A 140,569-nucleotide genomic window follows, 5' to 3' on the forward strand; every position below is an offset into this window, starting at 1 on the left:
AATGCCCTTCATTAATTTGGAAAATCCCCAGGCTTTGCCTTGCAGAATATCACTTCTATATCTTCTCTACCCTGTCTTTTGCCGACTCCTGTTGAATGTTGTACTTTTTCAACATTTTCTCCATGTTTCTTAATCCCTATTTCTTTTCTTCTTCTTCTTTTTTTTGGGGGGGGGTATCTCCTGAAATATTTGCATTACATTCTGGGTAATTTCGTTATATCCACCTTCCAGTTACTGAGCTGTTTCGAATGGACGACTGATTCCATTCACTAGGAGTTCAATTACAGTGGCTGCAGTTTTCCTTTCCCAAAGTTCCATTTATTTTTAAAGACAGAGTGTTCACTTCTGAAAGTCTTTGGTTGTGTGTTGGGAGGACTTAATAGAGTTTATAGTCTGCAAAACCGATAGACACAGAAATTTAGCTTTTTTACAAGTCCATTTCTACTATAATAAATAAACTGTTGACAGCAGAAAATGTAATAGTCTGAAAGCTCAAATTAACAAAAACAAGGGCTTGAACATCCTGTATAGTTTGCAGGGTTCTTTAGCTACTCGTATTTAGTTTGATCTTCACAGTAATCTTATGAGGTGCTTATTCTTGCTTCCATTTTATGAGTAATGAAACTGAGGCTCTGAGACTTACCCAAGGCCTTCAAACTAGTAATACATAGAGCTGAAGGCATACCTATGCTCAGTGCCTCTCAATCTAGTCCATAATTTCCCAGTATATATCCTTGAATAATTTTTGTCTATTTACCATGGAATAGTGGAGGGTTGAGTAATTAGGGAAAGGTGTGCTTCATTCCATTATCTAAAAACTAAACAATCTTTGGAAAAACCTAATGAGGCTCAGCCCAAGATAACTCCAAATGTTTTCTCAAAACGACAACAGATTTTCAGAATTACCTATCTTTCCGGTTTTTTTTTTTTTTTTTTACTATTTCTTACTTAATTTTTTTTCTACTTTTCAGCCCCTTCTTTTTTTTTCTCCTTTTAAAAAAAATTTTTTTTACTTTTTTTTAAAATTTTTTATTTTTTATAAACATATATTTTTATCCCCAGGGGTACAGGACTGTGAATCGCCAGGTTTACACACTTCACAGCACTCACCAAAACACATACCCTCCCCAATGTCCATAACCCCACCCCCCTTCTCCCAACCCCCGCCCCAGCAACCCTCAGTTTGTTTTGTGAGATTAAGAGTCACTTATGGTTTGTCTCCCTCCCAATCTCATCTTGTTTCATTGATTCTTCTCCTACCCACTTAAGCCCCCATGTTGCATCACCACTTCCTCATATCAGGGAGATCATATGATAGTTGTCTTTCTCCGCTTGACTTATTTCGCTAAGCATGATACGCTCTAGTTCCATCCATGTTGTCGCAAATGGCAAGATTTTATTTCTTTTTTTCTTTTTTTTTTTTAAATTTATTTGACAGAGAGAGATCACAAGTACGCAGAGAGGCAAGCAGAGAGAGAGAGAGAGAGAGAGGAGGACGCAGGCTCCCTGCTGAGCAGAGAGCCCGATGCGGGACTCGATCCCAGGACCCTGAGACCATGACCTGAGCGGAAGGCACTGGCTTAACCCACTGAGCCACCCAGGCGCCCAATTTCTTTTGATGGCTGCATAGTATTCCATTGTGTATATATACCACATCTTCTTGATCCATTCATCTGTTGATGGACATCTAGGTTCTTTCCATAGTTTGGCTATTGTGGACATTGCTGCTTTCAGCCCCTTCTTTTAGGACCTTATGTTCTGTATAGCAATTTACAAAATTTTAAGTCTATTTGGATCATTATAAGGATGAAGTTCAAGGATATACATCCAAGTTCCTCATAAGATATCTGGCTCACGACAGGCATTCAAAAAAGGAGAAATTTTTAGACTATTTTATTTGCAAAGAAAGTGTACTGCTAATCCATTGAAGTCATAATTCATCTTATATCCCTTATAGCATGTATCTGTCAGGGTTCTCCAGAGAAACAGAACCACTAGTGTTCGTGTGTATGTGTGTGTATGTGTGTGTGCCTGTGTGCACATGCGTGCACCCTTATAGAGGGAGATGGAGAGAGAGACAAAGACTGATTTTTAAAGAATTGGCTCACGTGATTGTGGGAGACTGGTAAGTCTGAAATTTGCAGGGTGGTCTTGCAGACTGGAAACAGGCAAGATTTCTTTGTTGCCATCTTGAGGTAGAATTTCTTTTCCAGGAAACCTCAGTTTTTGAAAATTAGTCATCACACAGTGTGTAGTATTAATCTATGGCTTCGTGTAAACAGAGCCTACATCACATGTTTTATTTAATCTATTTAAATTGTGTTGTTAGGAGAATGTTTCTTACATATCACATCAACTTTAATTTTTCCACATTTAGCAAGCAAGCTTATTCCTTCCCTTTGCTCACCTTCTAAAAAAGATATTTGAAAAATATTGGCATCATTGACTTAACTGTTTAGCTTGCCATGGTGATTGCTTTTTGGCAAACTTCATTCAAATATTTATATTCAAATGGACTTTCTTGATATCAAAATGAGACACTTCAATAACAGACATATCCAGTCCTAAATACTGTATATATATTTTCTTTTTAAGATTCCATTTTATTTTTTTACTCTTTTTAAAAGATTTTATTTCATTTATTTGAGGTCGGGGAGGAACAGAGGGAGAGGGACAAGCAGACTCCTCGTTGAGCATGGAGCCCCACAGGCTTAATTCCAGACCTCAGAGCATGACCTGAGGTGAACTAAGAGTCAGGCACTTTAACCCACCACAACACCCAGGTATCCCTTAAGATTTTAAGTAATCTCTGCACCCAACTTGGGGCTTGAGCTCACATTCCTGAGATGAAGAGTTTGTATGCTCTACCAACTGAGCCAGCCAGACACCCCTGTATATGTATTACTGATAAGCTTTATAATAACCCCATGAAGTAAGTACTATTTATATAATCCCTATTTTATAGAGGAGGAAATGGAAACTCAAAGGATTTAAATGATTTGTCCAAAGTCATAAACTTGACTACAGGTGAAAATCAGATTTGTTTGAATCTAGGCTACAGCTTCAAACATTATGCTTGAGCACCTAATTCATGTTCTTATGGTACTAATTTATTTATTTTAGTAACAATATCTAAGGCACTGGGACATCCTTAAGTATATTCTGAGTCAAAGCATTTTTATATAGTAAGACTGAACTCTTGATATATGTAGGAGAATTTAGGCCTTTTTCATGAGAACTTTTCTACAATAAAAATCTAAGTATTGGAAAACTGTCTTAAATACTTCTAAAATTTCTCTCTTGGAATTATTTAGTTTAAAAGAAGAGTTTCTGACATAATGTTTTATGCAACTTTAGTTCTATACAATATCAGTAAGGAGTACTTGGAAAAGGGTTCTTTGGTCAAACAAGTTTGGGCAATTTGGAGTTTAAAAAGTCTAAAGAGATTGTTTTCTTTAGTATTTCTCAGAGTATGCTGTGCTCAAGGGCACGGTTGTTGTGCAAATGTAGGGTAGATATAGCCACTTTAAACTTCCTTTGAGTAGCAATTCATGGGACTAGTATCCCCAAGAACACACTTTTGGGAAATGCTATCCCAAGGTTAAGATAACACTTTATAATATCATCTTGCTTGTTGGAATGTTTTAAACCTACATTTAACAAAGTAGATAAGCTGGAAACCCAGACAGCTAAGGTACACCACCGGTAAAGCAGTTATGTTCTAGAGGAGAGCTGTGGAAAGCAAGGTTTCAGAAGGGATCAAAGTAAAGGATATTATGCCAGTACTCTCTATGGAATCTGGAAATGCAGAGTTTCCTTAAAATCACTGGCTTCTCTATGCTGGTCCTTGATGGTCAGGGAAATTCACATTCCCAAAGCTCCAGCAACCACGTTTCAAATAATATTTTGCATTTGTACCATAACTTCTCTATTTCAAAAACATGTCTACACGTATTACCTTATTTAACCATGTCAGACCCACTGGTAAGTTGTGATAGGTCTGGTTTTCACAGCTGCAGAGGTGATTTGAGAATTCTCCTGCTTTACAAATTTTTGGTTTTGTCTGGAGCTATGCTTGAGGAATCAGTGAAGCACATCCCTAAGCAATGAGGCAGAACTGTGGACAGCTGGAAATTGCAGCTCACACACCAGCCTGGGGTCCCCTTGCCAGCAAGAGGGTGTTGTTGTTGTTTTTTTCCTTTTCAAACAAAGGTTCTTAGATGATTATGAAATTGGCAGGTTTTCTATATTCGTGGAATCTACTGATCACATCACAAAGCCCTCATCTGCCCACAGTGAAAAGGACTGTAGCTAACTAGTCTTCTGTTGTTGTTGATATATTTTTTCAGGTTTTTGTTTCTGATTATAACATATATTCATGCTCACTATAAAAAATCATATACTGCAGAAATGTATAATATGGAAAGTGATAGTTCTTGATAATCTCATTATTATCAATGACTGTCAAGAACATGGTTTTTATTCTTCTAGATGTAATTTTACTATTTATTTACTATCAGATGTTAGAGGAGAGCCTTTGACCAGGCTCGATCCTAGGACCCTAAGATCATGACCCGAGTTGATATCCAGTTGGATGCCTAACTGACTGAGCTATCCAGGTGCCCCCATATATATATTATGTATACATATATGAAATTTAAATTTAATTTATTCTTAAATTTAATTTATTCTTAAATTTAAATTTCATATATGTATACATAAGAATATATTATATATAGGAATATATTTATTCTTAAATATAAAATATTTTATTTTAGAATAAAATAAAATATTCTTTTATTAAGTAAAATTTTTTATTTAAAGAATTTTTTCTTAAATATAAAATAAATTTATTCTTAAATTTAAGTTTATACCTAAATTTATACATATATGCAAAATACATACATATATACATATATGCATAGTTATACATATATGCAAAAATTACACTATCTTAAGTGTATACCCTAGTGAATTATAGGAAATTGGATATATCCATGCAACCATCACCCAAATTAAAAAAAAATAGAACATTGCCTGTACTCCAAAAGCTTGTGCCCTGATCACTATTTTCTTCCTTCTCTCCTGAGGTAACCATTATTTGACTTTGAATACTAGAGGTTGATTTTTTCGAACTTTACATAAATAGAATCATGGAGGATGTACTCATTGGTCTTGGCTTCCTTTCTTTACTCATGTTGATGAGCTCCTTCCGCATTGTAACATGCGGCAACTCATTCATTTTAATGGCTGCATAATTTCTCATTGTGTGAATATACGGCAATTCAACTATTGATGGACATTTGGAATGGTTCCAATTTGGGGAGATCATGAATAATGGTGCTATGATCATTGTTGTGCATGTGTTTAGATGCATTTTGGTCAGATAAGCACTAAAAAAAATGACATCGTTTGACTACCAGATATATATTCAGCCTTAGTAGATGATGCCCCAAAAGCAGCTAAAATGGTTACAGAAATTCATACTCCCACTAACAGTGCATGGAAAGTCGAAATGCTCCACATCTCCAACACTTGACAATGCCATTCTTTCTAGTTTTAGCCATTCTGGTGTGGGTATAGTGGTAGTTCATTGTGGTTTTTCCTTCAGATTTACCTGATTATTAATGAAGTTAAGAGCTTTTTTTATGTTATCATTTTGTGAAGTGTTTATTCAAGCTTCATGTCCAAGATTCTGTTGAGTCATTTGTGTCTTTTTCTTATTGAAATAGGTATACTTTCCAATTTAGATGCAGGTCTACTGTGAGTTTTATGTACTGAAAATATTTTCTTCTACTCTGGGGTTTTCTTATTTTACATTTTAAAAGATGTCTTTTGATGAGTGCATTTTTAAAGTTTTAATGTAACTCATTTAATTAACTTTTCCCTTAAAGCTTGGTTTATCTTGTGCCTTCTTTAACAAACCTTCACCTAGCTCAAGATTATGAAAATACTTCATGGTGCTACCTTTTTAAAGCTTTCTAACTTATTTTATTTATTTATTTTTTTAAGTGAGCTCTAGGCTGAATGTGGGACTTGAACCCATGATCCAGGGATCAAGAATTGGGCTTGAACCCACTGTGAGATCAAGGATCGCATGCTCTACTGACTGAGCCAGCCAGACACCCAAATAACTTTCTTACTTTAGGCTTAGCTTTACAAAATGCTTGGAACTGGTTTTTGAATTTTGCGTAAAGTAGGAGTCAAGATTCATTTTTGTTCTGTATGAGTATCTAATTGGCCCAGGACTATTTATTGCAAAGAGATTCCTTTTCCCCATGTTCTGGAGTGCCACTTTTATGATGAATCAAGAAAAAGTATATGTTTTGGAACTGCAATTATGTATTTTGAACATATTCCATAGTCATCTCTCTATTTTCTATCCCACTGTTTTTGTGTCCTTCAGTGTAGGTACTGTCTTCTGACACCTTTCTGCTCTCTTTACCTATGTCTAACCTGCTATTAAATTAACTCGTTAATTTAAGTTATTATATTTTTTTATTGCTACTTTCCATCCGGTCCTTGTTTATAGTTTCCACATCGCTAATGAAGTTTTCAGTCTTGTCATGTAAAACCCTTACACATACTAGCTATCTATCTGTGTATTTATTTATTTATTATTTATTTTATTAAGGTTTATTTATTTGAAGCTTTATTTATTATTAAATTTATTATTAAGATTTATTTATGTATTATTAAGATTTTATTTATTTGACAGAGAGTGAGAGAACATGAGCAGGGGTTGGGGGGAAGAAGCAGACTGTCTCCTAAGCAGGAAGCCCAATGCAGGGATCCAGCCCAGGAATGTGGGAGCATGACCTGAACCAAAGGCGGTGCCTAACCTACTGAGCCATCCAGGTACCCTACATACTAGCTATTTAAAGTCCATGTTCCACAGCTCCATTATCTGGATCTTGGTGGTATACTTCTATGGTTCATCATTTCTTTTGAATTTTAGTCACAGAATCTTGCTCCTCATATACCAAGTTTTTGACTGAGTGACAGAAATTGTGAAAGATTTTAATAATAATCTGGTAGTCCTCTAGGGCAGATATGGCTTTGTTTCTGGTAGTTCAGTTAGGGCACCAGCAACGCCTGGTTCCTTGAGTCCTATGAGGGACTGAGATAGTATAAAAATTAACTTTATTTTCTGTGGAGATGATTTCTTTATGGTTCACTCAACCCTTGCTTCTACAATGTAGCTTTTCAGGGTCTTAAAAAACATGGGAACTCTCTTACAATCCTTGAGGTGAGGTTAACTGTGGTGTATGTTCAGCGCTCTGCTCCTGGCTCTAGGAGGCTGTTGAGAGCCCTATATACCTATCTTTCAAGTGGACTCTTTAATTTGCAAATACCTTCTGGGAAGAGTGGCCCCAAGCTGGATTCTGCTTTTTGGGTTTCCTTTCTCCTTTAGACCTTTGGTAATTTTCTGATAAGTTCAAACAAATGAAAAAAATATTATCGCTAGCTTTTTGAGTTTTCCTTAGTGGGAAGATTAGTCCTAATCATCTAACCTATCTTTGCTGGAAGCTTATATGACCCTAAATGGTGCTTTTTGCCACATGGATACTTAAAATTTTATGTACACAAATTATCAGTATTTAGTTTTTTGACTTGAATTTTATGAGATGTTTACAGGACCTATTTCTACCCAAGGTTATAAACATTTACCTTTTTTTTTTCTTTTCTTCTGCTCGCTTGCTTCTTTTTAGTCTCTGCCAATGGCGGGGGATTGGCGGGGTAGAGAGAGTTTGGAGGGTAGGAGGAGGCAGATGGGTCTTTCCCCACTGCCCCGCTTTTAGGGTAGTCCCATTAACGTTCTTTCAACATTTCACCTTAGCAGAGGAAGCTGATTCTTTCCTGCTTCCTACTTCTTTCCACGTTCCTAGAATCAGCCTCATTGTGCTCATGTGGAGACACCACAACACAGGAACAATTTTCTCTTCTCAGCAAGGAGTTCCAGCTCTGGGGAGCCCCTGTGCAGATCTTCTAATGCATGGCCAGTAGCAGCCAGTGGAACTCCGCCCTCAGAATTCTCTAGCTACTTGACTTCTTCCTCTGTGTCCCTGGAGCAGAACCACAGTGAGGCAGTAGTCTCAATCCCAGATCCCCAGGCCTTCTCCTGCAAGCTTCAATGTTATGATGACTCCTGACCTCCTCCCTTTGTCCTCTGGGTCTTGTGGTAGTAACTGTTTCCTGTGGTATCTACCTTGTTGTTACCTCAGTGTTCCCCCCCACCCTTTTCTTTTTAAGTCCTTCAACATCATGTAACCAATTCTTATGTTAAATTCTCTCTCAACTACTAGCTTCTATTTTCTTGACTGATTAAGATACTGTTGGACTTCTTAATTTTTGCCAATGTAGTGGGTATGAGATGGTATCTCATTGAGCTCTTTGTGTGTGTGTTTCTGTGGTTATACTAAGGAGGTTGGACATTTAAAAAATATTTTATTTTATTTTATTTTAGAGAGAGAGAGAGAGAGAGAGCACATGTGTGAGGGGGGAGGGCCAGAAGAGGGAGAGACAGAGACTCCCAAGCAGACTTCATGCTCAGCACAGAGCCCAACACCATGATCCTGAGATCATGATCTGAGCCAAAATCAAGAGTTGGATGCTTAACTGACAACCACCCAGACACCTCCAGGTTGGACATTTTTGGATAAGGTTATCATCCATATTTCATTTTCTGTGAAACACCCTCTCATGAATTTGCTGATTTTTCTACTGGATTTTTGTTTTCTTATTGATATGTAGTTCTTTGTAGATTCTAGATATCAGTTGGTTGTAAATTTTATGTGGAAGAAATATCTTCTCCCAGTTTGTGACTTCTACTTTCCCTTTCTTTATGGTATCTTTTCATGGAATCATTTTTAATTTTAATGTGACTTTCTTTTTTATATATATAATACATAATCTTTTATGATTAACTCTTTGTGCCTTGTTCAAGAAATCTATTTCAAGAAAAATAGTCACCTTAAATTATTTAAATTTTGTTTTTCACATTTAGAATCTTAATTCCATTACATTGTGAGAGAGTGCAAGAGAGAGATGAGAGGTAGGATTCTAGTTCCATTTCTTTTTCTATCTGGTTTCTAACTACTACCCTTTTATGTACTATCATATAATTTGTGTCAAATATCAAAGTTTCATGAAATAGGAGTCAATTTTGTGGCTCTTCATTTTGTTATAATGGTCAATATTTTTATTTATGAAAAACAAATACTTTGTACTGAAAATATAAAATGATGCAAAGTTTTGGTATCTGTAAAGCAATTTCTTTGCCTTTATTTTCCTGTAATATTGGAATTTCTTCAGTATTCTTGGATCTTTGCCTTCCATACACATCATTTCAATAGTCCGTTAATAATTTTATTAGAATCGCATTGACACTGTAGGTCATTTGGTAGAACTGATATGTTTGCAATATTGTATTTCTATGCATGGACATGGGATATTTCACAATTATTTAGTGTTTATTTATTGTCTTTCAATGTTATGTAATTTTTTCCATATACAATTTAAAAGGTAAATTCCTAGGTATTGCATGATATACTTGCAATTGTAAATAGTGTCTTTTAGAAAAATTATGTTGTCTGTTGATCTTCTCATTTCTTGCCCTTTCCCTTAATGTTCCTCATTGTTTATTCTTTTGGATGAAGTTTAACATCATCTGCCATTTAAAAAAAGTTAGGGAGGTTTTAATTGAAAGTGAGCTTAATCTATTTGTGTGGAACTAGCATGTTTATAATGTTGAACAAAACACTGTATGGAAACTGAACTTTCAGTGGAGACTACTAGACACAATGTATGAGCCACTCCAAGAGCAAATCAACAAATCTAGATGTTACAAAGGTGTATCCAAAAATCAGTTCCATGATTATGAAATGATTCAGCCATCTCAAGGCTGTAAAATGTAGAGGGATGATTTGTGTGTGTGTGTGTGTGTGTGTGTGTATGCATGCACACATGTGTGTAAGCATTTGCTTGTATGTGAGAACAATGTTATTTGTGGACTGGGGTTTTCTTCGGGGGAGGGGTGAAGCATGTTGAAGAGAATTATTTATAATATCCCCAAACTGGAAACAATCTATTTGTCCATCAATTGTAGAGTGAATAACTAAGTTGACATTAATTCATACAATTGAGTAGTATGCAGCAACGAAAAAGCACAAACTGCCATTGGACATAACAATGTGGATGACTTTCCCAGACAATATTTAGTGAAAGGAGCCAGATGTCAAAGAGTACATAGTATATGGAGTCTCTTCACATAAAATTCAAAACCTGGTAGAACTGATTTATGGTGCTAGAATTCAGAATGGTAGTTACCCTTGGGGAGTTAGTGACTGAGAGATGACACAAGGGAACCTGCTGGCATTCTGGATTATATGTTGATCTAGATGGTGGTTACATGTATCTGCAACACATTCAACACACACATGTATATGTGTGTGCATATGTGTGTATTTGTATAACCAAGGGAGAAGAGAATTTCTGGAAGAGAGCCTTCTTCCTAGGACCTCCCTCCCTCTTTCTTTCTTCTCCTTCCTTCCTTCTTTCTCACTCCCCCTTTCTTCCTTCCTTCCTCCCCCTCCTTCTTCTCCTTCCTTCCTTCCTTCCTTCTTTCCTTGTAGGAGTTCAATCAACCAATACATTCTATGAATCATTACTATAGTTTTCTTATGTTTTGAACAGAAATACAGCAATACCAAGTGCATGAGCTAAAAGCATGGCCATTATTCTGTCTTACTCAACAATATTTTATCCTTTTTTCTGAATCCATATTCACTGGGGCTTTAATCCTAAGGTCTACATCTTCAAAATAATGAAATATTTAAAAAGCTAACAGAAAACTCATGAATGACTATTTGATTTAAAATGAGAGCAGAGGTTGGTGGTTTTGAAATCAGTTTACTTGTTGATTCACTTACTGTTTTTTTCACATTAATTGGTGATAAAAATGTTCAGATACTCTCTATCCCATCCATTGACTGTTTTACTATCTTTTTTTTTTTTGACCCGAATCTAAAACTTTCCTGTTGATTTATGAAACTTCAGTGTTTCTCCTTAGATTAGTTTCCTGTGGCCATTGTGACAAATTACTGTAAATTTGGTGGCTTAAAACAACATTTATTCTCTCATAGCTTTGCAGTCTGCAAATGTTAAACCAGTGTTTGCTGGGCTGAATTCAGTGTGTTGACAGAGCTGCACTCTCTCCATTGGCTTGAGAGGCAGAATTCCTTCCTTGCCTCTTCCAGTTTCTGGTGCTGCCGACATTCCTTGGCTGGTGGCTGTGTCACTTGTTTTTGTCTCTGTGGCCTCAATGCCTTCTCTTTTTCTTTCTTTCTTTCTTCTTCTTTTTTTTTTTTTTTAAAGATTTTATTTATTTATTTGACAGAGAGAGATCACAAGTAGGCAGAGAGAGAGAAAGGGAAACAGGCCCCCTGCGGAGCAGAGAGCCCGGATGTGGGACTCGATCCCAGGACCCTGAGATCATGACCTGAGCCAAAGGCAGCGGCTTAACCCACTGAGCCACCCAGGCGCCCCGCCTTCTCTTTTTCTGTCTGAGTCAAATTTCACTCTGTCTTTCTTTTATAAGGGTAGTTGCGATTGCATTTAAGGCCCACCCTGATAATCCAGGATAATCTCTCTATACCAACATCCTTAATTTAATCACCTTGGAAATAAGGTAATATTTTTAGGTTCCAGAGATTGGGACCTGTTATCAATGGAGAAGTCACTATTCTGTCTGCAATACCTCACCACCAAATTCCAAGTTCCGTAGACACAGAGCCCTTGTATGTCTTGTGTGTTCTCACTGCTTAAAACAACTGTGGATGAGAATGCCTGGCACATGGTAGGCATTTATGTAATATTTGTGAAATAAATCATTAATTGTAATGAATACATTTGAAGACCTTCTTTTAGAATGGGGGAGTTCTGTTTCACTCCAAAAGACATACCTGATACCATTAGTCGAATTTATAGTGAAGGGTTTCTGTTCATCTCAGAACAAATATTCTAATAACCAGGCTTACGTCCATAGTTCAGATTCCTTCAGGGGAATGAACTCCTTGTATTTGGATGTACTTCAACAGAGTTTGGATTATCATGTTAAAGATGCTAGAGAAGATATCTGAAAATTAGGTGGGAAGGTGGTAGCAGATAGCAGTCAGGTTTATCTTACTTAAGTACTTTTACTTTTTCATAGCTAAAGAACCCTAATCTCCTGAATTTTCTAGAATTCATCTTTAAACATTTTGTTAATTTATTGTTCTTATGACCACTGAAAAAGATTTCCCTAGTTTTTGACCCTGTTGTGGGTTCTTACATAAGCTCCACATTTTCCTTTTCTGTGGATCAGCTCTATTACTCTTTAGAATGTTAAGGCACCCTACTGGAAGCTTTCAGTGCTAGGTAGCATGTTCTCTTACACAAGAGAAATATATATTTTTAAATATTTTTATTTATTTATTTGAGAGAGAGAGCATGAGCTGGGGGAGGGGGAGGGGCCGAGGAATAGGGAGGTAGATAAGCAGACTCCCCATCAAGCAGGGAACCTGATGTGCAGCTTGATCCCAGGGCTCTGAGATCATGACCTGAGCTGAAGTTAGACTTGGGATTAATTGACTGAAACACCTAGGCACACCTCCTTTTTTTTTTTTCTTTTTAATTTACAAATATGGTTCCAAGTCTTCAAATCTTAATATTCAACCTGGAATCTTGTCATAGATGGGTAAAATATGGTCACTAAAATAATGCAATTGGCTTGTTTCATGTAGCAGCACTGCCCAGGGATGAATCCATGTCCAAATAAATGATGTCTCTCCATCAAAGCAGTTGTCTAGGAAATTAATGATAGGAAAATCCAAGGTTTTCTTCTAAATTTCCCTTCATATGAAACTACAGTGAAAATAGGTCTTACCAACCTCAGCTGAATCTAGTTTGGGGCCAAAGCATTTGTGCCAGTTGGGATGTTTCTATCTGCGAGTAATGGAATACACAGCCAAAGTGCCCCATAACAAGAAGCTTGGAAGGCTGTGGTAATTCCAAATATTATGTCCTCACCCAAATAATGACACCAAGGGAAGGGAGGGGGAGATATTTCTTTCTGAATCTCTCCTTTTTCTCCTTCCTTCCTTCTCTCTCTCTCTCTTTCTTTTTAAAAAAGATTTTATTTATTTATTTGGCAGAGAGAGAGAGGGAACACAAGCAGGGGAGCGAAAGAGGAAGAAGCAGGCTTCCCACTGAGCAGGGAGAGCCTGATGTGGAGCTTGATCCTGGATCCTGGGATCATGATCTGAGCAAAAGGCAGATGCTTAATGACTGCGCCACCCAGGTGCCCCTCCATTTTCTTTTTTAAAGAGAAAGGGAGAGAGAACACATTTGTGTGTGTGTGTGTTGGGGGGGGTGGGTAGAGAGGGAAAGAGAGAATCCTAAACAGGATTTGTGCCCCACTTGGAGCCTGATGACCTGGGGCTTGATCTCATGACCCCAAGATCATGATCTGAGCTGGAACTGAGAGTCTGAAGCTTAACAGACTGAGCTACCCAGTTGCCCTTCCTTCCTTTTTAATCAGGGAGGAAAATCTTTTCCAGATGTCTCCCAAAGGACATCCTCTTCTGTCTCATTGGTCAGAACTGGATTACATAACCATTTCCATTAAGGACAAATGGAAAAGCAAATTTCTGCAACATTAACTCCCTTTATGGACAAGAAGGGGTTAAATCTGTCTTCATTAGAAACAGATTCCTCAAATCAACATTTATAAAGAACTTGGCAAAACCCTTTCAGGTACTTTTCCTACTGATACTCATTAAAAACTTGGTAATGTAGGAAGTTGTTAGTGGTGGTCTTTGGGAGTAGGGAAAGTGCTGGGAACTAATACTAACTGGGTAGCTACTTTTGGGGACTAATCCCACCTACAGATGAAGAAACCAGGCTCTACATGTTGAGACCTTTATGGCTGAGTGATACTGCTTCTTCCTCTAAAAATGAAAAGATATTAAATGCATGACACCACAATTTTGTGTGATTATGGGCTGATTAGTCATCAGTCCATCTAGATGTTCCATTTGAAAGGATTGTAGGTAGGAGTAAAGAGTTACAAGGCCCTAAAGTAAGAATCTGATGCCAAGTATAGTTTTAATATAGGACACTCCCCCACAATGTGTTATGGGCCCAGAGTGAGAAGAAGTACACATTTATGTAAGGATTGCTGGTTTCTTGAGGTTTGCTGATCAAGGTCTTTTTTGGAGAAGTGAAGTGCATTCCAATTTAAGTATTACTGGATACTAGATTAACTTAATGTCTTATGCAAGATTAATAATTGTATGTACATGCTTATATGCACAATAATTCATAGGGGCCCTGCTGGCAAACATAATAAATACATGCTTATATGCAAGGGGCATATCATTAATGTATAATAATATGTGAGGAGAAGACTGAACAACAAATGTACAATTAAATGTAATCTACATAAGAAAACTGTCTAAGATAACATCCCAAGGAAGAAGTGATGCTCCAATATGGACCATATCTACTGATGATGATGAAGGGGATAATTACACAGGTTAATACTGAGTGTTACTAGTATATGTCAGGCATTGTGCTGTTATTTTATATTCAGTACTTCATTTAATTTTCAACTTTATGAAGGAGGTGGTGCCTCTATTTTATGGATGAAACTGCGGTTCAAGGTCACACATCTAGTAAGCATAGGTCTGTGATTAGAACGCCAGTGCTCCCTCTAGGACTGGGCATTTCTTAAAACTGTACTGCTTTCCCATTCTACTTCCTGCATTCTTTCCAGGACCACTGACTCTGAGCTAAGCTTTCTGTGCCTTAAGCTTATGCATCTGTAAAATGAGATAATTCTACTTACTTTATAGGGTTCTCGTGAGGAATGAACCATGATCATTCCTGTAAAGTAATTAACAATGAGACAAGCATAGTAGGTTGGCATTATTATTATAGAATTAATGTTTATTGAAATTTTCTGTGACATCTTTTACCTACTCTACTGGACTGAGACAGTACAGCAATTCTTAATACTTTTTGGGCTCAGGGCCTCTCTACATTCTTAAGAAATTACTGTAGACCTCAAAGAGTTTTTGTTCATAAACATTGTTCATTATTATCATTACTGCTTTGAAATTAATACTAAAATGTTTGGCACTCTGTAACAAGCACATGATTCCGTAACTGCCAGAGTAATGCCATCATATACATCATGCATCCCCTGGAACACATAAACTCGTGAGAGAATGAAAACGAAAAAGGCAAAAAAAAAAAAAAAAAAAAAAGCTGTTTGTATTATTATGAAAAGAATTTTGGCTTTATTGGCGTCCCCCAGGGTTCCCCGGACCACACTTTGAGAACTGCTGCTCTAGGTTCCTTGCTTGATGAATGAACCATCAGATTCTGTTGTTCTGTCCACGGAACCCCATGGTTTCAGAGATCAAAACAAGAGGCAGCGCCAGAACTCTGTTCAAGTGAAGGCCCCTACGGGCGCTTCCCCGCAGGCAGAACGGTCCTCGGCAGCCTCTGCGGCGCCCACGCTCCTCCCCGGACGCGACCCCCGGCTCTCCTACCACCTCCGGGTGGAGGGCCAGCCTCAGTGGGCTGCGCCGTCCTCCGGCTTCCCCACCGCCCAGAGACAGGCGCCGCCCCACTGCCTCTCCACCAACTCCCGGCTTCCATAGCAACCGGGGCGCGCGGCCCAGGCGACTACGCCCCCGCCTCGGGTTAAACCATTCGTTTCAGGGACCTTCACAGGGGGTGATGGACACACGGGAATGTGATAGAATGCCAGAATGCTACTGGGCTGCCATTTTTCTACCGGGTTTGAGTGATACATTTTGTTTTTCTTCTTCACAGCTGCCTGTGCGAGAGTAGCGCCCGTCTCGCCAGGTCAGTTCAAACGCCTCCCCCGTCCCAGGCCCGGAAATGGGCCGGTTTGCTAGGGAGGCTCGCGTCCGCGCGGGTTGGCGCAGAGGAGGGGGCGCGCGGCAGACGTAGCGCGTGGGGGGCGGGGCGGCGGCCGCGGGAGGGGAGGTGGGCAAGATGGCGCCCGGCGAGTGATTCAGCCTAGTTACGTCCAGCGGCCGCTGAGACTTCGGGGCGGGGGGTTCTGCCCCCACTGCCGCCCTTCCTCCTCTCCCCCGCCCCCGGAGACCCCCTGTTACCCTTCCTCCCTCTACCTCGGGGTGGGGGTGGGGGAGCGGGCCTGTTTCCCGGGACACCATGTCGGACTCTGAGGAGGAGAGCCAGGACCGCCAACTGAAAATCGTCGTGCTGGGGGACGGCACCTCCGGGAAGGTCAGTCCTCCAGCGGGCCCGCCGTCTCCGGCCTGCAGGAACCCCGGCGCGGCCCCTGCAAACCCCAGCCTCCTCCCGCCGCTCGGCGTCGCCTCGTTATCCCGAGGGCCGGGGTCCGTCTGATCGTGGCCTGGGGCCAGACACGAAGTAGGCGCTGGGTGAAGGCTGAAGAGAGCCGTCTAGCTCTCCTTAAATTAAATTAAAAAAAAAAAAAAAAGAAAAAGAAAAAGAAAAAGAAAAAAAAAAGTCACTTCCCAGCTCCTTTCCTGCGCGAACTCCTACTTCTTCAAGAGTCTAGCCGGCATCGCCCTCGTGGGAAGCTTTCCAGCTTCTTGCCTCTGAGGACTGGCAAAAATCTGCTCTTATCACTTTAGTCCAGGTCACACTTTGCCTCCCCACCCCCGCCCTCTCCGCCCCCACATCCCCCCATCCCCGCACCGCCGGCCGCCTTGCGGTTTCACGTACCTACACTGCACTCCCAAGAACGTGGCTCTGGAATTAGATTCCCTGGGTGAGCACTGCCCCATCACTTATGGTCGGGGCATCGGAGGGCAAAATTGCTTCCCTATTTGTGCTTCATCGGTAAGGTGGCTATTGATAGGGGTCGCCTCAGAGGGTGAAGTGTGCAAATACACATTCAGTGTGAAAATCCACAGAAAGCTTTCAGAACATGGTGTGCACTCAATAAACGCTGGCCGCTGGTTCGTAGCATCATACCTGTTCATCCCTGCTCCCTCCGAGCACAGCACCTGTCAACACAAGCACTCATTCAGCAAGTATCCACTGAGCGCTTACTTTAGGCTGATGCTGAGAGTACCGTTGCTATCGTGGCCGGGGGGGATCCTTGCTTAGAGTCTAGTCTCGGTGACGGTTGATCGAATAAATGCGACTGAGTGCTTGAGAATATCCGACAGCCAGTCCCCTTACCTCTTCAGGCTGACGTTTTTAACTCTGGGTTGGGGAGCTCCCGAAGAATCATCTCTTGGTGCTTGCTCTTTGGGGAGGGTCCATGGGATCTCAAAACAGTGTGTACCCCCCCCCCCCATAAAGTGAGGAGCCTCTACCCGGGGTGTCTTCACACCTGTCGCTTCTGTCCAAGACGCCAACACTGTTTCTGGGAATATTGCTAAAGTCCGCCTCCTTTCTTCTTCCCTCCCTTTTCCCAGCCAGGGTCTTCAGAAACGCAGGTTGTTATTGTTACCAGTTTCCGGCTCATGATTCCCCTTTACTGGTGTAGCTTGGACCCTGGCTTCTCTGGTGACGACTGCTCTTTGCATCTTCCTTGGCAGTTGGCCCTGCAGAACTGCTCCAGTCTTTGGTTCTGAGATTTGAGTTCCTAGGGCTCCTGGGAGAGTTGTCATTTATGTGCAAAATTTGGAGCATTCTGTTAATTTCTTTTCTTGCCTTTCCGGATGATATTTTGTTACTGATTTTTATTGCTGAGGAAAAACAACCTAATATGCTCTGATTACCTTTAAAAGATTTTTGGGAAGAAACTTTTTGAATGTTTCAATTGTTTTAAATAGATCAGTATTGTTTCTAACAGTCTTATTCAATAAAAATTTTGAGGTATATTTGTATAGTTTTCTGATTATTCAGTGTTCTTTTGAATACCTTGCTAATTTTTCATTTCCTAAATCCTTTTATGGTCAACTCATAACTGAATTCATTTCCTGTTTAAAATTATAATGACAATCTATAGCACTAAAACACTTGTTAAAAGAGACCAAAATTGCCAGTTACCCTGTGGTCTATCATAATTCTTTAAATTTTTTACTTTTTCTTCCACTATTTATCAGTTAGATTCATACATGTGTTAGTTGAATTTTGTTCATAGTTTTTTATCTGGGTTTTTTGTTTAGCCTGCCATGTTTTCTTCTGTTGCTAATTTAGTGTGAATAATTACAATTTTTCATCTCTGTCTAAAATTCTTTCTAGTGTAGGACAAGACATGATTTTTTCCCTTCCATATTGTTGAGTTAGGACTATCATTCTGCTTAAAAGAGTAAGAGTGGTAACTGTTTATGGTGTTTGACTTAGTCTTTATCATCTTGACTAAACTCTTTTAAAACTGTAAAGGCATTTTCTGCCAGAGATTTTCTGACACAAACATCAGAAACCTAACCTTTATTTCAATATTTGTATATCAAGCTTTTTTCTTCTTCATGCTCTATTCTGCTCTCAAGTTTTTGGCAGCTACCAAATTTCCCATTCTGTTTCCTTTACTATCCTTTTATGAAGTCAACCTCACTTTCATTCTTATTTGTATCCTTATTGAACTCCTGGCTGTTTTTTCTAGCATTAGTTTCTCTTGTCAGTTTTAACTCATGGCATTTAAATACACATTGATGGAAGCAATAGAGTATTGATATAATCACTAATAATTTCTCCAAGAGAAATTTAGCTTCTCCTTCTAGTAACATGTGTTTTTAGTTCTTTCTGTTTTGATTCACAATTTGATTTTATTACATATTTCTTAAGATTTTTTTGAGGCAAATATTTTTCTTGTTTTTTTTCTTTGGTGTTACTAAATGTAGTATGGTAAAAATTGTTAGCAGAAACTCACCAGACAAAACGATATAAAGAATCAGATAAAGACGTTTCACAAAAAGATGTTTCACATATGGTAGATGATTGTTCACGTCATAATTGTTTAAGAAAGGTATTTATATAATGACTTGAGAGAAATTATTACGTGTGAAAGAAGGCAGAAAGTCTAGAGAATTGAAGAGAAAGTGCCTACCACTGATTCAGTTGATTTTCTGTTTAATTTTTATAGTATGTCCAGAGATGGTATAAGAATACACTTTAATATTCTCATGTTCTCACAGGCCTGTATTTTTGACAGATTATACTTTCTTCCAATCAAAAAATCCTAGCTTTATGTTTGCCTCAAAAATGTGAGGGTAAGGTTTTCAGAATGTCGAAGTCCTGTTTCCAAGAAAAGAACCTTCGAATTTTTAAAACTATTCATTAATATAAAAATACTGAACTTTGAGACGCTTACATGAAAGTGCAAAATTACCTTAAATGGCACTATGCTAATGTTACATGTGCCTTGAGTTTCTCTTTCTGTTATAAAAGTATAGCAACCATCCCTATATTAAACATTTTGAAATATCTGTAATAGTTAAATAGTGGCAGTTATTTAACTCTGGAACTCTGAACCTCTTAACAGAAGATTTTGTACTGTGAGTTAAACACGCTCAAAGGCATAAATAAAGATAAGTGAAAAACAAAGAGTTTTAAAAAGGAATGCTTAGCTTTTTTATTCCAGGCTCTCAGTTATTATATTACTGTTACATGCTTTAGGAAGCCAAACAAATTTTCATTTGAGTGTAGTGAGTTTATTTCTCAGTGCCTAGCAGAACATCTTTCTTAGGGTGTTCAATAAATATTTGACCACATATCTTAGAAATTTATTACAAGTGCTGAGTATTTAAATAATAAATGAATTAGAGTGTGCACATTGTCATTTGTGTGAAAAATATGGTTCTTGTGTCAAAAAGAATTTTATGTCTTTTTGTTTGAAGAAATTGAAAATTGGCCAAGTTTTCTTTTGCATTGCTGCACTTATAATTATACTAAGGTGTCTTGGGAATTTTATTTTAGTTTTCATTATTTTAGGAGTTGATATCTAATTTTAACATTTAAAGTAAAAAAGGGCAATTTTCACTTTGGTAGTCTTTCTTAAAGAGCGTAGAGCTCTTTAAAAGCTTTGTGAAGCTGCCTTTCTTTTTTGGTGAAGTTTACAAATAAGTAGGGCATTTAAAATGTTTGAGAAACTTTTAAGTTATTGAGTTATTTCATTTGTTTCCAGAATGGTTTTTATTCTGCTTTGATAGGAAATGGTACTCCAGAGTTTTGAATACAACTTCGAGTTGTTATTTAAAAATATGTAGAAATATGTGTATCTATTCTGGTTGTAATATTCTTGTGACTTAATCCTTATGGTTGTTGGATGGAAAATATTTTTGCCCACTTAATATTAGTCTTAAAAATATCAGCTTCTTAATTTTAAAGATAAATATTATCTCAGTCATTCTGTAGTATAATTTTCATTAACTTCTTTAATATAGAGAAAAGTTAGACATTTAAAGATACTTTACAAGTAAAGGAAAATTATATGAACAGACTTTCCTCCTTTTAATTAGTACTTATTGTTTCTGAGAGCACAAATATTCAGAGTATTTAGCCTCAGAAATGAAACTTAGAATTGTATTGGACTGATATATATAGATATTTAGGATTCAGATCTTTAGTCATGTTTTAATTTTCTTGTTGATACATGTCAAATTCTAATTTCCAGCAAGGAGAAGGAGCTTGACTATCAGGGGATTTAAAGAGATCTAACCTATTAGTCTGTTGTCCTCACTAATAGCTGTTGGCAAGTGAAATTTACCTGGTGGAGTGTTAAGTCCCTCCTTGCTTTGTAACTGATTAGAACTGCTTAAAGTTGTTGGTTGGATTAATGGTAGTATAAATACTAAGATTACTTAATAAGGTTTAGTAATGACTTTATGTTTACATTTCTAAAACAAAGACATTAATTTTGATATTCTATGCATCAATTTTTTTAGACCTCCTTAGCTACGTGTTTTGCTCAAGAAACTTTTGGGAAACAGTACAAACAAACTATAGGACTGGATTTCTTTTTGAGAAGGATAACATTGCCAGGTAAGAGACTAAAAAATCTTAACATAGAAAATTGTACATATTTTACAATAATAGCAGAGATATGTAAAATAAATTTGGGGGCTCTTTCTGCATGAAAATATATATAATTAGCAAATCTATCATAGGGAGGTTAACTTTGATCAGGATCTCCCATGAAGACATATTGTCCATGAGTGTGAGAAAAAAGTTTATATATTCCGCCATTCTCCCGCTGTTTTTGACCACTCCACACATTTTTTGAGAATAAACAATAGTTACTTATAAAATTCTAAAAAGTTGAAAAAAATCAAATGTTACACAATTATAAACAGATATTGTATAAACTAAATGTGAAAAGACTGGAAAGGATTATTTTTTTAAAATATTATTTTGATTAGCCTCTGCTTCAGTTTTTTGTTCAAGAGAAAGTTGGAACAGAAGTATAATGTAGCTATGGAACTTCTGTGCTCTAATATGTGAATGCTGTTTTATGCAAGGCAGCATGAAATTGCTGGCATTTAATAGACCACTAAAATTTAGGGTCCCTAGGCACTCATAAAAATACAGTTTGAGCATTCAAGATGTTTCAGTTCACCATGCAAAGAAACTATTTAGATGCCAGTTGCAGCACATTTTGTGGGAAATACAGGGAAATAATAACAAAAAGAGAGTGGTTTCTGTTTTAAGTTAGTTTCTGAACAATTGGGGCTTTAAAATGCTCTGTCCATTCATTTGTGATGGTTAAATTATATGTTTAAAGTATTTTATTAAAAGCAGTTTATCTTGATTGACTTTCTAAACCAGTCCGTCTCTCTCCTCTCTGAGGCAACACATTTGAATAAAAAGGGTTGCAAATGTAGTATCAGATTCATATACTGGAGCGTGAGTGATATAGTGGGAAGGGGTTTAATAAATTCCAATATTATCGAAATATGTTAACCTCTCAAACACCCCATCTGTCAGACAACTCTCCATCAAAGTTTTGGAGCAGCTAATGAAAACTCTTGGTAATTGAAGGTATTCTGCTTATCTCTCTAGTGGTATGCTCTATTATATTTTGTGATTGTCTGTATTCAGCTACCAATGAAAAATAAATTGAAAGATAGAGTATGAAAAAAGAATTCCAACTTTCTGTTACTAAGTTATTGTTTAGCAAGAGGCTTATGAGAAACATATGCATATTTTGTTTCATTTGTATTTCCTTTTAATGTATTCAGAACTGAAAAATCTCATTTTATTTTTGTTATTCTCATTTGTGTGGATAGATTAATGCTGCATTCAGAGTATTTATAGCAATTACTAGAAGAAAATATACACAGGTCGTATAATATACATGCTGAAAGCTTATTTTTTGCATCAGTTTTTTCAGAGATGCCAGTTGTACATAGAGAACCGTCATATATCTAGTTATTGATTATTATTTTTGATGCTAACTAGCAAGAGCATCAGCTTTCTGTACCATTAATATTACTTAGTTTTTCTGACTTTTTTTTAGTTCAAAGCCTTAAATACAGGAACAAGCAACATTCAATCATTAAAAATATCTTAGGACTGGTTTTGGACATTTTATAATAGGTGATATATACATATGATGATTTCTGATTTGTTGCACAGTACTACCCATTTTAAAGTTTTATTACTTTGTAAAAAATATTTGGTATTTTTGAAATCAAAATTTATAGTATAATATTTTTAGAATTAGAAAGTACTTATATTAAAAACGACATTAGGAAATTTATACTCTTAATAAATGTATATTTTAATGTATTCCTGATTAAATTTTTATTTTGATGGGTAGAATTCCAGAAAAAAATTCTTTTTTTTTTTTAAAAGCAGTTGGTTTTATGTTACTTCATGAACTCAAAATTGTGTTAGAAATTTCAGTAGGAAAAAATTGTTTTGCTATAACTTGATATTATATAATTAATACATACATTAAGAAATGAAGTAAATACATTACAAGGTTCACAGTATATCCTTTACATATTTTAACCTTAATTTTAATTCATTGTAGTGGCAAATGTAGGATGACTAATAATTTGTATCATTTGCTAAAACATTACAGGCAGCATTATTGAATTTATAGTAAAGAACATACTAGGTGAATCTAATATTTGTGAAATATTCTAGTAAGTCTTCTGTCCATTCAGATTGTTAAACGTGAATACCTCCTGTCCATCTATTGACATTCTCTTCATGCAAGTTTTCAAGGTCATTACTTTGTAAATATTCATCCATTTTAGTATATTTCATGTTCCGGTATGCTGTATAGTCTGGATGCAACCACTGTGCAGAGTTTACTGCTTAAAATAGTGTATCTGTTAGTCAGAGATTCTGCTGATAGAGCTTCTTAAGAGCCTTAGTCAAAATACTTTCAGGAAGCTTGTGGGTACAGTCCAGTAAACAGCGTTCTACTGTGAAAAGGATTTCTAAGTCTTTAGTGCAAGAAGTGGGCAGACTTGTGTTTTTAGTTCCATCTTGACTATGCAGCACTTTAAGTAAGGTTAACCAAGGCACCAAGTGTACTTTTACAAGGTCACTGTTGAATCCTCTTGGTGGCTTTGATTCATACCAAAAGCAGCTTACCTGTATTTTGTCACCTCATTTACTTTATTTTTTTCCATTGGTTACATGTCATTTCTTACTGGGTAAGCAGGAATTTTGTAGCATTTTGCACTTGAGATTAGATTGCTGACAATCTCCTTAATGTTCTTTATTAGTGGGAAATTTATATCAGATGTATTCTTGATTTTTAAAAAAAATTTTACAGCATTGATTATTTGAGTACTATTTTAATAGGTAATTAGGTATGTCATTTTGAAAATACACATGGCAGTTTTATGTATTTATATTTAGGGAAGTTAAAATGAATATTGATTAGAATTCCATCTTTATGTGATTTTGCTTCCCAAATAGGGAAAGTTATTTTTATTTTTATGTGTTAATAATCCTAAAATCCACATGTAGAAGTTAAAAATATATTTCTAGACATATGTAACAAATATGCAGCGAGTATCATTTGCGGAAGCTATAATGATGGCAGAAGTGGGTTTTTTTTGGGGGGGCTAGCATTGTCGATTATCAGTAACGCATAACTATTTTTATTTCTGAGGCACTAGAATATGTATATTAAAAAAAACAAGCCAACAACAACAGTGTTTATATAGGAAGGTATGAATTTAAAAAATACCGGCAAAACATGAATATAAATATAAACTCACATGGGGGGCAGCTGAATATATGATTTAGTCTTGAAATGATGTAGTGAGGATTTGGAAACATGAATATCATGTTCATAAAGTTTGTAGCTAAGGTGTTCACAATAACCAATTCAAATTGGATCTGAATTTAAGGCAGAAAAGCTTTATATTTCTTGATGCAAAGCCAAGTGATAGGATTTATTGGCCTTGAAGAAAATGGTATTAAATACCTTATATGAAGTGTTGCCTACAATCTTACCAGAAAAAAGTTAATATTGTTAAGCACTGTTTTTTTTTTTTTTTTAACGTAAACAAATGATTGTAAAAAGAGTCTGCAAGTAAAATGAATAGAGTACTGCCTCTTTATCTAGGTGCTTCTTTTGTTTTTTTAAAGATTTTATTTATTTATTTGAAAGAGAGAGATTACAAGTAGGCAGAGAGGCAGACAGAGAGAGAGGAGGAAGCAGGCTCCTTGCTGAGCAGAGAGCCCGATTCGGGACTCGATCCCAGGACCCTGAGATCATGACCTGAGCTGAAGGCAGTGGTTTAACCCACTGAGCCATCCAGGCGCCCCTATCTAGGTGCTTCTTGAAGCGATTTAACATACTACTAGTGACCGCTAGTCCTTTCTCACCTGCTTAGTGTGAGACAGTGTCATAGAATGAGTTCAGTTTTGAAACTTGACAAATTTAGATTTTTAAGTAAATGGGTTTATTCCAGTTGTTGGATAAGTCTTATTTAGGTTGTGCATTTTGGTTTTCATCTTCACAGAACTCTAGGAACATTTTCGTCATTACTCTGTGAGGGTTGAAAGTGTGTGTATGTGAGAATGATGACGGGTGATAAACTTCAGGAGTTCTTATTAATGCTAATGGAAGTTCCTCATGTAAATCCTTTGCACGTTGGCAGATGCAACAGACCTACCTCAAAATAATGGAAAGATTGTAATAGAAACCCAACAAAACTTAGAGTTAAGGGTAAAGCTTGGCTGGTTAATCCATTGTTATACTTGCTTTTCAGTTGAATGATGTGACTAACATTCTCTGATTTTAATGTTTGGCATTGGCATAAAAATTCATGTCTTTATAATCTTTTTCATTATTGTTTTTGAAGTGAGAAGATTTTTTTCAGTGTCTTATGTTTTTATTTTGACTTTTTCTGATTGGCAAATCATTCAGGAAGGTACATTTTTTAGTGTGAGAGCTCATTTTGAAGATACTAATTGAGACTTTGTCTTCTTTGGAGAAAACTGCATCATTAGGAGAAATACTTTGAAATGTTAAACTATATTGGACATGGTCTTTAACTTTTGGGGTTATGGATTCATAAGGGAGAATAGTTTATCTCATAAATTTTTGTATCAGGCAAATACTTTGCAAAATAGATGAATTTTAAAGATTGCTTTTCAGTGCCTTTTTTTTTTTTTTTTAAGATTTTATTTATTTATTTGTCAGAGAGAGAGAGAGAGAAAGCACAGGCAGGCAGAGTGGCAGGCAGAGGCAGAGGGAGAAGCAGGCTCTCTGCCTAGCAAGGAGCCCGATGTGGGACTTGATCCCAGGAGACTGGGATCATGATCTAAGCTGAAGGTAGCCGCTTAATGGACTGAGTCACCCAGGCATCCTGCTTGCTTTTTAATATTTTTAAATGCTTTTATAATGCTTGTATGGGGAGTATTTGTTCTACCATTTTATGAAGGCTTTGAAGCACATATTATGATTTGTTTCAATGGAAATGCTTTGAGCAGTAAATGCATCATAATGTTTAGTGAAATACTGGGTACATCTGTTCTGAAGAGGGCTGTCATATGTGTTTATATTTTATAGATCAAATTTGAAAATATGTGGTTTTAAAAATTATGTTTTCTATTGCATATAAATGGGTGACATTTAAGTTTTAAAAAGTGCATTAATTTGAGATGAAACTCTGGGTCCATTTTTGTAGTCTGTTGTTAATCTGTGAGTATTAGAACCTGTAGAATTTAGAGTTTACAGTAAAATTCATTATGTGCTATAGGGTAGGTTAATATTATAAAGTTCTATTTTTATTTTTAAATTATATATATTTTTTACCTCCCGTACAAGTGTTCTATCATCCTATTTTCTGTTTAAGAAAAATTTTTTTTAAAGTTTTGAGCAGTTTATGAATTAAAGCTTTTTTTATTTTGGTCGTAATCATAAATATGGTTCTGTAGAAATGGGGTAAAAGTATAAACCTACATTCTCCATTATAATTTCTTTTGACAATATTATTTTACAGTTCCAAATATCTGACCGTATGAACATGCAGAATAAAGGGCAGATTAGGGTCAAATAAATAAATAAAAATCTTAAAAAAAAAGGCAGATTAGTTCCACAGTTTATCATTGTGACTTAGAATTCTTTGGAACTGTATTCAGTTGTTATTTTGTTACTTACCTTTTCTGCATTCTTGTTTTTATATTCAAGGGAACTTGAATGTTACTCTCCAAGTTTGGGATATAGGAGGACAGACAATAGGAGGCAAGATGTTGGATAAATATATCTATGGAGCACAGGTATGACATAAATTCTATGATTATTCCAGTTCTAAAAATACTCTTCTCATAAGCACATACAACTGGGTACATGCATACATAAACACACACACACACACACACACACACACTCTGTCTCTCTCTCTACCTTGATTTTTATCTGATATGTGGAGAGACTGATCTTACATTTTATGCATATTCATTTTTCTCTTAAAAGATACATCTCAGATTTTTGTGTCTGGCTTTTTTGTTTAATTTTTTCTGCTTTAAACTAAGTACATTCAAAGTGATATTAGATAAAAAAGAATTGCTGGACAGAGATTTGTGGGAAGCCACAGTTCTTTGTTTTGTTCACCTATTTGGTAAAATGAATTTTGAAAATAATAATCTCTTTCCTCTTTATCCTTTAAAGTCTACCTTCAGGGGTACATATTGGATTTTTTAAAAAGATAAACATTACATTAGTCAAGCTTCTCATAATATTTGACTCTGAATGTCAAATAAGGTAACTTTTTATTGTTTATAGATTTATCTAGTTAGTGGAGAGTAGGAAGATTTTGTGAATCTCAGGGCAAATAATACAAAATTAACAAATTTTTCTTCACTAAAAATTGAGGGTATGTAATTCTCTTATTTTTACCTTTCCATCATTTAAAAACTTATTATTTGATTTATGTAAATTTGTTATAAATAGAAAATTATAAACTTAATGTAAAGTCAACATAAACCACTGTTAAAGTATATAATCAGTGGCATTTAGTGCATTCACAATGTTATGTGACTGTTCTTCTAAATCATTTTTTTTGTAGTATTTTATGCTATTATGTAATTGCTTAAAAATCAGACATTATTGGTCGAATTTGTAGAAATTAAAAAAAATTTTCATCTTTTTTAGGGATCCTGAGTTTAGTAAAATATCTGTATTCTCTTCTGATGTCCCTCATATCTTATGAGAAAGAGCATGTTATATTCCCTCTTATAAGTTGTCAAATAAGATTTCTGTTTTGAAGGTACATATGACATTTTTTTCTTGCCTTTTATTGTTTATACTTTACAATTTGTGTGAATGTTATAAGACTGTATCTTGTTTAATTGAACAGCAATGTAAGTACAGTATTTCTGAGAAGTTCATGAACATTTTCATCAAAGTGTACCAGGAAACTATGAATTCTGAGATGATCAAAATGAATTATCGTAAATTAATGAAAATATACTTAATTTTCTCTGCTTTCCAGAGTTTCTAAATTAGCTTATGCAAACAAAATACATGAAGTACATTTTTCTAAATATATGTAAATTTTTTATCTAGGCCAGAGAAGCTCTGAGGACAATTCACTACCAAAAACAGGGGAATGTTACTTTTCAGAAACATTGCTTTCAAAATGTTCCAATAGCATTTTAAGATATTTAACAACTTTATATAGTCATATAATTATTCTTCAAAGTGTATCTATACTGTTTCTAGAGTTCTATAGATGCTTATATTGCTCATCTCATGAATGAATACTTTGCATTTTGGTATAAATGTTACAGGATAGAAATTGCTCAGAAATGATGTTTTGTCAGGCTGTTTTGAGGACATCAGTTTAATGGATTATTTAGGTTCTCTAACTTATGTATTGTATATAGAAAGAATTATCTTATATATATCTGGGCTATTAAGCTAGTGAATCTATTTTTCTTAAAGCATTTTTGAACATCAAGAAGCTTATTGGAATGAGCTTAGATTCAAGTAGAACTGTTTTACCTTGTTTACATTTTACCTCCAGTAGCATTAAACTTGAGCAATCATCTATTGAATAGTGTTAGTTGAAACAAAATAGGATTGACACCCAAGAAAGAATTAGTGAGATATTTTGACAAGAACTAGTTCTAAGAATCGAAGCATTTCCCAGTTAAATTCCCAGATTTTAAATTAACTTAAAATTTTCTAGGAGTCTTCAGAAAGATGTCATAGGCTATTTTTCATAGTGGTTACAAGCAAACACACAGTACATAGTGTTTAGTGCCCTGTAACCTGTGGCTAACAGAGGCTAATAACAAACCTCAGAGAAGAACTGGGTGTTTCATTTTTGTAGCTCTTTCTGTCCTGGAATCTAAGTGGTTTGCAAACACTGCCTTACTGAGCATAAACTCAATGAAGTGTAGTCATTTGTGAGGCAGAACATAACTACTATTGTTGCCAGTGCCCCACACAGATGAGCCAGCCTGTTAACCGCCAACAAAAGGATTTGGTTGCCCACATGATGCCCACATGATGGGGAGAGAATGCATCGTGAAGCTGGACTCTCTGAGGCCATGTGCTGTCTTTTACTGTGCATTTCTTACTTGGATATTTGCCATCTTATAACTGATTATACAGACCTCTCTTGCATTAGTGTTTCTTCTTATAGGTTGTACTTATGGAGCAAAGTGTATGTTGTAAGTACTATGGTACAATCTATATGTTTTAACACATTTCCACATATAATTAAAAGCTAAAGTAGATTATTTGTTGTACAAATCAGGGAGAAAAAAATACCTGTATTACGGGAACTGGGAACCTTTCATTTTGTGGAAGATTAAATTGTGTTTGTATTGTGCCTGTTAAATTTCTGAACTAAATCTGTGGAATAACTTACAGTATTTAGATAAGTTATTGTCCTTTGAAACTTAAGTATTCCTTTGAAAATGCTATCTATCTGGTTAGTGGTTCATCATGTTCATTAGATAAGGTGATAAGTGAAAATAGGTGAAAACAAAATACTGTATGAAGAAACTTTATGTAATATTTACTCAAGGTCTTGTGGTCTATAAAGAGAAGGGGTGATAGTGTCTTCTAGTAATTGCAGGCAGAAAAAGTGAAGTTAAGGCATAGAAAATGCAGGGATCTTTTGTTGAAGAATTTGAAGATACAGAAGGATTTCCAAAAGTCATAACAAAAAGATTTGGGATGAAGAGGAGCAGTTTGAGGGTATATCAGGGAAAGCAAGCACAGAGCAGTGTAGGGAAGAGATATAGGAGAGAAAGATGAATGGAACGTAGGTAGGTGATAAAAGTGCATCAGGAGATATGGGTTTCAATGGCCTTAGGGTTGCCAAGAAAATACTTCTAGCAGTTCCTTGTAGATTGCTTCAGTTATTGCCATGTTGTGTTGCATTTCTGAGAGATTTATACTTTCTTGTGGCTGAGAAGATTCTGATAGTTTTCTGGAAGCAGTCAGAAGAGGTCCGGATTGATGGATGTGGTGAGAGATTCAGAGCTTTGAGGGTGCTTGTGTTATAGGCTCCTGAAGAGGTGAATACTTAGACATATGACTTTGGTGTGTGCTGAAGCTGGTGGGTAGAGGCCTTGGTATTGGTCAGTGGCTGCTTGTATGAGTTTTGGTCAGTTGTGTCTTTCAAAGAATTGCCTTTCATCTCTGTGATCAACCTTTTGGCCATAGAGTTGTTTATATTACTCCCTTACTATTCTTATAATGTTTGTGGGAGTAATAGTGATGTCCCCTCATTAATTTGAATTTTCTCTTCCCCTCTCTCTCTTTTTTGATTAATCTGGCTGGAGGTATACCAGCTTTTGGTTTTGTTGAATTTCTCTATTATTTTCTTCTTTTAAATTTCACTGATATCTGCTCTAGTTTTTTTTTTTTTTCTTTGTTTGTTTATTTGACAGAGATCACAAGTAGGCAGAAAGGCAGACAGAGAGGGAGAGGGGGAAGCAGGCTCCTCACTGAGCTGAGAACCCGATGTGGGGCTCGATCCCAGGACCCTGAGATCATGACCTTAGCCGAAGGTAGAGGCTTTAATCTACTGAGCCACCCAGGTGCCCCTCTGCTCTAGTTTTTATGATTTTTTTTTTGTTGTTGTTCTGCTTTCATTAAGCCTAAATTGCTCTTCTTCCTCAGTTTCCTCAAGTAGAACCTTAGATCATTGATGTTTCTTCTTTTCTAATATATGGATTCAGTGCTATACATTTTCCTCTAAGCACTGTTTTTGCTATATCCCACAAGTTTTGATAGGCTGTGTTTTTATTAATTTATTTTAAAACTTCTCTTGAGACTTATTTTTGACCCATGTGTTATTTAAAAGCATCTTGTTTAATAACCAAATATTTTGAGTTTTTCCAGCTATCTTTCTATTGTTGATTTCTGGTTTAGTCTAAGAACACAGTTGGTATGATTTCTATTCTTATAAATTGGTTAAAGTATATTTTAAGGCCCAGAATGTAGTCTGTCTTGGTGAATGTTTCATGTAAGTTACTGACTGTCAGCTGCTTAATGTATCAGTCAGTGAAAAAGGGGGTGTTTAGGTCTCCAACGGTACTAGTGGATTTGTGGATTTACAGTTCTATCAGTTTTGGCATTACATATTTTGATACTCTGTTGTTAGGTGTATACACATTAAGGATTGTTATGTCTTCTTTGAGAATTGATCCCTTTATCATTTTATACCCAATATCTTTCCTTATTCCAAAATCTGCTTTGTCTGAAATGAATATGAATACTCCAGTTTTGTTTTCATTAGTGTTAGCATGGTATTTCTCTATCCCTTTACTTTAATTTGTGTTTTTATATTTAAAGTGAATTTTCTGTTGGCAATGTATAGTTGAATCTTGGTTTTTCCATCCCCTCTGATAATCTGTCCTTTAATTGGTATATTTAGACTATTCACATTTAAAGTGATTATTGATACAGTTTGGTTAATTTCTGTCATATTTGTTTTCTAATTCTTGTGCTAGTCTTTTGTTTTCTTTTAAACCTTTCTTGCTTTTATTGTTTTATTTGAGCATTTTAACTCTTCTCTTAACCTTTCAGTTATATGTAAATACATTTTTTTAAGCAGTTGCCCTGGAGTTTTCAATATATATTTTTAACTAGTTTAAGTCCACCTTCACATAGCACTGTATTGCTTTGCATGTATAGTTCAGATAATTCATAAAAGCATTATTCTTAATCCATCCCCTCATCCCCTATGACATGACTGTCATTCATTTCACTTTACCCATATGCTATAATCACTCAATACATTGTTACTATTATTAAACATTTGCATTTTAGATCATGTAAGAATAAGAAAAATAAATGCTTTTATTTTACTTTTACTTACTCCTTTTCTAATACTCTTTCTTTCTCATATCAGAGAGATCAAATGATAATTGTCTTTCTCTGATTGACTTATTTCGCTTAGTTCTTGTATGTTGTCGACCTTTTCCATTGGAACCTTTTTAAAAATATTTATCATTATTTGTTTTAAAGTCCTGATCATTCCAAAATCCATATCATATTTGAGTCTGGTTCTAAGGTTTACTTTTTCCTTCAAACTGCCTTCTAATTTATTTTTATTTTTTAATTTTTAAAATATTTTATTTATTTATTTGACAGAGAGAACACAAGCAGGCAGAGTGGCAGGCAGAGGTAGAGGGAGAAGTAGCCTCCCCACTGAGCAAGGAGCCTGATGTGCAGGACTTGATCCCAGGACCCTGGGATCATGACCTGAGCCGAAGGCAGACCCTTAACCGACTGAGCCACCTAGTCGTCCCATTTATTTATTTATTTATTTTAAGGCAAGATATGATGTATAGAGTAATAAGAACTCAGGTAAATAGGGCTTTAGTGTGAGGTTTTATGTTAATTGGTTGGTCTGTGTTTAATGTTTGCTGAGGCTCTAGGTACTGGAGACATCCAATTCCTCTAGTGTTCTTGTTTTTTTCTCCCTTTTTGGGCACCTCAAAAAACTCTTCTTCAGTTGAGGTTTGTGTTTTGCAGCTCTTGAATGTAATATACTGCTATTAGGCTGGAACCCATTTGGTGGTGTGGTAAAGTATGGAGGCAGGGAAGCAATCTATATACTTTGATTAAGTGACAGTCTTATATTGGCCTTGTGTCCCGGGCTGTGACCTTCACACGAGTTTATTAGCTCTTCCCACTCAGGTGAGAGAGGATGGCTAGAGGGGGCTGGAGATGGGAACTGTCTTTCCCCTATGTGATATAAGACACTTTTTTTTGTGGATAATACTCTGGGGGTATGTTACAATGGTTAATTTGTCTCTCACCATGTCAGAGCCATGTGGGGGATATTTCTTGTTGCTTTACCAAAAGGATCTGATAGGGTTTCTGGAGGTAAAATCTGTGAAAGTGTAAGAGTACTCCCATACTGTGTCACCTGGAGTTTTTCATTCTCAAAGTGGATCATATGCAGCCTCCAGCAATTTATCGAAATTATCATTTAAGTGTTCCCACCCTTTACTGGCTATAGTGGCTTTTGTTCAGGTAAACATGTTTTGGCTGTGACTCTTTCAATTCACCTATCTCACAGATTTCAGGGTGGCAACTTACCCTGCAAACTCAGTTCTTTGTTTTGTCCAAGAGAAGTCATTGATTTTTAGTTTGTTTAGATTTTTTTTCTTACTATAAGGAAAGACATGATGACTTTCAGGCTTTTTTACAGGTCAGAGTTGAAACTGAAAATTCTAGAACACTTCTGTGTTTTATTGTCTTTTCTGTTTTCTCATTTTCCCTTTTCAGAATTTGACCACATTGGTGTAGGTCAGAATTGGTGAAGGATTGTCATGTTAGGAGCAAAGATGGAATCATAGTTTTTTACAGTAAGTGTTATTGAGAATGGGGTTTATGAACAGATGTTTTGGTTGATGGATAGCTAGATTAATGAAAGGCATTTAGTCCTTCTGCCTTTCTTATGAGTTCTGGAAGATTCATAGGTATTGCTCTCTTAAAAATATTGGACATACTGCTCTAGATCAGGAATTACCAAACTTCTCCTTAGAGAACCAGATAGAAAATATTTTAGGTTTCACAGGCCATATTGTCTCTGTTGTAGCTACTCAGTTCTGCAGTTGTAGTACAAAGGCTGCCATTGATAATACTTAAATAAGTATGATTGTATTTCAGTGAAAATTTATTTACAAATATGGGCTTTGAGCTGAGTTGACCTGGGGGCCATAGTTTACCAATTCCTATAGTATCTAATTTAAATTTTTAGAAAAGACTGTATTTATTTATTAGAGAGTGCATAACCATGAGTTGGGGGGAGGGGCTGAAGGAGAGGGAGAAGGAGAAGCAGACTCTCAGGGGGCCTGATGTGGGGCTCAATCCGAAGACCCTGGGACAGTGACCTAAGCTGAAGGCCAACAGTTAACTGAGTGAGCCACCCAGGTGCCCCCATTTTTTTTTTTTAAAGATTTTATTTATTCATTTGACAGGTAGAGATCACAAGTAGGCAGAGAGGCAGGCAGAGAGAGAGGAAGGGAAGCAGGCTCCCTGCTGAGCAGAGAACCTGATGCGGGGCTCAATCCCTGGACCCTGGGATCATGACCTGAGCTGAAGGCAGAGGCCTTAACCCACTGAGCCACCCAGGTGTCCCCCATTTTTTTTTTTAATTGTGTTATGTTAGTCACCATAAAATACATTATTAGTTTTTGATGCAGTGGGCTCTATGCCCAGTGTGGAGCTCAGTGTGGGACTCAAACTCATGACCCTGATATGGAGACCTGAGCTGAAATCAAGAGTTGGAGGCTTAGGATGCCTGGGTGGCTCAGTCGGTTAAATGTTTGCCTTCAGCTCAGGTTATGATCTTGGTGTCCTGGAATGGAGTCCCACATCAGGCTCCCTGCTCAGTGGAGAGCCTGCTTCTCCCTCTGCCTGCTGCTCCCTGTGCTTGTGCACTCTCTCTCTGCCTCACTCTCGCTCTATCTCAAATACATAAATAAATAAAAGAGTTGGAGACATAATTGATTGAGCCACCCAGACACCTTAGTAGTACTTAATTTTTATTCTATAGCTCTGGTCTTTGGTATTGATCACAGAGAAGTTGGCCATGTTTTATTTGCATATTCTGTCACATTCACATATTGATCCATGTTAAGATGAAGATTTTCGTATATTAATTTGAAGAGTTCCAAAAATCTAAAGGTTTAAGAGACATCACAGGTTGGTGGCTCAATCTATGAATATAAAAACTACCTCAAAGTTGCCTTGAAAATGTGATTCTTATTTGCTTAGAATAATAAAGAAAAAATTCCCAGCCATTATGTAATTTAAAAAAAAATTTTTAAGTTAGTTTTTAACTTTCTTTATCTATTTATTTATTTATTTTTATTAAAGATTCTATTTATTTATTTGACAGACAGAGATCACAAGCAGGCAGAGAGGCAGGCAGAGAAAGAAGGAGGGGAAGCAGGCCCTCTGCGAGCCTGATGTGGGGCTTGATTCCAGGACCCTGGGATCATGACCTGAGCTGAAGGCAGAGGCTTTAACCCACTGAGCCACCCAGGTACCCCGTTAGTTTTTAACTTTAAAGTTAGTTTTTAAATAAGTCTATTTTTATTACTTTAAATAATCATGTAGACATATTAAGTATTTTAGAGGTGGATGACAAAAGCATTGCCCAAGATCAGTAGATGGTAGGGCCAAGACTGTAGTCCAACAGCAATATGACTTTCAGGACAGAGCTCTTTTAACACAATATATTGTATCATTCAAGTCAACTGGAGGTGGAGACAGTAGATTGAAGATTAGTTTTCTTCAAAGGCCAGTTCTGGGGCATTTTTCTTTTCTTTTTTAAAGATTTTACTTATTTATTTATTTACTTATTAATTTATTTGAGAGGAGAGGCAGAGAGGGAGGGAATCCCAAGCAGATTCCACTGAACGTATAGCCCAACCCTGGGGCTTGATCTCATGATCTGGAGAGTATGACCTGAACCAAAACCAAAAGCCAGATGCCCAATTGATGGAGCTACCCAGGAGCCCCTGGGATGTTATTAATAAGAAAATTGCAGGGCAGTGGGTCCTGGGTGAAGGGAGGGAAAAAATGAAACAAGATGGGCCTGGGGAGGGAGACAAACCATAAGAGACTCTGAATCTTAGGAAACAAACAGGGTTTGTGGGGGAAGGGAGAGGGTGGCTGGTGGCTGGTTATAGACATTGGGGAGGGTATGTGCTATGGTGAGTGCTGTGAAATGTGAAAGCCTGATGATTCACAGACCTGTAACCCTGGGGCAAATATTATATTATATGTTAAAAAAGAAAAGAAAAGAAAAGAAAAGTGGTCTTATGCTGATTATTTCAAATAATTCTGTGTTGGACGTTATTTGAAAGCATTGAGAAGACAGAAATAGGTGTCTAAGTTATCTAAATGAATCAGACAAATGATTTTGCATAAAAATTATAGAATATTTACACTGGAAGGGATCTTAGAGACCATTTAGCTTTCAATGATCTAATTTTATTTATTTATTTATTTATAAAAGATTTTATTTATTTACTTGACAAAGAGAGGCAGGCAGAGAGAGAGGAAGGGAAGCAGGCTCCCTGCTGAGCGGAGAGCCAGCCCTGGGGCTCGATCCTAGGACTCTGGGATCATGACCTGTGCCAAAGGCAGAGGCTTTAACCCACTGAGCCACCCCAGCGCCCCTCAGTGATCTAATTTTAGAGGCAAACAAAGCCGAGACCCAGAGAAGCTAAGTGACTTTGGAGCCAGTGTAATTTAATAAAAGAACATGGTGCTAGAAAGTTGTGAGATAGTGTGCTGAAACTGGCTTGGGAAAGTCAGTTGTTAAATTTTTGGGAATTTTTGTGAGCCAGTTGTTGAATACATTCATGACTAAAAATTATACAGAAAGATATGAATTATACTGAGAATAAAGATATATGCTCAGATGCATGTTATCTTAACATATATTTTTGTTATTATCTTTGTTCTTGAAATTATTTATGTCTAGTGTAACTATGGTGCAGATGCAGTAGGGTAGTGTCCTACCTAGCTCAGTGAAGTGACATCAGTAGCTTGAAAATGGCCCTAGGGGAGTATTTACACCACAGAAATAGGCAAATGCTACAAATCATACTCTATAGCTCCCTACCCTCTTCCATGACCATAGCCAGTTGATTAACCTTTACCAGCATATCACTGGCCATCACTTTCGTGTTCTGTACTTGTCCGTTTATGTGCCTGCCTTGCTGCAAGACTGAGTCTTTTGAGGTTTGGAATTTATACTCCTAGGGCCCAGCACAATGCTTGGCATATAGTTGGTAGACAAGTGCTTATAGAATGAATGAGTGAACTTTATATTCTTTCAGCTCTTGATTCATATCTGGCTTCATTACTTACCTAGCTGTATAACCTTGGTTATTGTAACCTCTGTTTATTAGTAAAATGAGAATAAGAATACCAGCATTGCACGATTGTTGAAAGGACTAATGAAAAAATCTAAATATATGTCTAGATACATAGTAGGTACAAAAATGTAGTTAAAATTTATGATTACAACCTAAGAAGAAGGAGACATAAATGCTGTTAGGGTCCAGACTTACACTGTATGCAGAGCTTTGTATTAAGTGTTTGACCACAAACTGGATGAGAATCAAGAATGTGGCACTGTTATTTTTGTGTGTGTACATATTTCTTCTCCTTCCCACACAAAATAATGGGATATATTAAAAGGAATATGATATATAAGAGGCAGGAAGCAATCCCTCTGTTATATTTGGCTTTGTTCAGGCTCTTATTACAGTATCATGTCTAGTTTTACATTGCTCATTTTAAAGAGGATGTCAAAAAACTGTATGTAGTGTGTCCTGGGAAGAACCCAACAACTATGATTAAAGGGATAGAAAATAGGTCCTTTGAGGCAAGTTTAAGGAATTGAATTTGTTTATTCTGGAAAGGAGATGGTAAAGGAGTTACTTAACTATCTTCAAGTACATGAAGGGTTATTATGAGGAGGATACTCTCATGTTGTTCTCCAAATGCACAGAGGACCAAAAGAGGAAATCGACTTATTTCATTTAAAGAAAATTGTGTTAAACACTAAAATTGACTATCAAGGGATGTCATGGAATCTCCATTTTTGAAAATATTTAAAAAGAGCAGCAGCAGATGGCTGTTATTGAAAGGCTTACATGTTCGACCTCATGAAAGTTACAGGCAGGATTATGGACCTTGCAGCTTTTTCACCTCTATGATATGGTTTTCTTATATTCATTGTAACTTGCCATGCATGTACCAGGTATCTTACAAAGATTCTGTAACTCTTTTGTGACAGGGAATCCTCTTGGTATATGATATTACAAATTATCAAAGCTTTGAGAATTTAGAAGACTGGTATTCTGTGGTGAAGAAAGTGAGCGAGGAGTCAGAAACTCAGCCACTGGTTGCCTTGGTGGGCAATAAAAGTAAGTTATTAATGCTTATTTATGTATAGTAGTTTATTTGCCTATCCCATAGTCTTTTTTCCTACCAAAATGTTAATGTTTAGAAACATCAAAGATGTAGCTTTCCTGGAGTAAGCACATTAGTTGGGAATATTTTTAAAGATGTATACAATCTTTTCAGTAAGAGTTTTAATGCTTGCTTGATTTGTCATAACTGCTCTGCTGCTTTGGCCAGTGCCTGTTCAGGTAAGTTCTGTTCTGACCATGTGTGTTTTGGCTTCCTGTGGACTGAGGAAGCAGCATGGACTATTAAGAACAGCAACACAGCTGCAGGTTTTATGATACTGCACTGCAGCTTCAGCTCTGCCCCAGAGATTTTGAGAGATAGATTTCATTAAATGGTCCCCTTTTCTAGGAAAGAAAGCAGCCTTTGGGTAGAATTTTGTATGCATTGTTTCTTGCTCCCATCTCTCATAAACTTCCCTTTTTAAATTTTTGGGGTTTGTTCTAAAATACAGTTTTTTTTTTTTTTTTTTTTTTTTTTTTTTTTTTTTTTTTAAGGAAAGACTGTATTGAGAGATGAGTAGTGCTTGTTAAAAATGGTGGATAAGTAATTTTTGAGATCTGTCTCTTGGGCTATGATATATAGCATATAAAATTATAAGACTGAATTTAGTACAGGACTGTTAGTTGGTTCATAGTCCTACAGTGTAGTTACCTGGAGAAATAGACATTAATAAGGGTTTTTAAATATAAAATATTATGATACAACCTAATCTTCTATAACTATTTGAGGTCAGAAAAAGAGAAATGAATTTAAATTATACCATGGAGGATTTAGGTCAGGAATAGTTTCCTGACTACAAGCATTGTTAAACCAATACCCAAGTATACTACCAGGAGAATTGTCTTCTCCAAAGGTCTTTAAAAGTGTAGTGCATTTTTTTGTGTGTAATTATTTAGGAAATAGTACTTCCTGAAGGACTAAACCAAGATTTCTTCATTATGTGCTTTTGCACACTTAGATGAACATTTAATAAATCCAGGCCTTACTTTAAAATCATTATAGAACAGGTGTGGATACCATTTCTCTGAAGAGTTAAAAATACAAATTTTATAATACTTCTTTAGAAAATAGTATTATATATCATGAAATGGGTGTCTTGAGTGAAAGATACAGTTTTTTAAAGCTTTAGTTCAATTTTGCTCTTCTGTTCCGTAAATAGTTCTAATTGAATGAATCAGATGCTTTTAAAGTCATTGAAATTCTTCCTTAGAAAGTTTTGATGACCTTAGATTCTATTTCTGAGTGCAGCTATTCGTTTTAGGAGACCATTTCTTTGTTGTTATGTTACTGAAGCACTAGCATGTATTATGGTTAAATTTGTTCTTTAGTAGCAGTTTCTCATCACCTTTTAGGAAATTATAGAGTAGAAAAGGGTTGGGGGTTGAGGCTTGTTTTTATTTCTTTCAAGATAAAATGGTGTAGTGGTGCATAATTTTATATGTTATGTGTTTATGCAGTCCTGTGAGGCATCTGCCATTAGTCACTGTCAAAGAGAGGCTATCAGACTAGGTTGACTGTGGGACTGTTCTAGTGATGCCATTCCTAAGTTTTAAAAACAAACATTTATATAAGTTAGATGAATTTATGAAAAAAATATTAGTGTTATGTTTGAGATTTAATAGCATAAAAAGTTGAGTTTTTTTAGCTTTTGGCTTAGCTTTAACCCCTTCCTTGTATTTATAATACTCTTTTTCAGAATGAGATCATAGAATAAAGTATGTAGTCACACAGAATGTTACATTTGTAAAATGAAGAGATTATAAGATGAACATTTTCCTGGATATTATTTACTGCATACTGTCACTGGGCTGATTTCATATGGTCATGTAATAAAAGATCTTGAAATCTGTGTTTCCAAGTTGATGTTACAGTAGTATAGTAGTATGTTCTCTCCTTCTGTTTGGGGGGGCAAAATTATATTAAAAAGCAAAGATTACAGTTTTTTAAAGCTTTAGTTCAATTGAAACAAAAGAAACATGATGGGAAGATATCTGAAACTGGATTATTATGTTCCTTATCTATAAAGAGTCATCTTCTACCTAAACGTGCTTTTTAAAACTCATCATTGTGTCCTTTTCTTTGCAACTTAGAAAGTTGCAAAATAGAAAGCATATGTTGAAAAGAAGTATGTATGAAAATATTGGCAGCAGTAGCCAACTTTTATTTCATTTTTAAAAAGATTTTATTTATTTATTTATTTTAGAGAGAGAGCATGTGTGCATGTGAGTGAGTGAGTGAGCCGGGGGGCGGTGCGGGGTAGGGGTAGAGGGAGAGGGAGAGAGAGAGAATCCCAAGCAGACTCCATGCTGAGTAAGAAGCCTCATGTGGGGCTGGATGCTACAATCCATGAGATCATGACTTGAGCAGAAATGAGTCCAGTGCATAACCGACTGAGCCACCTGGGTGTAACCAGCTTTTAGCCAGAGTTTGGCAGAAAGATAGGATAGACAGAAAATTTCTATACAAGGAGAGAGAGGGAGAGAGAGAAGGAAGGAGGGAGGGAGAGGAGAGGGAGTGTGAACATATGTGTGTGTATGTGTGAATTTGTATTATAGGAAGAGTTTATAATGTTATAAAATCATTTGTTTTTTATTAAAATATAGTAAACTCACAGAAATTTGGGCTAAGGATTGAGGATAGTCTTAGGTAGGAATGAATTATGGGTTTATTTTTATTAAAAGTTGTGTTTTATTATGTTTAAATATAAAAAGCAACTGGAATAATTAAGTAGCCAGTATAGGAATGGATTTGCTTTTATGAAATAGAATTGGTAACAACTAAATTATTTCAGTGTATAATGCTTAAAACAAATTTATTTTATTTTATATTCTATTCTTAAAGGCTGTAGGACATTAGTGTTTTTTCTTTGTACTATTTAAGATTTTATTTATTTTTTATTTTTTTAAGATTTTATTTAGTTATCAGAGAAAGAGAGAGAGCGCACAAGCACACAAAGGGAGAGGGAGAAGGAGACCCCCCCAAGAATGGGGAGCCTGTTGTGGGGCTCGATCCCAGCACAATGGGATCATGACCTGAGTTGAAGACAGACGCTTAACTGACTGGACCCCTGTACTATTTAAATTTGTGTTGAGTTATGGTTAAGATCATAGGGCTTTAAATTTTGGGGTGCTTTGCTTTTACAAGCCCAGTTTCTTCATTTAATAGCAGTGTGACAACAGAGTTTACTTTGTATCTGCATACCTCAACTTCTTCATCTGCAGGTAAGGATAATAGCTTTTTTCTGATAAAGTTGGTTTAAATGTTAAATGAGATATTACATGGAAAGCACTTAGTCTGTAATCTGTATACTGTAAATCCTCAATAACTGTTATCATCACCATTATCATTCATAATAGCGTTTAAAAAAACTGATTATAGCTTCAATTTAAATGATCACAATTACAAATTAGTAGAGCTGAAACAGATATCTTACAAAAGTGGCTTGTAGGTGAATTTCCTAGAGAATCCACTTGTCATCATCTTATGCCTTGGGTTTTTATTTTGTTTTGTTTTGTGTTTTAGATCAGTACTTCTCTGTACCATGTGATGGGTGGAGCAGTTTAATTCAGCAAACATTTTGGAGTGCCAGCTATATATATTCAGTTAGACATTCATTTGCACAAAGGTTGAGACAAAGAGAGTGCTTAAGGGGTGATAGGGACCTGTTAACCTTAATTTTAACCAAATTAATTAAGTCTTAGTTTTATTCTTTTGCTTAGCTGCCTTTTTAGTTTTCTAAAAAATTGACTGCCTTTCTTTTGCTCTGTTTGGTTGTTGGGATTAATAAATATAATTATGTCTAAATCTTCATGGAAGGCCCTGCTTTTTTTTAGCGAGGTAAGCATAAATTCTTGATAGGTAACTTCCAAAATAGGAAAGAGGGTAAGTCACCTACTTACTCTGTGTACTTTACTGAAGAGCTGTTGAAGTTTGATGGTGTCTGCAGCCCAGTGTGGAATGAAACAATTGATAGATAGAAACCATTCTGTTGCTATTTAAGATGATTTCTGCAATTCAGGGAGTCAGATTTACCAGGTCTGGTACCTGGTTTCCTGGCCTTGAGTGCGTTGCTCTCTCAGTTGATCAGAGCCTGCACCTTGGAGCCTCAAGGTTTTCTATTTATGTCTGCTTCCAGGTTTCTTACAGGTGGACTTGGCAATAGCTTAACACACCATCATCACCTCATGTGAACTACTGCAGTAGCTTCCTAACTGTCCCTCCTGCTTCTGGCTTTGCCTTCCTGTAGTCCACTTCCTAAATGGCAAATCATGTTATTCGACTCTTATAATGCTTTCTCATCACACTTAGAAAACATATTCCAAACTCCTCATCCAGATTTACCAAGCACTAGGTGATCTGGCTCCTTCCTGCCTCTTTCCACTATATGCTAAGGCACATGTCTTTTTTTCCTGTACTTAAAACATTCTAAGTTAATTTGTACTATAGGATTTCTTCTGCTTGAAATACTTCTGGTCTTTGCTTGACTGGCTCCATTTTATCATTTGGATCTCATCTTAAATGTGATCTCCTCAGAGTTGCCTTTCTTGGCCACTCAGTGTAAACAGGCCTTGCAGTTCCTTTCTCAAGACAATTCGGTTTCAATTATCTGTGGAGCATCAGTGCCATCTGATGTTCTTGTTTGTTCCTTATCTTCTTTCCCCACTAAAATGTAAGCTCAAGGAAACCTAGGGACCTCATCACTGACAACAGTGCCTGAATGAATGAATATTCAATGAATGAATAAAAGCCTTTTCATGAAGCCTTCATTGAAGTGTTAATGGCCTGGGATGTGTTATTAAGGGAAAATGATTTTCTTTTCTTTTCTTTTTTTTTTTTAAAGATTTTATTTATTTATTTGTCAGAGAGAGAGCGAGAGTGAGCACAGGCAGACAGAGTGAGTGGCAGGCAGAGTCAGAAGGAGAAGCAGGCTCCCCGCGGAGCAAGGAGCCCGATATGGGACTCGATCCCAGGACGCTGGGATCACAACCTGAGCCGAAGGCAGCTGCTTAACCAACTGAGCCACCCAGGCGTCCCGGGAAAATGATTTTCTTAATGAGGAAAAATACATGTATAGATACAGGGAATCTGTTAGATGACCTTCAGCCCAACTGGCCTACTGAATTTCACCTTGGTGAACAACTTCAGAGTTTCTTAGGAAATATATTGAAGTTATATTATGCTGGATCATGTTTGAGATAAAGTGTCATAGGTTTTATATTATGATTTTAGGTTAAATAAATATAAAAGAATAAGAATTTTGCTTTTTGCTGATGTAACTTTTATGTAGTGGTAGAAACCTACACTTTTGACTTTTAATTTTTTTCTTAGTTTTGGTGTTTAATTCCAAAAACCATATGCATTGAAGTTGCACCTTTAATTTTTCTTTCAGTCCCATTGAAATGAAATGAACATTCAGGAATATTAATTTTTTAAAGATTAATTTTAAATTCAATCCGTGTTTTATAAGCACACGGCATTTTAATTTGTCATTTTGTTACTTTCTGTGTTTAAGCTGTTATGTTTTCCTACTATCTGATCCATCAACTAGTTTCTCCCCTGACTAGCTAACATTCTCAGTTGGATAGATTGTAAACAGAAATTAACAGGGGTTGCATAGAAGCTGCCCTCTCCCTGATTTATAGCTTCTTAGTTAGTGGAGGGGTTGTGGTTATCAGTAACTTGTATTGGGGATAGGAATTATCACGCTCTGGGATAGAGTGGGTGGATGACTGATTTCTGCTCTTAAAGATATTAACCAGATCCTTTCCCAAATAAAGACTAATAACTCAGATTTTTAAACAATCTTCATGACAGATGAGGGCATAGAGGAGAGTGCATCAACACTAATTAACAATGTTGAGTGTATATTCTTCTTAACAGTGATTGATTGTTCTTGGAGTGCTATCTCTGCCCAGGAAGTGATGTTTTACACTGCCAGGTTCAAAGGTTACATTTTAATGTACGCTATAGTTGTGTTCCCTGAACTCAATGGAAATGTATTAGAAAAACAAGTAAATTTCAGGTTGGAAAATTTAACTGATGCCCTCAATAAAATTATCACAAAGTTTTTAAAAGATTGTTCTTTATTCCTAGTGACAGAGGAGTGTAAGAAATGGTTATACATTCAGCTTGAAAAACTTCAGTGGAATTTACAGAAATATGCTTGCTTATCCTGTGACTCTCTTGAGTGTTCAAAAATTCTTACTTTATCTGCAGAGTAGAAAATGTGAAGTAGGTAACATTTACTTTGATTCCTATTTTGAAGGACTCACATTAACTTCTATAAAAGTTATTATCTACAATATTATAGCAAAGTGAATGAGTGAGTCATTATTATCAGTTTGCTTAAGAGAGTTTATAATTTATATAAAGCGTGAACAGAAACTCTTTTGAGAATTTGAAAAGTTCATTCTGTTCATACATTGTGAATTAAAACATTCTGCCTCCTTGCCCATTTATTTTAATACTTTGGTTCTATTTTGTTCTGGGAATAGTAATCCTAAAGTATCAGATACAAGTGTCTTTTTCAGATGGACTTTATATTTTTGCTTCTGTTGCTTCCTTTTTTTTTTTCTTTTTCCTCTCTTTGCATGTAAATTTGTTAACTAAAGCTATGATTATTTATGTCCTGGAAAATGCTGAGAGCATCTGATTCTGATACTGACAGCATCAGTAGTCTGTGTACTGAGAGAGTATTTTAACACACACCCTTAAAGCTGTTCCTTTACATGATGCTTCACAGTCCTGCTATACTTTCAGAATATTTTGATAGTATTTCCAGTTCAGTTGGTTGAGTAATTTCCTCAAATTAAATGCATAAGATTGCATTCAGACTGGTGTTAGGACTGATACTAACTGGGGAAGAAAATGTCAAATGAGTGTTTTTTCATAATACTCATCAAAATCAGTTGTTGCAGTGATGTTTTGTCATTTCATACTTAATTTTCTTTTTTTAGATAGCCTACTTCAAACCATTTGACAGTATTATAATGTCCTTAGCCTGGTGCACCTGGATGGCTCAGTAGGTTAAAGCCTCTGCCTTTGGCTCAGGTCATGATCTCAGGGTTCTGGGATTGAGCCCTGCATCGGGCTCTCTGCTCAGCAGGGATCCTGCTTCCCTCTCTCTCTGCCTGCCTCTCTGCCTACTTGGGATATCTCTCTGTCAAATAAATAAATAAAATTAAAAAAAAAATGTTCTTAGCCTGAGAAGCATTAAGGTTTCTGTGATTTTGTTTTGTTTGCTTGGGGGAATTGTGTAAGCATTTCTGTCATAACAATCTGTTTATGAAATTTTTTAATAGAATTTTTTTTTAAGATTGTATTTATTTATTTGACAGAGGGAGACAGTGAGAGAGGGAATCTAAAGGGGGTAGTGGGAGAGAGAGACGCAGGCTTCCTTCCGAGCAGGGAGCCCAGTGTGGGGCTTGATCCCAGGACCCTGAAATCATGACCTCAGCCGAAGGCAGTCATTTAACCAACTGAGCCACCCTACCCCTGTTTATGAAATTTATGTTTGTCTCCTTCTCATGATAGAGTAACTTTATTAAATGCTAAAGAAATGTCATCCACTTTACTTTTTTTTTCTTTTATGGGAAATCTCTGATTTTAAAAATGAGAAGAAATTATTAAATATTTTAATTTATTAAATTACAATTACAAAAATATATAGCTTTATAAAATTTATAAATTAATCTATAGCTATAAAACATTTCTTTGTAGAAAGGAGATTAAAATTTTACATAAATGTAATTTAAACCTCTTTATTAATTAATTTATTTTAATTTTATCTGCAGTAATTGTGGATTTGCTCCATAATTTAAAGGAAGAGTTAGAGTGGGGATCAGAAAACTTTAGCTTTTGTCCTGGTGCTGTCATTTTATCTGATTACATCACCTTGGCCAATTTACTTAATTACTTAGGATCATCCTCCTGCATAAAATGAGGGATTATATTTGGTAATCATAAGCACCTTCTATTCCTAAAATATGATGACCCAAACATGTTTAGTAATAAGTCTGTTTACTCGAACATAGTTATTGCCATATAATTTTAATAGAGTTTATTTTTATTTATTTATTTTTTAAAAGGCTTTATTTATTTATTTGTCAGAGAGAGAGCACAAGCAGGCAGAGTGGCAGGCAGAGGCAGAGCGAGAAGCAAGCTCCCCACTGAGCAAGGAGCCCAATGTGGGACTTGATCCCAGGACCCTTGGATTCTGACCCAAGTGGAAGGCAGTTGCTTAACCGACTGAGCTGCCCAGGCATCCCATAATTTTAAGAGAGTTTAATTTTAACTTTACATGTCCTGTAAACCCTGTCTTCTTATCTTTGCAGATGGTTTCTTTGGCTCATTTTATTCAGTTGTTAGATTAAGAATTTTCTTTATACATGGATAGGTCCATATTTCTAATAACAGTAATAATAACTAGCTAAGATTTATTAATTTTTTATTACTTGCTAGGCACACCTTGGAAATACTGTTAACTTTGGAGTATTTGCGGGGCTTTAAAAATAGCATTTCATTTTAATTTAAAAATTTTCTTAAGCTGAGAATTTACTTTTTATTTTCTGTGATATTATTCCCTAAAATTTTATATAAATGTCTAGTTTTTACTGTATAAAGAAAGCAATTCAGCAGCTATTTCATTTTGTTTTGTTTTCTGTGTCTTCTTTCATTCATTCATTTCATTTAACAAATAGTTACTTTGCACATACATGTCTAGGTTTTGGGATACAGCAATGAACAGGCAAAAATTCTTGCCCTCATCTATCCTGGTTTTAATAGAGTAAGACAGTAAATAAATGAATAATAAAATATATAATATGTTAAATGATATTTTGTGTAGGGAAAGCAGGGAGGGGAGAAAAAAGACTTGGAAGAAGGTATTAATATTTTTTTTTAAATTTTTTTTTAAGGGATAGATTTTATTTAATTTTTTTTTTTTTTAAGATTTTATTTATTTGACAGACAGAGATCACAAGTAGGCAGAGAGGCAGGCAGATAGAGAGTGAGAGAAGGAAGCAGGCTCCCTGCTGAGCAGAGAGCCCTATGTGGGACTCGATCCCAGGACCCTGAGAGCATGACCTGAGCCGAAGGCAGCGGCTTAACCCACTGAGCCACCCAGGCGCCCAGGTATTAATATTTTAAAGATGGTAGCAGGAAAAGTTTGAGAAGATGACATCTGAGCAAAGAGATAAAAGAAGAAGGAGTGCCTCAGAGATAATCTGGATGGAGAGTTACCCAAGTAGAAGGGAAGAGTAGTAGTAAGCCTTTGAGATAGTATTTTGTTCCCCTGTACCCCCGGAACTCCAAGAAGGCATGTGAGTGTGTGTGTGTGTGTGTGTGTGTGTGTGTGTGTATAGCTGTGTGCGTAGCTATATATAGGGAATAGTCAGTGCAAGAATAGTGTAGGATGTGAAGTTAGATACAAAGGGGAAAGGATCTAGGAAGAGAACAGATCAGGAAAACTTTTGTAAGGGCTTCAACTTTTACTTTGGGTGAGAAGGAAGGCCACTGAGGGTTTTTAGCAGACAGCAACTTCTTTCAAGATATGTCTCCAAAGGCAAGGGAAACAAAAGTGAAAATGAACTTTTGGGACTTCATCAATATCAAAAGCTTCTGCTCAGCAAAGGAAAACAGTCAACAAAACAAAGAGGCAACCCACGGAATGGGAAAAGATATTTGCAAATGACACTACAGACAAAGGTTGATATTCAGGATCTATAAAGAACTCCTCAAACTCAACACACACAAAACAGATAATCATATCAAAAAATGGTCAGAAGATATGAACAGACACTTCTCCAATGAAGACATACAAATGGCTATCAGACACATGAAAAAATGTTCATCATCACTAGCCATCAAGGAGATTCAAATTAAAACCACATTGAGATACCACCTTACACCAGTTAGAATGACCAAAATTAGCAAGACAGGAAACAATATGTGTTGGAGAGGATGTGGAGAAAGGGCAACCCTCTTACACTGTTGGTGGGAATGCATGTTGGTGCAGCCACTTTGGAGAACCGTGTAGAGATTCCTCAAGAAATTAAAAATAGAACTTCCCTATGACCCTGCAATTCACTACTGGGTATTTACCCCAAAGATACAAATGTAGTGAAAAGAAGGGCCATCTGTACTCCAATGTTTATAGCAGCAATGGTCATGGTCACCGAACTGTGGAAAGAACCAAGATGCCCTTCAGCGGACAAATGGATAAGGAAGATATGGTCCATATACACTATGGAGTATTATGCCTCTATGAGAAAGGATGAATATCCAACTTTTGTAGCAACATGGACGGGACTGGAAGAGATTAGGCTGAGTGAAATAAGTCAAGCAGAGAGAGTCAATTATCATATGGTTTCATTTATTTGTAGAGCATAACAAATAACATGGAGGACATGGAGAGATGGAGAGGAGAAGGGAGTTGAGGGAAATTGGAAGGGGAGGTGAACCACGATAGACTATGGACTCTGAAAAACAACCTGAGGGTCTTGAAGGGATGGGGGGGTGGGAGGTTGGTGGAACCAGGTGGTGGGTATTAGGGAGGGCATGTATTGCATGGAGCACTGGGTGTGGTACAAAAACAAGGAATACTGTTATGCTCAAAAGAAATTAAAAAAAAAGATAAAAAAAAAAGAATGAAGTGATTTAACTTGAAAGAATCACTACAGTTCTTGTTGAGAGAATTTACTCTAGTGGGTATGTATGGAAGCAAAGTAAAAAAAATGAGAGGTTTTTGACATAATCCAGGTGAGAAATAATGGTGGTACAAGTAGTGAGAAGGAGTTGGCCTCTGGATACATTTCGAAGGGGGTGTTGGATTTTCTCATAGATTGGTTGTGGAGTTAGAGGAGAGAAGAGGCAAGATAATGCCAAGATTTTTGGCCTAGGCATCTGGAAGGCTAAAGTTCGATCTACTGACTTGAGAAAGAGTGCAAGAAGAAAAGTTTTGGGTGAGAACCACAAGTTTGCTTTTGGACATGTTAAATTTGAGATGCTTAAATTAATCGTCTTTGTGGAGATATTTAATAGGTAGTTGGAAATGAGTCTGGAGTTCAGGGGCAAGAGGAGGTCTAGAGATAAAAGTCGGGGAGTCAACAACATATTGATTGTATTTAAATCCTGAGAGATGAATTTTACATAGGAATGCGTATAAAAAGAGAAGAAGTCCAAAGGTTGATCCTTGGGCTATAGCCATGTTTTAAAGTTTGGGGAAATAAAGAAAGAGGAGCAAAGGAATTGAAATGTGGCCAGTGGAGATTGTAGGAAAGTCCCAAGAGTGAAGTGTCCTGGCAGCTACATGTAAAGGTGTTCTAAGAAGGGGTTGATCAATAGATGAGGACCAAGAATGATTATTAAAGTATGTAGAGGCGATGGGTATTGACCTTGGCAAACAGGTTCATGGGAGTGGTGTGGCTGAAAGCTGGGTAGAGTGAGTTTGAAGAAAGAAGGGAAGTCGACGAATTGTAGACAATGAGTAGAAGCGATATGTATACGTAATGCCACTCTATAAAGGAGTTGGTAAATGGGGCAGCTGCTGGAGGGAATGTGGGTCAGAATTCTGTGGTAGTGTGTTTGTAAAGGATGGAGGATATTACAGCATGTTTTATGTTCATAGGAAGAGAAAGACAGACTTGGGGTATGTGTGCAAATACCCGGGGACATAAAATGCATGTCTTTTTATTGTTTTTGAACTTGTTCTATTTTTAGATATAATTTTGAATGAGTCATTTCCATTCCTTAATCTTCAATCTATTGCATTGATTCAGATTTAGTGAAAAAGTAGAACATGAGGAGTCTGTGAAGACTTTCCCAAATCTTAAGCTCTTTAGTGTGTTGAGAGAAGTGAATAAATAGAAGAGAACTAGGACAGAATACTAGTTTCTCACTTAATTTTCTTTCTCTCAGTTGTCTAAATGCTACATTTTACCTTCTCTTTTATTTATTTTTAAATAATTAATAGCTATTTATCTATTTTTAAACTGTGTGATTCTTCTGAAAAGTCACCATTTTTAGAGTAAAACTACCCCCCCCCCCATCCTGTAGTTATTCAGGTGTTTTGTAGTTGAAGCTCCATGAAGGCAGAGACTGCTCATGGTTGTCATTCTAGTATTTAGCTTAGTCTTTGCACACAGTAAGGGTTCAATAGGTACTTGTTATGAATGACTAGAAAAGTATTAATTCTCTGTCTCAGTGAAAAATGGAACTATAGACCTTTTGAGATAATAAAGTGAATATAATACTCTTTTGGCTTCTGTACAGCTCTGACCCCAGATTTTTCAATCGGAAGAGGAGTTTAATAATGACAGACTCACTTTGTGCTTATGAGTCATTACTACATCAGACCATGCAAGACACCTGCTACATTACAAATATAGTTCTTTTGAAAACAGACTCCTAACTCTAATTAATCTTTTAATTTTCATATAAAATTTTAGTTTAAAAAAGATGAAAAATTGTTTTTTCTTTTATGGATATTTTTGATAGAGTGTGTTCTGGCACATTAATATTCAATACAGAGAGACAGTGTAGAGAAGTGGTTAAGGACACAGACTTCTAAGTAAGGCCACTTAAGTTCAGATATGGGCTCATTTATTAATTTTTGGCTGTGGTAAGATACCCTTTTTGTAGCTCAATTTTTCCATCTGTAAAGTGGGCATAATAATAGCAGCTACTTTATAGGGAGGTTGAGTTTTATCTATCTATCTATCTATCTATCTATCTATCCCCTAGAACCAAAGCCTGTATGTAACAGGTGCTAAATGTGTTAGTTCTTCTTATTGTGTCTCTCACTGTTTCCTCAAATTCTGTCTTCTAGTTATGTATAATGGGAGGAGGTACTGCTTAGTGTATATGTATATATATTTAATTTAAGGATTTAAAAGCCAAAATCTTTAAAAAACTGTGTAAAATGTTCTTGAAATATGTAAGTAATGATTAAAGTTTCAGTTATTATTAATGTTTGGAAACTAGCCTTCATTTAACTTCTATTTTAGGAATATATTTTTCTGAAAAATCATTTAAACTTGGAGGTGATATCGTTTTGATATCTAATCTCAATGGTGAAAGCCGGTGTATAGTTGCCATGAATTTTTATCTCAAGTTTATTTTGCTGTGTAGACATGTGTCTAATAAAAAAAAAGATGCTGCATAAACTATGGTTTGAGTTTCAATGTGCTTCTGTTTTTGGTTGAGGTATAAATGTTATTTCTGGCTGTGTCCTTCATACTTAGCTCTTCTTACAACAAATGGAAAGGCCTTAATTGTACCTAAGGGAATAGTTAATCCACAGTGGACATATGGTGGACAAAAGCTGAGTCTAGTGAATGAAATAAAATTATAAATGGTAAACATGTGAATGCTTGCAAAGTCTTGCAACTATGAAAGATAAGAGGATTGTTTGAGATCAGCAAATTTTGTATAGCATAATTGTTTGGTCAGCATGTTTCTATTGAATAGGTATATAGAAATTCAGTTAGACGGGTTCTTAGCATACGTAAAGCATATTTGTCTTTTTTATTGTTCATTAAGCTTTTTGATAAGACTTTGATGTCAGCAATAGAGGTTGATGATCTCACATTTTTGGGAAGTTACTGCTCTTCTGATTAGGGGCAGTTAATTAGCATTAACCCAGAACAGCTCTTGGGCTTTATGGATTTGAGCATTATATGTGGTTGCACTGCTCCAGCAAAAGGTTAAGTATTAATGGAAAATGGTCACAGCCCTTTTACTTAAAGAAAACATGTTACTTGTAAGTTTTCTTTTGATTTTACTTTTACAGTTACATTGAATGTCTTCATTCATGTAGCCATCCATAAAGCAAATATTGTTGCACATGCAGTGGATAATAAGTCTTTTTAGGACTACTTGTGTGGTATGTCACAGATCATTAACTGCAAGTAACCACCTGACTTGAGGGAAGCCTGGAAGCATCATTATAGTGAAATAAGCTTTTATTTAGGTATCACTGCAGCACATTGATTTATTGAAATGTCACCAGTTGCTACTGTGAAAATACATTCTCATTATCATTCAGGGACTGGTAGAGATTAACTGCTGTAGAGTATAAAAGAGATATATTGCTAACAATGGAAAAATAAGAAAAAATGAAAAAATGTTATTGTGGTCTGTATTTTATCTAATAATTACCTTTAAAGAATTAATTTAGGTAATTAGGTAAAATTAGATGATCTTTTAAGATTTTTCAAATCTGTGTAGTTCTCTATATGTTCTGATTTCTCCCTAATTTGAAATACTTTTAAATTAAGTAATGTAGAAAAGCAGTAGCCCACTTTGTTATAACTACTTAACATAGTCCATGAAGTAGTAAATTCTTTCTGTGAACACATGGCTGCTTCTTTGGCACATATATTAGGAATCCTACTGTCAGGAAACTTCAAGTCTTGTTGTGGAAGCAAGATTTACGTAAAAAGTACAAAGGAAAGACAACATATAATTTTGTACTGTTGTATGAATGGGAGGGAAAAATTGTCACCTAAGGATTAAGAGGAATCTGGAACTTAAACTGAGTCTTTGCAAAACTAGTCGGGTTTGGATACATAAATGGAAGGCTGGAGTTTCAGGCAGAATGTAACATTTTAAGATAGTGTATTTAGGGAGAATTTGACAAATCTAAATCCTTAAGTATTTGAGTCATTATTAAATAGAGTCTAGAGCAAGTATGTATTATTTTTCAAAGCAATATAAGCTCTTGTGTCAATTTGATTTTATTTGCGCTTTATTACTTAAGTTAGAGTAAAAATTAGATAATAGCACTTGGCACATTGGTGCCACACATAAGCACACACATAAGTAGTGCTTAGGTAGATAGCTTACTGTTCCTTGTGGCTAATTCTGAGTTATTTAAATACAATGATGAAATGATGTCTCCTTTTATAGAGCATTGGTTATATGCTAGGTATCATGCTAAGTGATCTCCCTTTGTGACTGAGGAAACTGAATCTCAGAGAGAGTAGATTGTTATTAAATAGCTAGGAGGAGGTGGAGCCAAGATTTGAACCCAGCTGTTTTCCTCCAAAATACTTCACTTCTGTCCATCTTGTTACAGCTAAGTTTTGAGCCAATTCAAGGCTATCTATCCATATGGAATTTAATGTTGGCTCTTTTGGAATTTAAGAAAAAAATACTCCAACTACACAAACATATTTATACATATACTGGAACATAAAAAGCTAGTAGGAAGTCAATTTTGCTTTAGGATGAGGAATTTACTATTTCTAAAGTCCTGCTGTAACCGAAATAGTTCAGCTTTTATGTCTCCAAAGAACTCACTTTAGAATTTTCTGAAATATTAGTTCCACTTCTTTACTTTGGTGTTTGTTTCCATGCTAAGGAGATTTTTTTTTTTTCATGCTAAGGAGATTTACCAGGACTGCCATAATGAAGTACCTCAGGCTGGATGGCTTAACAGAAATTTATTTCCTGAGTTCTGGAGGCTAGAAGTCCAGGATCAAGGTTTTCTTTTGAGACCTCTTTCCTTGGCTTGTAGTTGGCAGTCATCTCCCTTTGTCTTCACATTTTCTTTCCGCTCTGCCTGTCTGGGTCTTAATCTCCTATAAAGACACCAGTCATTTCAGATTAGAGTCCATCCATGTGACCTTGACTTTACCTTATTACTTCTTTTAAAGACCCTATCTCCAGAGTCACATTCTGAGGAATAAGGGGTTAGAGCCTTAACATATGAATTTGGGGGGATGAGGGTAATGCAGTTAATCCAAAATAGAACCGTTATGTTTAGTATGTTAGACATAAATCTCAAATAATCATAGAAGTGTAATAAAGGCAGTCATGACACACTTGATGTAATTAGTTGTGCTCTGTATTTCAGATGATCTAGTAATAAAGTAGATACATATCTAATGTGTGATAATATATGTAGCATAACACATGTATATATAAAATATTACCTTATATTCTGATATGCATGCTAAAGAGAGAGAAATTGGTAGAGATACAGTCTGCTTTGGTAACTGTACATACATAATTGTGTTTGATGGCATTATTCATTGTGTTTGGTATTGAAGAAAAATTTGAGGATTAAGAGAGGATCTGAGAGTTTTGCATGCATGATTTAAAGTTTCATTGTCCATGTTTTCATTCAAATTTGTAAACTAGGAGTCAAATACTTTTTATCACCCCAAGAGACTGTTGACCATTTTATACTTTTATAATTTTAAGATGCTATAATTATGAGGTTTTTTTTTTTTTGTTTGTTTGTTTGTTTTTAAAGATTTTATTTAGGTAGAGAGTACAGGTGGGGGAGTGGCAGGCAGAGTGAGAGGGAGAAGCAGGGAGCACTATGTGGGGCTCGATCCCAGGACCCTGAGATCATGCCCTGAGCCGAAGGCAGAGACTTAACTAACTGAGGCACCAGGAGCCCCTAGGCGATCTTTTTTTGGTATGAGGTATAATTCATATACCTTAAGAGTCACCATTTTAAAGTATATAGTTTTTGGTATATTCTCTAGGTTATGTAACCAGTGCCACTGTCTAATTACAGAGTATTTTTATCCCTCCAAAAAGAAACTCTTCTCCCATTAGCGGTCATGGCTCTTTTACCGTCTCCCCACTCTTCCCCATTCCTAACCCCTGGCAAGTACTAATTTACTTTCTGTCTCTATGGGTTTGCTTATTCTGGGCATTATAAATGGAATCATGAAATATGTGGCCTTTTGTGTCTGGGTTTTTCCACTTATAATGATGTCTTCAAGGTATTTTGCTTATAAATGTATCATTACTTCATTTCTTTTTATGGTTGTACAATATTGCATTTTTGGATAGATTTTGCCACATTTTGTTTATCTTTTCATCAGGTGATGGACACTGGGTTGTTTCTAATTTTTGGGTATTATGAATAATGCTGTTATGAATATTTTGCCCAAGTTTTTGTATAGACATAAGTTTTCATTTCTTTTGGGAAGATATCCAGGAGTGAAATTTCTGGGTCATATTTGAGAAACTGTTTGAGGAACTGCCAAGCTGCTTTCCTGCTTTCTACAGTAGCTGCCCCATTTTACATTTCTTTTTTTTAGATTTTTAATTTATTTTATTTTATTTATTTGACAGACAGAGATCTCAAGTAGGCAGAGAGGCAGGCAGAAAGAGAGAGAGGAGGAAGCAGGCTCCCCGCAGAGCAGAGAGCCCAATGTGGGGCTTGATCCCAGGACCCTGGGATCATGACCTGAGCTGAAGGCAGAGGCTTTAACCCACTGAGCCACCCAGGTGTCCCCCCATTTTACATTTCTGTTGGCATTGTATGAGGGCTGTAATTTCGCTGTATCTTTACTAGTACGTGTTATTATACTTAAAAGATAGACATTCTAATGTGTGTGAAGCAGTATTTCATTGTGGTTTTGATTTGCATTTTTTTAATGATTATTGATATTAGGTATCTTTCATGTACTTAATGCATATTTACATATCTTCTTTTTAAAAATTTCAATTTTTTTTCTCACCATAGCACATACCCTCCCCAATGTCCATCACCCAGCCACCCCATCCCTCTCACCCTCCTTCCCTCCAGCAACCCTCAGCTTGTTCCTGAGATTAAAAGTCTCTTATGGTTTGTCTCTCTCTCTGATTTCATCTTGTTTCATTTTTCCCTCCCTTCCTCTATGATCCTCTGTCTTGTTTCTCAAATTTCTCGTATCAGTGAGCTCATATGATAATTGTTTTTCTTTGATTGACTTATTTTGCTTAGCATAATACCCTCTAGTTCCATCCACATCATTGCAAATGGCAAGATTTTGGTTTTTTTGATGGCTGCATAGTATTCCATTGTGTGTGTGTGTGTGTGTGTGTGTGTGTATGTATTTATATGTTCTTTATCCATTCATGTGTTGATGGATATCTAGGCTCTTTCTATAATTTGGCTATTGTGGACATTGCTGCATATCTCCTTTGGAGAAATGTATATTCACATCATTGGCCCATTTTTTAAACTGGGCTGACTTTTTATTATTGAGTTGTTAGTGTTCTTTATAGTATATAAATCCCTTATCAGATATATGATTTGTAACTCTTTGATTCTGCAGTTTACCTTTTCATCTTCTTGGTAATGCCATTTGATACACAGAAATTTTAAACTTTGAAATCTATTTTATCTATATTTTTCTTTGGTAGCTTAGACTTTAGTTGTTATATCTAAGAAACTCTTGCCCTATCCAGGGCCATGAATATTTATACCTTTATTTTGTTTTAAGAGTTTTATGGTTTTAGATCTTTAGGCCTTTAGTCCATTTTGAGTAAATTTTCTTTATTATGTAAGAGTTCAGATTCATCTTTTTTGCATGTGTGTATGTCCCAGCACAGTTTGTTAAAAATATTCTTTTCCCACTGAATAGTCTTGACGCTTGTCACAGTCAGTTGACCATAGATGGGTTTATTTCTGGATTCTTGCTTGTATTTCTCTGATCTTTACTAAAGTCTGTCCTTATGCCAGTACTATAGCTTTGTAGTATGAAATTAGGAAGTGTGATTCCCCCTGCTTTCTTCTTTTTCAAGAGTAGACTATTTTGAGTTCCTTGCCTATCCCTATGAATCTTAGTATCTACTTGTCATTTGCTGTAAAGGAGTCAGATGGAAATTGGGTATATACTGTATTGAATCTGTAGATCAGTTTGGGGAGTAATGCCATTTTAACCATGTTAAGTCTTCCAGTCCAAGAGCATGGCAAGTTTTTCCATTTAGTTTTTCTTTAATTTCTTTCAACAATATTTTATAGTTTTCAGAGAGTAAAATATATACTTCTTTTGTTAAATTTATTCCTAAATATTTTAATTTTTTTAGTGCTATTGTCCTATTATAAATGGAAATGTTTTCTTCTTTCAATTTTGGGTTGTTCATTGCTAGTATATAGACATGCAGATGATTTTTATATATTTATCTTATATTCTACAACTTTACTGAACTAGTTTATTCATTCTTTTTTTTTTTTTTTAATTTCTTTTCAGTGTAACAGTATTCATTGTTTTTGCACCACACCCAGTGCTCCATGCAATATGTGCCCTCCTTAATACCCACCACCTGGTTCCCCCAACCTCACCACCTGGTTCCCCCAACCTCCCTGCCCCTTCAAAACCCTCAGTTTGTTTTTCAGAGTTCATAGTCTCTCATGGTTCACCTCCCCTTCCAATTGTCTTATGTGTGTGGATTCTTTAAGATTTTCAACATATAAAGTCATGTCATCTCTAAGTAGAGATAAACTTACTTCTTTTCTTTCCAATGTGGATACCTTTTAATTAATTAATTTTCTTGCTTAATTGCCCTAGCTAGAACTTCCATTGAACCGAAATGATGAGAACAGATATCCCTGTCATGTTGTTATCATAGAAGACTGTTAGATTTTGTGAAATGCTTTTTCTGTATCTGTGGAGACAATCATTTTTTTTCTCTATTTCAGTTTGATTATGACCTGGCCTATCTTCAACTGGCCTGTCTTCAAGTTTACTGATTATTTTTTCTGCCTGTTTGAATCTGCTGTTGAACTACTCTAGTGATTTTTTCATTAGTGCTCGTTAATTAACGCATGATTTTTATTCTTTCTGGATCTGTTTTTCTGTTTTTTCCCCTGACATTGCTCAGATTTTATTGTTTCTTTATGTAATATTTCTCTTACTGGCCTTTGGACCTTTTTTTTTTTTTTTTTTAAGATTTTATTTGAGAGAGAGCATAGGAGCATGAGCAGGAAGGGGAGGTAGGCAGAGGGAGAAGCAGACTCTCCCTTGAGCGGGGAGCCTGACATGGAGTCTGATCCTAGGACCCCAGGATCATGACTGCAGCTTAAGGCAGGCATTTAACTAACTGAACCACCCAGCTGACCCTGGGCACTTTGGACATTCTTGAGTGCTATATTTTGTTGCTGTATTTTGTTATCTTTTGTACTTTGGTAGGCACTTAAATTATTTGTAGCTTGATAGTCTTTGAGCTTTGTTAGCATGCCTATACTCTAGGGCTAGTTTAATTCCATTCCAAAGAGTTTAGCCTTTTGTGTTCTCCACTGAATGCCCTGGTAATTTCATGAGTTCCTTCCTCTGTAGTTGGTTAGAAATTGAATATCTCTTAGGAATTTTTCTGGGAATTTTTGTAGTTCTTCTTTGCCCAGCCTCATGGAATTTTACCCTATATATGTGTAGCTTAGTATTCCAGAATAGGCTCAAAAAGACTCTTTTTATAAATATTTCTGGACCTTTTTCTTTTCATAGAGTTGTCCTTTCCAGTATTCTGCTTCACAGAGTCTCAAGTGCTCCTACTTGTTTGAATCGTGTTTTCAGTTTTCCCTAGTCACTGAGCCACTGCTGCTTGCCTTTAGTTCTTCATTCCCTTTGTGTTGTCCAGAGAGTACTTCCAGATAGAAAGTCAGAGTGACTATAAAGCTCACCTTATTTGTATCTTGTCTCTCAAGGATCATCCAGCCTAATGTTCAGTGTCTGCTTTATATATTTTATCCAGTTTTCTGGTGATTTGTGGCAGGAGGAAAATCTTGTCCCAGTTATTCTGTCATAGCTGGAAGTACTTTAAGAAGGGTTTTAGTCTTTAATATTTTATATCTTCAAAATGTTTTATATTTTCAAATTCAACAAATCAGATAAAACGTTGATTATATTTACCAACGTTTTGTGTTAGGTGTTTTTATGAGGAGAGTTTCAAAACTAGAAATAGTTAGAGAAACTCAAAAATAGATCAGTTTATTTCAGAATATCAGACCTATAGGGAATTCCATTCATTTGGACCATGAGGCTGAGCCATTTTCTTACACCATGCTTACCTGAATTTCATGGAAAGCAAGGAGAAGGACAATGTTAATGGTGATTTAAAAGCATACAAACTGGGTGCGCCTGGGTGGCTCAGTGGGTTAAAACCTCTGCTTTCGGCTCAGGTCGTGATCTTAGGGTCCTGGGACTGAGCCCCACGTGGGGCTCTTGCTCAGCAGGGAGCCTGCTTCCTTCTTTCTTTCTGCCTGCCTCTCTGCCTACTTGTGATCTCTGTCTGCCAAATAAAATAAATAAATAAATAAATAAATAAATAAATAAATAAATAAAATCTTTAAAAACCTACAAACTGAATTTTTTTTTTTTTTTAAAAGGAAGTGGCTTCGAAAATCTGAACTTCTAAAGTACATGTTGTTACCATCGGTAACAAAATATTGTCATTATTCATAATCTTGAGAGTAGAGGTTACTAAAACTAATAATTAACCATTTTAAAGGTTAGCCAAATATTTTGACCAACACTGTTGAATAACATGGGTATCATCTCATCAGTGCAATATGTTATTATGCTTTTATTTAGCAAACATTTGTTAAGGACCTGTTTGCCTAAGAATCATACTAAATACTGGTAATACAAGAAGAGTAAGATAATGGTCCCTACCCTTAACTACCCTTAAAGATCTGATAGTTTTCAATATTTGGCCATAAAATTATGAGGAAGATTGGATTTATGAGGTTGGATATATGGACAGACAGGGGAAGGTGGATATTGAATGGAGATTGAGGTAAAGGATCAGAATCGTGTGAAGACTGTGGAATAACAAAGTAATAGATATTGATGAGGTATTTTTTGGGGTTTCATGGTCCTCTATTGAAATCTCATGCCAGGTTCCTTTCCTCAGACATTCTTCTCCAGGATTGCTTCCTGAATTATACAGGATTTCTGTCAGATTGGTTGAGACCATATGATAACCTGAGGCTAAGAAGAGGATGAATTCTGCTTTGCCCTCTCTTCCTGAATAAAGGTTTTTACACCAAATCTTTATGGAGTCTCAACAGGAATTTTTTCAAAAGATGGGGATGTCAAAGAGAGGGTCTCCAGGTTGAAGCAGCAATCAGGCAAATTTTTGTCCTCTTCAGTTTGAACATTATGTTATGTTTAAATCTCTTGAGAAAATAGATTGATACTAATGTGATAGTCATTAAACTTAAAATTATTAGTGTAAAATTTGAAATCAAATCTCACTTTTAACCTAAGCTTTAATTTCTTTTTCTTTTATATTTCACTACTAGAATACAAGTAGGTGTTAAGTGGGAATAGAAGGGGAAAATAGTGCCTCAAAGTGATACCTTATGAGGATAGTCATTTATGTATTGTTTAGAATTGATTCAGCTTCAAAGTAGATCAGACTATCACATTTTTCTTGCCACAGAATTCTGTATACATGTGGTAAATTAAAAAATCAAAACCCAAAAAACTGCTAGGATCTATTAAAGCCAAGAATTTTGCTGGAGGTGAGAAGCTTCTATTGATCCTCCTATAATACCAGATTCATTGAGATCTTGAAAAGATGTATGTGGATCCAAATTTGGCTTTCTCTAAGAATTCTTCCTCAACTGAATATGTGTACACACACATACACACACACAGCTTTAGTATAGGATCTTGAGTGCTTTTCATGATGCTAGAGATTGAATTTGCTTATGTTTGTTTCTGAAGTGGGAAGATCTGTGTTACAGTACTAAGAAGTATTTAAGGAAAACAGCATTTGTTGACATAGTTTTACATGGGATTTTGTCTTTAATTTTATTAATATCCAAGCAAGTTTATTTAATTCCAGAACCAGTTGACTGCTTGCTGATATTATTGTTTTTAAAAAATATAGTACTATTAAGACAGATTTTTTGGAGCACCTGAATGGTCGGTTAAGTGTCCTCTGCTCAGGCCATGATCTCAGGGTCCTGGGATTGAGCTCTGTTTCAGGCTCCCTGCTCAGTGGGGAGCCTGCTTCTCCCTCTCCCTCTGCTAGCCACTTCCCCTGCTTGTGTTCTCTCTGTCAAATAAAAAAAATAAAGTCATTAAAAAAGTCTTTTTTTTTTTTTAAGAGCAGTTTAAGGTTCACAACAAATTGAAAGGAAGGACAAAACAAAATTGAAAGGAAGGAAGGTACAGAGATTTCCCATATACCCCCTGCTCCCACACATGGTGTTGCTTCTTCCATTATTTTTATTTTACTTTTTGCCTTTCCGTTTTTTTTTTATTATGTTACATTAGTTACCATATAGTACATGATTAGTTTTTGTTGTAGTGTTCCATGATTCATTGTTTGCATATAATACCCAGTGCTCCATGCAATATGTACCCTTCTTAATAACAATCACCTGGCTAAACCCAACCCCCCCCCCCAAAACCCTCAGTTTGTTTCCTGGAGTCCATAGTCTCTCATGGTTCATCTCCCCCTCCGATTTCCCCCCCTTCATTTTTCCCTTCCTTCTCCTAATGTCTTTCATGCTATTCCTTATGTTCCACAAATAAGTGAAACCGTATGATTGGCTTTCTCTGCTTGACTTATTTCACTTAGCATAATCTTCTCCAGTCCCATCCATGTTGATGCAAAAGTTGGGTATTTATCCATTTTGGTGGCTGAGTATTCCATTGTATATATGGACCACATCTTTATCCATTCATTGGTTGAAGGGCGTCTTGGTTCTTTACACAGTTTGTCTATTATAGACATTACTGCTATGAACATTGGGGTGCATGCAGCCCTTTTTTTCACTAAATCTGTATCTTTGGAGTAAATACCCAGTAGTGCAATTGCTAGGTAATGGGATAGCTCTATTTTTAATTTTTTGAGGAAACTCCACACTGTTTTCCAAAGTGGCTGTACCAACTTGCATTTCCACCAACAGTGTAAAAGAGTTCCCCTTTCTCCACAGCCTTTCCAACATAATGTAGTTTCTTGCCTTGTCAATTTTTGCCATTCTAACTGGTTGTAAGGTGGTGTCTCAATGTGGTTTTGATTTGAAACTCCCTGATGGCTAGTGATGATGAACATTTTTTCATGTGTCTGTTAGCCATTTGTATGTTTTCTTTGGAGAAGTGTCTGTTCATGTCTTCTGCCCATTTTTTGATGTGCTTATTTGTTTTTTGGGTGTTGAGTTTGAGAAGTTCTTTATAGATCTTGGATATCAGCCCTTTGTCTGTAGTGTCATTTGCGAATATCTTCTCCCATTCCGTGGGTTGCCGCTTTGTTATATTCACTGTTTCCTTTGCTGTGTGTCCTTTCCTTTTTTATCTTGATGAAATCCCAAAAGTTGATTTTCATTTTTGTTTCCCTTGCCTTTGGAGATGTGTCTTGAAAGAAGCTTTTGTGGCTGATTTTGAAGAGGTTACTGCCTATGTTCTCCTCTAGGATTTTGATGGATTCCTGTCCCACATAGAGGTCTTTTGTCCACAATGACTCTATCTTTGTGTATGGTTTAAGAGAGTGGTTGAGTTTCATTCTTCTGTATAGAGCTGTCCAATTTTTCCCAGCATCATTTATTGAAGAGACTGTCTTTTTTCCGCTGGATATTTTTTCTTCCTTTGTCAAAAATTATTTGACTATAGAGTTTTGAGGTCCATATCTGGGCTCTCTGTCCTGTTCCATTGGTCTCTGTGTGTGTTTTTTGTCAGTACCATGCTGTCTTGGTGATCACAGCTTTGTGGTATAGCTTGAAGTCAGGCAATGTGATGCCCTCCCTTTTACTTTTTCAACATTTCCTTGGCAATTTGGGGTCTTTTCTGGTTCTGTGCAAATTTTAGGATTGTTTGTTCCACTACTTTGAAAAATGTCGTTGGTATTTTGATTGAGATGGCATTGAAAGTATAAATTGCTCTGGGCAACATAGACATTTTAACAATATTTATTCTTTCAATCCATGAGCATGAAATGTTTTTCCATCCTTTTGTGTCTTCTTTGATTTCTTTCATGAGTGTTCTGCAGTTCCTAGAGTATAGATCCTTTAGCTCTTTGGTTAGGTTTATTCCAAGGTATTTTATGTTTTTGGTGCTACTGTAAATGGAATTGATTTTCTGATTTCTCTTTCTGCAGTTAAAATTTTAGTTTATAAGAAGGAAACTGATTTCTGTGCATTGATTTTGTATCCTGCCACATTACTGAATATCCTTTCAGTATGTATGATGTATGAGTTCTAGTAATTTGGAGGTGGAGTCTTTAAGGTTTTCCACATAAAGTATCATGTCATCTGTGAAGAGAGAGGGTTTGACTCCTTCTTTGCCAATTTGAATACCTTTTATTTCTTTTTTTTGTCTGATTGCAGAGGCTAGGACTTTTAGCACTATATTGAACAATAATGGTGGGAGTGGGCATCCTTGTTGCATACCTGATCTTAAGGGGAAAGTTTCCAACTTTTCCCCGTTGAGAATGATATTTGCTCTGGATTTTCATAGATGGATTTTTTGAATTTGAATAATGTTCCTTCTATCCCTATACTCTGTAGAGTTTTAATCAGGAAAGGATGCTGTATTTTGTCAGATGTTTTTTCTGCATCAATTGAGAGGACCACGTGGTTCTTCTCTCTCTTCTTCTCCTCTCTCGTCTCTTAAGGAGAACACATAAGATATATAAGATAAGAACACATAACACATAAGGTAAGATAAGAGCATTTAATACATAAGGTAAGATAAGAACACAGAACACATAACAACATATAAGATAATGTATACTGTCACATTGATTGACCTGCAAATGTTGAACTACCTTGGATTCCAGGGATAAATCCCTCCTGGTCGTGGTGGATAATCCTTTTAATCTACTGTCGGATCCTATTAGCTAAGATCTTGTTGAGAATTTTAGCATCTATGTTTATCCTGGTGAGTATTCATTTATTGAATTTATTGGTCTGAAATTCTCCTTTTTGATGGGGTCTTTGCTTGGTTTTGGGATCAAGGTTATGTTGGCCTCATAGAAAGAATCTGGGAGCTTTCCTTCTGTTTCCTTTTTTAAAAACAACCTCAGGAGAGTAGGTGTTATTTATTCTTTGAATATTTAGTAGAATTCCCCAGGAGATCCATTAGGTCCTGACTCTTGTTTTTGGGGAGGTTTTTGATCACTGCTTCAGTCTCGTTACTGGTTATTAGTCTAGTCATGTTGTCAATTTCTTCCTGTTTTGGTCTTGGTAGTTCATAAGTTTCCAGGAATGCATCCATTTCTTCTAGGTTGCTTAACTTATTGGCATATAGCTATTGATAATTTCTGATTATTGTTTCTATTTCCTTGGTATTAGTCATGATCTCTCGCCTTTCATTCATAGTTTTGTTAATTTGGGTCCTTTCTCTTTTTTTGGGTAAGTCTGGCCAGTGGTTTATTGATCTTACTAATTCTTTAAAAGAACCAGCTTCTAAGGGGTACCTGGGTGGCTCAGTGGGTTGAGGCCTCTGCCTTTGGCTCAGGTCGTGATCCCAGAGCCCTGGGATCAAGCCCTGCATAGGGCTCTCTGCTTAGCAGAGAGCCTGCCTCCCCCCCCCCCCCCCCCCCGAGGCCTGTCTCTGCCTACTTGTGATTTCTGTCAAATGAATAAATAAAATCTTAAAAAAAAAAGAGAGAACCAGCTTCTAGTTTCTTTGATGTGTTCTACTGTATTTCTGGTTTCTAATTCATTGATTTCTGTTCTAATCTTAATTATTTCCTTTCCTCTGCATGAGTTAGGGTTAAGTTTTGTTGATTCTCCAGTTCTTTAAGGTACAAAGACAGTTTGTGTATTTGGGATTTTTCTATTTTTTCTGATTGAGGCTTGGATGGCCATGTATTTCCCCCTTAGGACTGCCTTTGCCATATCCCATAGGTTTTGGATGAATGTGTTTTTATTATTGTTTGTTTCCATGAATTAAGTTCTTTGATTTCCTGGTTGACCCAGACACTCTTGAGCAGGATGGGCTGTAGCTTCCAAGTATCTGCATTTCTTTTTTTTTTTTTTTTAAAGATTTTATTTATTTATTTGTAAGAGAGAGAGAGAGTGAGAGCGAGCACAGGCAGACAGAGTGGAAGGCAGAGTCAGAGGGAGAAGCAGGCTCCCTGCGGAGCAAGTAGCCCGATGTGGGACTCAATCCCAGGACGCTGGGATCATGACCTGAGCTGAAGGCAGCTGCTTAACCAACTGAGCCACCCAGGCGTCCCAGTATCTGCATTTCTTACAAACTCTTTCTTGTGATTGAGTTCCAGTTTCCAAGCACTGTTGTCTGACAATATGCAGGGAATAATCTCAGTCTTATGGTATTGGTTGAGACCTAATTTGTGACCCAGCACATGGTGTGTTCTGGAAAAAGTTCTATGTGTACTAGGGAAGAATGAGTATTCTGTTGTTTTAGGGTGGAATGTTTTGGATGTATCTATGAGGTCCATCTGGCCCAGAGTATCATTCAAAGCATCTTGTTTCTTTGTTGATTTTCTGTTTAGATAATCTGTCTACTGTTGAGAGTTGAGTGTTGAAATGTCCTATTATTAATTTATTATTATCAATATGTCTCTTTATTTTGGTTAACAGTTCGCTTAGATAGTTGGCTGCTCCCATATTGGGGGCATAGATATTTACAATTGTTAGATCTTCTTGTTGGATAGACTCTTTAAGAATAGTATAGTGTCCTTCTGTATCTCTAACTTAACTACAGTCTTTAACTTAAAATCTGATTTGTCTGATAAGAGAATTGCTACCCCAGGTTTCCTTTGAGGTTGGTTGGCATGAAAGATGGTTCTCTATCCCTTCACTTTCAGTCTGGATGTAGCTTTAGGTTCAAAATCAGTCTCTTATAGACAGCATATGGAGGGGTCCTATCTTTTAATCCAATCTGCATTTAGTCCATTTTACGGGAACATTTATGCCATTCATGTTGAGAGTGATTATTGAAAAATATGATTTTGTTGTCATCATGTTGAGCCTGTAAAGTCCCTCCTCTGTAGATTGTCTCTGTAAATTTCTGTTCTATATCACTCTTGGGGGCTTTCTTCTTTTATAGAGCCCCCTTAATATTTCTTGCAGGGCCAGCTTAGTGGTCACATATTCTTTGTTTTTGCCGGTCTTGGAAGCTCTTTATCTCTCCATCCATTCTAAATGACAGCCTTGTTGGGTAAAGTATTCTTGGCTGTATTTTCTTCTCATATAGTACCCTGAATATGTCTTGGCAGCCCTTTCTGGCTTGCCAGGTCTCTGTGGACAGGTCTGATGTTATTCTGATGCTCCTGCCTCTGTATGTAAGGAATCTCCTGCCCCTAACTTCCCTTAAGATGGTTTCCTTTGTTCTAAGATTTTTGAGTTTTTTTATTACATGACTGGCTTGGTCTATTCTTCTTGATCTTGGGAGGGGTCCTCTCTGCTTCTAGGATATGAATGCTTGTTTCATTCCCCTGATTAGGGAAGTTTTCAGCTACGATTTGCTCAAGTATATCTTCCAGTCCTCTCTCTATCTCCAGCCCCTCCGGGATCCTAATAATTCTGACATTGGAACTTCTCATAGTGTCAATTGTTTCTCTAATTCTGTTTTCATGGATTTTAAGCTGTTTGTTCCAGGCCTCCTCATGTTCCTTCTTTTCTCTCAGTTTGTCTTCTAGATCACTAATTTGTTGTTCTGCCTCATTTACCCTAGCTGTTAGAGTATCTAGATTAGATTGGATCTCGTTGATAGCATCTGTAAGTTCTGCCAGATGAGCTCTCATTTCTGCCCTTAGAGAATCTATTGCCATTAATGGTTTTCTCCATCCTAGCTGTTATCTGCATAACTGTTATCCTGAAGTCTGTTTTTGCCATCTTGCTTATATCCATATTCGTTGATTCTGTGGCAGAGGTCACAGTCGCTGAATTTTTCTTGTGTGGGTATTCTCTTAGTCATTTTGTTGAGGGGTGGTGGAGGATGTACAGAGTACAAATTATTGATCACAACCAAGTGAGATGCACCTGTTTTATAGGGACCTTAGAGTTGTTGGCCTCTTTTTCTTCCAGCCTGTCTTCTGGGGGAGGGGGCTGTAGTGCTGTTATTCAGTCAACCATGTTGGGGCAGAGTTGCCCTGTACCCTATGAAGGGGGATGGGCTCTGTGAAAACTGGTGTTGTGAGGCTTTTGTTCTCTGGTGGCTTTCTCTGATGGGTTTCTGGATCCTCCCTAAGAGTCAGAGCAGAAGTGACTATATCCAAACCTCTTTCTCAGAACAGAGAGATTACAGTCTGCTCCTCAGTGTACTCTCCAAGCCTCACTGTCTCCGTTTCTGTGTGTGCTGCTAAAAACCACAGAGTCCTGGGTTGTGTCCCCCCACAGTAACACTCCCAGCCTGTGCTTCCAGGTCCAGGCCCATCTCTGCCCTTTGTGCTTCTAAAACCACCAGCCACCTCTAGTTTGCACGTGTATCCCCTCAGCTCCAGGTTTCAGTCTGGGGGAGCTGTCCTGAAGTCCTTTCCCTGCTTCTACCAGTCTGTGAGTCTGTGCCCAGTCCCTAGCGTGGGAGGGTTTTGTGCTCTGTGGGCATGGGATCCCAGAGGCTCCCTCCCCCTTTCATTATCTTCCAGTATCTGCCTGCAGAATCATGGCTCCCTGCTTCATACCTCTAAACCAACCCCCAGAGATACTCTGTTTGTAGAGATAACAGATATATCTTCCTACATCTCAGGCTGATTTCGTGGGTGTTCAGAGTGATCTGGTAGATACCCAGCTCAATTCAGGGGACCAGTTGAAATAGGGTCCCCTACTCCTCCGCCATCTTTCCCCAAACCTCACTGCTTTTCCTGTTATTAACACCACATCAGAATTACAATTGACAAACCTATACTGACATACCATTTATCACTCAAAGTCCATAGTCCCTGCTTCATTTTTGGTATTATGTACTCTCTGGGTTTGGACAAATATGTAATGGCATTTGTCTGTCATTGTGGTATTATACAGAGTATTTTCACTGCCCCAAAAATCTTCTGTGCTTCACCTTTTCTCCAGCCCCCCTACCTTCCCTGCCCAGCTCCTTGCAACCACTGATGTTTTTACTGTCTCCATAGTTTTTTCTTTTCAAGAATGTCATGTAGTTTGAGTCATACAGTGTGTGGCCTTTTCAGACTTGCTTCTTTAACTTAATGATATGCAGTAATTCTCTTCCATGTCTTTTCATGCCTTGATAATTCATTTCTTTTTGATGTAGTCTATCTCCATTCATCTACTGAAGGACATCTTGGTTGTTTTTAAGTTTTAGCAATTATAATGAAGGTGCTATAAGCTTTGGTGTGCAGTTTTTTTGTTTTGTTTTGTTTTGTTTCGTTTTGTTTTTATGGACATGTGTTTTCAGTTCATTTAGGTAAATACCAAGGAACATGATTGCTGGATCATATAGTAAGCATATTTTTAGTTTTGTAAGAAAATGTCAAACTCTCTTCTAAAGGGGCTATTCTATTTTGTATTCGAAATAACGGTGATTGAGCAATTATTGAGAGCTCCTCGTGCTCCACATCCTTGCGAGAATTTAGTGTTGTCAAAATCCAGTTCTGGATTTTGTCCATTCTAGTAGGTTACAGTGCTATGTCATTGTTTTAATATGTGCTTTCCTACTGATATATGATGTGGAACATCTTTTCTTAGGCCATTTCCCATCTGTATATCTTCTTTGGTGATGTGTCTGTTAAGATCTTTGTTCCATTTTTCAATTTGTTTTCTTATTACTGAATTTTAAGAGTTTTTTTTGAAATTTGGGATAACATTGCTTTATCAGATGTATCTTTTGCAAGTATTTTCTGCTAGTGTAGGACTTATCTACTCATTCTATTGACATTGTGTTTCCCAGAGTAGAAGTTTTAATTTTAATGAAGAAACAGCTAATCATTTTTTTTTTTTTTAATGGATTGTGCCTTTGGTGTTGTATCTGGAAAGGTATCACCATATCCAAGATCATCTAGGTTTTCTCCTAGGTTACCTAATAAGAGTTTTATAGTTTTGTGCTTTACATTTAGGTCTGTGATCTTTTTTGAGTTAATTTTTGTAAAGGATGTAAAGTCTGTATCTAGATCCACTTATTTTTGGATATGGCTATCCAGTTGTTCTAGCACCATTTATTGAAAGGACTGTCTTTGCTCTATTGTACTATCTTTGTTTTTTGTTAAAGATCAGTTGACTATATTTATATGGGCCTATTTCTAGACTTTCTCTCCTGTCCTATTTATCTTTTCTTCTTCTTCTTCTTCTTCTTCTTCTTCTTTCTTCTTTCTTCTTTCTTCTTTCTTCTTTCTTCTTTCTTCTTTCTTCTTTCTTCTTCTTTCTTCTTTCTTCTTTCTTCTTTCTTCTTTCTTCTTTCTTCTTCTTCTTCTTTTTTTTTTTTTTTGCCATACCAGAGTAACTTGATTCCTTGAGCTTTATAATAAGTCTTGAATTTGAGTAGTGTCAGTCCTCTAACTTTGCTCTTCTCCATTATTGTTTTGGCTATTCTGGATCCTTTGCCTCTTTATATAAACTTTAGAATCAGTTTTGTCAATATACACAAAATAACTTTCTGGGATTTTGAAAGGGATTGCCTTGAATTTATAAATCAAGTTGGATAGAACTGGCATCTTTATAATATTGAGCCTTCCTGTCCATAAACATGGGGTATCTCTTAATTTATTTAGCTCTTATTTGGTTTTGTTCATGAGACTTTTTTTTTTAATCCTGTTTTGAGGGGGATTTTTTTTTAAGATTTTATTTATTTATTTGACAGACAGAGATCACAAGTAGGCAGGGAGGCAGGCAGAAAGAGAGGAGGAAGCAGGCTCCCCACTGAGCAGAGAGCCTGATGCGGGATCCCAGGACCCTGGGATCACAACTTGAGCTGAAGGCAGAGGCTTAACCCACTGAGCCACCCAGGTGCCCCTGTTCATGAGACTTTTGTAGTTTTCCTCTACATATACATTTTCTCTACAGGATATAGATCTTGCACATATTTTATTAGATTTATACCTAAAGACTTAATTGGGGGGGTAGTTACTAATGTAAATGGTATTATGGTTCAAAAAAATTTTTAAAAAGATTTTTAAAATGTATTTATCTGAGGAGAGAGAGAGAACAAGCAAAGGGAAGGATAGAGGGAGTGGGAGAAGGAGACTCCTTGCTGAGCAGAGAGCCCAGCGTGGGGCTTAGTCCAAGGACCCTGAGATCGTGACCTGAGCTGAGCTTAATTGACTGAACCACCTGGTATTATGGTGGTATACCATGCCCCAATGGTATTATGTTTTTAATTTCACATTTCAATTATTCATCACTGGAATATATAAAAGCAGTTGACATTTTTATATTAACCTTGCATCCTGCAACCTTGCTGCTATTCTTAATTAATGTTATTTCAAAGAATGCCTTAAAGTACTTACTACATCTCAGTGTACCTCTTAAACATTTCAAAAAAAATGTTACTTACCTAGTTTTGGTATTGAGTATGATATTCTGGATGCTAGTTGAAGAAGATATTCTAAGGCAGGAAGAATCAACTATGTCAAGTGTTGATGATAGGTAAGTAAGAAGATCAATAACTGACTATTAGAATTAGCAGCAATTCATTATTTATCTATAAGATCAATTTTGGTGAAGTGAGGACAGAAGACAAATTGGAATCAATAAATATAGATTATTCTTATGAGGAGTTTTCTTTTTTCTTTTTCTTTCTCTCTTTCTTTCTTTTTTTAAGAGAGGAGAGAGAGAGTGTGCATATATGAATGTGAGTGGGGGTGGGGGCAAAGGGAGAGGGAGAGAATCTGAAGAAACCTTCATGCCCAGTTGCAGAGCCCAATGTGGAGCTCGATCTCATCACCCTGAGATCATGACCTGAGCTGATATCAAGACACAGATGCTTAACCAACTGAGCCACTAGGCACACCTCTTATACCATATTTGATGTATAGGTTTGGTGGCACATGTGGTGAATGGTCTCTTGACTGTTTCCAGTTTCTCAGTGAGATAGGAGGAATAGTCTTTGTTGTGGGTTAAATTGTTTTTCCTCAAAAATATACATTGAAATCCTGACCTCTAGTACCTGTAAGTGTGACCTTACATAAATGTGGGGTCTTTGCAGATATAATCAAGTTAAGATGAGTCATACTTGAGTAGGGTTAACTTTAAATATAATGACATATCTTTTAAGGAAGAGAAAATTGTACAGAAACACAAACAATTAAGGAAGAAATCCATGTGAAGATGGAGGCAGAGTTTGTGGTGATACAGCTACAAGCCAAGGAATGTCCAGGTTTGCCGGAAACCTCAAGAAGCCAGGAAGACGCAAGGCACAATTCTTCCCTATAGCTTTCAGAGGGAGCACAGCCCTGCCAGTACTTTGATTTTTGACCTGTAGCCTCTGAAGTTGTGAGAGAATAAATTTCTGTTTTTTTTTTTAATTAATTTTTTATTTTTTATAAACATATATTTTTATCCCCAGGGGTACAGGTCTGTGAATTACCAGGTTTACACACTTCACAGCACTCACCAAAGCACATACCCTCCCCAATGTCCATAATCCCACCCCCTTCTCCCAAACCCCCTCCCCCCAGCAATCCTCAGTTTGTTTTGTGAGATTAAGAGTCACTTATGGTTTGTCTCCCTCCCGATGGGAGAATAAATTTCTGTTGTTTTAAGCCACCTAGTTTGTGATACTTTCTTAATGTAGCCCTGGGAAACTACCAGTCTTCAACTGAGAGTGGGAATGGAGGAAGGCTTGATGTCTTGATTTCTTATGGATGTCTCTTTTCTTTCTTTGACCTGTGATTTCATACAATGTTATAATGCCTTGACACTTTGATTGGCTGTTGGGTAGAATGTTTCTATCCAGTTTTAGTGGACAAAGCATCTCTTTAGGATTCTTAGCTTTATGAGAGTCTTGATAGTAGTTTTCTCTCTGTTTGCAACTGTAAGCACATGATTTTTTTCTGGGTAGGTTTTAGAAAAGCTGACTGCAGTGCTTAAATCAGATAGAATCTCTCTTAACCTCCCAGTGAGCCAATGTAGAATCAGTTAAAATAACGGATTTTTTTTTTAGCATTCTGTTATAAATATTTTCAAGCATACAGAAAAGCTGAAAGAATTTTACAGTAAACTTGTATACTCATTATCTAGAGCAGGAGTCAGAAAACTTATTTTTTTGAAATGATCTGGATGGTAGATATTTTAGGCTTTGCAAGTCATAAGCTAACTGTTAGCTACCTGTTTCACTGTAGTGTGAAGCCAGCCATAGAAAGTATATAAGTGAATGATTGTGGCTGTATTCCAAACCTTATTGTCACTGAAATTTGTATTTTATATTTCACATTCATGTCATGGGTTATTCATTTGTTTTAAATCTTTAAGAATTGTAAAACCCAGTATTAGCTCTTGGGCCATAACAAAAACAAGTGGCAGACCGGATGTGGCCCACATGCTATGGTTTGCTGTCTCCTGATCTAGAGTTTACAATGGATATTTTGCTATGTTTGCTTTATCACAAATTTGCCCATCTAGCCATACCCTCTTACCAGTCAAGCAGTTCATCTACTTTTTCATGCATTTCAAAATAACTTACAGATGGTGCTTTTCACACTTAACATTTCATTGTGCATATCATTACTTAGACTTCAATTTTTTTTTTTTTTGTGGTGATACAGTGAAATGAAAAGATCTCAAGAGTACTATTTGTTGATTTTGACAGTTTGTACCGCTGTATAACCTAAGTCTTTATAAAATACAGAATATTACCATCCTAGATGAGCCCAGCCTTCCTCGTTGCCCTCCATATCCCGCTGCATCAATTGTCTCTACCATGATGCTGAAATGAAAGAATTAACTGCAGCAGCCCCTGCTGCCCAACAGGAAGAGACTGGAGATGAGGAGGACAGGATGCTTGCCTGCCTTTCTTTCTTTCTCGCTCTCTCTCTCTCTTTCTTTTGTATTGTTCTTCATTTTCTTTATTGACTGTTTTCTTGAGAGTCAATAGTTCTGTGGCCTCACATTGATTCCTTATGATCTGTGGATACTTGCTTATTCCTATTAAAATATGAAGATAGAATTGAATAGTATTAGTAGCTGCTCTGGGTTTTTAAATTTATGATGATAGTCAATATTAGATTTTCTAAGTAGTTGTTACCTTGAATGTGAGGATGGACCTCAGGGCTTGCAGTCTTTTTTCACCCTGATTGTAGAATATTGGTGGCAAATGGAAAAGTTGGGCTTCTAATATGGGTACATAGGCAGGTGATAACTGAGTCCACTGCCCATTGTAGAAGTTAAGAAGGACTTTCCCTAGACTGGTGTACCACCAGTGTACCAGTCTGTACAGTTGTCCTTCTTCACTCATACCTTTATAATAGTTTGCAGTTACATGGAGGTATTGACCTGTTTTCTCTCTCTGGTGGCATTGTACTAGGTCAACTTGGCTAACCTGAAAATGCTTCCCCAGATTTTGGTTAGTAGTGGCCACAAGAGACATTTTGCACAGGAAGTGGCAGGCATGTTTTTTGTCTCTCTGAGGGTCAGTGCTGAGTACCAGGCACTATGTCAGCTCTCTTACAGTGTCATTGATTTGTTAGGTCACTTGTAGGTGTGGGATTGCATGTGGATCAGCAGTTCTTTCAGCTCCTGCCAGATTTCCCTTTTTAGCATCTCTGAGTACTTGCCCTTCATGTACAAACCTCTAGGGAAGGGTGTAGGCTTCTCTCCTAGCTCATACTTGGCATCAAAGTTGGAGTTGGTGAGAGACAGATGCGAGTTCCAGTTTGTCATTGCCACTTTCTTTTGTCTTCGTGGGTTCCAGTTCTTGTAGATTTCAGTTGTCTTTATCCATCCTAGCTCATCCTTGGGGGTTCCAATTTCTCTTTGCTCCTTTGTTTGTTTGTTTGTTTGTTTGTTTGCTCCTCTTTTTATTCTGTTCCCTTTCTGATTGCTGGTTTGGCTGACCTATAGTGACTTCAGGCTTAAGATTAGATGCAGAGGCAAAAGCTTACATCTGCTGCTCCAACAGCTTCCACAGTTATACAAGGTCTAACCCCTATAATAAATTCTTCTTTAACACCCATGCTGGTTCTGCATCTTTGGTACAACCCTAGTTGATACACTTTACTCTTCTGGGATTCATACTAGAAAACTTTTGTATTATATATTGAGAGTTATTTCTACCAGCTCATTTTATCTTTAAGAATTTTTTTTCTCTTTTCTACCTGCACCTTCATTTTTTAAAATACTGCTTGTACTCTCACTTTTAATATTTCGTCTGGCATATCAGTGGTACTTTGAACCCTAAGTAATGGTAATAAATAACAAATCCTTATTTTGCTTAAGTACTGATTTTAAAAACAATTAACAGAGATAACAGTCTTGTAAAGACAGTTGAAGCTTTTTTTTGTTTTTGTTTTTACCATAAAGACTCATTTAACAAAATACTGAGCTGGAGAGAGTATGAAAAACCCAAAGAAGTTTTTACATTTAAATGGTCTAGAGTAGGGGCACCTGGGTGGCTCAGTGGGTTAAGCCTCTGCCTCTGGCTTGGGTCATGATCTCAGGGTCCTGGGATGGAGCCCCACGAGCCCCACGTCGGGAATCTCAGTGGGGAGCCTGCTTCCCCCTCTCTCTCTCTGCCTGCCTCTCTACCTATTTGTGATCTCTGTTTATCAAATAAATAAATAAAATCTTTAAAAAAATGGCCTAGAGTAAAATAAAAGTGTTATTTTAAATTAGTGCCATGAGAGAGATGTAGTGAGAGATGTTAGACAACCAATATTCAGACATATTTTTGTATTATGCTATAGAAGGGTAATGTAATGTGATGTGATCAATAAAAAGAGGTCTAAAACTTTTCTTTTTGGAAACTTTAAAGTTTGAATGATTGTTTCAGTGACATGTAGTTCTTCATTGGAATTGGCTTGCATATCTTTTGTTTTCATCATGATTGAGTAGTATCAGAGGTGTATATTTTGATTTTTGAAGTTGACTTTTTTATTGGCAATTGATAGAATTATTTATATCCATTCAGTTTAATTGATGCCACTTTTTGCCCCAAATGAGATTTTATTATAGTGCATTATTTTCTTCTGAGACATTTATATTTAAAAGATAATATAATAAATAATTGTTGAATGGATTAATACCAAATGGGGAGATCTGAAAATATTTTTAAATTTTAATAAAATATATTATTAAATATTAGTGGTGTTAACTTCATAACTTTTTAGAGTGCTGTTGATGCCAAATATGTCATTAATATACTTGTTTTGCTGAGTGAAATAAGTCAAGCAGAGAGAGTCAATTATCATATGGTTTCACTTATTTGTGGAGCATAACAAATAGCATGGAGGACATGTTGGAGTTAGAGAGGAGAAGGGAGTTGTGGGAAATTGGAAGGGGAGGTCAACCATGAGAGACTATGGACTCTGAAAAACAATCAGAGGGTTTTGAAGGGGCGGGGGGGTGGGAGGTTGGGGTACCAGGTGGTGGGTATTATAGAGGGCACGGATTGCATGGAGCACTGGGTGTGGTGCAAAAATAATGAATACTGTTATGCTGAAAATAAATAAAAAATAAATTAAAAATATTGCATAAAAATATACTTTTTTTGTTTTTATTTTTATTTTTTTAAAGATTTTATTTATTTATTTGACAGAGAAAAAGAGAGAAAACAGGCAGGGAGAGTGGGAGAGGGAGAAGTAGGCCTCCTTCTGAGGAGGGAGCCCAATGCAGGGCTCCATCCCAGGACCCTGGGATCATGACCCTGAGCTGAAGGCAGACGCTTAACTATTGAGCCTCCCAGGTGCCCTGATACACTTGTTTAAAAAATCACTTTACTGTACATTTATGTCTCATATTGAAGTTTTAGCATAATGAATTATTTAAAACATATCACTTTTGTAATGTATTCTAAGATGTTGTTACAGTGTTATTTTAAAGTTATTATACAATTATTCTGTAATAGATACTTTGCAGGACTTTAGAGTAAAGAGTAATCATTACATATTTGATTTAGAAAATTGGAAAATGCAGACACCTATGAAAAAAAAATCACTATGAAGTCTACTGTATAGAACCAACCAGTTAATATGTGCATGTATTCTTTTAAGCTCTTTCTGTATATATTTTCTTTTCACTTAAAGTTTTAAGCCTATATATCTTTTCTTGTATGCAGACTTTTTTTAAAGCTCTATTTTGAAGAGCTACCTAAAATTTCTACTGATTGGATACCCTGTAGTTTACTCATTTTTCCATTTATGATTATTTCTTTGTGATTATTTCTAAGAAGCATGACTTTTATAATGTTGACTATTGTAAGGGGGCGGTGAACCAAAAGTCAAACTTAGATGAACAATAGATCCCAGTGAACTGTGCAAGTTATAGTTTGGGCTGCTAAATGGAGGAATTAAAAATTTTTGTTAGTGTTTTCACCTGAAAGCTATAATGCTTGTTCATTTTAAATTTTCATGGTGTAGTTTTCATTTATTTTTCAAATAGTGAATCGGAGTTCAGTATTTTCCCATTCATTTCTCCCCCATGATTACAATATTCATAAAGAAATCTCAGAACTTTATACATAAATACTGATTGTATTACTGACATAGAATTGTAAGGAGTGCTGCCAGCTTTTCTTATTAAAAGTTTTTCTTGGGGCACCTGGGTGGCTCAACCAGTTAAGCGTCTACCTTCAGCTCAGGTCATAATTCCAGGGTCCTGGGATCGAGCCCTGCAACGGGCTCCCTGCTAACAGGGAGTCTGCTTCTCCCTGTTCCTCTGCCTGCCACTCCCTCTGCTTGTGGTCTTTCTCTCTTCAGCTGTCTCTGTCAAATAAGTAAAATCTTAAGAAAAAAAGCTTTTTGGAGTAGTCAATAAAAGAAATCTATTTTTTAAGTCTCAGAATCAGGTAATTCATTAACATGAGAACAGTAGTTTTCAGAAGGATTTTCTGTAGTCTTTGTCTCTTTTTATAAAATTTAAATTCAATTTAGTAAAGATATAGTGTATTAATAGTTCTGTAGTCTCTTGAATAGTTCTGTAGTCTCTTTGTATTTCATAAAGGCTGACAGCTTTCTTTTGCCTCTTTTGAGTGTAGACTGGTGTTTATTGTTTCAGCTTCATAGAACACATTGCACCCATGAGATATATTTCTGAGGTTTGAATTTTTTAAAAGATTTATTTATTAATTTAATTTTTAAGTAATCCTACACCCTACATTATGATATGTAGGGGGACTTTACAGCAGAAGTAAATACTTAAACAGAATCCCTACACCCATGGTGAAGCTCAGATTTACAATGCTGAGATGAAGGGTTACATGCTCTGTGGACTGAGCCAGCCCCACGCCCCTGTGGGATATAATTTTAAATAAGAAGTATTTTGAAGTTAGAATGTATCATATAGTAGCATATCCCAATAAAAGAAAGACTGCTGGTTTTGAGTTAGATATTCGTAGATTTGATATTTTGACTATGCATTTGTTTCCTCCTAAGCTAGAAAATTTTTACTCAGTCTTCCAGCACAAGCCATTTACTTCTCAAATACGGGTTTACATTTTCTCTCTTTTTTTTTTTTTTCCCTGCAAAAACTTTATTGTTTCCATTTGATACACAGCTTGAGAGAGGCTCCCATATGGTTAAAAAGCTGCCCAGTGGCCATAGGAAGAAGCTCAGACAGATACCCTGGCACCAGGCAGATGCAGAGAGGCCCCTCAAAGGCAAATGGGCTCTGGAAGCTCCTGGTTGCCGCTGAGCATGAGCTTTTGGAATAGCTACTGGCCAATCCAGCCATGGAGTAGGCAGCCTGCGGAGGTTAGTCAGGTGGTCGCCATATTCGTGACCTTTCACCTCCTCAAGTAGGAAATGGCTTTTCAGGCAGTCACAGAGAACCGTGCAAATGCAGATGCAGAAGGGCCTGGTTAGGGTTCTTTTCTAGGTCTATGTGGTTTCCATGGTGTCAAGGTTTTACCCCACTCATAGTGGAAAAGCTGCTGTATATCCTCAGGTTTACATTTTCATTAGGAGACAGAGATATTCTACACAAAAATGGTAAATGTTTTGAAAATGAATATTTGAATGTAAAGTTTTAAAAATATTCAGGAGTGATTATTAAATCCCACTTTTTCTGTAATTTGTGGCTAGTCAAAAAGTACAGAGCAGTCAGTTAAGTCTTAACAAAACAAAAACAAAAACAAAAACAAAATGGCAGGTATTTGAAAATAAAAAAAAACAAGTGACTGTTGTTAAAACTTATCAACTGAATTTGTCCATTTCAGTTTCAGTAAAAAGTATTTTTTGGTTTAAAACTGAGCACCAAACATGATTGTGTAATTTTCATTCTTTATTCCCTTTTTCCCCATGATTGCTACTTACATCCACAGAGTTATAACCTGATATACTGATACATTGAGTCTGTGAACTGGATTCTTTGTTAGTGGAGATGAATGTTTTCTAGGTTTGCAATTAAGCTCTTTCTTCCTTCAGGATGTCGTTTTAAGCATTCTAGATTACTTACCACTTTTCTATACTTACGTAAGAATTGACAAAAATTGATTACATTTTACATTTAATCTTAGATTCGGTAGTCAAGTTTTCCTCTTTCAAAGGAAGTTTTCTGTTAGGAATTATCTATATTTGTGCCTTTTCCTTAAATAGAGATTTTTTTAGAGGAAGTGTTTTCTTTGCTATTTGTCTTATTTTTTATTTCTTGCTTATTAACATGACACTAGCTAGCACCATCTTCTGAGTCTGTTATATAATAGTTTAATATCAAACTCTAAGGGACGTTTTGTAATTAAGAAAATGCTTTCAATTGTTATGAGAATTGGATTTTTTTCCTCTAAAATCAGTTTGGTTAAAATGCATGCTGATAACCATTAAAAACTACTGTGTGTTAGAATTTGTTATTATTGTAGATATTTGCACATATTCAGTTTCCTCTTATATTTAAAAGTACCCACTCATACCCTCCCCAATGTCCATCTATGTGAAATGTGAAAACCTGGTGATTCACAGACCTGTACCCCTGGGGATAAAAATATATGTTTATAAAAAATTAAAAATTAAAAAAAATAAATCTCACTATGATTTTATTTGCAACCAAGAAAAAAAAAAGTACCCACTCATTCATTAATTCATTCATAAGTGCCAAGCACAAGTGTGGGGGAGACAATATGATAGTGTTGTCCTATAGTGATGTGCTGAGTACACAGGGGGGCTTCACAGCAGAAGTAAATACTTAAACAGAGTCTTATGGGTTATGTAGGAACATACTATATAGAAAAGTGCAAGAAAGAGCGGTCCAGGCTGAAATAAAACTTTAGAAGCTAGGAAACAGTCTGAAATATAATGGAAATTTGTATTTGTCCCAGCTGGAGGTTAGGGTGTAAGGAAGGAGAGTTGAGAAAAAGAGATAATGTTTTAAGGAGTTTAGATTTTCTTCTAAGAACTCTAGAAAGTCTCCAAAGGCTTTTAAACAGATAGTGATTTGACCATTAGTGTAGAGTAAGGGTCCTCTTTTTGTATGGTCCACTAAGAATGGTTTTTACATTTTTAAATGGTTGGAAAAACATCAAAAGAAGGATATTCTGAAAATTATATGAAAATCGTCCATAAGTATTTTTATTGGAAGAGAGTCACACTCACCTTTTACATTATGTCTGGGGTTGTTTTTTCAGTACAATGGCAGAATTGAGTAGTTGCTATGAAGAACATATAACCCACAGACTCATAATTGACTTACTTTCTAACCCTTTACAGAGAAAAGTTTCCCAAAACCTTGTCTAAATGTACCAATTAAAAATATGATGATAGAATGGATAAAAAAGCAAGACACACTTATAAGCTGTCTATAAGAAACCCACTTTAAATATGAAGATTCAGATAGGTTAAAAGTAAAAAGAAGGAAAAAGATATATTCTGCAAACACTAATCAAAAGAAAGTTGGAGTAGCAATATTAATAAGATAAGGAATTTAGTCTTGGGATTAAAAAAAGAAAATGAATAAGTAAGACAGAAAACATAATATTCAGGGGGTTAATTCACAGAAAAGTCTTTTTGCATATCTGCAGGACATATGGTAAATTCCCTCTTACATTCCTGATATTGTAATTATCTTTTTTTTTCATGTTCAGTTTGGTTAGAGGTTTATCAATTTCATCGCTTTCTCAAGGACCAGTTTTTGGTTTCATTGATTTCTCTACTGTTTTTCTTTGTTTGTTTTTGTTTTTGCTCTCTTTTTGGGGAAGAAGTGGGTAGGGACAGAGGGAGAGCATATACAATATGCTCAACAAAATACAGTATAAAAAAGATACTACATTAGGGGGTTTGTCCTAGAAATGTAGGCTAATTCAGTATTCAAAATCAATTAGTATAATTTACTATATCAATAAACTAAACTAAAGAACAAAACCCATTTGATGATCTCAATAGATGTATAAAAAGCATTTGACTAAATTCAACATCAATTCATGATTTAAAAAAACTCTCAGCAAACTAGGAACAAGAGGGGACTTCTTCAACCTGATAAATGACATCTATGAAAAACTCATAGTTAATATCATACTGCGTAGTCACAGAGCGAATGTTTTCCTCCTGAGATCAGGTACGTACAAGTATGTCTACTTTCATGATTCTTATATTCAACACATCATTCTTGAGATCCCAGCTATTGTAAGATGGTAAGAAAAATATAATAAGATATATAGATTAAAAATGAAGAAACAAAATTACCAAATTCTTAGATATGATTAATTATGTTGAAAATCCCTCTTGAGAAAATTGTACAAGCATAAGATCCAAATAAAATAAGACAAATACCATATTAAAGGATACAAAGACTGAATATTGTAAACATGTAAGTTCTTCTCAATTGATTTATGGATTCAGCATAATTTCAATTAAAGCCTGATGGTATTTTTGTGTGTAGTGCTTAAACAGACCATATCTAAAATATATATGGAAGGGTAAAGGTCCTGAAAAGTCACTATGCTCCTGAATTACAAGGTGAGGAGCATATACCTTGCCAGTGATTAAGACTTTTTATAAGTAGCTTATAATAAAGACAGTGTGGAATGCACTCAAGGAAACAGAAGAGAGATGCTGGAAACAAAGCTCATGTAAATGGCATTGGGATGTTATTTTGAAAGTGTTATTGAAAATCTTTGAGAGAGAGTAGAATATTTATTGAGTAGTCCTTGGACAGTTGTTTATTTGAAAAAGAAAGTGGATCCCTATATTATTCCCATTCACAAAAAATCAGTTCACTTGGAATGAAATGTTATTGGTACATCTTTTTAGAAGAAACAAATAAAGGAATTTGTTTCCTATCTTGGTATGTGGAAGGAGTTCTTAAACAAGATCTAAATGCTAAATTTAAATAATGAATATATTAACCACATAAGGTAAATACCAAAGAAGATAAACATCTTTGTTTTTATCAAGTGACACATTAAAGAATTAAAAAAGATAAGCCACAAATTGGGAGAAGGTATTTATAACAAAAGTAAATGACAAAAGATTACTATACTTTTACAGATATACAAGGAAAAGGCAACTCATTAGAAAAATGGGCATAAAGCAGAAATAGGAATTTCATAGAATAAGAAAGAAAAATGGCCCAAAGACATGAAAGTAAGTGCAGTCTCATCTCTGAGAAGAAAATGCAAGATATGACCACCAGTTAAGTAGTAAGGTACAAATCAGGAGGCCCAAGAATAACAGTGATGGAGACATAATATGAATCTACAGGAGTTCATTTTCACTGGTAGGTGGATTGCAAATTGGTATAACCACTTTGAGAATAATTTGGCATTATTCTATAAAGAATATTCATAGGGGCGCCTGGGTGGCTCAGTGGGTTAACGCCTCTGCCTTCAGCTCAGGTCATGATCCCAGGATCCTGGGATCAAGCCCCGCATCGGGCTTTCTGCTCCACAGGGAGCCTGCTTCCTCCTCTCTCCCTCTCTGCCTGCCTCTCTGCCTACCTGTGATCTCTCTCTGTCAAATAAATAAATAAAATCTTAAAAAAAAAAAAAGAATATTCATAGACTATGTTTGCTCTCAGCCAATAGGCCGAGAAGCGATGAACATTCATAGACTATGATTCAACATTTTTTTTTTTAACTCTGCTGTATAGCTCAGACTGCTTCTCGTACATATTAGGTGACATGTACTGTGAATAGTCACAGTGCGTCATTGTTGGTAATAGCTCATACTTGGGGAAAAAAAAAAAAACCTCGAGTGTCCACCATTGGAGAAGAGAGATACAAATTGTGATATGTTCATCAGAGATACCCTCTATGGCAGTGAAAGTGAGTGAACTTTTCTACTTGGGATAACATGCATGAAACAACATAGCATAAAAGTAGTCAGTTCCAGGGGCACCTGGTGGCTCAGTGGGTTAAAGCCTCTGCCTGCGGCTCGGGTTATGGTCTCAGAGTTCTGGGATCGAGCCTCGTGTTGGGCTCTTCGCTCAGCGGGGAGCCTGCTTCCCTTCCTCTCTGCCTGCTTCTCTGCCTACTTGTGATCTCTGTCTGTCAAATAAATAAAAATCTTAAAAATAAAAAAAAAGTCAGTTCCAGAAGACTACATGTATGAAGAGAAAGTTATGTGAGACTCTGGAACTGGATTGATGTGAGGTTGAGTTCTGGCTCCCCTGCTTACTAGGTGTGTGTTCGTACTTAAGTCATTTACCCTCTTTGTGCCTCAGGTTTTTCATCTGTCAAATGATGGCTGTTTTGAGGATGAAATGATTTGATAGTGTAAACGGCTCTCTAGAAACGTTAGCTCTTCCTATTACTCTGAGATCTTTTGGTATCAGGCACTTTTTTCTTTACTATTTTCTTATGATTGTTATTTTTAAATGATCTTTTTTCATTCTCTCTCTCCCAGTAGATCTGATATATGGTGGGGAATTAGAACATATAAAGAAGAATTAAATAACTGTAATATAATTGCTAATAAAGGCAATTCTTACTGTTGATTCTGTTCTTTGCAAGATCCCAGGGTATGCTGGTATCTAGGCAGGACAACCCCATGCAAGTCTGTGTATGAAAGGCGTAAGTGAATTTAGACCCTATTATATCTATAAATCACACAGAATTTTGCAAACTTGTACAATTCTGTTCAGGTATGAAATTCTCTAGTAAGAATTCATATGGAAAATGTTCAAAACCTGGATTAATTTTTCAGTTCCTTCAGGCTTTTGGCATATGGGCAAATGTTAATCTTGATGATTTATGCACACGTGTTACAAAAAGCAATAGAAAGTTGTAGATAGCCACAAGTGCAGAAAGATTTACTTACTCTCTGTTCTCAGTTAGACCTATTATTTCATTTTAGTGTGAAGTGAGAGGAGAAGTAGTAATCCATTATCTGTTCCCAGAAAGAAGTTGGGTAATCTAATTAATGATACTAACTAAGTTGAGGAAATAATATGGATTCTCACATACTCCCTCCTTTCCTCTTGATTCTGGCTGCTGTTGGTGTTGCTCTGCTTATTCTACAGAGTTCATATTCATTATCACTTCGGAGTTCGCATACATTGGTTTGTGATAATATATGTGACTACAGTAGAAATGCAATGCGAAGTGATTAGGCAAATTTTATAATAATATGGAGAATCTATAAAAGGGTTGGAGAATTATTAGAAGAAAAGTAATTAACAAATGAGGATCTGACAGAGTCAGGTGGTAAATAGATCCCCAAGGCTCATGGCACGGCATGAGGTCAAAAGAATATGATCTGATAAATGATTGATAGAAGTCCTTGGGAAGATCTGTAAACACTATGAATATTTTTGCAACAGTGACGCTTCTTTATGATCATATGAAAAATTAGGTTTGAAATGAAGATTGTCATCATTACAATTTTAATAGGAAGTTTTAATATAGTGAGACATACATACAAGAATATGTAAGATATAGAATAGCTCTTCCCTGGGTTAGGACTTAGAGCATTGCCAGGCACCCCAAAGTCCTATGAAGTGCCTTTCTTAATCCTCTTGCTAACTTGTTAGGGTTAACTATTACCCTTTGTCCTGATCTTTTTCTTGCTGTGTTTTGGTTTTTTTTTGTTTTTGTTTTTGTTTTTGTTTTGTTTTTATTTGTTTGTTTTAGTTTTATTATCTGTATATACCTCACTAAATAATATTTATTTTGATCACTTTAAAAATTTCATATGAATGCTCTCATTTATGTGTATTCCTTTGTGTCTTGTTTCTCTTGCTCACACGTTTGTGATATTCATTCTTACTGTGAAGGGAGACTCTTAATTTTTCAGTCCTGTATAGTATTCCTGCAAAAATAAGGAAGTATATACAGTTGATTCTTGAACAACATGGGGCTATGGGTATGACTCCCATGCAGTTGAAAATATACATATAACTTTTGACCAAAAACTTAGCTACTAGTAGTCTACTGTTGACTGGAAGACTTACAGATAACATATGCTATTGGTTAACACATATTCTATAGGTTATATGTATTATATGCTGTATTCTTACAATAAAGTAAGCTAGAGAAAAGACAATGTTAAGAAAATCATAAGGAAAATAAAATACATGTACAGTACTGTACTGTATTTATTCGGCACACAGGAGGGAGCTCCAAGAGCTACTGTGGCTGCCACTGCTCTGGCAAGGGTGTGAACAGTAGGGGGCAGCCTGGGCTGCAGAAGCAAACAGGGGTTAACACGAGCTTCATATTCCAGCTCTGTGTCCCAGCGCTGACCCAGCCTGCAGTGTGCCACGCTTGTCGTCTACAACTCTTTGAGACTCTGGGAGCTGCCACTAGCCGAAGAGCCTTCTGCTCCTTCATTGTTGCCTCCACCCTTGGCTTCCTTCTTATGGTCCTCCAGAAAGTTCACATGGTCAGATCTATGATCCTATAGCACCTAGGCTTCCCCTGCAGCAGTCATGGCCTCACTGCTAAACAGGCAAAAGCAGGTTAGCTGGAAGACAGAGGAGTTGGACCAGAGAGAGTGAGGGCTGCAGCATGCTACTTTAGGGAATACAGTTACTCAACAGAAGAGTTGGGCCCTTTTTTTGCCCAGCTCAGCCTTACTTTGTCCAGGACATATCAATGGAGATCCTCCAGGAATTTCTGAAGACTGTATCCACCATGTACTGCCTCTGCATGTGCAGCACTCTGGCTCTTCTCCTGAATGTCCTTGCCTGCCCAGCTTTGCATAGAGACCAGCAGTGGCTCAGGCTTGGGCTATCTGTCCTCTGGGTCCTGCTTTTCACCCCCTACTCCTTTGTGTGCTGGTATTGCCATATGTGTAAGGCTTCCTGGAGAAACAGTTCATTCAGTTTCTTTGTTTTCTTCATTTTCTTCATTCGGGATGTTTTTTGTCCTCCGGGTGATAAGCATTCCAGGTTGAGGGTTCAGTGGCTGGATCTCCATTCTAATGGTGCTGAAGGCCAGCACGGCTACAGCTGTGTTCATGCTACTGCTTACCTTGTTCTTCACTAGCATCACTCTTCTGGGAATTGGGTTTCTCAGGCAGAGCCACTCTTTGCACTGCCACATAGATGCCAGCTTTCAGAAGGCCTGGCAAGAATTTGCTTCCCGTGTCTTCCTAATTTGATGGTGTAAACTGTAGCTGCCAGTGCGGCTCCGGGGGCTCAAAAATGCCTTCCAGGTCTTGTGACCCCTGACTGGGATGCCCTGGCTCTGTTACTGGAGGGAGCTGACTTAGCCCCCATCCCTGAGGTCTCTGGGACTTGGCGAGACATCACCACTTGATGTCTCCTCTCTAGTGCCCCCAGTCCCGCAGCCATGACTGCTGAACTGGACTTAAGGTCTGGAGAGCCCACTGTGACCAGTCACTACTTCCCCACTAGCCCCCCAGTTAGGCCACACTACTGGCCACCTTTTATGCACTCCAGTGCAGCTTCCCTCAGCTGTGCCAAATCAGTTGCTTTGGTTATTTAAATAAAAAGGAAGTAGAACTGGAACTCAAAATAAATAAATAAATAAAGGCCAACATGTAGGTGGACCTGTAGTTTCAAACCCAGTGTTGTTTAAGGATCAACTGTATATTATTTTAGACACCATTGATGCTTTGTATTTCTTTTTTATTTTCTTTTCTCTTCTCCTTCCTTCCTTCCTTTTCTTTTCTTTCTTCTCTTTCTTTCAGATTTTTATTTAATTATTTGACAGAGAGACAGCGAGAGAGGGAACACGAGCAGGGGGAGTGGGAGAGGAAGGAGGCTTCTTGCCAAGCAGGGAGCCCGATGCAAGGCTTGATCCCAGGACCCTGGAACATTGACCTGAGCTGAAGGCAGACACTTAACAACTGACCCACACAGGTGCCCCTATGCTTTGGATTTCTTTCAGGAGCTTAAAAAATATTTTTGTTTTTTTGTGAGTGGATATTATGTGCTTTTTTGTGCTTACCTGCTTTTGTTTTTAGCTGCATGTTAACAACAAAATAAGCGTGGCTTAAATATTGAGCTTCTTACATCATTACTTCAGTGTACTTGATTTCATAAAATCCTAATTTCTGTGTGTCTAAAGCATCATGAAACATTTAAAAAGAAAATCCTAACGTGGGAGGAATATTTAGAACAAATTTGGCAAATGTCCTTATTAGAGAAAGTGCTTATACACATTGATAAGGTGAAATACATAAAACACAGTAGAAAATAGGAAAGGAAGGAAGGGACATTTGATAAATAAATATAAAAACTAATATACAGGAAAAATGTTAAACTTCACTGAGGTTTGAAACTTTAAACTAGAAAGTAGTTTCTTTGATGATACCTTTTTCTTTATCTGTGGGACATCTCTTTTTTAGGAAGATTCATTTAAGAATTCTACAGAGTCAAAGTCAAGTTCTGGTCGTTTTTTATTTTGTGGCATTAGCAATTCTTCTAATACAGTATGATTTATTATGTCATCAGAGAAAGACAGCATTAGAGAGTGTGCATGGCAAGGTAAAATTAAACACATGCTCACAATCAAATTAATGTATTTCATCTGTCTTCAACTAATAACAATCTGTCATGTTATCTATCTGAGTAGGGGCATAAACAGTTTATTTTGTGTTTGGAGTAACTTCCTGGAGGTAGTTAATGTGACAAGTAGTTTGTTTGAATTGAGTATAACCAGATCAACACTCTAGATGTTTCCTTGATACCCTAAAAATTACTGCGAAAATCTGTACAAGTGCTGTATTTGTATTTTGCTTTTACTTCTTCAAGTTAGCGACATATTTTACAGTCATTTCACAGAGAATATTATGTTTCTGCCATGAACTGAGGAGCAAAATATCCTTTTAATGCTTTCTTTCTGTTGATAGGGAATAAACATTTATAATGATTAGCATCATACAGCACTTTCCCTTTTTGTAAAAATGTACAATAATACATTCTGATTTTGATGAAAAAGTCATATTAATTACAGAATGTGTTTTTATAGCATGTAAAAAATGAATATTTCGGAAAGTAGGAATATCATAAAGTCTCAGGCCCCCCAAAAAATGATAGTATTGCAATGTTTTTCAGATTTTAAAAATCTTAAGATTTCTCATCACTTAGTCTGATCAGTAGGTCAGATTATTACACATTTGGCATACCTAGTTTTTAAGCTATTTATTACATTTGTACTATAACTTTGAAGAGTCTTCTGTTGATTACATCAGTAATCCTATAGGTAGCTGCAGTGGGACTCCTGAATAAGGATACCTGAATGCCAGTAAACAAATAAAACTTAAAGAAGGAAGTTGTCATATACTTGGCTAATTAGTATTAGTGTATGTTTTAGATGTCAAAATATATACATATTATAAGCACATGTAGATCAAATTTAGTGCATTATTAAGGGTATTTTACTTGTCATATTTGGGCTAATCCTGATGGATCATTTTTAAACATTATGTAATTTCACAATTTGCACAGCTGCAAGTACTTTGTAAAGAACTTGTAGTGTTAAGGCAAAGAGTATCTTAGTAATGCTGATGGGCTCAGTTTTATGATTTATTATTATTAATGAATACTTTTAAGTCACTAATAAGTTATAACCAGGTATAAATAGTTCACTTTTTTATAATGATGAGCATTTAAAGTTTTTATGTCTTTATTCTTTTAGCTAAGACTCAATGAAAGTTAGAGTGTTAAGTGATCATCCCCAAAGAGGGTGTTCATTCTTCTTGGTAAGACACTAGGTGGATTTGGAATTAGGTGGCTCTGTTCTTTTTTGTTGTTGTTGTTCCTTTTTTTTTTTTTTTTTGGTGGCTCTGTTCTAATTCTGGTGCTATTGATGACTAACATTGGGACTTCGGTTAATTCACTCCAAGCCTTGTTTTTTTCAGATGTGAATTAGATGAATGCTTTACCTATTTTCCAGGAGTGTTACGAGGTTCCAAAGTATTTGCAAGTTTTGAAACAGAGTTTAGATTGCTTTCCAAGTGTCCTGGAATGGTTTGTTTTTGCCCTTTCCCATCTTTCTTCTTCATAGTAGCCAAAGTAGTTTTATTGAAATGCAAGATCACATTGTGCCATTGTTTACAACTCTGTAAGGGCTTTGCATTGGTGAATTTGGGTTATATGAATCCTCATGTTATACCTGCTGCATGCCCCTACTCTTACTCATTGTGCTTCTTGGTTTTTCTCAGTTGTACTCGGTCATTTTCCTCTGTTAGGTTTGTCCCCAGCTGTTCCGGAAACTGCAACATTTTTCTCCTCCAGTCTCCTCTTAGCCTGGTTGGCTTGTCCTTATCTTTTAGATCTCAGATCAAAGAGGTCTTCCATAGCTACCGTATAAAATTGGCATAATTACTATCTTGGTTCCTATCACTCTCCACCTGCCCTCCCCCCCAAATTCAGATTATGAAAATTGTTTCATTGCCTTGTGTATTTATGTGTTTACTTGTTTATCAGTCTTTCTCCCTTATTACTGTGAGATTAAGGCTAATGTATTTTGTTCTTTATTGCTTTTACTTAGCACAGTACTTGACACATAATAGGTATTTATATTTATTAAATAAATGAATCTTAAGGTATTGTTTTACTTCTTTCAAAGAAGCACTTTTTTTTTTTTTTTGGTAACCTGTGATTTTTGTGACTACACAGTTAATCTGAGTCATCTTTAGGTTGATTAACGTGTAGGACTGTAACAACTTTTGGAGGAAAAACAATCAGCTGCATGTGTGTAAAACTTGCCGGCTTTTATTTTTAAAGTTATATAGATAATGGGGATATGAATAAAACTAGTTATACAAGATGGCTGAACAGAAAAAATGCCATATCCATGAAATCTGTAGGAGTATACCCCCCCTTTTTTTTTTTATCATTTGTAATATTCTTTTGAATGGTCTGAGTTTAGAAACAAGGAGTTGCTATTGTATAGTGAATGGAAGGGCTTTGAATTCAATAAGGGAAGGTTGAAGGATTTTCAATATATGTTACTCACAAGGATTTCTTTTTCGTGCCGATGTTTTTGCTCAGGTGAGCTGGAATAGCTAAGGTAAGATGGGTGAAAAGTGCAGCTGTGGTGCAGTTGGTTGAGTGTCCAACTCTTGGTTTTGGCTCATGTCATGATCTTACAGTTGTGAGTTTGGGGTCTGTATGGCTTTGTGCTCAACATGGAGTTGGCTTCATTTTCTCCTTTCCCTCCTATTCACTCTCTCTCTCTCAAATAAATAAAATGTTAAAAAAAAAAGTGGAGCTGTGCAGATGTTACCTGTATGCATATGAATTCCTTAGCACCCAGTATAAGATCCTGATGCCTCAGCCCTGCTGATTTCACCATCTCTTAGAAGCCAGGTTCTTCCAGATGCTTTTGCACATTTTCCTTTGTTAAAGAGTATACATCCTCTCTACCCCAAGGTTGTCTAACTGGGTTTTTCCTCATCTTTCAGTAGTTAGCTAAAGCATCATCTTCTCTGTGAGATCTTTCCTTTAAGCAGTTCTAGAAATTTCCTTTCTCTGTTCTCCTGTTGCACCTTATCTTATATAGAATACTGTTGCTCTCTTGGTCTTAGAATTCCACTGTATACCTTTCTATATGTGTTTCTCTTAGCCTTCCTAGCACTTAGCACTTAGGTGGTGCTGGTAAATAACTCAGGAATAAACAAATGGATAGACAAACCACACTAACACTAGCTAATACTTACTGAGTATGTGGTTTTTACATATTTATTTTATCTATCATAGTAACATTATGAGGTAGGAACTGTTGTTGCTCCCCTTTTATAAATGAGAAAACCAAGATACAGAGAGAATGATTTGTTCAAAATTTCACAAGCGGTAATAAAACAGGAAACCAAACCCAGGCAGTCTGGTTCTGAAGATTGCATTTTTACTTACCATGTCTTACTTCCTCTTCACGTAAATAGGTATTCACATAAATTGGTGAATTATTGAAGAACCATAGTTTTTTTTTCTTCATTTGCCTTATTATAAATGATTGAGAAGTACCAAAAAGTTATTTCTTATATGAGATTAATTCTCATATGTAATCTGTCATCACTTTATATCAATAAAATAGTAACAAAGATAATCTATTGGGCTATGAATAAATTTTTTGCAATAACTCTTTATGATATTTGATATGATGTGAATTTTATTAGAATCCTTTTTATTAAACATCATTTATTATTACTTATAAAATCTGTCTCTGGGCCTTTATATAGGCCACTTTATCCTGGAAGTTATCTAGTGAATAAATTTTGAACCATCACATCAATTTATAGAGTTAGTGTTCCATTAGAATTAGCACGGCCAAATGAAGGATGAAAGTGACAACTTTGGATACAAAATTTTGATTTGTTGCTTCTAAATCAAAGCTATGAACCTCAATAAAATCAAAACAAAATAAGGTACATGATACTAAAATATTTATGGATGAAGTTATGTATAATATGTTTGAGTTTCTTAAAATAATCTGAGAGTGGGGATATGAATAAAACAAGATTGGTCATGACCTGATAATTGTTGAAGAATCTTTCCTTGTATCTTCCAACAAAATGTAGTGACAAAGAATGCATTTTTGTTTTCATACAATTTTTCATGTATTACTTGAGCCATTGAATGGCAGAAGAAAGGACATTTCTCCAATATTTCATGTTTTATTTTTTTTTCCCTAATAAGTAAAAAATGCAAAAGAGGCTTCTCAATCTGTGATTATTCAATGTAATTTTGTGACTGAATATTGACATAACCCAATCAAAGAGAAAATTATAGTGCTTAGATTTTTGTTATTTGGCTAATTATAACTTTCAGTTATCATTAGTTAATAACTCAAGACTCAGTGTATACTCAGGAAGAGGTTCATTGTTAACAAGAATGATGTAGACCGGGGTCCTTGGTTGGCCCAGTCAGTAGAAGCTCTGACTCTTGATCTGAGGGTCGTGGGTTCAGTCCCCAAGCTGGGGGTAGAGGTTGCATTAAAAAAGATAAAATCCTCAAAAAAAAAAAAAATTAAAAGAAAATCTTTGGGTGCCTGGGTGGCTCAGTGGATTAGGCCTCTGCCTTCAGCCCAGGTTGTATCTCAGGGTCCTGGGATCAAGTCCCGCATTAGGCTCTCTGCTCAGAAGGGAGCCTGCTTCTCTCCCATCTCTCTCTGCCTACTTGTGATCTCTCTATGTCAAATGAATAAATAAATAATCTAAATAAATAAAAAATCTAAAAAAAAATGATGTAGACCTATATTTTATGTTAGTTAGGTAATCTGTATTAGTTAAGGTAATGCTAGATGCTATAAAGAGACAATTCCTAAAGTTTCACCATCTTAGTACAATAGAAATTTATTTCTTGTTTATGTAAAGACCAAAACCAGGTAATGCTTATCACTAGTGGTTCATCCCCCTTTCAGATACAAACTCCTTAGATCTTTATGGAACTGCCATTTTCAACAGATGGCTTCATTGGTTACCATGAAGCAGGAGAATAAGGACTACCACACCTAGAAGGTTTATTTATTCATTTTTAATTTTTTAAATTTTTATTTCTTATTTTTAAAAAGATTTTATTTATTTATTTGACAGACAGAGATCACAACTAGGCAGAGAGGCAGGCGGAGAGAGAGAGGGGGAAGCAGGCTCCCTGCTGAGCAGAGCGCCCAATGTGGGGCTCGATCCCAGACCCTGAGATCATGACCTGAGCCGAAGGCAGAGGCTTAACCCACGGAGCCACCCGGGTGCCCCTATTTATTCATTTTTTAAATGAACTTTAATTAATTAACTAATTTAGATTTTATTTATTTTATTTATCTATTTGAATAAATTTGTTTGTTTGTTTGTTTGTTTGTTTGAAAGCACAGAGGGAGAATGAGGGAGAAGTAGACTCCTGTTGAGCAGGGAGTTCATGCGGGGCTCAGTCCGAGGAACGAGCTTCTCAGGTCCCTGAGATCATGACCTGAGCCAAAGGCAGATGCTTACTCGACGAAACTACCCAGGCACCTACACCTGGAAGTTTTATATGGGTCAGGCCTAGTAGTGATGCATGTCACTTCTTCATTACATTGATCAGAAGTTAGTGTTATGGCCATACCAAACCACAAGCCAAGCTGAGAAATACACTGTAGGTTGATAAACCGCTGTCAGCTCTCACTGTCTTATCAATTGTTTATCTATTTTACTCTTCTTTTTGTTAAGAACAGGGAAGGATCTTAGATTTTACCTTACTTGCAAACTAACAAATTATCCTACTGCCACTGTGGCCATTGGCAAAAGGCCTGAGATCCTGGGTCAGAGATAAAGGACTTTGTTACTCATATCACAGCAAGCAGGCAAGGTTAGCCCTGTTTGCACTGGTTCTCCTTGTTCCTAAGTTCCACTAGGGCAGTGTGAGAGGGCCTACGTAGATGATATATGCCTGCAGTGATTTTTATCACAGCCAAGGAGCTTAGGAAACCTGAATCCTTTATGATGGGTTACAAGTAAACCTCAGAACTTTGCTCTAGAGGTGGGTACCATCTTTATTATACCAGACAGTGTACAGACTTAAGCTTTATCCATGAGGAAGGCACTATCTCTAGACTGCTTGATGTAAAAACATCTTTGAAAGGATAGTCTAAAATAAAAGCTGTCATTTAAAAATTTTACTCTTCCCAATTTTAATTTTTAAAAATTGGTGTAACAAGGGCACCCAGGTGTCTCAGTTGGTTGAGCATTTGACTCTTGATTTTGGCTCAGGTTATGATCTCAGGGTCGTGGGATTGAGGGTGTTGGGCTGCACTATGGAGTCTTCTTGAGATTCTCTTTCTCTCCCTCTGCCTCTGCCCCTCCCCTTGCTTGTCCACCTGCTTATGAAATAAATAAATATAACTCTTTCAAAAAATTATGTACCAAATTTTAGTGTATTTTTGTCATTTATGTACCTATATCTATAATGTTTATAAAATAGGACTTTTATTAAATACACAATTTTGTACTCTACTTTTAAATTTAACATCCTATACTCTTGTTTATTTCATTTAAAGAGTCTTTTTTTTTCACCTTTATTAGGATATAATTAATGTGTAACGTGGTATAAACTTAAGGTATACAACCTGTTTATTTGATACACTTACATACTGCATAAATGATTATCACCATGACATTAGCGGACACCTCCATCACCTCACATAATTACCATTTTATTTTTAGTGGTGGTAACATTTGAGATTTGCTTTCTTAACAGCATAATGCTGTATATTAGAATCCCAGAACTTATTCATCTTTTAACTGGAAATTTGTACCCTTTGACCAACATCTTCCCATTTCCCCAAGCCCTTAGCTGCTGGTAACCACCATTTTGCTATTTTTCTGAGGTCAGCTTTTTTAGATTCCACATATAAGTTATATCATATAGTATTTGTCTTTGTCTTATTTCACTTAGCATAATGCCCATAGGTTTCATCCATGCTTTTGCAGATGGTAAGATTCTCTTCTTTCTCATGGCTGAATAATACTCCATTGTTTTGTTTATGTGTATGTGTGTGTGTGTGTGTGTGTGTGTACACCACATCCTTTTTTTTCTTTTCTTTTTTTTGTAGTTGGCGGGAGGGACAGAGGTTGAGGGAGAGAAAGAATCTTAAGTAGGCTCCACATCCAGCCTGGGACTTGGGACTCCACATCCGACATGGGACTTGATCTCACAACTGTGAGATCATGATTTGAGCTGAAATCAAGAGCTGGATGCTTAACTAACTCAGCCATCCTGGCGAGTGAACATGGGAATGCAGATATTCTTCAAGATCCTATTTTCATTCCCTTTGGTTATATACCCAAAAGTGGGATTTTTTTTTTTGCAGAACCTCCATACTCTTTTCCATATTTCATGCTTCTTTACATTTCTACCAACAGTGCATAAGGGTTCCCTTTTCTACATTCTGGCCAGCACTTGTTGTCTCTTGTCTCTTTGATGATAGCTATTCTGGCAGATGTGATGTATCTCATTGTGATTTTAATTTTTATTTCTCGGATGTTTAGTGATGTTGAGTATCTTTTTGGGTACCTGTTAGCCATTTGTATGTCTTCTTTGGAAAAATATCTATCCAGTTTCTTTGCCCATTTTATAATTGGAATGTTTGTTTTTTCACTATTGAGTTGTATGAATTCTTCATATATTCTGGATATTAATTCCTTACCAGATATATGACTTGCAAATATTTTCTCCCATTCTGTAGGTTGCCTTTTCATTTTGTTTGATGGTTTCCTTTGCTGTGGAGAAGTTGAATTTGATGTAGTCCTATTTGTTTATGTTTTATTTTATTGTCTTTACTTTTTGTGTCAAACCCAAAAAATCATTACTAAAACTTCAGTTAATAGTCTTTAAGTCTGTGATTTTTAATGGCCAGAGAGTATATTGCATTATGTGGTTGTGCCATAATTTAACTCTGTGTCTCTTTTGGGACATGAATCTTTCTTCTGATATTTTTTTGTGCTACAGATAACTGTGTGGTGAAGATCTTAATTTATAATTGTTACTTTTCTACACCTCTGATTTTTTCGTCAAGATAAACTCTTCCAAGTTATGTTATGTGGTTATGGAGTATAAATGTTTTAAAGTTCAGCACAGATTTCCAAGTTGCTTTTCAAAAAACTAGTAGTACCATCAATTGTGGGTGTTCTCATGTTGTTTTGGGTTTTTGTTTTTGTTTTTTCTTTTGTTTTGTTTTGTTTTTAGTTTTGCCATTTGAAAGGTAGACATCAGTTCTGTTTTTTCTTTCACTTGCTTTTCTTTGCATACTGATTGAACAATGCTTTCACAGGTTTATGTGAAAACATTCTTAAAAAGGCCTTTAAGGTAGCCTAACATTCTGTCAATCATAATTATTAGTTACGTTACTGAGAAAATACCACTTCTCACTGGATTGTTAGTATTCCATGAAACCCTGACATATGCTTTTGTTGCTGTCTCTTTCTTGCTGTAAGTCTAAATTATAAAATATGAAATATTGTAAATTGTATTTCCCCCCTTCCCCTAACCCTCCTCCCCCCACCAACCCTCAGTTTGTTTTGTGAGATTAAGAGTCACTTATGGTTTGTCTCCCTCCCAATCCCATCTTGTTTCATTTATTCTTCTCCTACCCCCTTAACCCCCCATGTTGCATCACCACTTCCTCATATCAGGGAGATCATATGATAGTTATCTTCCTCTGCGTGACTTATTTCGCTAAGCTTGATACCCTCTAGTTCCATCCACATTGTCGCAAATGGCAAGATTTCATGTCTTTCGATGGCTGCATAGTATTCCATTGTGTATATATACCACATCTTCTTTATCCATTCTTCTGCTGATGGACATCTAGGTTCTTTCCATAGTTTGGCTATTGTAGACATTGCTGCTATAAACATTCGGGTGCACGTGCCCCTTTGGATCACTACGTTTGTATCTTTAGGGTAAATACCCAGTAGTGCCATTGCTGGGTCATAGGGTAGTTCTATTTTCAACATTTTGAGGAACCTCCATGCTGTTTTCCAGAGTGGCTGCACCAGCTTGCATTCCCACCAACAGTGTAGGAGGGTTCCCCTTTCTCCACATCCTCGCCAGCATCTGTCATTTCCTGACTTGTTGATTTTAGCCATTCTGACTGGTGTGAGGTGATATCTCATTGTGGTTTTGATTTGTATTTCCCTGATGCCGAGTGATATGGAGCACGGTTTCATGTGTCTTTTGGCCATCTGGATGTCTTCTTTGCAGAAATGTCTGTTCATGTCCTCTGCCCATTTCTTGATTGGATTATTTGTTCTTTGGGTGTTGAGTTTGCTAAGTTCTTTATAGATTCTGGACACTAGTCCTTTATCTGATATGTCGTTTGCAAATATCTTCTCCCATTCTGTCAGTTGTCTTTTGGTTTTGTTAACTGTTTCCTTTGCTGTGCAAAAGTTTTGATCTTGATGAAATCCCAATAGTTCATTTTTGCCCTTGCTTCCCTTGCCTTTGGCGATGTTCCTAGGAAGATGTTGCTGTGGCTGAGGTCGAAAAGGTTGCTGCCTGTGTTCTCCTCAAGGATTTTGATGGATTTCTCACCTTGAGGTCCTTCATCCATTTTGAGTCTATTTTTGTGTGTGGTGTAAGGAAATGGTCCAATTTCATTTTTCTGCATGTGGCTATCCAATTTTCCCAACACCATTTATTGAATAAGCTGTCTTTTTTCCATTGGACATTCTTTCCTGCTTTGTCGAAGATTAATTGATCATAGAGTTAACCGAGGGTCTATTTCTGGGCTCTCTGTTCTGTTCCATTGATCTGTTTTTGTGCCAGTACCATGGTGTCTTGATGATGACAGCTTTGTAATAGAGCTTGAAGTCCGGAATTGTGATGCCACCAACTTCGGCTTTTTTTTTCAATATCCCTTTGGCTATTCGAGGTCTTTTCTGGTTCCATATAAATTTTAGGGTTCTTTGTTCCATTTCTTTGAAAAAAATGGGTGTTATTTTGATAGGAATTGCATTAAATGTATAGGTTGCTTTAGGTAGCATAGACATTTTCACAATATTCTTCCAATCCAGGAGCATGGAACATTTTTCCATTTCTTTGTGTCTTCCTCAATTTCTTTCATGAGTACTTTATAGTTTTCTGAGTATAGATTCTTTGCCTCTTTGGTTAGGTTTATTCCTAGGTATCTTACAGTTTGGGGTACAATTGTAAATGGGATTGACTCCTTAATTTCTCTTTCTTCTGTCTTACTGTTGCTGTAGAGAAATGCAACTGATTTCTGTGCATTGATTTTATATCCTGACACTTTACTGAATTCCTGTACAAGTTCTAGCAGTTTTGGAGTGGAGTCTTTTGGGTTTTCCACATATAGCATCATATCATCTGCGAAGAATGATAGTTTGACTTCTTTTTTGCCAATTTGGATGCCTTTAATTTCCTTTTGTTGTCTGATTGCTGAGGCTAGGACTTCTAGAACTATGTTGAACAGCAGTAGTGATAATGGACATCCTTGCCGTGTTCCTGACCTTAGCGGAAAAGCTTTCAGTTTTTCTTCATTGAGAATGATATTTGCAGTGGGTTTTTCATAGATGGCTTTGATAATATTGAGGTATGTGCCCTTTATCCTTACACTTTGAAGAGTTTTGATCAGGAAGGGATGCTGTACTTTGTCAAATGCTTTTTCATCATCTATTGAGAGGATCATATGGTTCTTGTTCTTTCTTTTATTGATGTGTTGTGTCACATTGATTGATTTGCGGATTTTGAAACAACCTTGCAGCCCAAGAATAAATCCCACTTGGTCGTGGTGAATAATCCTTTTAATGTACTGTTGAATCCTATTGGCTAGTATTTTGGTGAGAATTTTCACATCTGTGTTCAGCAAGGATATTGGTCTGTAGTTCTCTTTTTTGATGGGGTCCTTGTCTGGTTTTGGGGATCAAGGTGATGCTGGCCTCATAAAATGAGTTTGGAAGTTTTCCTTCCATTTCTATTTTTTGGAACAGTTTCAGGAGAATAGGAATTAGTTCTTCTTTAAATGTTTGGTAGAATTCCCCCAGGAAGCCATCTGGCCCTGGGCTTTTGTTTGTTTGGAGATTTTTGATGACTGTTTCAATCTCCTTACTGGTTATGGGTCTGTTCAGGCTTTCTATTTCTTCCTGGTTTAGTTGTGGTAGTTTACATGTCTCTAGGAATGCATCCATTTCTTCCAGATTGTCAAATTTGTTGGCGTAGAGTTGCTCATAGTATGTTCTTATAATTGTCTGTATTTCTTTGGTGTTAGTTATGATCTCTCCTCTTTCGTTCATGATTTTATTTATTTGGGTCCTTTCTCTTTTTGATAAGTCTGGCCAGGGGTTTATCAATCTTATTAATTCTTTCAAAGAACCAGCTCCTAGTTTTGTTGATTTGTTCTATTGTTTTTTTGGTTTCTATTTCATTGATTTCTGCTCTGATCTTTATGATTTCTCTTCTCCTGCTGGGTTTAGGGTTTCTTTCTTGTTCTTTCTCCAGCTCCTTTAGGTGTAGGTTTAGGTTGTGTACCTGAGACCTTTCTTGTTTCTTGAGAAAGGCTTGTACCGCTATATATTTTCCTCTCAGGACTGCCTTTGTTGTGTCTCACAGATTTTGAACCGTTGTGTTTTCATTATCATTTGTTTCCATGAATTTTTTCAATTCTTTAATTTCCTGGTTGACCCATTCATTCTTTGGAAGGATGCTGTTTAGTCTCCATGTATTTGGGTTCTTTCCAAATTTCCTCTTGTGATTGAGTTCTAGCTTCAGAGCATTGTGGTCTGAAAATATGCAGGGAATGATTCCAATCTTTTGATACTGGTTGAGACCTGATTTAGGACCGAGGATGTGATCTATTCTGGAGAATGTTCCCTGTGCACTAGAGAAGAATGTGAATTCTTTTGCTTTAGGATGAAATGTTCTGAATATATCTGTGATGTCCATCTGGTCCAGTGTATCCTTTAAGGCCTTTATTTCCTTGTTGATCTTTTGCCTGGATGATCTGTCCATTTCAGTCAGGGGAGTGTTAAAGTCCCCTACTATTATTGTATTATTTTTTATGTGTTTCTTTGATTTTGTTATTAATGGGTTTATATTGTTGGCTGCTCCCACGTTAGGGGGCATAGATATTTAAAATTGTTAGATCTTCTTGTTGGACAGATCCTTTGAGTATGATATAGTGTCCTTCTTCATCTCTTATTATAGTCTTTGGCCTAAAATCTAATTGATCTGATATAAGGATTGCCACTCCTGCTTTCTTCTGATGTCCACTAGCATGGTAAAGTCTTTTCCACCCCTTCACTTTAAATCTGGAGGGTTCTTTGGGTTTAAAATGAGTTTCTTGTAGGCAACATATAGATGGGTTTTGTTTTTTTATCCATTCTGATACCTTGTGTCTTTTGATTGGGGCATTTAGCCCATTAACAGTCAGGGTAAGTATTGAGAGATATGAATTTAGTACCATTGTATTGCCTGTAAGGTGACTGTTACTGTATATTGTCTCTTTTCCTTTCTGATCTACTACTTTTAGGGTCTCTTTTTGCTTAGAGGACCCCTTTCAATATTTGCTCTAGAGCTGGTTTGGTGTTTGCAAATTCTTTCAGTTTTTATTTGTCCTGGAAGCTTTTAATCTCTCCTTCTATTTTCAATGATAGCCTAGCTGGATATAGTATTCTTGGCTGCATGTTTTTCTCATTTAGTGCTCTGAATATATCATGCCAGCTCTTTCTGGCCTGCCAGGTCTCTGTGGATAAGTCTGCTGCCAATCTAATATTTTTACCATTGTATGTTACAGACTTCTTTTCCCGGGCTGCTTTCCGGATTTTCTCTTTTGTCACTAAGACTTGTAAATTTTACTACTAGGTGACGGGGTGTGGACCTATTCTTTTTTATCACATTGATTTTGAGGTGGGTTCTCTGCACCTCCTGAATTTTGATGCTTGTCCCCTTTGCCATATTGGGGAAATGCTCTCCAATAATTCTCTCCAGTATACCTTCTGCTCCCCTCTCTTTTTCTGGAATCTTTCTCTCTTTCTTCTGGAATCCCAATTATTCTAATGTTGTTTAGAATAAGTGACAATTCTCCCCTCGTGGTCCAGTAGCTGTTTGTCCCTCTCTTGCTCAGCTTTATTCTCTATCATTTGGTCTTCTATATTGCTAATTCTTTCTTCTGCCTCATTTATCGTAGCAGTGAGAGCCTCCATTTTTGATTGCACCTCATTAATAGCTTTTTTGATTTCAACTTGGTTAGATTTTAGTTCTTTTATTTCTCCAGAAAGGGCTTTTATCTCTCCTGAGAGGGTTTCTCTAATATCTTCCATGTGTTTTTCGAGCCCAGCTAGAACCTTGAGAATCATCATTCTGAACTCTAGATCTGACATATTACCAATGTCTGTATTGATTAGGTCCCTAGCCTTTGGTAATGCCTCTTGTTCTTTTATTTTGTGGTGAATTTTTCCACCTTGTCATTTTGTCCAGATAAGAGTATATGAAGGTGCAAGTAAAATACTAAAAGGGTGGCAACAACCCCAGGATAATATGCTTTAACCAATCAGAGGAGATCCCAAATTGTGAGGGGGGGAGAAAGGGGATAGAAAGAGGTTCAGAAAGAGAAAAAAAAAAAAAAGAAAAGAAACAATTAAAAAAAGAAAATGAATAACAAAAAAGTATAATAAAGAAAAAATATATATATATTAGATAAACTAGTTAAAAAAACATTAAAAAAAGAAAAGGTAAAAGTTAAAAAATATTAGCAGAAGAAGAGAAAAAAATTGAAAAAGAAAAAAAAATTAACTGCAAGACTAAAGAATCATGGGGTGAAAGTCGTGAGTTCTGTGCTTTGCTTTCTCCTCTTCTGGAATTCAGCTGCTCTCCTTGGTATTGAAACTGCACTCCTTGGTAGGTGAACTTGGTCCTGGCTCGATTTCTTGTTCTTCTTGGGGAGGGGCCTGTTGTAGTGATTCTCAAGAGTCTTTGCCCCAGGCGGAATTACACTGCCCTTACCATGGGCTGTGCTGGGCTGTGCTGAGTAATCCACTTGGGCTTGCTTTCTGGAGCTTTTGTTCCCTGAGCACTTTCCGTAGAGTTCCGGAGGACGGGAATGAAAATGGCGGCCTCCCAGTCTCTGGCCGGGAGGAGCCCAGAGCCCGGGGCCTCACTCCTCAGTGCACCCTCAGAGAACAGCGCCCAATTACTCCCGTCTCTCTGGCCTCCAGCTGCGCTCCGAGCTCACCGAGCCTGCGACCAGTTCAAGGTAACCCTGAGCTGGGAGCTCACTCCTCGGCTCTGTCTCTGTAGCCGGCTCCCCCGTTCGAATACCTGTAAGCTCTGTGACACTCAGACACCCCCAAACCTTCTGTGACCTTGCGGGACCTGAGGTCACGCTGACCCCGCGTGGGCTTCACCCCGGTTTAGCCTCTGGAGCGAAGTCCCTCAGTGGAACAGACTTTTAAAAGTCCTGATTTTGTGCTCCATTGCTCTGCCACTTGCTGGGAACGCCCCCCCCCCCCCCCCCCCCCCCCCCGTCTATCTTCTCGTCGCTTTGGATTCACTTCTCCGCCAGTCCTACCTTTCAGAAAGTGGTTGATTTTCTGTTTCTAGAGTTGCTGTTCTTCTTCTCGTCCATCTGCCATTGGATTTGTAGGTGTTTGCAATCTTTAGATAAGCTATGTAGCTGATCTCCTGCTACCTGAAGTAGTCTCAGCCTGCTACTTCTCCGCCATCTTGACTCTAGGTTGTTCTTTCTAATAGCTTTCTAAGTTTTGTCAAAATTAAGGTTGTTAACCAAAATTAGGCTTCTCATACGACTTCTATTTCATGTGATTTTAGGAACATTACAGATAGTCTTAGTGTCTTGACAATGTTTTTTCCCCCTTTCCATTTTAATATACAGGTCAGGATGAATGAGCCACATAATTTTTTTTTTTTTATTTTGCATAGTTGGTTTTGACAATAAAAAATTTGGATTTTCTTGTCTGTCTAATGTAGACTTAGAATTTTTTCATCTTTGTGCTTTTTGTCCTCGCTTATGTTCCCTACACAAGAAAGCCTAGGGTATTAATATCATTGGTTTATCTTTTGCATTCTTATCCTATACAGCTCTGACCTCCCATTTGTAGACCCTAGTTTCGATCTTTTTTTAGTTTCTGAGATGCTTCCACATCAATAAAATTCCTGTATTTTTAATATCTTCCTTGAAAAAAGTTTTAAACTTCTGCCGTATAATGTACGTACTTACTTGTCTTTTCTGTTGGGGGCCTATTTGGCCAGGCACTGTCCTGGGTGCTGCAGATACAAGGAGCTTACAGTTTGATAAAGAGACTAACAGGAAAAATACATAATCAGAGACAATTGTAAGTGCAAAGACCCTAAAGGAAGATTGCACTTAGTAGTAAGAGAAAAACAGGAGGCCAGCCAGGATGGCTGAAATGAGTTAGCAAAAAAAGGGAAACAGTGGAAATGAGGTTTAAAAAGCCAGGAACCAGATCACACAGGGTGCATAGGCCACTGTAAAAGAGATGGGAAGTTACTGGGGGATTGTGAAGAACACAAACAAACAAAAAGTAATCTGGCGTTTTAAAAGGTTAATTTGGGTTGCTTTGCTGAGAATAAACTACAGAGAGTCAAATGTAAAGCAGAGAAGCCACTGAGGAGGCTACTGTAAAAATCTTAAGGAAAAAAAATCGGGGAAGAAAGCAGAGCTAAAAGAAAATGGGCTGCCGATGGTGTGGTTCACTGAAGGACATAAAGGAAATTAAATCAAAGCAGTGAGTGTTTTCACATATATGATAGAATGTTATCACATATATGAGAGTGTTACCATATGTATGTATTGTCGCTGGTTAATAATTTCCAGGATGATCTTAAAAGTGAAGAAAGGAAGGATTTTACCAGTGTAAAATATAAAAAATATATTAAAAATAGGCCCTTAAGTATTTGCCAAACGAATGAATGATCTATAAAGTGGTTATCCTTTGAGATTATTAAGCATATGTTTAAGCAGGATTGTAGTATGCTTGAGGTAGAAGAAATTGCATGTATGTGCAACATTAATGCCTCTGTCCTTCAGTTGCTTTGATATTGGCAGGATATGCACAAAAGTGTTATCGGTAGTTGACTCTAGTTAATGGCATTTTTTGAGTCCCTGGATCACACCACAGCTAAAGATAAAATAGTTATTGGGTTTTTCAGTTATGTGAGGCTATAAAATTCCCTCCATTTTTAGGAAAAAAAAAATCTAAAATCTATGAAAAAGAAGATGATAGTTTGGACAATATTTTACTTAGTAGTAGTAGAGATGTAAAAAGTAGGGCAGATCCTCAATAGATTTTTGGAATAAAAAGTAAATACGAAATGCTAACGGATTTGACATGGAATGCGAGGGATTGAGAGAAATCACTTAAAGACAGTTAACCTGGATTTAAAAGGAGACACAGTGTGTTACAGGTTTTGTTCTAACTACACTCAGCTGCATTAGTAGAGGTGTTGAGTAGATCAGTGCTTGCATTCAAGCAGAGAAATTACTTAAGTAATTAAGCAGAGAAACTGTACCATGTACAACACTGAGAAAAAGGGCAGGTAACTTGAAGATAGTAAATGCAAGGAAGTGATTATACTGATGGAGCATGAAATCTAAGTTGAGTAAGGAATGGTTCAGGAAATTGAAAATTGTTAAGATATAATTGGTAACTGATGTTAAAGTTTTGTGTGAGTCTAAAAATTGCTGGAGTTGAGTTACAAAAGCAGCTGAGCTGTAAAGACAGGAGATAATGGATAGACTGGGATACATAAAATTAATATCGATATTACAGAGAGGGTGCAGAAATTGATACGAACTAAATCTTAAGTATGTTAGTGTAGGTTGGGAACAAGATGACTAGAGGTAAAGGACTCAAGGAACGTGAGAGAGCAAGGACACTGTGTGTGGGCACTGATGGTGACAGCAACAGTAATGGAGTGACTGAGACCCAGGAGAAATCTCTGAGATATTCACCGAGTTCAGGCAGGGGTTGGCTGATAAGCCAACAAATAAAAGTAGCTAGATGGACGGAGGTACAATAATTTGGCTCAAATGATTATTCAAATCTAAGGGTTTTTAGGGAAAACAGGGAGAATGGTCTGGAAAGAGAAACATGGAACAAGGTCACCTATCCCACCTTCAGGCCTGACTGACAAGGTAGATACAACAGGGGAAAATTAACATTTGAAAGAGCTTTAGGAGGGGTGTTTGGCTGGCTTAGCTGGTAGACCCTGAGACCATGCGACTCTTGATTGCAGAGCCCTGAATTCAAGCCCCAAGTTGGGGTAGAGTTTACTAAAAAAAAAAAAAAAGAAAGAAAAAAAAATAATAATAAAACCTAAGAGAAAAAAAAAAAAGAGCTTCCGGAGAAGACAGCATCATCCTCACAGGAGATAATATTTTACATTTCATTTTCATAGTTTTTCTGAATATTTGGGTAATGAATATGTATTACGATTATTAGGAAATTTTTATTCCATTTTCAAAAACAAAATATGAGAACTAGAAAGATGGTGTGGTTCACTGAAGGACATAAAGGCAATTAAAGCAGTGAGTGTTACCACATATATGATAGAATGTTATCACATATATGAGAGTATTACCACATGTATGCATTGTCACTGGATAATATTTTTAAGGATGATCTTAAAAGTGAAGAAAGTAAAGATTTTCCAGTGTCTCACTATAACTTTATCTTCAGAATATACATTTCTGGATCATTTAGAGTTAAGAATTCTAGTAACTGAGTCCTCTTAAACATTGCCCACTAAATTTTAACAGAGCAGAGGAAAACATTGTGGTAAAGTTCTGGGAGGGCCTATTCTCTATCTGCTGTCTCCTTTGTCAGACTCTCAATTATAACTGCTTCAATTGCTGATGATCTTTTATGCTCCTAAAGTATGGATGATAACTTTTTTAGGACCAGGATTGTATCTTTTCCATCTTTGGGTTCTTATTGCTTAACCTACTAGTTGGTATATAATAGGTACTTAATAAGTGTTTGATGGATAAATGTTGTTGTTTTCAGTTGATCAGTGATAGTACTAGTTTCTCAAGGGTATCGTCTTTTTTTTTTTTAAATATTTATTTATTTTAGAGAGATAGAGTGTGAACTGGGGGAGGGGCATAGGGAGAGGGAGAAAATCTCAAGCAGACTCCCTGCTGAGCTCCGAGCCTGCCGTGGGGCTTGATCTCATGATCCTGAGCTGAAACCAAGAGTTGGACACTCAGCTGATTGAGCCACCCAGGTGCCCCATCATGGTTATCTTTATTAGGGAAAACCTTTTGCTTGGGTAATAAATTCCCCAGTGCTATAAGTAAGTGAATGTGGTAGTTAGGTTGTTGGTGGACAGGAGGAAAGAGGAAAAACAAGAAAGAAAAAATGGAACAATGATAGACTATTCCATTCAAAAAGATGAATACACACATATATTAAATGACAAACTATGTGTTTGTTTTTATTTTTAATTGGACAGTGATTTCATTGGTTAATTTTCTTTTTTTTTTTAAAGATTTTATTTATTTATTTGACAGAGAGAAATCACAAGTAGATGGAGAGGCAGGCAGAGAGAGAGAGGGAAGCAGGCTCCCTGCTGAGCAGAGAGCCCGATGCGGGACTCGATCCCAGGACCCCGAGATCATGACCTGAGCCGAAGGCAGCGGCTTAACCCACTGAGCCACCCAGGTGCCCCACATTGGTTAATTTTCTTAGTGACATGACTTGTTCTTATTCATGTTGAATTAGGAAAGCATTTTAGCCTCACTATTATGATAAACTAGATGTATAAATGTCAGTGCTAATAGCTTAGTATTTTAGTCTTCTACAAATTGATGCCTATGGTATCTGGATATTTTTTGGCTTGTTCTTATAAATAAGGTCTCAGTGATGTTTAAGGAACAACAACCTGTGGCCAGAAAAGAAAAAAAGCTCCATATTATCCAAGCTAAGCAATATAAATGAGACTCAGAAATCCCCCACTAGATCAAAAGTCTCCTAGAGAAAGATCTTTTGAGCCTGCAAACTAAAGACCTTCAATATAATTTTAAATAAAGCCTTTTATGTAGTATGAGAACATTTTTTAGTTGATAATCAATTGCCACTATTATGTAGGCTTAGTAGATTTACAAATTTACAACTTTTTACAAGTCAGTTGGGTCCCTTCCTCAGGAAATCAGTTCAAGTTTTTTTTTCCTATATTGACTCAAAGAGCCTAGTTGTCCTTAAATCCTGCAAATATATTTGCCTTATAATTTGACGGCATTGAGTCAACACCCTTATAGGGTCTGTAGTGTTGTAAAAAGAGAAACTGTCCAATAAAGGATCACATTTGAAAAAATAGACTGTGCTGGATAAAACCAGTATTGGCCATGAGTACCGTGCTTTGCTTTAAAGCACCTATACCTATTCAAGGAAATATCCCCTTACTGAGTGCTTTCAAAATGTGTACTTTAGGTTTGGAAAGCAACTGAGATGTATCTTTGTGAAATTAAACCATGGTTTCAAATAAAGTAAGCATGCAACAAAATATTGCTACCTTTCGGCATAAAATTAATTCTGTATTTGTGTTAACATTAAAGTTTATAGAGATTGCAGAACTATTGTAATTATTAAAGCAATTAAATTGTTTCAAACTAAGTATGCTTGGGTAAGTGCATCTTTCAGTTACAGTTGACCCTTGAACAACATGGGGGTTTGGAGTGCCAATTCCCTGCATAGTCAAATCCATGTGTAACTTTGGCTCCCTGAAACATAACCACAAACAGCTACTATTGCCTAGATTTACTGATAGCATAAACAGTCAATTAACACAAGTTTTGTTTGCTATGTGTATTATATACTATACGCTTACAATAAAATCAGGCAGAGAAAAGAATGCTGTTAAGAAAATCACAAGGAAGAGAAAATACTTTTATAGTGCTGTACTATAAAAATCCACATCTAAGTTCAAACCCACGATGTTCAAGTGTCAACCATAATCATTATGTTTAAACATGTTATGCTAAGTAGGTCTTTTTTTGGGTCTCATCAATGTGCCTTGAAGCTGTAAGTAATAAGAATGATAGCTTTCATTTTTCAAGCACTTCTTATGTGCTGGTCATTGTGCATCATCGATGCATTCACTCTCTAATAACTCTACATAAGGTAGGTAGGTGTGTGTGTGTGTGTGTGTGTGTATACACACACACGTATATATATATTACATGTATATATATACATGGTTAGTCTCAGTTTTTAGCTTTATAGACTCAAGCATAAAAAGGTTAAAGAATTGCTCAAGGTGACACAGCTAGTGTCTAAGCTGGGAAATAATTTTGGAAAGTAAGTCAAATTTAAACATGTTAATGTATTGTTTGATTCAGATACTGAGTTTTATTCTCTGTTTTTGTTTACTTTTCTAGTTGATTTGGAACATATGCGAACAGTAAAACCTGAAAAACACTTACGGTTTTGCCAGGAAAATGGTTTTAGTAGCCACTTTGTCTCAGCAAAGACAGGAGACTCTGTAAGTAAAATAATGAATATTGAATATTATGAGCGATCTTTTTTAGTAATAGTATTCACAGGAAGTACACTTCCTAGGCTTAACTTTTGGAATAAATTAATTCCTATTGAAGACATAAAATAGATAAAATGTTTATTCTGTTTATATTACATTTATAATTCATTTAACCTAAGTTTATGGTTATTTTAGGGAATTTAAAAGTATGAGAGAAAAAGAACATATATCCAAAAAAAAAAAAAAAGAAGAACGTAAAAATCACCCACTATCTCAGCATCAAGAGATTACCATTCACAACCTCCTGTGATTCCTTATAGTTTTCTGATGCTCCCAAATGCTCATGCTGTTGCTGCTAGTGAATTGCATTCACTGAATGCTTGCTTTGTGACTTGCGTTGTGCTTCTCTCATTATGTCTGTGCTATAGAGGAGTCCTAGACAGTTTATGTAAGGGTACACAGCTAATGAGTGGTGGGGATAGGATTTGTAAACCTAAGTAGTGACCGTCCAGAGTTATTAACTGCACTAAAAATTTATTTAAAAATTAAGATCATAAATATAGAAATAACTTGGTGTTTTAATGTTTTATTTAATATATTTGTGAGCAGAAAATTTGACCATGTCATTTGATACTATTAAAGAGATTTAATAATCCATTAGATTTAAGTAGATTTAATAATCCATCCTACTGCCAACATTGTATTAGTGCTATTTCACTGTGGTGTTTTTTTAACATCCAGGATTTTTTAATTTACTTTTAAATCTATATTAATTTGGTAGGCCAAAAATAAGAAAAAAAAAAGGTACCTTGGTGCTTGAATTTCTTTGATTGCTATCAAGGTTGAACTTTTAAAAATTTCATTACCTATTTATTTTATGATTATTTTCAGAACTTTCCTCCAAGATAATGCAAACATGGGCACATACCCACACATGCCATTCAAAAATGTGTAAAATCAGTACTCCTTGATAAATACATGGATTGGGCTTCTACCCTCACTTATCTTCTTAGGGATCTTCTGTCATTTTTGAATTATTTTATTTTATTTAATAATTTTTTATTATTTTTGAGAGGGAGAGAGTGAGTGAACATGTGAGTGGGCAGGAAGGGGTAGAGGGAGAGGGAGAATCTTAAGCAGGCTCCATGCCCAGTGTGGAGCCTGATGTAGGGCTCAGTCTCACAGTCCTGAGATCATGACCTGAGCTGAAATCAAGGGTCGGAAGCTTAACCCATTGAGCTACCTAAGTGCCCCTAGAATTATTTCAACTTCCAGTAATTTACCTTGTGTTTAACCACTCCATATTTTTTGGTACTTATGTTGAGCCATTCTTAAAAATCCTTGTTATTTTCCTTTGAAATGCAACTTTGAAATGGTTTATTCTTGTGGAATCACTTTGAGACTTCAGTCATCCCCATCTTCAGCTTATTTTCCTCATCACCTGGGGGGTTGAGCTCCTGACTGTACTTTCTCTGATATTACCTTTGTTGTAATTCTTAGTGATTCCAGTATTTTTGTTTGTCCTCCACCCCACCTTAGCCACTCACTCCTAGGCTTTGTCATTACAGATCACAACATCTCAATGTCAGACATCCTAATCACTGACCACCCTCCTGTCTTTCCAGCTCATACCCCTGAATGCCCTAGTCCAGACAATCTGCAGTCCTGGCAGAACCTGCTAGATGCACATCTTAACATCTTTTTAATGTCCCCAACCTCCTTTCATGTTTTCCTAACTTAAATCTCTTGGCCAATCAAAATCATTGCCATATGTAGGGGCGCCTGGGTGGCTCAGTGGGTTAAGCCTCTGCCTTCAGCTCAGGTCATGATCTCAGGGTCCTGGGATTGAGCCCCACATTGGGCTCTCTGCTCAACAGGGAGCCTGCTTCCCCCTCTCTCTCTCTGCCTCCTCTCTACCTACTTGTAATCTCTCTCTCTCTCTCTCTGTCAAGTAAATAAATAAAATCTTAAAAAAAAATCATTGCCATATGTATACCCTCAATTCCCTTTCCTCGCTTTGACTTTCTCAGTTTCACTTGTCTAAACCTTAACTCTAGTTTAAACCAAGCTCCTGCTGTTTTGTGGCAGCACCCAGGTATTTGAACGTGATCAGAGAGAAACAGAGGCATGCTGGAGGTTTCACTTAAAATTCACAATCACTAGCCTGAAGGGGGGGCCTTAATGCTGCTCAGTGGTTTTACCCCATGTCCATAAGCCAACATCACTCCCTCTCACCTTGATGACTGTTTTCATAACTTCTCTTCTCTTTTCAGATCTTCAACATTTCCTCATCCATTCTCTGAGCTGATGACCTTGTTTTCTATTCTATAGAAATCTGAAGTCAACAGAAGATAACTGCATAGTCTTGCCACCACATTTACTCCCATTCTCCTTGCTCCCTGTCTCTGTTCCCATATCTTCTGTCTTCTGTCTGGTTACTGAAGGACAAACCATCCATGCTCCTGGTTAGGGCCCACTCCTCCATTGTGCATTAGTCCCATTTCTCTTGGCCTAGGAATGGACATTGATTGCTCAGCAATTCTCTCTCCGTCCTGTATCATCACTTTTTTTTTTTTTTTTCTGTCTACTGGATTATTCTATCATCACAGAAAATGCTATGACTTACCTAATTTTAAAAATAAGAAATCCTACAGTTTTCTCTAACTGTTGCCTTTTTTCTTTCCCCTAGTTCCAATGGAATGTGTCTTGAAAGAGTTGTCTCCAGTTTTCTCTTTGTAGTTTCTCTTGAATAGTTTCACCTGGACTTTTTTACCCAGTATTTCACCCATACTACTGTTATTCTAATCACCAACGACCTCATTTTTGCTAAATGCAGTGGTCAGTTCTTAGTCCTCATCTTACTTAGTTGAGGCATATAGAATAGTCAATCACTCTTTCTTCTTTGAAATACTTTCCTCACTTACCTTCCAGGATACTACACCCCCTGGTTTACTCTCACCTCACTAGCTACTCTCTCATTTCCTTTTGCTGATTCCCTCTCACTCCATCTTCTGAATATTGGAGTGCCTTAGGGCTCAGTCCTTGGTACCTTTCTCTAAACTTACTCCCCAGTGACCTCATTTAGCCTCAGGGCTTTGACCAGACCTCTTCCCTGAACTGCAGCCTGCCCAGCATCTCCACTTACATGCCTAATAAGCAGCCCTAGTCTTATCCAGGTTCAGAACTAAGCTCTTGATAGTCTCTCCTGAAATCTCCCATAGTCTTCCCCAGTTCAATAAATGGCGGATCTTCTGCTAAGTGCTAAGGTGGAGAAAATTTTAGAATCCTTCTTGACTTCTCTCTTTCTTTCATACCCCACATTTGTCTATTGCTAAGTCCTGTTGGTTGTTCTTTCATGATATATCCAGAATCTGGTGACTCTTTCTTATCTTCTCTACTGCTACCACTTTGGTTCAAGCCTCCATCATCTCTTACACTAGCGTCCTTGCTGGCTCCTCTTTTTGTACCCTTTATCTTCTGTAGTGAGAATATTCAATATAAGAATCAGATTGACCCTATTAAAATAGAAGTCACATCAAGCCATCTTCCCATGGCTTCCATTTAACTCGGAGTAAAAGTCAAAGTATTTCCATAGCTTACCAGATCTTATGTGATATGTGTACTCCCTTAATCTCTTTGCTTATTGTCCTTCATAATCCCCCACTTTCTCTCCATCCCATCATGCTAGCTTTCTCATTTTTCTTGAATGTTGACCATGAGTGAACTATCATATATAATCCCTTTTAGGATGTAAATGACATAAGCCTTTTGGAGGTATGTATCTTTTATTTTAGAAATAAAAATTAGTTGCAATAAATATTCAATAAGCATGAGATAAGTAGGGGTAAGAATATGAAAAGGCACTTATGAAACAAAGACAAGTATAACATTATAGTCAGTGTCTGGCTTGGAGTCCTGGGAATCCTAGTGAGCTCAGCATATGCTAAGTATGTATGAAAGTCTGTTTATGGAAAAGTACTTTTGGTTTCTGTTTAAGGATAACACAGTATACTATTCCTTTACTCTGAACCAATAAAATAAAGATTACTAAATTGTTTTGCTCAAGAGCTATGGCTCATTTATTGAAATTAATGAATGCCACAAAGATTATTAAAGGGTTAGAAGTTAAGCACTTTTAAGATAGGCTAAAGCCAGATCAAAAGACCAATATAGAATTGGCAGTGAAAAACCTTGGTACTAAAGTACAGACTAATTTGTTTTCCCCTGGACTTTTAGGAGTTTGCTATGCTAGTAGTCTTTTTTTTTTTTTTTAATGTAGTATCTGTAATTAATTCTCTTTTGTTAAAATTTTTTAAATGTAGGGGTGCCTGAGGTGGCACCTGAGTTGGTTAAGCAGCTGTCTTTGGCTCAGGTCATGATCCCTGGGTCCTGGGATCCAGCCTTGTGTTGTCGGGCTTAGTGGGGAATTTGCTTCTTCCTCTGTCCCTCTTCCTGCTTGTGATCTCTCTCTCTCAAATAAATAAAATACAAAATAAAATAAAAAAATTTTAAATGTAAATTTTTAGGGATAAATATCTTTATGTTTAGTGAATTGCATGATTTTCAAATTGTGATTTAATCATTTTAAAATTATTATACTTAAAATGTTATTGCATTTGACAGAGCTATTTTTTGAATAACTTGGTACATCATATTTTCACAATTCTTGATGTTTATCATTTTTTAGAAAGTTCAATTTATTTGACATTAACTTAAGCATGCCTGTTTTAAATCATTTAAACCTATTTTTGTTATGTAGGTCTTCCTGTGTTTTCAGAAAGTTGCTGCTGAAATCCTTGGAATCAAATTAAACAAAGCAGAAATAGAACAGTCACAGGTGATTATATTGAACTTTTATTTTTAAAAAACTATTTATTTCCTAAAGACATTAATTTCACCACTGACTCCTTTATCATTAATGCACCCTCTGTACATATCCCTAAAAGCCTTAGGAATAAATTGTGTGTATGAGTGAATCAGTGTTTAGTGTAGAAGATGGAAGATGTTAACTTTTTGTTCAATTATGATACCCTTGAAACTTCATTTTGTCCTAAAATTGAGATAAATATAATACACATTTAATCAGTAGTTAAATAATGGGTTAAGATGCTGATCATATTGTTTTGTACTTCTTTATTTAAGTTCTTCCAGGATTACTATACTATCATATTCTTTTTATATTTCATACAAAGTCCCAACAGTTTATTTAAGTTTTGTCTTAGAGTTTACTCCATTTGGCATCCTGCACGTTCTCTTTGGTAAAACATTATTTTTTCTTTGAGTCTGTGTTCTCTGTTCTTCTAAAACATCCCCTCTTGTAATAAGACCAGTTCTTGATGTTATTTTATTGTTAATTTAATACACAATTTAATAATGGTATTAAATAAAGGCAGTCCCTACACTAATAAATAAATGTGAATACTAACAAGCATTTAAAAATACCACCATAATAGTACACCAATTCATATGTTTGATAGAATGAAAAAATCAGAGTAAGATCCTAGAGTTTAAAGGTAAGTTTTTGGTTTGCTGAGAAGCAACAGATAAATTACATTTTCCCTCAATCCCATCTACTCTGTGCCCATCCCATTTAGCTAAAAAGGTATAATTGTCTTTTCCCATCCTTATATTTTCTTTAATTTTCTCAGTGTTCCTGGTCTTATTTTCATGGTAAATCTGTGTGTGTGTGTGTGTGTGTCTGTCTGTCTTAAAGCAAATACCAATTGAAAATTTTTATGCTGATATCTAGGATTTGATAACAATATTTGAAACTCTGGAAATCTCTTTTTTTATTTATCATTTTTCAAAAGACATTTATTTCAGCACTTACTCAGATGTGTTAATTGCATAGCTCTCTGCCCTTCCTGTATACTTTACCTTTTTAGTGCACCTCATCTTGTTTATTAGGCAATGACGCTATTTCAGTCTTCGGTTTGTCGGTGTGGTTTACTTTGAATCCATTCATCTGAAGATGAGTTCACTGTACTAGAACCCTCTTTTGTTAATGTTTGCCAGAATCCTTTGTGTAGAGAAGCCCCGTTCTTTTCTGAATCTGATTAATTTGGTGCTTTTGCCAGTTAAATTATTGATTTTACAATTGACAACATTACCCTGTGGAAACATTTTTGAAAGTTCAGATTTTAAAAAGAGGTTTTTAAGGACCGACGTCCAAGCCAGCAAGTCATGTTGAGCACAGTTATTTCTTTTTTTAATTGAAATCTATTTGGCATATCACATTGGATAAACATAAACTTAAGGTATACTGCATGTTAATTTGATACATTTATATATTGTATTATGATTGTCATTGTAGTGATAATTAACACCTCTATCACATTACATAGTTATCTTTTCTGTTTAGCAGTTTGAGTAATTAAGTTCTAGTTTCTTAACACGTTTGATGATTATAATACAATATTGTTGTTTATTTTCACTGCACTGTGTATTGTATCTCTAGGGTTTATTTACTATTTGTTTTAAATTTGTACCCTTAAAACAACATTTCTTCATCCTTCCCAGCCCTGATCTCTGGCAGCTACCATTTTATTCTGTTTTATAAGTTTGGCCTTTTAAAATTCCACATATAAGTGATATCACACAGTGCTTGTCTTTATCTGACATCTGTCACTTAGCATAACATGCTCAGGGTCCACCCATGTTGTCACAAATGACAGAATGTCTTCCTCTCTCATTGTTGAGTAACCCTCCATTATATATATATATATATATATATATATATATATATATATATATATATATATATATACATACACATACATACTATATTTTTAAAGAAGATTTATGTATTCATTCTAGAGAGAGTACATGTGTGCTCATGTGGGGAGAAGGTTGGAAGGAGAGGGAGAGGGAGTCTTGTGCAGGCTTCATGCTGAGTGCAGACCCTGGCATGGGGTTCGATCTCATGACCCATTAGATCACGACCTATGAGATCATTGCTTGAGCTGAAACTAGGACTCGGACGCTCAACAGATTGAGCCACCCAGGTACTCACTCCTATATGTACTAGACCTTTTCTTATTCTTCCATCTATTGTTGGACACTTAAGTTGTTAGTATATCTTGGGCTGTTGTAAATAATGTTGCAGTGAACATGGGAGTGCATATATCTTCAAGTTAGTGTTTTTATTTTCTTTGGCTAAATACCTGGAAATAGAATTGCAAGATCATATGGTAGTTTGGTTTTTAATTTGAGGGGGAACCGCCACAGTTTTCCATAGTGGCTGCACCAGTGTACGTTCCCACCAGTGGTGCAAAAGTGTTTGCTTTTCTTCACATTCTCCCCAACATTTATCTGTTTATTCTTGATGTTGGCTGTTCTAACTGGTAAGTGAAAGAGGGGGAGAGAAAAAGAAGTGGGGCAGGGAGGCAAGACAAAGAGGGAAGGAGAATGCACACTTTTCTGTGTTTTTTGAATGAGTCCTGAGGGAATTTGGTGTAACATTTGAAGTGTTTCGTTTTGAAGTGTTTTATTTTCTGGAGAAGGAGCTAGTTGGTAGACTGACCAGACACATGGAAACTGATGCTATAGTAATTCAGTTTGTGACATAAGTATTTATAATCAGGTTATACGGGCACCTGGGTGGCTCAGTGGGTTAAACCACTGCCTTCAGCTTGGGTCGTGATCTCAGGGTTCTGGGATTGAGCCCCATATCGGGCTCTCTGCTCAGTGGGGAGCCTGCTTCTCTCTCTCTCTGCCTGCCTCTGTGCCTATTTGTAATCTGTCTATCAAATAAATAAGTAAAACCTTTAAAAAAAAGTATGAGTGATCTTAAAAAAAACAAAAACAAAAAACTTTTATAATCAGGTTATGGTCTTGGTTCCATTTAGTGATTATTTTAAAAGATTCTGCTATTTTAGTTCTTCTAACGTAGTTTGTTCCTCTTAGGGAGTTCTATAAAATGAGTTACCAGCATATTTTGCAAGCTTTGTAAAGAAGAGGAAGAGGAAAAGGGAGGAAGGAAAGGGAACACGGTTCATTAATACAGCAGACGTTCTTTGCTGGTCTACTTCATACCAGGGGCTGCAGTAGAATCTGTGGATCCAGAGAAGAATATACGGAAGTCCTTGTCCTCATGGAGCTCCCAGAACAAGTTGGGGCAGACAGCTATTTAAACACTTATGCACTCTAGATGTCTTGTCCACAGTTCCCAATTTAAGCAATAGTTGCATTTGTATCATTTATCTGTACTCTTTTTTTCCCAACTATTCTCTTCTTAGATAGTGTAAAAGCCAGGACTGGTTGTTAACAAATGTCCTTATTTCCCATATTGTTCAAGTTTTTTTGTTTGTTTGTTTACAAAGTAGTCAGACCTTTAGGGAAAAAATGAATTTCCAGTTGGTATTCTCTCAAAGGTGTAGCGTTCAACTTTTCAGGGAGAATGGCAGGCAGAGGGAGAAGCAGGCTCCCTGCTGAACAAGGAGCTTGATGTGGGACTCAATCCTAGGACCCTGGGATCGTGACCTGAGCCAAAGGCAGGTTGGTGCTTAACCAGCTGAGCCACCCAGGCATCCCAAGAGTCCTTAATACATTTTTAAGCCTGGACATTTTCACTTTCCAGTTTATAAACTATGAATTTCTGTTTGGTTTGAACTTGGTAAGCATTAGTTTCTCAAAAAAAAAATTTTTTTCTCTTATGTCTGAGATAGTAAACTTGCTAAAAAATGCTAAAATACACACACACACACACACACATATGTATATATATACATGTACTACACATGAACACATCTAGCGTGGTAGTGCATGCACGTAACTGTACAACTGAAGTGCCCATTTAACCCCTTATCCTAGCGTCCCTCTCTTTAGCTTTTCTGAATATTGATCTTCCTTAAGGAGATACAAGGAACTTAGATTCTTCTTGCCTAGATGTTAATCTTTATCATTTTTTCCAATCTGTTTACAAAAACTGCAGTGAGATTCTTTCCTTATCTTAAACATCACTTGTCTTCCTTGCAGAACATATTTACTCGCTTTATACATACTATTTTAATCCTCAGTACTGAACATTGCTTAAGGGATTTCCTTATCATCCCATATTTTTCTTTTCCTCCTCACCTTCAAAGTGATTTTTTTCATGTAGTTTCAAGATCTATAGGTGGGACTTTAAAGACCACATAAATAAACTTTGTGTTTTTAGATCAGGAGATTGTGAACACCAAAATGGTAAAGTAACTTACACCCTAAGTGATGAAAGTTCCTGAGAGCATCTAAGGGCACATTATATTCAAGAAAAAGAAAAGTAGTTTCCTTTAAGTTTCTACTGTGTACAAAGTTCCATGCTTTAAAAAAATGCTATACCAGGATGCCTGGGTGGCTCAGTTGGTTGAATGTCTGCCTTCAGGTCAGGTCATGATCTCAGAATCCTGGGATCAAGTCCTGCACTGGGCTCCTTGCCCAGTGGGGAACCTGCTTCTCCCTCTGCCTGCCACTCACCCTGCTTGTGCAGTCTCTCTCTCTCTCTCTCTGATAAATAAATAAAATATTTTTTTAAAAATGCTGTAACCATATTTAAGTGGTAATCTATAATTTTGTTGCACTTTGAATATGTATCAATCATAATATTCTTTAATAGTTTACATCTCTGTATTCCATGCTAGACTCTTACACATCTCGGAAAGAGAGATTATGTATTATTTTTCTGAATGTCTTCAATATCTAAAATAGTGGTTAACTTTGAATGAGCAATAGTGACAAGTGTTTTAAGCCTTCAAGGTATGTTTACTCCGTATCCTGAACATGACAAACTACAACTTTTGCAATGGCAAACGTGTTACTATCTGGATTAAAACACCATTGCAGAATTTGCAAATTGATCTTTTGTGTCCTCGCAAGACTCCATCTATACTCTTTACACGTTCCTGCCCAGCGCCTGGGTTGCGTTCTTGCTTACCCTCTGCATAGCTGCCGTTTCCATTTCTAATATCCACTCACAAGTAAATACTCTGACAAAGTAAGTGTTAAGCCTGTGTTCAGCTACACAGCTTCTTTCCTCTTAGGGCCATTTCTTTATTTTTACTCCGTTAACTAATAGCAGAGAATAATAGCAGAGTGTACTTTGTGGCTCCACAAGTAAAATTTGGTGTTTTGTAGGTAACATTTTCTCTGAAAACATCAATGAATGGCTTGTAAACAAGCTGATGAGTATGAAAGCACCGACTCTGTAGTTTATGGCATGGAAATTTTGTTTTTCTCCTCATAGAAAGCAGAGTTTTGAATGTGTAGGGCCTTAGTCTAACTTCCAGTTCAGAAACTTTGTACAAAGCTTTATGTCAGACAGCCAAGGCCTCCAAGAAAGATGTTGCCTTGTTAGTTCTTCACTAATTCGATGAAAATTAATGGTGAAAATCCAAGTCATTTATGTTAGTCAGTACTTCAACCAAAATGTCTTGACCACAGGTCAGTAACCTGGTTGTGTTTATAGGATAGGGTTTAAACCGACATGCTGGAGGATTAATGAGTTGCTTACTGATTATGAAAATCCCTTTTCTTTATTGTAACCCATAGTTTGTCATGAAACAGTTAGGTTTGGGGAGGTCAGATAATGGTGTTCAACTTTAATACCTCATGTGGCAGTTGGTAATGCTTCTGTTGATAGCATCAGGCTGAATGCCTAGTAAATCATGAGTCTTGTCCAGAAGTTAATGCTGCTTGCTAGAGAATTGGAGCCGAGCCCATCCAATGCTAATATACCATAGAATCCTCTTCATTTATTATCAGTTGTTTATCTAATTTGTTATAAATATTATTACAAACAACTACCCACATTAACAAGTGTTTATATATGTGTTAATTAATATATACTAATATGAAGAAAGATTTTCAGAAATAAGATATTTGAAATCATGAAAAAAAGTGAGGATAATTTCAAGTGTAAGAAATTTGAGGGGAGCACGTTATCTCTATCATATTTGTCATACATGTCCTTTTCATCCTAAGGGTTAGAGCCATCCAAAACCTATCAAAGCAATTTTGATTTTTTATTTAGCAAAACTCCTTTAGATATTTGAAACAGTAGTTATTATGCTTAAATACTGTATGTCAGGACTTATTCTGGAATGATAGAAAAGTGTGTTTCGAAATTGTTTATTTCTATATGGAATTTGTAAGTGTGGAGGTGAGGGTTGTGTGGGACGAGGCAATGAACATCAAAAAGAAGTCTTTGACAAGCATTATATATTAATAAGTCCATAAATCTTGGACATTTATAAGTAGCACATTGCTTCCCCAGATTTATGTGTCTGCTCCCCACCTTCAAAGAGAATTAATTACTCCTCCCGCCTGTATTTCTACAACATGTTATAAGTCCACTAGTAAAGCTCTTACCTTGTATGGCAACTAGCTGTGTACATGTTTCTCTTCTCATTTAGTGCAGAGCACCAAGTGAACAAAGCCTGTGTAATTCACCTGTGCATTCCCAGTAGAGAGTGACTGGCACATAGATCTGCAGTAATATTTGTTGAAGAAGATGGAATTAAGTACTGTTACTGTACTTTAGTATAGAAAAGCCTTGTAATTCTTTTTTGTCCTCTGAAATTCTGGGCCTTATAGGTACAATGTGTCATTGTGATACCAAAAATAGAACTCCCAACTTGTCTGGGCGGTTCAGTAGACCTGTTTCAATAATTAACTAGAGTTGCAAAGAGGAGTGTTTCATGGATCTTCATTCATTTTCTTTCCTTTTATATGCATAAGTTTTTTTTTTTTTTTTTTCTGTGACGTGTTTAAATTTATGTGTTTGTTTCTTTTTCTGCTTTGGTATTCCCTTCTGTTTTCAGCCATTGAACATACTTTCCATTTTTTCTTTCTTTTCTTTTCCCTGCCCCCTGCTTTCTTCTTCATCTTGTTTATGTTGTACGGAATTGGCAGCATATTGTCAGGGCAGAAATAGTGAAGTACCCGGAAGAAGATAATCAACATACCAACTCTGCTCAGAGTAGAATCTGTTCAGTACAGTAGTGCAGGTATTAAGGGGTAAATTGATTGCATTTGGGGGGAGGAGGGAGGGAGAACTGGTAGATGCTGTCTTGCTCTTTATTCCTTATGAGTAGAGAAGTTCAAATGATTATTGTACATGATTGGAAGTTAGTATTGTTAATTGTAAGGCCTGTTTTAGAACTTTGAAAAATTGGTTCTTTGCCAGGAGACCGACAAACAAGAAATTGGAACAAATTAAAATAACATTTCAGTTACTTTCAAACATATTTGTCCTTATGGTTGTGTTTATCACATGTGCAGTGAAGTGAAGAGTGCAATGGTTATTCCCATTTTTCTTGAAGCAGCATGGTAATTGAAAGAGTATTTTTAAAATTTGCTTTGAATTACCTTTCTTTGTCTGCTTCTGTGTACAGATTTAGTAAAAGAGTTGGGAATAGTGAAGGAGCTGTTTTAATTTAAATTATTACTTGGGGCATATTACTAAATTCATCATCGAAGATATTCCTTGAAGTGTGGGTTAGAGGGATGAAAAGAAGAGTTAAAAGTGTCTTTTGGTTTAAATAATTAAAAAAAAACCATGAATATGAGGTAATTTTCTAAATTTTTCATTCTATATTTTGTTAGAGTCCTTATTCATAACCCAGTAGTGAGCTCTTTGGTAGTAAATTAGGGATTTGGGAGGAAAGTTATAAAAACTGGAAAAGTTTTAAAAATTGGGTTGCTCAAAACATTTCTCCTTTGTATGTGACTCCTATTTAACATTTACACATTTCTTACTAACTCACAGATTGCTGCAGATACTCTAAAAAAGTTACGGCTGGGTATAATGGTTTATTTAAATATTAATAAATGATGACATATTTTACTTTGAAATTATGATGTCTTGCCTGTGAATTAAAATATGTGAATGATTAATTCTCATTCCTTTGCTTTAAATTATAACCAGGGTTAATTTTTCATATTGATTTGTCAGTTATATTTTAGACTTGTTGTAACCTCAAGTTAATGTCATAAAACCAGGAAGACTCAGTAAAGGAATTGGTCTTCCGTCCTTAAAAAACAAAACCAAAAGCAAACCCAAGTCCCTCACTCTCCAGCATCTCAGCTCTCCAACAGTTTGTCCTGATTGATTCTTTTAATATCAGTTCTGGCTTCATTTATGATGTCTGTCATCAGGAGTTCACCAAAGTTCAGAAAATAAAAATATACTTCAACGAGCTCTTTCTAAATGTTCTGATGTTCTGATAATAACTCTGTTTTCTTTTATGACAGAGGGTGGTGAAGGCAGATATTGTAAACTACAACCAGGAACCTCTGTCAAGAACTGTTAACCCTCCCAGGAGCTCTATGTGTGCAGTTCAGTGAGAGCACTGTACCTTTGTACCAGTGGTCCTGGCGGCCCTTCCTCACTGTGTGGCCTGGGGCCTCTAGAAGCTCTGTTATCAGTGGCCATCTCTGTAGCATTCTGTTAACACTTTCCTTCCAGCTCCCTTGCCTCTGCGGCCTGGACAGGATTCAACTTTGGGATGACACGCTTGGAATCCAAAATGGAAAGCCCCATCTCTGGAATTAGACTGCTTCACTGAAAAAGAATAATGTTGGTTGTCTTTACGTTCTCCCTTCTTTTTTCTCCAATGTAAACCTTTTTAGACAAATATAAAGACTATACAAGTCTTGATCAACTGCCAGGATTTTGGCACAAAATCATTCTCTCATCTGAACTCCTACCTGGCAAATGTGCTTCTGAGTGCAAACATTTAAATAAGTAATATATTTTATCTATAGATACTTCAGAAGGCATTCTTTTGCTGTCTGTTGTGAGTAAAAATATATAAAGTTGTATCTAACTGAAAATGCTTGAAATAAAGTTGTAATAGATCTATTTTTTTCATTTTTTAAAAAAGAGCCTAAATTGTTTATATTGCAGTTGTAGCTCACAAAGTAGTGAGTGTTTGCTGTTGTATTTTTATTACTGTGTCACGGTCATTATGTATTGTGTAACACTCAGGTTAGATGGCTTTCTGAGGTTTGATAAGTGTTCAGCTGATGTCTCCTCCAAACTGCAGAAGAGCGTTCTCAGACGAGTCACTGCTGGTGTTGGATCATTGTGGTCAGACTGTACCCGATGTTCAGATGTTCTTCTCCTGCAAATAAACTTATTTCAGTTACTTTTTGGGGGGAATTTTCTTTGGTGTCTGTCTTTTAGTTACAGTAAACATAGTGTATTTGGATACAAAGTGAGGGATCAGGTCATGTTTAGTAAGCTTTCACTCTCTTAGACTTGTAGGTTATTTTGTTGTACCAAGTCAAGTCCGTAGCCTGTCATGTCAGGACTCCTCATGAGGTGCCCCCTACCTCTCTACCTTTTCTCATCCTGATCTCCTGTGCACTTCCTACCTCTGCACAGATAGAGCCCTGGACTCAGTCCTGTGTGCTTTATGATGCTCTGCCTTCCTGTCTTAGTGCACAGCTCCCTCTGCCTGGTATCTGCCCCCTCCGAATTCTGTCTTCTGCCGGACAGCCTTTAGGCTGTCTTATGAAGATCCTCATAGTGAAGATACACTATGTGTATCTTGGTCACAGTTGTGCTTGGCCTAGTGAGTGCTTCATACTTGCCACATCAAAACAGGAATGAATGCTGTCCCTCCCCAAAGGCAGTCCTCATCTATATGGCACAAGTTCCATGTGAGTACCTCTTGGATGGTCATTATTCCTTCCTGTCTCTAATCATAGTTATTTGTGTCCTCGTGTTTTATTACATAGTAAGCCATGAGCCTACTGAGAACAGTCTGGGTCTGTTCTGTTTCACGCCTCTCTGGAGCGCCTCGCAGGGTGCCTTCCTCAGAGGAGACTTGCCACAAGTATGTGCACAAATTTTGGACACCTCATTTTACAGCTGTAAGGGATCTTAGAAACCTTGTTATTTCGTATCCTGTGTGGCCAAGGAAACTGAAGTTTGGAGAGAAAAAGGAACTTGCTAGAGGACAGGGATCAAAGCTAGAGCTGATAGGAAATCTTCTGTATCAAGGCCAGGCGTCACCACTTCTCAAGAGTGATTTAAAGTTCGAGAAATTTTAAAGATTGTGACTTTTGAAGTCATCAGGTAGCAAGTCCAATCTTTCTTAACTGTGATTTCTGTGTTTTTTATTTTATAGCAATTAAGCAGCCTTGTATGCCTTTCAAGTCATACAAGGTGATAAGCATACAAGGTGATAAGCCCTTCTAAGTATTTCATTTTATCTTTCCTTTTAGCATCTCCTAACATGTTGGCCAGTCTCCTAGGGAGAGGATATTCTCCCTATGTTCTTCAGGAGAATATAAATTTGAATAAAGGAGAGCTCAACTCTCAAGGACCTTACTGTCTAATAGAAATATTTGTTGTTGCTATTTTATTTATTTTATTATTTTTAAAGATTTTATTTATTTGACAGAGAGCACAAACGGTGGGAGGGGGCTTGAGATCCTAGGACCTCAGGATCATGACCTGAGCCAAAGGCAGGTGTTTAACCCACTGAGCCACCCAGGTGTCCCTGTTGTTTCTATTTTAAAAGCTCTGATTAAGGCTACTGTTAAACTAAACTTGCCCTAGATTGTATGTTCAGTAAGAGATGAGGTCATGTTCTTTTGGTCATTTTGTCTTGTTTTTACATCTATGTGAGAACTGGAAGATTTTCAGATATTTTTCTTGATCCAATTACCGCAGGTATGACTTACCACATATATGATTGTACAAAAGTGCTACAAGGCATTCTAGGGGAGGCAGAGAGAAATTTTGAGAGATCTGTGATCATACCAAAGCACTTCAGTTGTGTATTGATGCAGTTGGAGCACTGAATGGGACTGAACAGGGAGCAGGAGGAAGAATGGCCTTTGTAGGATTGCTTTTCCTGGGCATTTTTGGGCACTTGTCACATGAGCTATTTTGTTTGTTTGTTTCCCTCACATCAATCTACAACAGGTGTATCATTGTCCTCATTTTACACATGAGGACACCAAAGCTGGGAGTGAGTGATTGATTGTACCAACTCCCTCCTTGAGTAAGCAGGTAGAGCCAGGATCCTCACACACCATTTCTGAGAAAGGGTGGACAAGTCTGGGTACCGATTTAGGCTGCCTTCCATTTATAAAGATCACACAACTGACCTTCCTGGGAGCCGATCATACCTGAGTGTTTCAAGCAGGAGTGTTGGCCAGTGTTGGTCCTTGCACCTTCTCACATGGCCACCTAGACCAGTAGCATAGTCCAGAGAGGCCGGTGATGATAAGTTTCCCCTCTGATCACTGAGGTGAGGATAGAAAATGTGCCCCTCTCCCAAAGCTGTGCCTCTAGTGCCATCAGTTTTATGTCTTTCCCAGCTGAGCTCGACCCATCATTGAGAGCCTTTTGTCCGAGGAGAGCAGGCACAGCGAACGTGCAATAGAGCATATGGCCAAAGTGGATTTCTGAATTCCATATTACAATTTTCCCCATACCTCGGGTTTTATTTTTGAAACAAAAACGTAGGATTCATGCTTATTTTACTTTGACTGTTACCTCTCCTGTCTACAGTTTTTAATTTAAAAAATTACAAGTTTTTCCATCTAGTTTTAGGCACTTTGTCTCCTGAAGACAGATGCTATAAAGTTTCAAACACATTGTGGTCACTTCTGGTGCTTATTGAACTTTCAAAAAACACAAAAGTTTTTAGCCAGAACTGGTCATTGGATGCTGCTTTTCAAGTGCACCCTCTATTATGTGTGGCAAACCGCTCCGGAGTGGTTTTTGGAGTGGCCCAAAGAACTCCTGTGACTGCTTTATTATTCCAGGAGGAGGTAAGCCAGGGCCTTTAAAGTCAATCACTGAAACAATGCGATGGAGCATAATAATTTGTGTGTCATTTAAAAATAGAAAAGTTTTCTGGCCATAGCCCATGTTAGTGATTGCTGTACTGTTGGACCTCCTGGGGAATAGTTGCAAGATTCAAAGGCAATGGAAATGCAAACCTACTGAGCACCATGGTAGACATCTGTTCGCCGTCTCCCCAGCATCCATGCCACCACTCCTCCCAGCAGCTTTTCCTCATTGCCTGGTGGAGAACCCCCTTCCCCCACCAACTGTTTCCAGCCACTCACTGCTCTAGGAGTGGATCCTCACTGGCTTGAACCCATGAGGATAGTCATTTCTCCTGGCTTGAGGGACTGGCTCAGAAATAAGGGGGTAACTCCATGAAAGCTAATGAAATTAGAGGGGACATTTGCTAAGGTTTCTAAAAAAGAAAAGAGAAAAGAAAACAAAAACAAAAACCCTTCCAGCCCCTAAAGTTTCCAGATACTCTTTGCCCACTGGTCTTGAATGAGAAAGGCTAAGGCTCTGAGCAACGTTGGCCGCCATCTTGAGGACACTCAAGGGAAGGGCTGCCTAAAGTCCAGAGCTGATGCCAAGGGGACAGAGGTGAGAAGTGAGAGAATCCGAGCCCTGAAACTGAGCCCCATAGCAAGCCATGTCACAGATGTGACTGTTTCCTTTATCATCTTAGCTACTGTTTATTTTTTTCTTACACAAGCAACTATTGGGGCCTTGGCTTGGCACCAGATCGGTAAACATGATCTGTTTTTGCCCCTAAGATCTTAGTCTAGGCACATGTATAACTTATCAAAATGTAATCAGACTGTTAAATGCTTCAATAAAAACGTTAATAGGACATGAGACGATGAGGCTTAGCCATGAGTGCTGTCAAATACAGATTTAAGACAATAAGAATCAGAGTCGCCCATGTGACATAATTACCTTCAAAAGCGAATGTACTCTTAGGCTACACTAATGTGAAGAGAGTCCATTCTTTCAGGTGATTTGTACGTGCAGATCACCTGGAGAATCTTGATTCAGTAGATCCCGGGTGGGGTTTGAGGTTCTGTATTTATGACAAGCTCCGAAGTGATATTTAATGCTGTTGGCTTTTGGATGACACTTTGAATTGCAAGGAATTAGACCATGCTTGCAATATTTTTCCCCTTAAACAGGTACTCCTCTTTAAGAGGATGACAGAGCATGTTCTGATAACAGTGAGGGGATCCAATGTCCAATGAAACAGTTGAAGGAAGTGTGCTTAATATGGAAAAGCAGGCCTCCAACAGACTCTGATGGTAGTCTTTAAACAGGTGAAAGACTGTGCTTTAGGAAAAGGCTAATCTACTGTAGAACCTATAGGACCCCAGAAATGTAGAGAGAAGCTGTAGAGAGAAGATTGCAAACATCTGCTTCCTGAGGAGGGAAGAGATTGCTTTATGCAGTATTGTGTCACATCTCAGGTCTGCAAACTCATGTGGCATCAGGCACTAGGTATGCAAATAAATGAATAAAAATCAATTAAGAGTATAAGGAAGTAGGGAATGGGTGTTAAGCTAGAGTGCTCTGCCTAAAGCCATTCCAATCCAGTTTTTAAGTTCTATGGGCCCATTAAAACCTCTGTGTATATAGAGCCTTTTCTAGCCCATATAGAATCGTTCTGCCAACAGGAAAAACAAAATGTTCCTTTCTTAAGTATTTTGCTTCCCTCTTTCAGAAAATTGCCACACTATTTTGTTAGAAAAAAGCATTTTGCCATCCTGGAAAATGGGTGATGAATCTACCCTCCCTGGGAGGGTACCCTGGGAGGGTAGAATGGCGTTGGCCTTGTGACTAGAAACCTTAGTGTCTGGATATAAAACTGATGAAATTAGAAGAGAAAATTGTTTGATCAACTTATACTTGGAAAGCAAAATCTTCGTATTCATCCTGGGCTCTAGGGCCATATAATGCCTGGGGCTCTAGTCTCTGCCCTCAGGTTATCAGGGCATCGTGGCATCCTAAGTGTCAGAAGAGAAGCCACGCTGGTAAGCCAGGTGAGGGGCGCTGAGAGTAGGTAAGCCCTGCCTGGAGCAGTGTGAGGGAGTGGTCAGGAGGGATTTGGTCAGCCTGGCCTGAGACACCCTCCCTCCCAGCACCTTCAGCACGGAGGAAGTGAACCTTTTTGTGGAGGAGGGCCTTTGGGCTGAGCTCAGAACCTCATACATTCCATTCTGTCTGGTCCTTCATCGCTTCCACTTCTCCACTGGAGAGCTGGGAACGAAAGGAAAGGCAGACTATTTGTTTTAAAGTCCTGCTTCCAAGTTGTATTGAATGTCCCTGGGCCTCCCACACTGTAGATTGAAGTGAGACTCGGGGCTGGAGGCTGGGCTGGAGAGGCAGATCTCCCTGGCACTGTACAGAGGCCAGCTTGCTGGGCCACTCTCACCTAAGCCTTGGGCCCAGCCTCCTCAGTCCTTAAGAAACCAGAATCCACAGGGGGCACGTGCATGGAATTCCTAGCCACCGTGTGAGCCAAGTCGCTTCTCCTTTCCCAATATTGCTGCCCTCATCCCTGATGCCTGAAGTGCTCCAATGGTCTGCTTCCTTCTGAGACCTCCACAATCTGCTACACACACAGCTGTGAGAATGAACTGATCCCGAGTTTGAATTACGTTACCCTTGTTCAAACTCCTCAGTGGTTCCCCGTGGCCTTTTGCATGAAAGGAAAATTACTTCCTCAGCCTGACATTCAGAATCCTCTAAGAGCTTCCCCATTCTTTCTTCTGAGACATCTGTTCATCTTCAACTCTGGTGACTGCTTCGTTCTAGCCAGTGATTCCTCACCTCTTGTCTCTACTGGGATTTTCTCTATGGAAAGAGAGACCCTTAGGAGGCAAGTTAGAAAACCTGTTCCTGCTGGCTCAAAACCAGTTGGCTATATGACGAGTCAAATCACTTAATGTCTCTGGGCTCAGTGTCCTGAGACCCATTTGTGAAGAGCAGTTATACCTGCTCTTCACCATGGCTTATTATGGGTGCAGTACAAGGACATTCTGAGCTCTTCTCTAAACATCATCTCAGCTGGTGCACGTGGTAATCAGCCTTCAAGATGGCCCTCTGACCCCCACCTCCTGCTCTCCACATCCTGTGTCGTCCCTTCTCATGCTGAATCATCCTGGGTCGTGGATGGAGTGTGGAGTGTGATCTCCAGCGTGGGCTCAGAAGAGGCATTATGACTTCCACTTTGGTCCCTTAAGTTGCTCCTTCTGAGGGGAGCCAGACACCAGGTCATGAGGACACTCAAGCAGCAATGTGGAGAGGGCCATGGAAAGAACACATCCGACCAGCAGTCAATATCCACTTGCTAGCTTATTGATGCAGCCAGCCTGGAAGTGAATCCTCCGGCTTTTCATCTGACTGCAATTTCACTAGAGGCCCTGTGCTAGATGTGCCCAACAGAGGTGCCCCAAAGTCCACAGAAACGATGAGAGCCAATAAATCATTAATGTTTGACGTCAAGAAATCTTGGGACAATTTGTTTCACAGCACTAGGTGGCTAAGACGGTAGGTATTTGTGTTCTTGCTGACAGATGGATAAATTGAGGCTTAGGGCAGTTTAATAACTTGTTAGAGGTTGTACAGTTGGGGAGTGATAGAACAGGGGTCCAAACCCAGGTCTGCTGGGCTCAGAAACCTGACTTCTTATCCTCCCCCAAATCCTCCCCCACCCCCCTTCCTCCTTCACTTCTTCCCTTTATTCTCCCCCATCCAACGTGGGGGTCAAGACCCCAAGATCAAGGGTCACATGCTCCTCCAGCTGAGCCAGGCACCCAGAAGCCTGACTTCTTAGCTACTGTGTGATGCTCCCTCCTTATCAGCAATCCTGTGGCGGGTGCGCAATAGGTGCTTATTAAGCATTTCAAAGTTTCAAATGAGCGAACAAACCACTTTGATGACTGAATACAAAAATGAATTACATGTATATACATACTAAAAATAATATTTGCGATCTCCATTAAATCCGAGTTTCTTCAAAAATGTTAATCTCCAAATGAACAGACCCCTGTCATTTTTCTGTTTATAGAGATATTCTAAAATACTTGTGCTGTTGGAATGTAAATTGGTGCAGCCACTTGCAAAACAGTACAGAGGTCCCTCAAAAAATTAAAAATAGAACTACCATGCAATCCAGTAATTCCACTTCTGGGTATTTTTCTGAAGAAAACAAAAGCACTAATTTGAAAAGATACATGTGCCCTTATGTTCACTGCATCGTAATTTCTGTGTTCCTTGATAGATAAATGGATAAAGATGTATATATGTCCAGTGGAACATTAGCTGTAAAAAGAATGGAGATCTTACCACTTGTGACAGACCTAGAGGGTACTCTGCTAAATGAAACAAGTCACAGAAAGACAAATGACATATGGTTACACTTCTGCATGGAACCTTTTTTTCCTTTTTAAAAAATATTTTATTTATTTGTTTGACACAGAGAGAGAGAGAGCACAAGCAGGGGGAGTGGGAGAGGGAGAAGCAGGCTCCAAGCTGACCAGGGAGCCCAACGTGGGGCTCAATCCCAGGACCCCAGGATCATGACCTGAGCTGAAGGCAGATGCTCAACTGACTGAAGCAACCAGACACCCCAAAACAGACTCTTAGATATAATGCTAATGGTCGCCAGAGGGGAAGGAGGATGGGAGAAATAGGGGAAGGGAATTAGTAAGTATAAACTTCCCGTTATAAAATAAAGAAGTCACAAGGATGGAATGTACAGCATAGGAAACATAGTCAATAATATTGTAATAACTTTGTGTGATGACAGGTGGTAACTAGACTTGTCATGGTGAGCACTTCATGATGTATAAAAATATCTAATCACTATCTTGTACATCTGAAACAATGATAATATTGTATGCCAATTATAGTTTTTTTAAAGCCTAATAACCCTCCTATTCTTCAGCAATAATCACTAGATGACTTTTCAAATCAGTAGGGAAAGGGTATATCATTCAACAAGTATTATTAAGATAAGCAGCCAACAATGAGGACTACGTATAAACCTGGATCCCTGCCTCCCACCGCAAGTCCACTCCAGATGTAAATATATAAGATAAAACTTTGTTATTTTAAAACACTGTAAAGTAATACAGAGGAAAGTAAATTAAAATCACCCCTGCCCTGCTCATTATTGTTGACATTTTGATGAAAAACCACCTTCCAGATCTCTCTGTGCATCAGTCCACAAGTCTGTACTAATAATGAGTTGTATTATATTAAATAACTCGTTTTGAAATTAGCATTTATCACTGTTATAGTGATATTATAGGTATTTTTCTATATCCATGAGCATGAACACGCATCATCATTTTTAATGGCTTCCTGCTGTTTGAGTGTATAATGCAATAATTTATTTAATCATTCCTCCATCTACAGTCATGTCTTGTTTCCCCAAGTTTTCATTGTTACTGGAAACTATGCTCTGTTGAACATCCTATGTATAACTTTCTATATTTGTCTGGATCTATTTATCCATGGAATAAATTTCTAGAAGTAGAATTCTGGTTCAAAGTGTATCTTGACAATTATTTTATATTTTCATAAATTTTACCAAACTGTGGTTCCGAAATATTGTACAACTTAACCTGCTAATGGCAGGTGAAAGTGTCCTGTTCCCTGTGACTTTGGCAACATTAGAGAACAGTGAATTGCTCATGGAAATTCAGCAGGTTTGCTGACCTGCCACGTGCCCTACACATCACCAATGTGGACTGAGTTCATCAACAACTCTGAGCAAAGGCAGATATGGTCTCTGTGCGACAGTGAAGACTCATGTCTATGGGAACATTTTCTTGCTGCCTCTCTTTTGGTCTTAACATGTTTTTAGATGTCAGATTGTGTCTTCTATATCCAGTAAATATCCTTGGATAGCTTCCATTCAAAATCATTTATTCTAACTTGAGCTGTATAAAATCCCAGGACACAAGTGGCTTGTTAAAACGAACATAAGTAGCCTTTCATATAAGGAGACTTTGTTTTCCTTATTTTTCTCTGCCTTCCTCTGAAGTTTTAGTCCTTCCCACCTGCAACCCTGCTGCCATCGGGCAGAAGTTACTAAGCTCTCTCGTGGCCCTGGCTTGTACATGGAGGGGATCCTCTACCTTGTTATCTGACAGCAGCCTCGCCAGACCCCTCAGGCAGGGAGCTAGAGCTCACGCAGCACCACTATCCCATCCCAAGGCTGTGACTCTCCCAACATACTCGATTGTGGACTGACAGGCGAACCTTGTCTGAACCACTAGCCCAGCTGTATGACCTTGGGCACATTCCTGCACCTCCATCAGGCTCGCGTCTTTCCCCACGGAGAGTTTGTTACGTGCTATCAGTGGTTCCTAAACCTGGCAGATCATCAAAATGACCTGAGAATCTTAACAAGATGCTGATTCTGAGGCTCGACCCTAGAAGCAGGGCCCTGGGTGCTGTTTGGAAACCACTCTACAAACTCACCTCTCAGCATATCTCCCACTCCCTTAGGTGACCAGGAACAGAAGGCCACTTCTGAAGCCTCACTTTGCAAGTCCATAAAATGGAAGGATCACCATGGTGACTATCCTAGGAACTTCTTTGGGGTTAACGTGAGACTCTAATCGTGGGAGTAAGGACTTCAAAAACTTCTAACAATTCCAAACAAACGTGGACTATTGGTCTTTTCTGTTTGCTTTTCTTGTTACAACTTGGAGTCCAGTTTCCACTCACTGAGCCTAGTGGAGCCCCCTCCCCGCCCCCAGTTATGGGTAGGCAGCCTCCTGCTGATGCCCCTCTTCTGCTTCTGCTTCTTCCACCAGCAACACTCCTCTTTTGTTTCTAATTTGGAGGTGAGGGATTGTCTCCTCCTGGCTTTCCAAAGACCCTTGGCTTTTGAGCCAGCTTACCCATTTCTTCTCATCCATCCCACTCCCCATTCTGTCCCTTATCCCAATCCTCTGACACTTTCTCAGATTTGTCTTCCACACAGGCAGGTGCCCCGTGAACAGACTGGCTAGCCACCCTGTGTTTGGGTCAGGGCAGAGGGAAGATGCCGTAGAGATCAACAGCTGAGTGAACCAAGAGGTGTGCTCCATCTCCCAACTCCCTCCCCAATCGTGGACAGAGGGGGACCTAGTCTGGGTTGTCCTTGGAGGCCCAGCCCTTGAAGACAGTGGAAGACAGGGGACAGGAGAGGGAAGAGAGAGGGAAGGCATCAGAGGTTTACTGAAGACTTGGCTACTCTGCACCAGGTCCATACCAGGCACTTTGTGACTATTTTTCAGAACAGGCAAGCTTTCTAGAACCTACTTGCCATGTAGTATGCACCGAGGCCGTCTGGTTGAACCCTTCTCCCAGGCCTGCAGTGGCAGCTTTGAGTCTCATCTCACAGATCAGAAAGCAGAGACTCAGAGGAATGTTGGGTTTCTGTCCCAAATGGGACAGAAAGAGGCAGCAAGAGGCAGAACTGGGATTTGAACCCTGCTCTTCATGACTTCAGAGTCTGTCCTGCCCCACGGGAATGGCGGTTATTCACGCTCCATACTTAGCCTTTATATTTCCAGGGAAACGCTTGAGCCTAGAATGGGATTTCCTTTAAGTTTTTGGAGCCAAAATTATTTTAATTTTATGGCTAGGAAAAATGTAAACTTACATTTTCAGCAGACCAGAGATGATAAAGTATGCATTTGTCAAATAAAATTCTTTGCTGTGATAAAGTAAATCATTCCTTGGCCCTGTAAAAAATTAGGCCTCACTTGAACGGTTTTCCCTGCAGCTTTTGCTAATATTTCTGTTATCTCTATTAGGGATTACAGTGATGAATGCCTTTTATTCGCATCGTTAAGCACTTCGGTGAATGTGTGAACACACAGAGCATCATAAGTCATAGGGAAATGAAACAACATGGTCTCCTGGAAAGAAGAAAAGCTGTGAGAGTCTGGCAGATTGGGGTACACATTCTGTCTCTGCCATTCTCCAGCGATGCAAACTCGGTCAAATTCCTTAACTTCTCTGGGTCTCAGTTTCCTGATGTGTAAAATATAGATAATACTTATCTCACCGGCTAATTTTAAGGATGGAATGAAGTGCTATTACTTCTAGCATTTTGCATGGCTTCTGGCATGAAGTAAGTGCATAATAAATGTCAGGGTTATTATTGAAATGACTCTCGAGGTAACTAGTTATTTAATGACATGCCTGGGGCTCGCTTTAGATATTCGTCTTCTGGGCAGCAAGACGGAGTCTCGCTAGGCTTTACTGTCTGGTGGGCCCCAGCTGCTGATGTCCTTCTGCCCCAGTTAGAAATGGCTCAGGCAGGAGGCAGGTAAATCTCATTAGTGGGCATATCTGGGAGATCTTTTCGGCTGCAGGTAACACAACATTTAACTTAAAGTGTCATAGACAATTAAGAATATCAATCGCCTCCTACAACAAGTATCCTCAGGGTAAGCGGATTCCAGGGTTTTGGAACTAGGTTGCTTAAAGATTGCACCGAGTTCCCAGATGCTTCCTTCCTATTCTTCTTTGCCATTCTTAGCCTGAAGACTGTTAGGCTGGCTGTGTCGTGGTCCCAAAATGGCTGCGATAACTCCTATAGAATACACAAAAATACCTACATTATACCCTTAGAGACTGGTTTAATTGGGTTCGGTTGGTGCCCTGGTGAGCACTCAGGGGAGCACGTGTGTGTGTACACACTACAAGACATGGGTCTAGGGTTAAGGATCATTGGCGTGACTCTCCAATGTTTGGCCCCTGGTATTCGGGGTATCTTAGCCTTCATTGAAGCACCATGGGATACCTAGCCAAACTGAAGTTCTGGAAAGGGACGTGTGGCTATTTAGACATCCAAAAGAATCTGCCCACACAGGTGTGGTTATAGAGAGCTAGGGTAGCTCCAAAGAGAAGGAACGGAATAGGAGCTGATGAGCCCGCTCACCTGGGACACTTGCACTCCGGGAGGGACAGGGGGCCCCTGCGGCTGTGATACACCCTCTGAGCAGCCCAGGCCAGAATGACCACAGCTACGTATGACTGAAAATGCAGCTTCCTGGATGAACGGAGATCCAGTGTCTCTGAATCTCCCTGAGGTTGCGCTTTTAACAAGCTTCCTAGTTGATTCTTATGCTCATTGATGAGTCAAGAAAACTGCCTAGTGGATTTCGCTGTCAACCCCACTACCACAAACGTTCTGAAAATGACAAGCACCTCTTTTTCCTAGAAAAGTTAGGATTACCTGGATTAGGGCACGTGACATTGTGAGAAGAACACATATTCGACTCTGACAGACTTTGAGTGGGGACTCTCATTCTGCCACTTGTAAATTGCATCAGTTTGGTTAATTTGATCTCTCTGAGCCTCGGTTTTACCGAAATGAGGAGGAGGATGATGATATTACCTCTTGGAGTGGTTTTGAGGTTAAACAAGATGAGTGCTGTGAGAACCGTCGGCACAGATTAGGACTCCAGAGAGGGAGTTTTCCTATTCTAGATAAGAACGTATGTTTGCACCTGCCCTGGGGTCCTTTCAGCCTGACCCAAGTGGTTGTGATCTGAAACCTGGACTGAGGCATCAGCAGCTACATTCCTCTGTGTCATTTGGACAGGAGTTCTGGCACAGAGCTGGTCAGACAGGGGCCCTGGCAGTGGGAGGTAGAAGGTCTTCATTGGCCATGGAGGAAAGAGTGAAGTGTGAGTTCTGGCTGGATCCTAGGCTTACTGGAGCCTGCAGCATCCACGTTTCATTGCTTAATAGAGGCTCTGGGCATGGCAGCCTCCCCACTGTCAATCCGACAGCCTCTTGATCTGCCTACCATCCAGGAACAAGTCAAGTATAAACCAGCAATTCATGGAAATGTGCTATCAGGTCACTGAACCAACATGTTACAGTTAACCTGTTTAAAACAGCAATGGCCTTCCCTCTCCCCATTTGTAAACATTCCTTGATAGGCTCTTTTTGGCATATACAACCCAGGAAAATTAATGGCATTGCACCACCTGCCCTAGAATAATTGTCTCCTGTGCTTGTCCAAACGAACCCCATGATTCCACTCAGCCCATGCTAACCCTACACACACGGACTTACCCGAGCAGAGCTCTGTATGGCTCCAGGAAGCCAGGGATTTCCAAGGAGGAGCAGGGAGGGCCCTCCATCATTCAAAGGCTCAGAGAATGGAGGATAAAGTAACTCGAGGAGACAGTTTGTAGGGGTGTGATGGTGGACTGAGAAGTCAGACAACCCTGGGCTTGGATTCTGGATCCCAAGTTGTTCTTTTTTTTTTTTTTTTTTTAAAGATTTTATTTATTTATTTGACAGACAGAGATCACAAGTAGGCAGCGAGGCAGGCAGAGAGAGAGGGGGAAGCAGGCTCCCTGCTGAGCAGAGAGCCCGATGTGGGGCTTGATTCCAGGACCCTGAGATCATGACTTGAGCCAACGGCAGAGGCTTTAACCCACTGAGCCACCCACATGGCCCACTGGTTCCCAAGTTCAATGCTGTGTGTGGCTTGGCAAGGTCATCAGTCCCATCCTAAATGTATTTAATTTCTGAAGCTTTAACTCCACACACTTGGTCAAACAACATGAACAGAAGAGAATTATTATAAAGGATGTGGGTGATTTTGCCTGCCAGTCCATTCAGTTGAGCACATATTCTGGAGTGAAAGGTGGGAAGTTGGGGGGGGGTGGGTCTGTGCTGAGTCAGTTTGGTTCTGCTTGTCTCGTTTCTTGAGAATCTTGTTGTATTGAGTATGATTCAAGTATTTAGGGCAGTCATATTTGAAAGCAGACTTTTTTTGCTGACTTCAGAATTCAAGCCCTGGGGAAGAAGGTATTTCATTCCATCTGTACCCCTCACCCCCCTGGTAGTGTTCTACATAGACTGTATCATGTCATTTTCCCTTCCAAAGTGGAAGTCTCCTTGAGGGAGGAATCTGATTCCTCACCAACTGCTCTTCTCTTCTAGAGTCTAGTATAGAGTCCTACACTTCTTAAAAAAAATTTTATTTATTTTAAAAATTTCTTTTCAGTATACCAGAATTCATTGTTTATGTACCACACCCAGTGCTCCATGCAATATGTGCCCTCCTTAATACCCAACATCGGGCTCACCCAACCTCCCACCTGCTGCCACTCTAAAACTCAGATTTTTTTTTTAAAAGATTTTATTTTCTTATTTGAGAGACAGAGAGATAGCAAGAGAGTGCATGAGCAGGGCAGAGAAGAAACAGCAGGAAGCCTGACATGGGGTTTGATCCCAGGACCCTGAGATCATGGCCTGAGCCGAAGGCAGAAGCATAACCAACTGAGCCATCCACATGTCCCACAGAGCCCTACACTTAATAAATACTAAAATGAACTCTGAGTGCCTGTCTGCTTCCAGCTCGTCCTTAAGTGAAAGCATAAACTGGAACATTTAATTGTGACTCATTTTCTCTAGCCAACTTGGTCAGCTCAGAGTGAGTTCTTGATTCAAACAGACCAGTGAGTTACTTCTCTAGCATTACTGAATTTAGGAATGGAACATGGCTTAGAAATGAAAGAGGGAAACAGAGTTTTTGATGGCATTCAGTTTTTGATGGCATTTTGATGGCATATGAAATCAATTCATACTTCAATATATTGTAGAGTCCGAAGACCTGTCTGTCCTTGAGTGAGACCCAGCATCCTCCTCATGCTCACCTAAGCTAGCTCAAGGTAGGTTTCATTTACTTGTGGCCAAAGTCATCTTAAATAACGCAATAATTTAGGTAGAAAATGACCTGATGTCATTCGTATGGAGGGTTTAAGAGAGCCTCATTGGCAGAGATCCTCACAGGCAATCCTGTCCTAAGAATGAATGCTGCAGAAGGACATGGGAGTGGCTGTAGAGCTGAAGCGATGAGGTGATAGTTGCAGGGCTGGACCGTGACTGTGTCAATAAACCCTGATATAAGGAGACTCTGTAGATGGAAATCTCTCAGATGCACTGGTTATGTGTCCTCAGACATAACTAAGGAACCATTGGCTTTTCCTTTCCCATCTTGACTCCTCCTTCAAGCAACTGCAGTTTGGGGAAATGTTGCAGCCTCAGTGCTTTGGTTCATTCCACCCTACGGCATCATATTCCCATTCTATTGCTTTTGGTAAAATCATAACAAACTATTTTGGGAGGCAATGTGAGCCTGAGATTTAGAAGACCTAAATTCTAGTTTGCTATGTGATTAAGAACAATTTGCTTCATCTGTCTGGCCTTCCACTGACTTCTGCATACAATGACAATATTAGGTCAGGAATGGAACATGGTTTTTCTTGCTACCTTCTCCCACACTTGCAGCTAAGTCTATCTCTACCTTCCCACCCAAGTTACATGCTGTGTTTAGTGCACACACTCAGGGGAGCAGGAAATATACCTTTATTTTTCTACAACAAACTTAACTTTTGTCTCAAACCCCTTTTACATCTGAATGGTGTGTTCCATCTTTCCCAAGGGTCATGGATTTTTAGAAAGCCTGATCCATTTGGTCTTTACCACCATCTATTTTCACCAGCATCCACAGAGATGTCCCTCCTTATCCTGTCTTGTCCTCAATCATTGCTAGTCAAGTAATGTGCTCATGGTCTCAATCAGTTTGTGAATGACCACGTGGAAATGCAAACCCCAGGTTGTGAAATTCTGAAGTCAATATAGATGTAAATATAGACATTTATACATAGATATTGTCGTATATAGATATTATAAGCATATGCACATATGTGATGCTTCATTTTTTTTTTTAAATTATTTATTGGAGAGAGAGAGAGAGAGAGAATGTGAGCAGGGAGAGGAGCAGAGGGGGAAGAAGAAAGTGCTACATTGAGTGTGGAGCCTGATGTGGGGCTCCATCTCGTCACCCATGAGATCATGACCTGAGCTGAAACCGAGAGTCAGATGCTCAACTGACTGAGCCACCCAGGTGCTCTCTGATGCCTTTTAAAAATTCTCCCAAATCAGTTAGGTTTCATTACCCCCATGTCATAATTATAGAGACTGAAGCTCCATGTTTTGGGTCTTATCCTAGTAAGAAGAGAGTACAGAGATTTTAACTCAGTTCTGTCTCACTCCAGTCCCTGGGTTCTCCCTGTAAAGTCCCTGTCTCAATTACATTTGCAGACTTAGGTGAGAACTTTGGCAAAGAATCCAATGGAACACGTGCTAACTTCAGGGCTGGCTGGCACCTCAGCTGCCTGCCCCATGATGAGGACAGAAGCTTTCCTGTGGTTTATATGCAGCTGTTTGGACATGACATAACTGAAATCTTGTGTTCGTGGCAGACGCAGACTCCTGATACTCCAGCAGAAGGGCGGGGAAGAAAAAGGTGAGTAAATTAGGAGGCAGATGGGATGGTCCCATCACAAGTAACTTGAAGAATAGGAGAAAGATTTCTAATGGAGGGAAATGCCATCTGGAGCTCTGATTCTTGGATACACTGATGTAGAAGGAAGGGAATTATTGCCTAGGAAAAACTTAACAATCATGTAAGTCCCATTTTATTTTATTTTTTTTAAGTTTTTAAAATAAAGTCAATAAATGTGTAGAAAATAAAAAACACAGTACTGAGAAGCATCTGCAAAATCTCCACACTTTCTGTGAAGTGTGTAAACCTGGCGATTCACAGACCTGTACCCCTGGGGATAAAAATATATGTTTATAAAAAATAAAAAAATTAAAAAAAAATCTCCACACTTTAACATGATCACAATTGATATAAGTAATTTAGAAATTTTTCTGAAGTTTCTTATGAAAAGAATTGTAACTCTTGAACTGGTAATCATTCATCATTTTTGTTTAGCATCATTTCATAACTCTTTTTTTAACATGATCATATAATCTCATAACTATTATTTTTTATGAGCATAAAATATTTCATCGGTGAGATATAATTATAAAACCATTTCCCTCTTTATGGACATAGAGGGTGTCCTCAACCTTTTAGCTATAATAAATGAAGTGGGTTCTGTTTTCTGTTCTTGCAAGGAAATCTCTGCTTCCCTGTATCTTCCACACTCTCAGATGTGTGGAAGCCACAGCACCCATTCTCTCCACTTCTGTTGCTGGTCTCCAGCCTGGGCACCTCCTGTGGCATCTTGGAGGGTGGATGACTCCTTTCCTTTCCCATATTTTCAATCCTTTAATACTTCTAGCCATGGTTATGTCTCTGCTAGTCTAACACCTCCCTGCCCCCCAATCTTGAGTCCACTTATGATCCCACCTAGTATCTCTCTCCTTGCCTCCATGTTGTGTCCCAGGGTATTCTGGCTTCTGTCTCCTCTCTTCTATTGGAATTGCTCTAGTAGCGGCCCCTGGATGGCTCCTGTGGACCTCTCTCTATGTGCATCTTTAGAGGCCTGCTTCCTTGGCTTCCATGATGTTGCTGTCTTAGTCCCTCTCCAACCTCTCGTGTCTCAATCTCCATCCCCTTGTACTGCACTGTCTCCCCCATTCCTGCGTGTTGGCCCTCCCAAGAATCTCATTGTTGGCCTTCTTATCTTCTCACTTTAGAGACTTTCTTTCTCTGCCCTTTCATTCATTTTCAGTCTCAACCACTCTCAGTAGTTGCTAACCTCTATTACCACCTTGAACCATTCTCCTAAATCTTATTCAGACTCCATCTTTTCAATTTACAAATACTTGTCAAGAGCTTTATGTGTGCTAGGATTTGCTCTAGATTGGCTTCAAAAATAAATAAAGGACGGTTTCTGAAACTCATATGTGCATTTGTTGTTGGGCATCTCCCCTTGGATGATGCACACACATTCTATGACTTCTCTCTTGCCCAGACCAGCTCCCATGCCTGTGCTTAGTGACTGCTTATCATCCCCAGCTAGGTGCCCAAGCTGGAGACTCAGGGCTTATCTCAGACTAGCTCTAAACTCAATCTTTATATACTGTGACTGTCAGTGAATGTTTCAGAATCTATGCACTAACCCCATTCCCCTCCCATTGTAGCCCCATCCTTGGCTCTCATCTCCTATCTATTCTTTTGCAGTTACCTTTCTTTCATTCCTTTTTTTTTTTTTTTTAAGAGAGAGAGCATGTGTGTGCCTGGGGGGTAGGGGGAGAGGGGCATAGGGAAAGGGAAAGAGGGAGTCTTAAGCAGGCTCTGCACTGATGCAGGGCTCGAACTCAGGACCCTGAGATCATGACCTGAGCTGAAATCTAGAGTCGGACATTTAACTGACTGAACCACCCAAGTGCCTCCAAGGTTACCCTTTAAAGGACTTGAGAGCCTTTAGGATGTTCCTAACCACATATCTGGCTACATCATCCCATGGCTGAAACTTCTGATGGCTTCCTATTGCATATGGGATACACTTCAAGTACTCTCCTGGGATATCCAAGTTCCCTACTCTGCTGGGGATTTCCAAGGGCATCCTGGCCCTTGCTCACCCTTTTAGCTATTTTTCTGCCACTCTGCATCTTACACTCTATGCTATATAACATTGGCCTCTTGTAGTTTAGCCATCTTAATTGCTTAATTCAGGCATTACTCCCTCTACCTGAAATCCCTTATACTCAGGTCTCACTTCTGCAGTTCAATTTTTTCCTTAAATCTAACCTCAGGCTTCATCATTTCAGAAAGCCTTGCCTGGTCTCCTCCTCCCCATCTTATGGGATGGGTCACTCCAGATTCTGTGCACTCTTAGCAGCCTGTACATGTCTTCTTCACTATATACATCTCACTGTTTATCTGTTCACATGTCTATCTTCCTTAGGAATCCAAACAAATGTTGAACAAATTAATTTTAAAAATCCCATGTATGTACCTAGAAATTCTTTGTTAGGGACAGATCACTCTAGTTCAGGCTAATTTGTAAAGTTCCCCATTGTTAAACCAGGGGAGAAGTGTTTCTACAGGATCATCTAAAATCCCCAGTTGGGCCAAGAATTGGGATTTCAACTTTGACCTCCTGTCTTCTCATTTTAGGCACTAACTTTTCGACCACAGCAAAGCTCCCAGAGCTTTAAGGCTCTGGACAAACTCTCTGCCCTAGAGATTAATTTTAGAGTCATTGAAATTCTGCCAGCTCTGGGGGCAATGATTGGGAGCCAGGCTGACAACCAGTAAAGGAGGAAATTGCTCTGTGTCTATTTCAAGATGAGAGAGTTGTAACCACGGTCCCTCCCCCAGTGATGCTGTTCGAAAAAACATAAATTTAATACTTTCATGAAACTCAATCTTCTAACCATAAGAGTTTCAGGGCTTTCTTTGATGTTCAGTAAAAGTTGTTCCGTGCCAATGTCTATTGCACATATGGTGTGAAAGCCGCCTTGCACATGAGCTCAGCATCTTGAGTCCCTAACTATCTGGAATGAATACTTAATATTTGTTGCAATAACTCAACAAGTATTTATTCAGTGCCTGATATGTTCATAACACATCGTGTTGCTGGAGAATGAGTACAGACCTTTGGGTCGGATGAAAGGGTATTCACATCCTATCTTGGCTGGACATCATGGCAACCCCCACATCCCCCTGAGATTTGGTTTCCTCATGTGTGAAATGGGTTTGGAATATTTACCTTTCAGGGCTGGAGGAAGGATTTTGTTAGGTAGAATAAGAAAAGAGCCTGCCTTGCACACAGTACCGGCTGCATAAATATTCATTTAAGAGAGAAACTACGAGAACCCAGTTTCCTACAAATGTGATTTGAGTTGACAAGTTGAGGCTTTTATCTGACTACAAGTAGCATGGAAAACCGTTAGGGATGCATCAATTAGAAATGCGTTTGGCTTCAGAACACAGAAACCAGTGGTGAGCCAGTAAATG

At 37.5% G+C, this 140,569-nt stretch overlaps 1 protein-coding gene across 4 annotated transcripts; it reads left to right on the forward strand.

The window, feature by feature from the left end:
- Window positions 1–15,999: 15,999 nt before the first annotated feature.
- On the forward strand, window positions 16,000–121,117 carry RAB28 (RAB28, member RAS oncogene family). Of its 4 annotated transcripts, XM_082727459.1 has the most exons (8): window positions 16,010–16,323; window positions 20,904–21,000; window positions 26,624–26,712; window positions 37,731–37,860; window positions 106,897–107,000; window positions 111,754–111,831; window positions 118,881–118,975; window positions 120,222–121,117. In XM_082727459.1, the coding sequence occupies exons 1-7, from the start codon at window positions 16,249–16,251 to the stop codon at window positions 118,968–118,970; spliced, it is 663 nt and encodes a 220-aa protein (XP_082583585.1). In that variant the 5' UTR covers window positions 16,010–16,248; the 3' UTR covers window positions 118,971–118,975; window positions 120,222–121,117. The 4 variants fall into 4 exon arrangements, with proteins under 4 accessions (XP_082583584.1, XP_082583587.1, XP_082583585.1 ...); XM_082727458.1 differs by lacking the exon at window positions 118,881–118,975 and having other exon boundaries at window positions 16,000–16,323; XM_082727460.1 differs by lacking the exon at window positions 118,881–118,975 and having other exon boundaries at window positions 120,436–121,117.
- The last annotated feature ends 19,452 nt before the right edge of the window (window positions 121,118–140,569 follow it).

The sequence above is a fragment of the Mustela nivalis genome (genome assembly GCF_964662115.1).
Source record: "Mustela nivalis genome assembly, chromosome: 4".
In the NCBI taxonomy this organism is placed as follows: Eukaryota; Metazoa; Chordata; class Mammalia; order Carnivora; family Mustelidae; genus Mustela; species Mustela nivalis.

Coding starts and splice junctions, on each gene's coding strand:
- RAB28 (XM_082727458.1), top strand. CDS start 16,249: ATGTCGGACTCTGAGGAGGAGAGCCAGGACCGCCAACTGAAAATCGTC. Junction 21,001..26,623: donor GAGAAGGATAACATTGCCAG/GTAAGAGACTAA, acceptor TTTATATTCAAG/GGAACTTGAATGTTACTCTC. Junction 111,832..120,221: donor CAGAAATAGAACAGTCACAG/GTGATTATATTG, acceptor CTTTTATGACAG/AGGGTGGTGAAGGCAGATAT.